Source organism: Zosterops lateralis, assembly GCF_965231275.1.
Source record: "Zosterops lateralis genome assembly, chromosome: 6".
Classification (NCBI taxonomy): Eukaryota; Metazoa; Chordata; class Aves; order Passeriformes; family Zosteropidae; genus Zosterops; species Zosterops lateralis.
This window is the reverse complement of record NC_139761.1, coordinates 40,977,880-41,122,058: the sequence shown is the minus strand read 5'-3', so window position 1 is coordinate 41,122,058 and position 144,179 is coordinate 40,977,880. Positions and strand designations below refer to the sequence as shown.

The window sequence follows — 144,179 nt, the reverse complement described above, 5'->3', positions numbered from 1 at the left end:
CCAGGAATCAGAGCTCTTGTTCCTGTCATCAGTGGGGTTGCTTCAGATTCAATTTTGCAATCATTAGGAGGCAGAGAAGCAAGATTGGCAAAAAGGTTAGAGAGTCACTCATTTCTGAGTCACTGCTTAGAACATGACCCTAGCTAATTGTGTTCAAAAATCCTTGCTGACAGTCACCTCATGGCCACTCCGTGGTCTCCACTGAGTTCACCGTCTTTGCCAAGTTCATAAACTGTTCAAAGTTATATTTTAGAAAATGCCATATTGAACATTAATTGGCATTTCCAGGGAAGGAAACCTGGAGCAGGCTGAAGATTAAATGATTGATTATTTAAAAGATGAAATGCCCCCTTTCCCTGGAGAAATTTTGATACCAGGCAGTGCCTGGGCAACTTGCCCGACTGCTCTGTCCTGGACTTTGGGGCTGTCATCTTTCATCAATTCTAAATCAATTTTAACTTATCTTAGGAATAATAGGTATGGTGACTTACTGTCTGACTTCCCTGGGAAAGGGGTGGCAGGCAAAGGAGAAAACCCCAACAGAGGGCTGGGGGGTAACATGAGGGATCTCGGGGGCTGATGGAGGTTGCCATAGGAGAAATTTAGGAAAATTGCTACATTCATGGTGCACTGCTGTCCTCCAGCATTTGTCATAGTGACTTTGAAGACCACTTGATCTGGCCTTGATCTATTTATAGCTCTTATATCCAAAACTAGGCATCTGAAATGCAGATCAGAAGGGGTTCGTGAACAGTACTATGCAGAAAGCCTGTTGAGTGTGTGATACCTGAGACAGTTTTGGATGCATGATCCTGGCCCTGCGTCAGCAAAATAATGATAAATTCTTTGCTATGATAGGGGGAATTTTTGCATTTAATCAAGAATACAATGGTACTGATCCATTTTTCTCTCTCTCCTGGACTGAGACCCAGTAATATGTTTTACCATGTGCAAAATATGTGTTCATATGTTTTGACAGTCACAATAAACATTTCAGAATTATATGGGAATTTTCACAATGTTGCTAAGTTCTTGTTTCTTTATTATTTAAAAGGGTAAAGCCTGATAGCAACAGAACCATCAGACATGTTAATGTGTAGATGCAAACAAGCCTTCAAGGAATATTAGCCAATCTTTTTCTCTCTATTTTATTTCACTGTTTGTGAGAGGAAAGAAGACTTGGCCGGAGGTGAGCAGGCAGATCATATTTCTAATTATGTCAAGTTTGAAGGCTGACTAGACAATCCTTGTGGCTACTGTTGACTTCCATCCATGCACTGTCAGGATCTTGTGACCTGTCATTTGTTGCCTAGAAAATGGCAATAAATCTGACTTACCAGTTGTGTGTCATCCTCTCAGCACCAGTAGGGCAGCTACAATTTTCCAATTAAATTCTACTCCTTTAACTTGATTGTAAGGGTTGCAGCAAAACCCAAATGGAAGCCCTTACCTACCAGCTCGTGTCAATTCCGTTTCACTCTTTCCACAGATGCATTTGTCTGTTGAGCAGGGCAGTCTTTAAACAGTGGAAAGAGTAGGGGATGACTCACTCTGCTGCAGCAAGCTGGGGATGCTTCTGCTTGCTGCCTCCAGGCTAATTAATTTATCATGAAAGTGGAGGAGTTTTGCTGAATGTCACCATGCTTGTTTTCCCTGCCTGGGCTTCTCCCTTTATTTCTAGGTGGATCTTTAATGGAAAAATTGGGTCGGCCATCTGTAAGTGCAGCCGTCTCTCTGGTGATGCTTAAGGCCTAAATGGGAAACCCCAGCAGCATTTTTGCTTGCGTGACTCCAGGCCCTGCACCATGACAGCGTGCCCAGGACATGTCAGAGACCACTCTGCTCAGAGTAGGGATAGCACCTGAAGTCCCATGGAGAAGGCAGCTGCTCCTGGCTCACTGCCCCACATTCTTGGCTGCTTCCTGCCTTGGTGCCTTACTTGTTGTGCCAGCTGGAGCCTTGGGGGAGCTGCTGCTGATTTAATCGTTCAATAAATTCCCCTGTGCAAATACAGATGAAAGCATCCCCCTCCCAGGGAGGGCTGGTGCCACGAGTGTCAGACAGCAGTCCAAATAGCTGCATGGAAAGCTAGAAAAGACGTTATATGATCTTATCAACAGGTTTGAGTCACAGATCTCCTTCCACTCATGCAGTCCTGAATTCAGAGACCGAAGTGCCAACTGCTTTGTCACAGCTATTCCTACTCATGACAAAGATGGATTTACTCTGATGCAGATTATTTATGGAGCTCAGCTTTGATATATGTGCTATGTAGTAAAGCTTGGGCATCCTCACAGAAGTTCTGCAATGCTTTCAGCTGGGGAATAAACCCACATTTTTCATCTCAGCTCAGCTGAATTCTCTCCTCTGCATTTTCAGGGGTAGGTGCTGCTCCTCACCCAGCGAGGGGGCATTCATGATATTGAATTTAAGTAGAGGGTGTAGCATTTAGAATTAAAAGAAAGCCTCCATCTCTGAACATCTAAAAGCGGTAGCTGATGAAATAAAACTGAATACTTGTGAAGAAACTCTTTATAGGCCAAATGAGAAGGGGTGAACTCTGACAGTTCATATTTGACTACATCATCTGCAGAAGGTTGCAGGCTCCATTTTGTGTTGAGGAAATGCTGGGGGCAGACTGTGAGAAGGAAGGAGGAAGCAAGCAGGGGCTTAAGGAATGAAAGGAGAGGAAACCAGAAATGACACTTGAAGGCAGGAGACTGGTGGAGAATGTCAACTCCTTACACTCACAGTGTTGCAGAAACAAAGGAGAGATCTTACCTTAGTAATGGGGGGAGCAATGTCTGTGTATCTGGGTGTTGTATTTGTTTAGATTTTCTTGAAAATGTACTTAATGTTTGGGTTTGGTTTTGGGTATTTATATAAATACAGGGGTAGAAGTTATCTTAAAAGGCTTGGATTGCAGTCTAGTAAGCCAAGATTCCTCCTCGTATCCCATAGTTCCCTTGAAGTCAGCTCCCAGGGCAGAGGCAGTACAGAGTGTGCACGTATTCTAGGGGTGGCAATACAGAAATGAGTAAGCAAAGGGCTGCCTCTTGCTTTGAGTTCGGAGCACTTGGACATGCTGTCCTGGTAGCAGGCACACACCAGAGACAGGGGGCAAAGTTTGCTCTTTTCCCGACAGGCCAGAGCTGTCTTTAGCATCTGAGTTCCCACCCTGTCCTCCACCGCCCTCTCATAAAGGGCACTTGGACAGAACACTGTTTTGGATGGGCTTCCAGAGACCTTTTAAGGCTGTGGGGTTTTTCCTTTATAGCTGCAATTTACTGGTAAAACTTGTCTGAATTATGCAGGCTTTTTACGGTGAAACGGCTTCAAGAACCTCTATTTTTAGTCCAGCTCTAAACAAGTGCAAGAATTACTGCCTGCTAGTCTTGTGCTCCTCTGTGACCCTTTCCCTCACCAGGGCTGTCAGCTTTTTGTGCCAGGTAGTTGTAAGGTGGCAGGAACAGTCAGAGAAACTGGACTATTTAGTCTGAAAGAAATCCTAAGCTGCTTTTCCAGGACCACAGAAAGCCAATCAATCCTCTTGAATTGTCACAACAAGCTGATATGACATTAACTAGCAAGTCCAGGTTGCGCTCCGAACAGGACACCTGAAAAGTATTCCAGCTTTTGGAAGATAGTTGATCAGGAGAGAGCATGAGGTAAATGTAAGCATGCAGTACTGGAGTACTGAGTGTGTGTGTGCGCTGTTGACATAGCAATGTGTCTGTGCACAGTATGTTAGAGATATTTAAAATGCACATTCCATGACGAGAAGAGCTGTACTTGAAAAACCATTTGCAATCATAACAAGGACTCGTGATGACCTGCGGAAATGTTAACTGTGGCAGAGTTCCTCACTCCAATATCCGTTTATATAAAGCATGTATGTACTGTCCCTTTGTTTTATATACAAATTGACATGGAGTCCATCCCGGGAAGTTTATGATCCAGCTTAGCACTAAAGAGTGCTGACTGTGGCACAGATGGAAATGGCTGGAAAACACACAGGACTCCATCCTCAGAAGAGACAAGTGATGCCATGAACCACTGTGCTAATCCCTACCTGTATTTTTTCTCATTTGACCCCAGCTCCAGCAGGTATCAAACAACCTTGCAGCACACCTACAGCCAGCTGCCCCAGGAAGAGCCCTGGGGAGCAGGAATGACGGGCTGCACCATTCTGAGGCTGCCTCTGCAACACACACATGTGTCCTGTCCCAACATCAACCTAACCTCTTGCCTTCTCCTCAAGGCTCAGCTGCAGCTAATTCACCAGTGCAGCTTCCTTATATACATCTCCTTGGAGAGAGGAGTTTGTGGGCTCTGTAAAAGCCGTGAAAGTAGTTCCAGCCTCCTGCTTCCCCTTTTTGGTATAGGGGTGGTCCTTGGAAGTGCAGAAAATGTGCATCCACCTTGCAAAGCCAATTCTCTACCTACTGGACTTCCTACCACTGGCTTTATGGCTGAAGCTGCCCAGGCTGCTGCTGCTCTATCAGGTAGATCCCTATGGCTGAGGATGGGATGGTGGTGTGAGAGATGGTAAGCCCCAGGCTGGGGGCTTGACTTTGGGTGGCTGGGCTCTGTCCCAGGGCTCCTGTGTGTCACTTGATGTAACTTGAAGCCTTGTGGCCAAAACAGAGAGGCTCCCAGGGCAAGTCCAGCAGGACCTGTGTGGAGCTGGTTTCAAGGGGCTTTCTCAAACAGAGTAAGGTGTACATGGAGGGAGGTGACATGCTTCCTAAAAAGCTGTGGCCCTCAGCTCTTCTCCTTTGCATCTAAGTAGTGAAAAACCATGGGGACTTGAGTAGGTAAAACCTGTAACTGGCAGCTCATCTTTGCTTTCTGTTCCAAAAAGACCATTGAGCTCAGCATAGGCACTGTCCTCCCTCCTGGGGACACCTGTGAAAATCTTGCCTTGTCTGTCCCAGCTCTCTTCTTGTGCCTCTCTCCACACTTCTCCAGCTCATGAGTGGTTCTGAGGATGTGAGAGGACAGCCTTTATTCCATAGCCATGACCTGTGATGTCCCAGAGGGATGTACCTAGGGCTGGAAGAGCAAAAGCAGTAGGCATTGGCAGGGTGCAGCTCTTGGGCTGTGGGCCAGCTTGGCATGGCACAGCCCCGTAGTTCGTAAGTCCCAGGGGTGAGTTCCATGTGGATTATTGCCTCTCTGCTTCCTGCAGAGCAGCACCGAGGCATCTGTTGCTGCTTTTCTGCTCAAAATATATTCATCTGCAGACTTAAATGAGAACCAGCTGGTGGTTGTTGGGATTTATTTTAGAAAGAAAAAATCTTCTGTAAAGCATTATTCTGTTTTGAGTTCCTGTTTCCTTTCCCATCTGTCCAAGGAGCTGGATTTGTAGGTCTCCCACTGTCTGCATGTCCTCACTCACGGCTCCTCTGTGCTGGGTCCCAGTGTGGCTCCAGTGGGAAAGCCGTGGTTACATTCTCCCCAGACGTGCATGGGGGAGAGCTTGTGCAAACTCTGTTTGTTAGTTGGGTATGTTTTCATCTGCTTATGGTTTCCCTCCTCCTGAGTTTCCTGGATTTGAGCAAACCCAGAAATCTCAAAGCAAAACACCACTGAAACACCATCTGGTTTCACATCAAAACAGCACTTCCCAGGCAATCCTCTGCCAGAGCTTGAGTCTCCCTTGCAGCCTGCAACTGCGCATTGTCACTGGCACCAGCACAAAGTGCCTGGTTTGGTGGTATTCTGCACCCACAGATCCTCTGCAAATATACAAAAACACAAAGCACAAGGCCAGCTTTCAAAAACTGGGCTGAACAAACTCAATAACATTGAGCAGTTTCTAGACTGTAATTTTTACACCTTCCTTTGTTTTCTGTGTTTGATTTTATGAGAATAAAAACCTCTGCCTTATTTGTTTAAAATGAGAGGCCAGGTGTTGCTCTCACTTGCACCAAAATTAATCTACATTCACACTCAAGTTTTGCAAAAAAGGAATACTTCTGTGACCTCTTTTTTGTTTTCTACAGATGTCCTTCCTCTTTTCTTCAGTTGTTGGCAGCTATGTGAAGGGTTTCCTCACTGGATTTTTAATATTTATCAAAGAAATTGTGGCTTTCAAAAAGATTTCATTTTCTTTTGAAACTTCTAATAGTAATTAAAATCTCTTTCATAACACAGAACAATTTGTTCAGATGTATTTCAGTATTTTCAGAGGTCTTTTCTGTTCTTCCTGGGCACTTTTCATATTTTTAAGACTGGAGGGAACTTTACGATTATCTGTTCTGACAATAAATCTCACCCAATAATTTCTGCTCCAACATTTCTTGAGATGCATTGTATCTTTGAAAAAAGGCTGTTTTCTCTTCAATTCAAGGTCTCAAACTGTGGAAGCTTATCCCATTCCTATGTAAATGGTTCTAATAGTTAATGGCTTTTGTTAAACTCCCTATAGTTCCTCTGAATTTGCTTGGCTTCTAACCATCACATCAAATTATATTCCTGGGGTTTTTTTCTCTACCTGATTAAAAAGCCTTATTTCTTATACTTTCTTCTGGTACTGGTAATTACAAATCATCTTTTGACCTTCTGTTGGGTAAACTTGGAGTGACCTTCTTAAGATTCTTGCTAGAAGTATGTTTTCCAGATGCTGTATCCTTCTTGAAGCTCTTCCCTGAACTCTTGACCGTTTCTGTGTTGTTTTTAAACTGTGAACACTGACATAAAACTACACAGTCTCTTCTGATACAGCGGAGTGGTTTCCGCTGCTGTTTCAATGGCAGTGTATACTAAGATAATGTCACGTCTCTGCCATTGCAGGATATTTTTGTGCTTTTAGGTCCAAGAATCACATTTCTTCTAGCAATAAGATCATGTTTAACTATGTACCATGATCCTTGGGTAGAGTCAGATTTTAACTATCCCTTATGGAGATGCTATTTTGCGAGGGACTGTCTTCCACTGTATCCATGTAACCCTCATCATCCTTTACTACCATATGAGTGATCCAAATTTGGATGCATTAACTACTATAACATACAACTTAATTTGTCATGTTGGACAGGTTTTTAGGTGGGCCTGTACATCTGAGCATGTTCCTTGTCTTTCCAAGCTCATGATTTTTGTGTCATAGTAAATGCTACCTGCTTTCCATGAGCAAAACTAATGTTGTGGATTGATATGTGGTTTTCATATGACAATGTCAAGCCAGGCTGTAAAATGACTCCTGACATAAATGTACTGGTAGAGTTATCTACATAAAATAAACTAGTGATGTCACCAAATATGGGACTGTGTTTTAATAAGACATGATCCCATAAAAAGATAAGCACCTTTCCTAGAGAGAAAGTGAAATTTTTGTCTCTGCAGATACTAAAACTGAACCAGACAAGTCCCTGAGCAACCTCAACATCTAATCACACCTGTTTGTGCAGAAGCTTGGATGAGGTGACTTCCAGAAGTCCCTCCCAACTCCAATTTTTCTGCAATTATAGAATTATGTGACTAATTAGGTCACTACTTTTAATAACTGTCACTGTTCTCTACAGTCACCTTTCTGCATTGCACCCTGTTCCGAAGACAGGTTAACTGGAATAGGCCCTTCAGATTTAAATATCTTTTGTATCAAAGCTACTTAAAGAACTGTGTTTATGGATGAAATAGAGAGCATTTCATTACCTGCTCATGCCAAATACAAAACAGGTGATTTCCAAAGATGTGTTTCTCTGCAGGCTGACATGCTATGGTGGGTGTCTGCTGTAAGTGTGGCTTGGGGGCTGACACTGGGGCAGAGATTTGTCAGGGGCCTCTCTCTTGAACTTTGGCCAAACAGAGGCAACCAGAGCCTGTGGCTGGGCTTCTGTCATCCCTGGAGCAGGGCTACCAGGGTGGCAGTCTCCAGGAGAGGTCACTCCTGCCTGCCAGAATGTGTCGGCGCTGGACAGGGAGCTGCCTCTTCCTGGGGCGCGTTCATACACTCACCTCTGCAATATGCAAAACATGGTGGGCAGGAAAGACATCTCTTGAAGGTGGAGAAAGGTGCCTCTCCTTTTCTCCTCAGTCTGGCTTTCCCATTCTGGATGAATCCAGCAATATCAGGAATCTCAGGCATATGACTGGCCTGTGATTTTGATAAAACCCATTTTACAAAGTTCATTTTAATAACAGAATATTTCCTAATTGTTTTGTCTCCCTAAATACTGTGAACAGCTATTCTCGAACTCCTGTTTTATTCTATTCTTAATGGTAGCTTTTGATCAACACCATTGTTCTAATTAGGACTGGAGGAGATCTCTGAAGATCACCTGGTCCTTCCATCCACTCAAAGCAAGACCAACTGCAAAGTCATTTGGGGCTACATCTGGCTGATTACTGAATATCTTCATTAATGGTGAATTTGCAGCTTCTCCAGGAGGTTCTTGCACTGCTCGACCAGCTTCATCAGGGTTTGTTTTATGTCTTAATACCCAAGGAAAATTCCTCTGCTCTGTCCTTTGTTCAGTCTATGTAATTGTATTGTTGTATCCTTTATTGAGATCTTCTAATGTATTCCTGTATCAGCTTTCCCTTCCATTTCCCATATTAGTCTTGCTGCCCTTCCTGAAGTGTTTGAATCAACAGGGGCCAAGCATGTACTTACTGTTCTTGGGGAAGTCTGGGGCACTACAGCTCTGCAAGTGTGTTTCATAGTGAGAAATGCTCTAGTGTTAGAGAAGCATGCTAGAATAGGAGGCAGCTGGAATGCTTGGCAGCTCCAGAGGGGCTTCTGGGGTGACATGGGGGACCACATCCCCAGGGCTGTGTTTGTACAGCCATTTACCCACCTCTGTGATACAGCTGCTGCTTGGTTGCTGCTGCCTGAGCCAGGCATTGTGCTCCGGCTGCCTTCCCTGTTTGTTTTCTTCCTTGTGGGTTCAGTTGTTTTGCATCTGGAAGGCTGAGTGGGTGGTATGTAGTTTCTGTACACTCTGTTCTTTTACTGGGTTTGGTTTAGTCTGTGTTTTTAAATGCAGGTAGTGCTTCTCAGAAGGAACATTACTGTCATGGAATGGCATCATCCATCTAAATACCTGGTTTAGATTTTACACCAGAAAATCTGATGAGATACAAGCTGACATCTTCTTTTCTTCATCTGGTTAGAGGAAGTCACGATGTTTTTTCAGGGACATCTTTATTCAAAGATCTGAAAATGTAAAAACAAGTAGATACTTCCTCTGCTTTCCTTTGTCAAGCTGTCAGAATTTTCCCAGACCACATTGGTTTGTGTTTTTCACTTGTTATTCCTTCTTTTGGATGACAACAGAGAAATGAGTTGACAGGCAGTGGTATCTGAGGCAGAGACTTGCTCTGGGGAGACAAGCACTCAGCTTTAAAGAAGACTTTGCTGTACTTTTGGCAAGGCTGGATTAGTGACCCTGCCACAGAGCAAGGATGACTTTCATCCAAGGGTATTCATACTGCTAAAATATACAAAATGCCTGAAAGAGCTGTTCTCTGGGACTGTCCTTTGTGGATGGGAAGGTGTGCAGGGCTTTTTTCCAAAGGATATAGTCTAGGCTCAAACCTGAAAACATAAGCATGGGGTGACTTACTTATAAAGCCAGGAGTTCAAATAGTATATTGCTTTCCATACTCCTGAGTGTAGATCCTTGCCTTAATTCTGCTCTCACTTACACTTTTATTTCTGCAAGATAAAGTGCTGAAGCAGTAAAAGGGCTGCCTTAATCCCTAGGCTTCTCATCAGTTTGTTTTGTTTGGACCCAGCCAGGAGTCTGAAGGCTGAGCGCAGGGAAATGACTGGGACAGCTGAGGTCTCTCTGGTCTTCTACTGTCAGGATCAAGCCTTAGGACATCACAGAACCTGACTCTTGCTAGATGGGAACAGAAGAGTATGCCTCAAACTTGCATAGTTATATTGTGCTAGTTTGAGCTTAAAACAGGAAAGGATGAGGAGCAGTGGCTGGTAGGGGTTGTGCTAGTGTGTAACATGTCCATGTTGACTGGAGACAGCAGTCAGTGAGGACAAGAGCTTTGCTAGGCTCATGAGAGAGGAGCAGGATGAGGAGAGCTTTAGCCATGTGATGGAGAGGGCTTGATGCAGTGTAATGGGTCCTGTGTTTTAGAAGCCCATGTGATGAGTTGGAAGTTATAGGCTGTGAAAAGAGAGAAGGGTGAGGAGTAGAACATGGGGGCAGAGAAAATGAGATCAGAAAGAAGGAAGGGAAAAGCTGGAGTGGTACAGACCCCTTGAAAAGGGAGTAGTCAGGCACTTGAAAGATTTTGTGTTGCTTGTTGAAATTTGTGATGGCACCCAAGTTCTAAATATTAATTGTGCAGCCAGACACAAAGGACATACAAGGAAGCTCAGGTCTCAGGCCTGTGACTTGTCCACTTGCCTTGTCTCTTCTACTTCTTCTTCCTTCATCTGTCAGCCTCACACTATGTCTGAACAAACCTGGAGGTCCCCAACCTTCTGCACATGAGTCTTGTGTAGAGAACAGGGCCTGCTGCCTCCCCTCCTTGTTCCCAGGGAAGGACTCATCATTGCTGTGAGAGTCATGTCAGGAGCATGTCAGGCATCTTCTGAGTGAGGCAATAGCCAATCAGTTATATCCATGAGAAACTAGTGACCAAGAAAGAGTTATGGGGATGAACATGAGGAGTGTGGGGAGGGAAGGATGCACAATGTGACTTTGGTTGTTTGAGGTAGTCAAGGAAGTATCCAGCAAGGTGCTGTGTACACTGCCTTGCCAAAATCCACAGCAGATGCCAGTGCTGCCTGGAGACCACAGGCATGGCCATTCCTCTGTTAACCTTCAGCACTCTTATGGGACTATGTATAGGAGGAATAAAAGCCAAAGGTACACATGTTCTCCTGTGGTGGACGTAAAGCCACAGAAAAATGTTCTGTAGCCTCATACAAAGGTTACTTGGCAGCTGTTTGACAGAATTTTGTCCCTATTAGAAGTGGGTATTGTGTTGAAAAGTCAGAGCAGAGTAATGCACCTCCCCAGAGAGCTGCCTTGCCTGTTCTGGGGGTCTTGGGTATGCTCTGCTGAGCCCATGTTGCATGGTGTGGGGAGTCAAATGTGCCATGCCTAATGCCCTCTGGAGCCTGTACTGAGAGCACAGAGTTGGGCCACAGGTGTAGTGGCAGCTGTCTGGCAGAGGACCCACTGCAGAGGCATCTCTGCTCCCTTGGGCCCACCACTGAACAGTGGTGCCTTCCTGTAATTCCCAGGTCAATCTTTTATGGGCTTTATTATTTGCACTCGTGAAGAGACACCTTCCTGATGTAGACTCACAGCCGGCTGTGGTTCATGGCATGCATCAGCCTGCTATTGTTATGATACTGATCATTTATTTCCTTCTCTCACCCACTGCCTTTCCAAGGGGAAGCTGTGATAATGACAGGTCTACTTGTTCTTTGTCACAGAAATTGGGTATAATTGCTCCATTTTGGCAGCTTTAAGATGTGCAGCAAGGGAACAGGCAGGGTTCTTTCTTAAGGCATCAGTCATCTGAAGCATTTGGTAGATGGCACATCAGAGCTGGGAAATGACTCAACCATCTTTGTTAAAAGCAATCACTCGGCTCTGGGAATAAAATTAGAGGAAGAGAGCTGAGGGAGGTGCAGGAGGGGAAAGGACACTTGAGCAACAAAAACAGAGATGCTGCATTCCGTGTTGCTGTCATAGCACAAGAGTTTCTTCTTGTTAGAGCTGTATCTGAATCAAACCTTCAGCCAAGGAGCTATTCATCAGCCAGCCTACCCAAAGCAAAAAAGGGTGAGGTCCCAGAGGGCAGGGGAGGTTAGTGGGTGCACCTGGGCTCAGCACAGCCATGCTGCTTCTGTCAGCAGCATGAGGATGCTGGGCTGAAGCTCCTTCATGAGTGACTGCAATAATGTAATTTCTGTTAAGGTTTGGGGTGAGCTCAGACCTCTCTCCTAAACCTCTGGGATCCCTTGGAGAGGTTTGGTGTGGAAGTGAGTGCTCTGATGTCTGCCTAGATCTTAATTATCTTTTGTTTTCAACTTAGTGCTGAGGTCTCACCAGAAGAACCCCAGCTTCCCACTACTGTCTGAGCCAAGATGGGCTGTTATTAGTGGAAAATCTCTTTAAGGGAAGTGAGGATTGCCAGGGAATTACATGGTCTGATTAAACTGGCTTCCTGTTCTCAATTAACATGGTGTATTGGAACCAGTGTATCCTCCAGGTTACCCCTCTGCCCAGGGAGCATCTAGCTGGTGACATGCTGCTGAGAGCCTGGATGGGCTGCAGCTTTGTCCTTCTGTCACAACACCAGAAACATCCTAACTGGGAGCCAGCCATTCCTTCTCCCGTCTGGGCTCACAAAAACCTAGATGGGTTGTTCTTGCCTGCCAGTGAGCCTTTGCAGATCTTGTGTGACAAACTGCTTCATGGCAAAACAAGCCGCTTCTCAGCAGGGACTGGATTTGTTTGTTTTTCCTGCTGCCAAGGCCTTGCTTATCTAATCTCCATTTCAGTTCTGTTCTGAGTGGAAATATTCTTATTTATGCAGCTGGGGCAGAGGTCCTTTTTGTTTTAACTCTTCTGAGTTTGAACTTGTGCAAGAGAAAATCTCTCATGGTGGCTCTGTCTTCTTCTGGATGAAATGTGGTACGTAATACATGAGTTATACAGATGAGCACAGGTCAGTAAACCTGTCCCCTGGTCAGCAATGAGCCACAGTAATTCTTCAGTGCATTTACACATCTGTTTTAATTGCATCTAGAAGAAGTTGATTTGGGCCTTCTTGATCCAAGTCACCCCATGTCAGTAACATCCAGAGGCTCCAAACCTGATACAAGTTATATGTAGGAAACCATCCCTGCTCCAAAGAGAACTCAGGTGTGTGACACCATAGCTGGAGGGACTCCTTGAAGAGCACCTTGATGTCATCTCAGTGTGTGCTTGGAGGCCATCTCCTGGGATGTTCTGTGCTTGGGCACATCTATTTGGGGTCTACTCTGCAGCTGGGCTGGGGGCTGCTCATGAGGAAGCTGGTCACTGAGCACACTGTGCTTGTAGCCACCCATACCATATGAGAACATGTAGCCATGTATCTCTGAGACCCTATCACTTTGTCCCAATCTTTCTGTCTTTAGTCTGGGTGCCAGCATCCCTGATGGCCAACAGTGACCTGGCAAGGACTATTGTGACAGTGGGGACCTGATGGTCTTCACACACTGACAGACCTCTTTGGTTGTGGGAACTGAAGTGACTGGGTTCTCTATTATACAGAGAACTGTATTCTTTCTAATAGAGAATTTAGTAATTTGCAGAGTATATGATGCCTCCTATATGGCCTACTGAAGTGTGAGGACCCCATGGCCCCAGTATTGCAGTTGTACCCAGTACTCTGCATTCCTAGGTGATACTGTGAAATCATGCAGAAATTAGATTTCTTATATATTGCTTCCTTTTATAGTCTCTCAATGTGCTAGCTCATATTTTTGTTTAAATACTCCAAGCTCTAGGTTTGCTTAGTTCAGCACAGTCTGTTCAACACAAAGGAAAGTCAGTCATTGGTCATTAATTGGAACATGCTTTCCTTAGCTTGGCTTTTATGGACTGTGCAAGTTCCTGTTTCCAAAAAGCAAGTTTGTCACTGTGGCTTCACCCCGAAAAGGACCTACCTGTGCTAGGTTATAATTCAGGAGTAATTAATGAAGGGTTGCAGAGCCTGTTTATTTAGTGTGGGTCAGTGTGTTTCTAAGTATTGTGACAAATTGGTTAAGGGAGCACATGTCCACGATTTGCTACAGCTGATGAATGACAGTAACAGAATTACTTTGTCCATTTGCATGCTCAAAGGATCTTGATAAGGTCCTAATGACAGCTCTCCTGTATCACGGCTTCACAACCACACTCCTGTTGCTTGTGTGAGAAAAAATTCTAATTTTGGGAGCAAGCAGAACCAAGTAGAGCTTGTTTCCACAAGCTGAGTAGAAACTGAGCAGGAATGTTTCAACAAAGCTGATGCAGTTAGTAAATGTGTGTGTGCTGAAGCAGAAATGTTTCATGGAAAACACATGTGGTCTGACAAATTTTAATTGTCAGTCTCATATTGGATAACTTGCCTGTTGTATCACATGTTTGATCTGGGAATTGCACAGAAACAAAGCTGCTGAGGTTTGCTCAGGAAATGATGTCCTGTAGTCAGTCCAGCATCCTCTGGCTGGCTGAAGTAGGACTTGTTTTGCTCCTTAGAACCTGGAAATTTGATTCTTGCATGAAGCTTATGTGACTCTTCAGTTTTGTTGTTGCTCACTCCCAAATACCTTTGCTGTTCTTATTCACTGCTGAGCAGCAATGATATTGGAAAAAGACTCAACTATGGTCATTTTACTCAACAGCTATTGAAATCCTGGTCTGCATCTAATATTTTAGTATCTAGTATCAGAATTTCTGAAATAAAATCTTACAGAATTTCAGCTTCATAGAAAACTTGCAAACTGTTTTAATGCCCATTTGAAATAACATTTCAAGCTATTGAAAATGTTTACAGAAAGGAAATCCTATTTGTCAGCTAGCCTGAGACCTGACTTCCTCTTTATTTTTGCTGAAATTTTGAGCAGATGTGGTTGGAGGTGTTGTGACAACCACTATACTCTAAGATGGCTGTTGCTTTTATTGCTGTTTAAAATGTAATTTACACTGAGGTTTACTTGCACACAGGCTCCAGAGGCTCATCCAGTGGAGACTAAGGGCAGAACAAATTTGGCCATTTCTAAAATCCTTTGCAAGAAAGAAAATTGTTTTATGGGTTATGATAAGATGTTGGTCTGTTCTGTCTCTACAGAATGAGTTTGAAGGTCAATACCACCAGCAAAAAATAGTGTTAGTATTTTCTACATTCAGGAGATGTTCCTTCTTGGGAATTTGGTCACAGGTATATTTAGGGCTTGAACAAAACCCCACCCTGGAGAACCAAAACCTCTAGAGAAGTTTAATGGTTGGCTGAAGAGATCTTATGACCCAGTTCTATGTAGTTGAATCAAATCTGAAATATTATGCCTCTAAAGCTTTGGCATGCCTACTGTTTCATTTCCAAGTGGCTTCACAGAATACTGATGTTGTACTACCTGCGGGATGCTTAAATTTCTCTGTGTGCAATTTTGCTGCCCATAAGTAAACAGAGAATGAGAGCTTAATGAAGTGAATTCCAAGAACTGCAGTCCTGCAAGAAAAATGAAAAACTCACCTACCTCATCAGTATTTACCTTCTCAGGTCAGGCTTGGAGAAGGTGTTAAGAATTCAAGTCCTTGCCTAGAGACAAAACAACTGGTCTTGAGTCAGCTGCTCTGTCAGCAGTTTTATGTGAAAATTTGGGCAGTTATATTTCACCTATTCTTGGCTCCTCATTTTCAAAGTGGGGGTAGAAATATATTTCTGTCTCACAGGCGTGGGAATACAGTACAGCTTGTGAGGCTTGGTCATTACTGGTTTGGAAGTAGGACAAATCCACCTGTTCTCCTGATTTTACAGATGGCAAAAGCAACGTGGGGAGCTGGCTTTGTCAGACGCTGTGCTAGAAATGATGGGCTAATCAGCACAGACTGGGAATAGCCTGTTCTGATGCCAGATTCTTGCTTTGGCCATCCTGTTACTGTCTCTCCTATGCTTGGCTTTGCATCGGGGGTGCAGAGGAATTTCACCTGGGGGAGTAACTGGAGGTAAAAAACCCTAGTTTCTCTCCTTTACCAGATGCATTTTTTTTTCCTGGAACAGTTTCAGATTAGCTCAGTCATTAGGCTCTCTGATTCCTTTAAAAGTGGTTTGTTTTTGCTTTCACATGCTGACAACATGCTGATGCTTGTCACTTGACTTGGCTGTGTAGCACTTCCCATGACCCCAGATATTTTGGAAAGGGTATTAAAACAAGCATAAATTGGCCCTGAAGAAGAGCATGTTCAGTAAGTAAGTGTGTGTTGCAAGCACTTACGTCAAGGAAGCTAGAAATTTGTGCAGAACTTTTCTGTCCCTGAAAACCTTGTCATGAAGTAATTTTCTGAGGTGCTGATTGCTGACACAAAAAGACCTTGATGCTGTTTATGCAAAATTTGGTTGTCCTTCCCTCTAGTGTTTACAGCACCCTCATAGATCCCAAATAGCCTTGTTGATTCCACATACCAGTGGAACATAGGAGGCTTTGCTCACATGTTTCTTGGAGTATGGCACATCTGCCTGGTACCACACAATTTTGGGTTCTGCCACACAGTTGGTTGGCCTATTTTAATGTTACTGACAAAGCTGCATATGGTCAAAAAAAGTGCATCCGTTTTCATCACTGACTGAAGGAAAGAATATTTAATGCAAGGATATGAGAAAAATTAAATCCAGAAATATGTACATATTACAATTTTTTGCTGCACCCTACCAGATTTTGTTTTAATTTTGCCAAAGACTGCAGTACCCAATTGCTCAAAATGATTGATTATTTAAGTAAAAACAAGCAGATTGTTTTGTCTCTCTATGGCTGAATATAGACTGATCCATTTTTTTTGATGTTTCTGTTACAGGATGTTTCATGTTTTGCAGACTGGGTTCCCTATGCAGAACTGGCTAGCAGTTACTGCTGGGTTTCCCAGTCTACCTATTAGGGCAGAAGATCTTTTGGGGTGAGAGACCCACACCCAAGCCTCCTTTGGCAAAGGCTGATGCCCAGGTACTTCAGTCACCAGGGGGCCTACATTAGGTTTTGTTGTAGAAATGGGGAATGGTTTCAGAAGAGAAGCCTGAAATACACAGGGAGTATTGCTGATGGTTTGTTGTTTGAGACCCTCTAAGAAGAAGAGTAATTAGGGCAGATAGAAGTACATGAACCTGAGATTGTCTCCTGCATGATGGACAACCAGTGCCGGGGCTACTCTGCCTTCTGTCTCTGCTGAAGCTGATCCTCTTAAGTTTCAAATAACTCCCGAGGTCAAAGAGGATTCCATGACCAGGTGCTTAGTTCAGCCCAAGTGGTTCTGTCTCTCTTCTGTAGCTCGGGAACAGTTTCTGTTCTTTTGGGAATCCAGCCATTCTGTCTGATTCCTTTGGCTTTTGTAGAAAATGCCTCCCAAGGGAAATTACTTGATTTCCACCTAATAAAACATTTCACTTAGTCTGAAGCCAAATGTTTCCAATTTGCCAGATATTCCAAAAGAAGTAAATCTCAGGGGAACCCACAAGAACACTTCCTTTTTTTTTTTTCTTTTTTTCCCTGTTTCATGACAGAGCAGAATTAATTAACTAGTGCCTCACCTCCTCTCATGCTAAAGGGAAGGTGGCAAAAGTGGCAGAGCTATCTGCCCTTGCCCTGCAAAATGTGCTTAGGCTGAGGGAAATACTGGGGGCAATGATAAAGGGAGCACCCTCTGATCCCAAGGTTGAGCTCATATTTGAGTGAGTCACACCTGTCTGTTTGCTTCCCAGTGAAAAAGCAGCCCTGCAATAAGATGAGAGTTGTTCAGAGGTTCAGGGTTGTCCTCTGACCAACAGATGAGTTTCACAACACCATCTGTCCTTCGGGCACCTTTTTCTCTACCTGCTGACAGCTGAACTGCTCCTTTCACATGCCCTGGGGGCACTGAAGTGCTCCTTTTGGATTGTCAGTCTTATTGAACAGTATGAAGGACTGAAGTTCCTACTGTCATGACAGTGACCTTCCTCCAGGCACCACAGAAAGTGTCCAAGGAAAGATTGAGGGCTGAGTTACATTTGAAAGTGTCCAAGGAAGGACTGTGGGCTCAGTTACATTCCTCCCCTGCAGCTGCTGCCTCTGGCTCTCGTTTCCCAGCAACTCTGCCTGCAGGCACGATGCCTGTCTGTGTTATGGGGATACCTTCACCTCAGCCTCCAATGTCAAATCTGTGATTTCACTCACCAGTCTTTTCTCTCCTGATCTGTCATTTGGGCTGTGATAACACCCCTATGCTCTTCAGGAGGGCTAAATGAGGGAGAGGAGGGACAAACTGTCTTCCAGCAAGCAGGAACATAAAGCTGGAGCTGCAATTGCAGTTAGAGAGCACATAAAAGCCATCATTTCTTTGCCAGTGCACAGCCCAGAGACAAAGCCTCTGCAAAGCCCTGCTGGCAACCACCCCAGACAGAGACATCTGTGTGGCACATCCCCACAGGGGTGCAGAGCAGAGGGGATGATATGTCTCTACTCTGCAATTAAGGCTCTCATTTTGTCACTTTTATTCCCTTCTTGTGCTGCTTTTCCCCAACTCTCACCCTCAGTGCAGTGCTTTATGGTGCTTGGGTGTTCCCTCCCCACTCTGCAGAGTGACTGTCACCACATCCCCTGTCCCCAGTATCCTGGCAGGGCTGAGTGACCTGCCACTTTGCCTGCTTTTAGCTGAGCAATGGTCTTCAGCTTCCCTGACCACTGCTGCAAGGCACTGACCAGCACAGGACCCTGCTTCTGGGAAACCACTGCATGCAGCCTTGCCCTAGGCTTTAGGCTTGCTGCAAAGACTTTAATTATGTTTGTTTGCTTCTTGGGCTGGAAACCTGTCCATGCCTTTCCCCATTTCTTGTTATTTTTATAGAATTTTTTTGATGAATCCTCTATGCCTGTGATTTAAAGCACTCTGCTGCAGGCTCCACACTATAACCACTTGCCTGTCCAGCTCTCCTGTTCCACCTGATGGTGTGCTGCCAGGGCACACCAAAGTGCTAAGCTCTGAGTAGATGGGCTGCACTGCTCAGCTGTTCAGATACACAATAGCTGCTTCTGGGATGTTACTGATCTGTTGTGATTGTGTGATTTCACAGGGACTAAAATCTGGACAGACCCTGGGAAGAAGTCAGGTCTGCTGCACTTCATTGTCCCATTACACCAGCATGTGTTGCAGATTTTCTCTCTTCTCGTCTCCAAGATGATGTTGTACATCCCCTATCCATCCTCTTTGTACCCTCACATACAAAGATCATCTGCAAGCAGAGTTGTATTTCTCAGCATCTTAAAGGAGGAGTCACCAGACAGAATGAGTCACTGGTGCAATTTTCCATAGCTTATTCTAAACTTTTAGGGCTTGATTTCATTATTATTGCCTACTTCAAGTGGTTTCTTCCTTTGTGCTGAAATCAGCAGGATTTCTTGTTCACTTGGGTGGAAGGCTTTTAAAAAACACACAGGTTGTTTCAGGTCAAGGTTCAATTACAGGAAGAAATGCTGGTGAAGTAAACAGTAAAGTAAACAGTGCTGGTGATGAAAGCTGGCTTCAGGTAACTTTTCTTCTGTTGCATTTTCTTTTGTGTTACTTAAACACTTGAGTGATTCAGTAACTTCTGTGAGCTCCAGGCTGATGGGCACGCAGTAGGGTAGAGAGGCACTCAGTGGGCAGTTAAGAAATGCCATGTCTCTTGTGGAAATGTGAAGATTTTGGAGAGCGGGGAGTTAGACGCAGTGTTGTTCTTTACATTTCCTTTTCCAAGAAATCCTCACTCAGGTAATGGAGTGACTTCACCAGAACATCAGAGCTGAGTACTCCAGAAAAAGTATTTCGGTCTTCAAAAGTACCCAAGGACCTGATACCCTTTCCTCACACATCACAAAATGGATCTCTGTGATTTCTCAGGAGGTGTACAAGGATGTCATTACATCATGTAGAAAGAAAATTAGAAAAGCAAAAGGTCAGCTAGAACTCCATCACTCACTGCTGTGAAAGATAATAATTAAAAGTGTTTGTATTAACCGTAAAAGGAGGGACAAAGAAAATCTATATTCGTCATTGGATGGAAGGCAGGAGGAAACAGCATCTCCAAGGATGAGGAAAAAGCCAAGGTACTTAATGCCTTCTGTGCCTCAGTCTTCAAGGGTGTTTGTCCTCAGGGCAAGTGGCTCCCTGAGCTGATAGCAGTGACAGGGAGCAGAATAGACTCCTGCAATGCTCACCAGTCAATGGGGTTGAATGTGCTTCATCCAAGGGTACTGAGGGAGTAGCAGAAGGGTTCACTAAGTCACTCTGCATCATTTATTAACTGTCCTGGCTAACTGGGAGGAGCCCAGATTACTGGAGGTTGGCCAGTATGATGCCCATCAACAAGATGGGCCAGAAGGAGGATCCAGGGGAACTACAGGCCTGTCAGCCTCGCCTTGGTGCATGAGAAGGTTATGGAACAGATAATTTTGAGTGTGATCACACAACATACATGGGAAAAACAAGAGATCAGGCCCATCCAGCATGGGTTTGAGAAAGGCAGTCTTGCCTGACCAGCCTCATTGACTTTTATGACCAGGTAACCTGCCCAGTGAATGAGGGAAAGTCTTTGTGTGCAACTAGTAACCAGACAAGAGGACGTAGTCTCAAGCTGCTCCAGGGAAGGCTCAAATTGAAGACCAGGAGGAATTTCTGCAGAGAAAGGGTTGTTAAACATTGGAATGGACTGCCCAAGTAGGTGGTGCAGTCACTGTTCCTGGAGGTGTTCAAGAAAAGACTGGATGTGGCACTTAGTGCTGTGCTCTAGTTGTGAACATGGTGATCGGTAAAAGGTTGGACTCAATCATCTCAGAGGTCTTTTTCAACCTCATTTATTCTGATTTCCCAGCATCACGGATCATTCCTTTTCCCTCCTGTCCTTTCTGCTAAAACAAACTCAGTCCCTTTGCAGGATTTCTTAGCATTGTGGCCAGTCTGACTTGAAAAATACTCTAGTACTGAATCTTTCAGACCTACTATATTACATTACCTTTTACCTACTCACATCTTTCTTTTTTTCCAATTGAAGTCTTTTTCACATGCATAAAAAACATCTTCTGCTTATTCTTGCCATATTTGCAGACTTAGGAGCATATCTGTTTTGTTTCTCAGCCAAATGGCAGATACAGCTCAATTCTGAGAGTCTGGGTAGAGTTTGTTTCTCCTCTCTGAATTTTCACTTTGATAATGTCTTACTAGCAATGTGCTACACACAACTAAGTGAAAGTATCCCAGAGAATATCACCCACAGATCTCATCCAGCCATCCAGAAGGATTGTCCCTTCTGTCCTTCAGGACAGGATATATTTTCTCAGATCCTGTCAAAAAAACTTCTGCAGAATAGCTTCACCCCCCACTACCAGAGACTTAACTTTTTCAGGTTTAGCTGGAGAAGGCTTTGACCCTGCCAGATCTAGGGCAAGAGACCCCCGGGGATACCAAATCAGGTCTTGGACCCCCACGGCACTTGCACCAGAGTATTGGTGACTCAGGTTGGTTAGTGTGCTCCCCAGTGAGCTCTGCCCTACTTTCTTTCTTTCCTTTATCCCTTTTTCTCTGTTCCTTTTCTCATGGCAGAAGAAGTTCAGCCTCTTTTTCTTCAGTTAGTGACTTCTTTTTTTTTTTTTTAATTCAGTTCAATCTTCCCACGCTGCAGAGATTTTTTTTTTCCATGCTGGCTGTGATATCATTTTGTATGTAGACCCTTCTATTTCTGTAACCCTTGCAAGTGTGGGTGAAAATGGTAGAATATATTCAAATATTTTAATATTTTAATAAAGCATATAATAAAAAAAAGCTAACAAATGATTAGCAGAAAATTCAATGTTCTGACTCTCAAAATTATTAGATAATAGAGTAGGTCAAAAATATGCCTGCCCCACCTTCTTTTTTTCCCCCTCCACTTTCCTGATGTTCTATTTCTGTAGTTTTTAATCCTTATAATAGCTAATCCTTTGGGAGTAAGGATGAATCCCTTGAGACTAGTGGACTTGGAAGGCCTGTAGCTTTTCTTCTCCTAGGGCAAATACTAACTTTACCAAACTGCGTAATCTCTGAGAATATTCTCTCTGGCAGCCCATATAACGCATAGGATCTCCTAGGCTGTTGTTTGGAGTAGAAATTGTTGAGTGCAAAGGCCGTGTTTTCAGATGGAATGAGCCTTGGTTTTTAAACTGAGGTGTATGGGTAATGAATAAGAATTGCCCTGGCACATTATCCCAGGAAAGTGAGTGCATTCATTGATATTTTCTGTGAGGGAGTAGCATCTCTGTCCTAGTTTTGGTCATGACACAGATGTTAATCTATACCACCTCACGTGGTTGTTGAGGGTGGAGGAAAGGGACTCTGTGTTAGTAAAAGAAGGATGTGGCTTCTGGCCAAAAAAATATGGTGGGTAGAGGGGGGAGGGTAAGCTGTCCATTTTTCATTGTCTTGGGGTCTGTGGGTGAGCATTGTTGCATGTGAATCACCCTCTCTTTTGTATACTTTTGTAATAAACATTGTTGCTTTTACTGTTGTTGTTTTTTTTTTTCTTATATCCTTGCTGTTTCCAGTAAATTGTTCTTATCTCATCCCATAATCTTCATCTCTTGTGTGCCAATTCTCAACTCCATCCCACCAGAGTGGGAACAGAGAGGAGAAGGAGGAGCAAGAGAGTGGCACGTGATTTGAGTCTCAGGGACACTGGATTGGGGAATATCATTCCTAAACCATGACAAACACATAGGTAAAATCCAAACCAAAGAAGAAGAGGAGTAGAAGTTGAGCAGAAGGCAGGCTGGTTTATGAAGAATAGAGTAGAAAATGGAAAACCTTTCCCACCTGGTTTAGCAAAAAGTAAGAGGGGTGATGAGGGGGGTGATCAGAGCCAGCTGAGGTCTTCCCAGATTTGCAGGTGATGCTTGAGGGTCTAGCCAGTCCCCTGGGGACAGCAGCTGTTGTGGGTTCCTCTTTGGCTCCATGTAGACCCACAGCTGGAAAAGTCTCATGGGCTGCTGAGGCTCCAACTGCTCTCTGTTTGTACTGTGATATGCTCTGTGGGGCCATACATGCAATAGGCTGTTGAAACACGGAGTCTCTGCAGAGAAAACATCCCTTGTGACTCGGTGCATTGTGCTTTAAGGAAAAGGCATAAAGTTGCTCCCTCTTGCCAGAACCTCCACTGGCTCAGACCTCCTCTGAAAACACAAAATGCTCAGGTGTTTGTTACAACTGTAGGTTTGAAAAATATCTGTTCTTCTCAGTGTGTGTTGTCTTAGGGATCTGACACAGAGGTGTGAGTCTGTGCATGGTGTACCACCTTCTACAATATTTATCAGGATCTAGAAACCTAAAAGTCATCCTTCCAGAGGGACTACCTCAGACCAGGCAGCTTCAGAGATGGGGCTAAACTTGCCAAGCTCTAACTCTTATACAGGGCTTTGTTATTGCTCCAACACAGTCATACCTGGAAGGGGGCTTTGGGCAAGTTCTTCTTGCTCATTCTTACTGAGGTCAAAATTTTCACGTGCCTGTCCAAATTGTGGCCTGGAATTCCAGCTCAGAGCTTGGCTCACAACCCAGCCCACCCAGGGAAATGGGAATGAAATTTCCAACAACTGTGACTGCCCTGACCTGCCTGGATATTTATTGAGCTCTCACACACAAAGTGGTTTTTCTCAGAAAAAAAACCAAAACAAAAAAAAAAAAAAAAAAAAAACCACAACCCACACTCTCAATCTCTTCACATTGCACATTTTTTTCCTCTCAAAACAGTCAGATGTGATCAAAGCATAACCCCAGTTGACAAAGCATTTGTGAACTTGAGCAGACCTGGCCTTCTCTCCAGCTTGCAATGAAACCCTGAAGCAGGAGCTCGTTGCCTGGTTCCAGCCTGGGTTTCGCTCACCAGCTGGGATCAGTGCAGCCTCAGCCAGTTGGGTTTAATTGCTGCAGACGCCTACGTTGTGCAGTGGATGCAAAGTGGAAAACAGGCTCTCAACCCCTCATGTTCTCAACAGACAAACACGAAAGGGGGTCAGTAGCTTCAAAGGGCAGAGGGTTTGGATGGAAGTCACAGGGAATTTGCAAGGAGAATTCTGGTGGAGCTAAGTTTGCACAGGGGCCAAGAGCATTCCTGGTGCAACACTGTTGACGTCAGCGACTCATGCGTTCAGCGTCGGATCCTCATTTGTATTTTGTCCTGAGCTCACAGAGCCTGGCATCTAGTTTGTGCTTTTGTTACAGCAGCTGTTACTGGTCTGGCTGCCTCAGTAATTTCCCCAGTCCCTGGAAAACCCACACATGAGCCTATCTCTAGAGCTCTGTGATTGCTCTCTTAGAGCACAGGCTTCCCAGATTGGCTCCCTCTCCACAGACTAATACATCTGACTAATTATCCCCTTCTTGGTGCTAGTTTGTTTTCAATGCAGAAATTTGGCCGTTGCAATTTGTTCCATTCTTTAAAATTCCAGAGTCACATTGAACAACGATGAATAGAAAAAGCCTTAATTGAAATCCAGCAGTGAACAGAGGCAGCCTCTCTGACCTGGCATGTGAGGCTGTCTTTTCTGAAAAAGTGAGGCTGCGGCCCCAGTAATTCAGCTGCTTCAGAGAAGTCAAGTAGGAGGCTCCCCCTTGTCCAGTACCGCAGCAAACACTGCTTGCAGGCACTTTCTTGAGCAATATGCAGGTGAATTATCGGGAGACTTTTTCAGTGGGAAAAAATGAAGCAGAACTACTGACCCCTAGAAAGGAAAAATGGATTTCCCTCAGTAGAAGTGGATTAGAACAAGAAAAATATATCAGCATATCAGTGCAGCACTCTAGTACAGGACTTGCCACAGTGGCTTAGACAAAATGTTTGTCATTGAGCCCAGCTTTTATTGGTTGCACAAAACACCATTAAACATTGGGTAGCACCATGTTAGGAATCATGTTTGAGTGTGGAGAGTACTTCTGCTGCTTCCATAAATCTCTGCTGGATTTTGCATTCCTATTTCTCAAGTGAGATCTCAAGACAAGGGCTATGTCTTTCAAGTTCCTGCGGAGCCATGTTTCAATGTGAGGTCATTAGAGATGCCTAAATGATCTCTTACATGGATATGCTTATGTTTGCTCTCCTCTATTCTTGCTCATATGCTTTCTTTTGCTTGTAAAAGAACTTTTTCTCTAGATCTCTCTCTATGCTTTTATGTGGATTTTTAAATCTTTCTAATTGCTCCTTCACAAATTTCAATTTTATTTTGGCTGTTTCCTCTGGAAAAGAATAATGAACACCTTTATTTCAGTGCAAGTGGTTAATTTTGTTCTTCAAACACCAGCAAAGGCAGTTTGCCCAGTCCTCTTAATAAGTTAATGTAATGTATGCTATAAAATAATTCGTGCTAGAGACTTAAAATTACAGCATTTGTACAACCAAAGCCAGTGACAGGGAAGAAGTGATTCGCAACAGGAAAGAGGGATTCACCAAGCAAGAATAAGCTGTCTCCACAAATGATTTTTCCAAAGGATTTTTCCATCTGACAAAGCCCCAGTAATATGCATTCCATATGCACCCACGATAAGGTAATATTTGTCGCCAAAGATGTTTATTCCCAAACAGAATTCCAGTAAAGAAAATTAATTATTCACCCATGCTCAGAAACTTTTTGTCAGACCTCTCTCTGAGAGTAACTCTCAGACATTCCTGCTATCTAGAAGGAATATGACTACAATGATGTTTTGGTTTCATGGAAAGTAAGTCAAAGCTAAAATTGCCTGAAGGAACAAAACAGATCGACTCAAAGTCCATGAAAACCTTGTTATCTTAAGGCAGCCCTGGAATGAAGGACAATCTTTTTGCTTCTGTCACCTTCTTGACTCCTTCTTGAGGTCATAGCAATCAAGCTGTTGTTGTTTAGTGGCATGTCTCAATCATGTTCCCTGGGGCAGATCTGTTCCAGACAGAAAGCACCACAGCTTGTGTCTCGTTGATCACATCATGAGGAAAGTGAAGTCTGAGGGAGGGATGGAGTTCGTTGCCTTCTGCTCTGTAGATAAAATATTGCATCCCTTTCCACTTACCTTAAATTTGCTAGTTTAAAAGAGATAATTTTTTTATTAAAGTAAATTAAGGCTCTGGAAGTTGCCTTAGTAGGTCTCTCTTAGGTTCTTCTCCAATACTCTGTGAGATGTGAAGTGACTTGTGCTCAAAATATTTGCTGTGGTTAACTGTAGAGAGGACCTGTGAATCCAGAATCAGACAATGGTGGGTAAAAAGAGCAGTGGGACATGGTCATGGAGAAATGAAGAGAGTTCCTATGAATGGAAGACTTCTATAAAAGGCCCCACAGTATTACCTGTTTATGCCCATTTGTCTCCCTGGAAAGTTTTAGATTGTGCTGGAATACAGCTTTTTCATGTTCTTTTCTGTCTATCATATTATCTTCTTCCTCTGACCCTTTCCCTCCATTTCTAATATTTTTGTTTGTGTTAAAGCTGGACACAATGGGAGAGATATTTGGGTTCCCCACTTGTCTTCTCCCATGATCTATTAATTATGTGTGTAAATATTTTGATTTATTGATGCACATTCACCAGAGAAATGCTGGGCTCAGCTCCAGGCAGTCTCATTTCCCCCTTCCATCTTGAGACATCCCAGACCTAAACAGCATAAGCTTGCACAGCAAAATATTTAGGAGAAAGTAACAAATCTGTGTCACCAAAAAGCTTGAAATATCCCTCAGAATAAAATGATAAAATTTAGTATGTGCGAAAGAAGAAATATCACACCATTTCTATAAAAAAGTCTTGGATCAGATTAGGAAAGGTTTATATTTCAACTATGAATCATTGTAATCAGCATAGCATCTCACTTAAGTCTGGTGTCAGAGGTAAAACACCACCATACTCAACTCACTTCTAACCCCAGAGCACTGAAATACCAGTGTGCTGGTAACTTCTTAATTCTGTAGGATCCCAGACCCCTCCTAGCACAGATCAGCCTCTTTCATTGAAGATCAGCATCTTTATGCTGTTTCCACTCATTCCTCTTTTAATCTTTCAGTACTTTCTATGAACGTGGAGAGGAATTATGGACAAGCATGTTTCATTTGGAGCACAGGCACTGTACTGCTCATCTTTGCTGAGACAAACATCACCTACCGCTGTGAGTGCTGAACCTGACACCAGCGACTTTGTCTGCAAAGGTTTGTGAAATTTCTAAACTTCTCATAGAAGTTGGTGCAGAAGTTTGCCAAAGGTTACCACAACCTATAGGAGTGGTGAACTTCAGCAGAAAAGTAAAGAATACAGATGGAACTGTCTGCCTTGCTTATTTTAGCTGCTTTTTGCAGTTAATTTTGACAGAGGCTGTGAACCAGAGCACAAAGTCTGAAAAAAAGTACCGAGGATTTGGAGTATCTTTTCTGGACTTCAGTGCTTGTATGAATCAAACCTTCAGACTGAACATGTCCCTGAAAGCAGCTCTTTTGGCCTGGATATGAAGGCAGTAGAGGAAATGGAAAGCAAATGGGATTCTGGAGAAAGAGGTCCAATTTACCCTCAGTGATGCTGGAGTAACTCAAAATGGAGGATTCTTCATGTCCAAATGCATGAGAGAGATGACTGGCTGCCTGTCTGGCAGTGACACTGGCAGTGTCTGCCTGTGCTTGCTCTGTCTGGCAGTGACTACAGCATGCTGCATCCTCCAGTTGCCTCCTGCCCATCGTAAAGGTTTTTAGAGCTTCTCTCATCGAGTAAGAGTAACACTGTTTTTAATCAGTTTCCTGTCAGCTGGTACAAGGCCTTGAAGTGGTTTGGGAGAGGGAATGCAAACACTGCACACCTGCCCAAGATACACTCAATCACACCAGCACTGCCATGGGGATTGTTTTTGGGCTACAACCAACTGTTGAAACAGGGCTGCAGGTTACACAGACGCGCAGTATCTTTGCACCACCCCCGGCACAGTAATGAACTCTTTAACTTCTCCCATTATGGGAAACATCTGAAGCCTGATCACATGCAAATAAATATTCCCAGTGGATAAGAGGGAGGAAAAAGAGAGACAGAGAGGGAAGAGCTAAGGCAAAGGCGTGACTGACCACAAATGGGAAAAGAAGTGAACCAGCACTACATTGCCAAAATCTGGATTTTTCTATCAATCTTGTGGTTGCTTTTGCTTTCCTTTATGCCTCAGCTTTATGGAGATCAGTGTTTATTTATTAGTATTTAAGTAACTTTTGAATATTTTCTAACTCAATATTTTGATGGAATATAGATGATGATTTAATTTCTGATTTTATTTATTGGAATAAGGATACACAGACATCAAGGAATTACACATTCTTGTGTCTATTAATATATGTATTTTTCTTGTAGCTCAGCACCTGATGGAGGAAAAAAATCTATGAAAGATGTAAATAAAAGTTCTTTTCTTCCTCTCTTCTTGCAAATTGTTCTGTAAATAACTATGATTGGTTTTAGACTGGAGGCCAGACCTTGACCACTTAATCAGTGGATCAGCTGTGCCTTTTCCCCAGCATCACTTGTGAGCATCTGGCATATTCTCTACGTGGGACAGGCATGTGGCTTGCACCTGGGTTTGGAAGTGAGACAGCAATAATCTTGCTCTTCCCCCAGTGGTTTGGAGCACAAGAGAGTGCCTGGTGAAACAACACAGCTAAGGTGACTCCTGCTTGGGCACCCAAGGTCTTCTCTGCCTTCCACTCCTGGAGATACGTAGGTGAGAGACAGCGCTGCCTCTGGGGTACCAAGTGACCACTGCCATTTAGCAAAGCCCCTGCATCAAAGGTCAGTAATGCAGATGAAATGTGGAGCGGTTTAAAACTACCTGCTATTATTAAAGTAGATTAATATTAACTTAAACAGATGCTGGTGCTTTCTGAAAGAGGAATCCGTCTGTTTGCAGACAAAGAAGTTCAAAGTAGGCTAATAAGGGGAAATGGTTTGGAAATTTGTGGTGTCTTTCTGAACATAACTATACTCTGATTTCTCTCATTTTGTATATTTGAATTGAGTGAAGTTTAAGGAGTTTCATGGAGATAGAATGAATGAAATCCCATCAGACTGAAGCAGCCTGGGTACAGGCAGAACACATTTCAATGTATGCTGTCTTTGCTTGCCAAAATATTTTTTCTTCTAATTGGAAAAAGGCAAGTTCCCTTGTGGGACAAACAGCCTGCTTGAATCATGACCTCTGGGCCAACAACAGACTTAATGGTTTTTCTGTTAGGTATTCATCATTCCTAAATAACTGACTGGAAATGTAACTAATTTCCTTCATAAATGTTTCTGTAATTTTGGTCATTTCTGAATGAAAGCAGCTTCACTCAAACTGAAAAACAGGAAAGCAGAGAGAAGAAAGATGGCAATAATGCACACATTTCAAATTGAAAGTTAATGTGTGTATTTCTTCATAATTACCCTATTCAGCTGCAGTGGAGCCAAAACTGCAGAGGGGAAAGAATGATGGCACATGAACTAAATGTGATCAGTAAGATAACTTTAGGGTAGGCTCGAGTTTGGGTTCAGTTAAAACAAAATCTCTTTAGGATGAGGATACTCAAAGAGTGTACAGTCAGATGACAGGACAGACTGAAAGGCTGAGACATTGGGAAAATGATGTGAAGACTCTTCTTCGTAACTCTTTGACAATACTGCAGGTGAGATGTTCCCTCTCTCCCACCAGTTCTTGATTTACAAAGGGTGAAGGCTGCTACTACAGTCTGGGTTATAGACATCTGACTCAAATTCAAGCCAAACAGCTCACATCTTTAATACTGGTGAACTCTGTTTCCTTCCGTCTGTCAATGAGAGTGGTGATGGTCCTGGACATGTTCCAGTAGTCTGGAGGGGAGATTTAGGTGGAACTGGCCCCTGCTCAATTTTCACTGCACAACTCTCAAGGCACAAAAGCAGTTCCCTTTCTGAAGTCTTGGTAGATGCATTGAAGGCTTAAATAAAAACTGAAAAAAATTCTTTTATCTCTTGCAGTCACCACTAGTTTTAAGCTGCGGAATGGTGGCAGGTTGCATGGGGAAATCTCCCTTTGTTGGCTGAATGTGACATGCCCTTTCTGGCTGCACTCAGGGTATGAGCACCCTGACTCAGTTCACTGCCACTGCACTTACCTACTATTTTAAGAAACAGCTTACTAAACCAGAGGAAATTCTTTTGGTCCCACAGTGTATCACATTTGGAAAGTGACCTCAACATGTCAGCAGCAGAGACTGGCTCTCAGTGGGCTTGAGACACACACCCTCAAAGGGTGCTGGGCCTCACCTTGACAGAGCTTTATTAGCTTTGGAAAGAGGGGTTTCAAGTATTCCCTCAGGCTCTGGGGTGGGGCTTTGCTGTGACAGTCTTGGGTTAGGAGATGATCTCTGCAGAAACTCTCTGCAATTCTGAAGTTAGAGGCTGAAAAACAGTAATTCTTCAAGGCACCAGCATCTGATTGTTATTGACATCTCAACAAGTGAGTAGATGAACACCTGTCATTTGTAGACCTAGAAGTATTTTCTTACATGTTTCTAGAACCTTTTATGAAGTTCCCTAGAATGAATCATTGTTTAAAAACAGCTTAGTAAACATCACAGAGTTAAAATTATTTTAATATAGCACAGTTCAAACTAAGACTGTTTTAAAAGAAAAGGTTTGCCAGAAACTGCAAAACAACTTGTTCTTTTCCTCAGTGTATTAAAACACCTGTCAGCCTCCAAAGAATCAGATTTTCACAAGTTTCTAGCAATAGCTGTGAATTCTGAATGTTCCCTTCCACCCCAGAGGGCATACACCTGATGATTGATAACCTGCACACATTCGGCTCTTTAAACACTTCAAGGAAGCCATGTGACTCAAACTAAGGGCACAAGGACATGGCCTCATTGGGAAAACCTTCCAAGGGGGGGTGTGATTCTCACACATGCTGTTCTGGAACCTCCTTGATGCAATCTGATGAACATACCTGACAAAGTAAATAAACACCAAAGAGAGAATTTCCTCAGCCTTTTTCCAGAGTTATAACTGCAGCTGTACCTAGAACCATAAGGCAAAATCTGACTGACTGTCAGCCCATTTCTTCTTCCAGTAAAGTCTACAGGTAAGAGCAAACTATTACTATCTTACTCCAGTTGTGTTTTGCTTCAGCTGTAAGGTATGAAGAATTATTTTTGTTTGCTTTAGACAATGAGTGTAGTTAATTTCTGGGGCATTCTAGCTCTGGATAAATGAAAGTGTTGTTATCATGAGGCACTGCACTCTGACAAGACACCCAGCATCTTTGGTTGGTACTTCTCCACAAAAAGAATCTTTGGTTAGTATGTCTTTTAACCTGTGACAAGTCACTGAATTGCCCTGTGCTTCTCTTTGTAAAGTGGAAAGAAGCTGTATGACTCTCTTGTAATGTTGTAGACATAAACACACAAGGCATCTGCCTATTCTATAGTAGACAATGAGATTGGGGTGACCACGAACTGTATTTTTAAAAGTAATTATTTCCATCTCCTAACCTTTTTGTAGTGGGATGCCTGTTGGTCAACTCCCCATTGTTTGGCTGGTAGGAAGAATACACTATTTATTGAGATGGAGAAGGTGCGTGTTGAACCAAACCAGACTCAGGACCAGCAGATCTAAGTAGTTTTGTGGCAGTCTCCTGGATGGGTCTGCACCCTTATAATATGCACTAGTGAGAAGAAACAGTGGAGTCTGGCAGAGATAATGAGGTCAGACATTGCACACATGCAGTTGTTGTGCTTTGAGGGCTGGGTTGGCTCACAATCAGTCCCAGAGGGAATGGGCCTCTGACAGATTGGAGCTGGCTTTGTGTAGTACCAATCAACCCTAGGATTGTTCAGGCACTGCTTAGATACATGTCTTCATGCACCCTTGATGAAGTCCAGCATTAAGGGAACTGGCTGAGAAATATTAGGAAATATTTCTGAGCTATCACAGGAAAGGGATGAGATCCCAAAGTGTAAGGTGTAGTGATAGATTTGAAGAAAAGAGAAAAGGAAGTGAAGCAAATTAGGTAGTAGTCACCACAGTTGCTATTTCTGGAAAAAAAGTGGGGAAAATGAGCTGTGCATTAAGACTATAGAAGATAACAAGGTGGTAAATTACAGGCACACAGGCCTGTCAGGAAGAAATCCTATCAGAGCCACCTGCCCTCTGTTTTTTGACAGAGGACAAAACCAAGGAAGAAAAAGGAGATGTCCTATATTCTGACTTGACTAAGGTTTTCTGTGTTCCTTCACATGATACTCACAAGGCAGCTATGGACTCAGATCCCATGTGAAACTCCAGGAATTTTAGTCACAGTCCTATGGAAAAGTTTATTTACTGAATAGTCCTTGAAACTTTGCATGAAATGGCAGGGGCAATGAGGGGCTCTTGTCATTAATGGCTTCATAGGTAGGACAGAGATAATGCTTATCAATTGTGATGGCAGTGTCATGCTGATGGGCATACAAGCACATGGGAGAACAGGATCAGGATTCAAAGGGGTCTTCAGGTGCTGGAGGTCCAAATGAAACAATATTCAATCTGGAGAGGTACAAAAAAAGAATTAATAATCCACTGCACATATACAAGGTAGGTGACAGCTTGCAGGACAGCAAGAAGGTTTTAGTGATTTCAAGTGATCACAAAACAAATGTTTCAAATGCTTTGCTACTGTTAGGAGTCCATTCTTATCCTGAGACAAACAGATATGAATATAATCCCTGAAACAGCCTCCTTTCTCAGCTTCACACTGGTGGGTTTTTGGATTGAGTGTTATGCCTAACTGTAGATTGCAGGTTTCACAAAAGCCATAGATTAGTTTCAGAGAGTTGAGACAAGAAAAAAACCCAATCAGATGTCTAGGGAAGATATTCTCTACGTTTTTTCAATTTGTTGACAAGGCTGTACACTAACCTCTCAGCTTGTTGTAAAAGAAAGAAGAAAAACAATTTTCTAAGTCAGTGTTAGATGGGATAAGAACTCTCCCTTACAACTTACGTTGTAGCAGGAGAGATAAGGGTTAGCCTTTAGGAAGCCCTTCTCATTTCAAACATAGAAGAGCACTGACTAAGTTGCTTAGGAGAGTTTGTGAGTCTTTTAAGTGAGATTTCAAAAACTTTGTATCTTCCAGGAATTGTCATGGTAGTCCTGCCAGAGGTAGAGATGTAAATAAGAAGAGAAAAACAGGGAGCCCAGATAGGATAGCTGTGCAAACCAGACAAGCCTTTGGGCAAACAAGTTTCTCTTCCAGTCTCAAGCTATTGGTAATCTTACCATGGAACAGACCAGACAGAGTCCCTGCCAGTCTGTGCCAAGGGTAGGAGAAACCAGGAAGAAAAGAGATGTTTGTCAGCCTGTTTAGAAACAAAGTTAACAGCACCACCTGCACACTTTTGTTGACCGTTTCTGTCTTATTTTAGTCTGCAAATACTAATGACAGGTTGTGCAACTGTTGGAACAAGAGGATCTTCTCCCCAGCTTCACTTTAACTGTCTGAAGGCCACTGGTTTTAAAGGGATTTCAAATTCTGGTTCTGGATAAGTGTGAGAAATTAGAAGAATTTCCAGTCTTGGGAGACTTAACTTCCATCCCAGTCACTTCCACATTTCTTTTCCTGACCAAATTTTTTCATCCATGCACTACTTTGAAGGGAAGATCGACTCTTGGCTGCACTGGCAAATATCTACTTACAGCTATCAAAACCTTGTCCTAATCTGACATCTGGTTATCTCATCTTTCCAGACAGAACTCAATCCAGTATGGTTATTTAAATTTAAATATTAGCATAACATTGTTGCCAGCCTTACTTAAAATTTAATTCAGGCAGCTCAAAAAAATTCTCCCACTCATTCACTCCCTTGCACAGCTTGGACAGTGGTGGTTTCCTTAGCCTGCTCTCAGGAAGTTTCCATTAAAATAATATTTAAAAACAGGACTTTATTTTTTGTCCACATCAAGTTGAGATAATGACAGCACGGCTAGACGAGACAGCAAAGAGTTGTGCAGATGAGGCAGTTGCCATTACACTGGGCCAGTGTTGACCCACAGGGTCTCAGGCTGTTTCCTAAGGTACTGGTAATTACACAGGGACAATAATGTTCCTGGGAGCAATTGCTGACCTTTTAAGGGCAAGATCACTGAAGCTCTTGCACAAGATAGGTAGAATGAGGAAAGGAGAATAGAAAGGTCTCTATCTCTTGTGAACTTACTACAAAGAAAAGCTTAAAAAGAAAAAAAAGTATTTAGTAAGAGTTTCTAAGGAAGCATGACAGCATGTGAGGGGACCACCCCTTGCTGGGGATTATATTTGGCTCAGGAAAGCAGAAGCTGAGCACAGCTGAGCCAGGTGGATACGTCGATGCTGTCTTTGTTGCTCTCTGAACAAGGCAAGCAGTTATGAGTTTTGTGGCTCAGCCTCAGACAAAAGGCTCCCAGTAAGTGTTATCACCCTTTGCTATTCTCAGGCCTGGAAAATAAGAAAAGAAGGCCAGGGTGAGGACGATGATCTGCTGTCAGTGCAGTGAGGGTAGAGCAGAAAATCTGTGGGGCTCCAGCAGGACTGAGTTGCACTGGCAGCACCCTGTGAAAACCAAGGACACGTGTAGCAGTGGCTGGGCTTAAAAAACTGCACTGATACCATCACCCCTCCCTAGAAAAGGCTCTGTGTGAGTGAACAGGTCCTTTTGGGGGATATCAGAAGTATCCTGCTTGGCTCTTAGTTACGCTACAGGAAACAAGATCCCAGTTTCAGCTCAGGTAGTTAACTCAGGCTAAAGCAGTATAAGCTCCTCACTATTATAAATTAAAATGCAAAAGAATTCTCACTATGGTTTTATATAGAAATTGAATCCCAACTGTCTATTGTATGAGTCCAAACATGGAGGTCTTTGTCTATCTTTAGCATCAGACAAGGGCAATCATCCTGATCTTCCTTGAGTCTGGCTTTTCTCTTTTAAGGCAAATGCTACCGATCCTGAATATGCCTTACGTAAAACTAGAGAGACAAAAAAAAAAAAAAAAAAAAAAAAAAAAAAAAAAAAAAAATCACCACGACTGAAGGGCACAGTCCAATCAGGCACTGGGAGAGAAATGGGTCGATACCCGGTTTTCTTGTGTTGTTACTTCTCTTGTATTTACCCTAATGATCAGTTTATCTGAGTTCGGGGGCCACAAAATAGACTGAGGGTTTTTTGGCTTGGTGTATGTGGGTTCTGAAATGACCCACATTGTCTTCTGGCAGCACAGAAGAGAAAACATTTGCAATGAACTCTCAGATCAGTCAGCCCAAGAAGCAGCAATGGCCAAAAAAGAAAGAAACCAGACAAAAATGCATGCCTGACTAATATAAACAACATGTCAAGACGGAAGGAACCTCTAGTGCCCATTTTCTAGCTAAAGCCAGTAGCTCTCCTTTACCTCTACTCCCTTGGACAGGGCTTTTCCTTGCAGTCCTCTTCCACTATCAGTGACTGTGAAGATACTGCAGAGGTCACTTTGTCAGATGCCACACCATGTCCTTCATGATGAAGCCTCTCAGGGTTTCTTTTTCTAGGCCGATGCAAAATCCCCGTGTTTAGAAAAGGAAGATTTCAATGAGTCCTGCAAGGAACTTAAATGTACATGTGAATCTGGAAGTGCTGAGTTGCCTTTGCTTGCCTTGGCCTTGAGTGCTGGCAAGCCTTAGTGGAGAACATGGAGCACTGCAAGTGCTTTCTCTGCATATAGGATGACAAGTGTCAGTGTCATATAGGAAGCTAAATTTATTTGCTGTAATAGATATATTTGGTCTGATTTCTTGTCTGTGGCATCAGTGTTACTTCACCCTAAAGAAGAAAAGGCCCTGTCACTCCCTAGTAGTGTGCTCATTAGTTTAGCAGAAGTGCAATCTGCTCCTGGCCTGAAGTTTGCCACTATTTTATCTGTAACATAAAGACTTTTTCAGTCACAACTTAGAGAAATCATATTATGGCAGCTAAAGCTACAGAAATTTAGATATCTTGAAGAAGAGAATGGTTTATAGGAACCTGGATCCATTTCTTCTCTTGAATTCCCCTAACAAATTAATTTAAACACTTAGATTTCCTTTAGCTCTGTTTGTTTTTAGTCGTAGGTTTATCCAGTACTTGAAACACCCCCGTATCAACCACCACTTCCTGCTTCAGGGAATACCATTAAATATTTGCATGGGGTGAGTAAGCAGACTTGGCTCTTATCAAAGTCATTTGTGCTTTAATTACTTAATAATTAATAATTATTTGAGTAATTTGCACAGAAAATGTGTAAACCACAATTCCTTAGTTGCTTGTGTAGCTGTTACACTGACTTCGAGGGTGGAAAACACTCAGCACTTCCAATAAGCTCCCTGTGCCTCCAGTGGGACAGGTCCTGTGGGTCTGCTCAGTTTCCTCAGAAATCCAATGCACTGTTTAATCGTGTACAAAATGACTTGGGAAAAAAAAAAAGAAGAATCAGTCCCATAAAGTCTAGGAGCTGGACAGCCAAACTCCTCTTTTCTTCTGCAGTTTTCTTTGTCCAGCTCCACAAAGTATTTTTGAAGACTGTCCTACTGCCCTCTGTGGGTTTTACTGTGAAGTACCTTAAATAACCCTTTGGGCATGTGTTGGGATATGACTCCCTGAGAAACTTTTGCTTCTCTTCTCTCATGCCCATGTGCTGCAGCTGCTTATTAAGTGATACCTTAATTTAGCAAAGCCAATTGTACACTCCCCACCTCTTCATGTGCCTGCCAGTGCAATAAGAAGCCTAAGAGAAGGCATCTGTAATGGCTGTTTGGTCTTGCTGGTTCTGAAAGCCAGTGAAATAAAATAAATTCATCTCCAAACAAACATACAGAAATAGAAGAATTAGTAATAAGTTTGGAAGGAAGATCCTGGTACGTATGAGATCCTGCCTTAGTTTTGGTTGAGGTGCTTTGTTTCAGTCAGCATTTTGTGGTTTTCAGGAGCTGGCCTGAGGGGTTTTGCAGGAAATTGAGTGGATAATGAATATTATTAATAAGCTCTAATTCTTTGAAGCAGAAAGGGTGTTTTCCATTTCTTTAAAATAGTCAATTTTTAAAGAATGTAAAAATAAAGGCTGCTTTGGCTTCAGCTGTTTGGTGCCTCTTGGCAATCTGGGGAATTAGATGCAGAGAGAGTGCCTGGGGGTGCTCTTCTCCACCATCACTGGCCAGAGCAGTAGCTCAGATCCAGAGAAACTAGCAGAATTAAGAAAGTTTTAACTTGTTCCCATTTGTTTGATAATATGGCAAAATATCTATTTATTTAAACTATCTACCAAACTAGGGAGATGCATGAAGTTTTTTGTCTCAATAGTCGATTCGGACTTTAATTTGTAAACTGCAATTACAACAATGAATTTTTACTAGAGCCACCTCTTAGGAAATAGACCTCAGTCTGCTCAACTTGTCTGGTTCCCGGGCAGTATGTAAATGGGCAGCAGGCGGTTGTGGTTTTGGTCACGGTGCTTCTGGGCTTTACTTCAGTGCTGCCAGCAGCCACTACACATCCTGGGGAAGTAGCCTTCCTCTGATCTACAGCACTGTAAGAGCCAACCCAGCATCTTTTCCTATGCTAGAGGCTCTTGAAAAACGTCGAGTTTTACTTGACTGCAGCAGAAACTTCCCTTTACACCGAACCGTGGAGAGCCATGTACTGAAGTTCTGGAAAACAGGCCTGCCGTGCGACTAGCCTTCCTGTTTCCAGCCTGCCAGGATCCCCCATAGATTCCTTCCCACCGTAGGTTTCCACGCAGACCCACTGTGCCAGGCAGAGGGAGGTAGCTGGGGCTGGAGCACCCTCTGCAGGGACCTTCCTCCCGTCACCGCGTCTCCACGCCTGCCTGGAGGGGACGCCTCCAGCCCACCGCGCCTTCGCCGCACCGCCACGGTGGACGGAGACTAAAGGTCAGAGAGGTCCTGCTGTGCAAAGCCATGGCTCAGGCAGTGTCAGCAGCAGGACCTGCCAAATGCCCTCTCCTGCGGGAGGGGATGTGAAGGGCATTCTTCAGCATGACAGTGGAGATACTAACCCAAATGCTGCTGGTTGTGAGTCATCCTCTTTGCAGCATGCAGGCATTTATAGTTTTAAGGCTTTGTTATTATTATTGTTAAATCCTATGTAATTACAAAACAATTTATTCTTACCATCTGTCATTGAACTGAGTTCCAAGGCCTCTATTACTTTTGTAAAATTTTCCCTACCAAAACCATCATGTTGGTTGTCTCATTTTCCAGCTGAAGGCCTGATACTCAGTGAGTCCCTTCCTCTCAGCTTGCAGATGTGCTGGAAAAAACCAGAAATTCTAGGGCTTTCATTCCAGTGCTGTCTGTGACTGTGCCATTGAGGAAGATATTTGACAAAACTTTATTTTAAATGTTATTGCTTATGGGCAATGGCAGAGGAGCAGAGTCCCCTGCCTGCAATGTTTAAGGTAAGCATTACTGTCTTAGATTTAGCTGATCATCAAGTCGTTGCATCAATGCCTTGTAGTGCTATAATAAGCTAAAAATAATGAAATAGTGAAGGTTAATATAATTTTTTAGAGGTGATATGTTCAGGATCACATGTCATGGCTTTTTAGAAATTGAGATGCAATATGCACTTTGCTGGGAAGGAATGATGTGTAATGTCATCAGCTGTCATCGGCTGAGATGAAACTGAACCATGAAATTCTCTGAAAACAAGGAAGGAACTCAGTGACAGCATTTGGTTCACATTCCTGAGATTGTTGCATGAAAAGGAAAGGTAGAGAGGGTTTTTTTTTGACACAGGAATATTGAAAGTATTGGCCTGTCTTGGATACCCCAAATTAGGTGGCACCTATACTTTTGTCACTTAAATAGGTATACAAAACACATCAGAAGATAGTCTTTCTTTTTGGTTTTGCAATTTTCAGTGAATTGCTCTGTGCACATTTTAACATCACTTCTTGCACTTTGGGAACACAGCCCCTCTTAATTCTCTTTTCCATTTGAATTGGAAAAGCAGCTCAATGAACTGGCAGGTGAAACAAGTATCTCAGCAATATAACAGCACACGATATGTTCCTTCTCAACTCCATGCTTGTCTATAATGTCCATGGCTGCAATGGAAACCCTCATTTTCATTTTAAAAATCAAGTTTCCACTTTACAAGGCATAAGAGGGTGAAAACAACTGAACCATGAAAAAGAGTTCAAGATTTATTATATTCTTTTATATCACAAATCTAGGTTCCATTCCTTTTAATGTTTGCATTTTGAAATGGCCTTTTCCTGATGCCAGCATATATGACAAATTACTTTTGAGAATACTCTGCTGCTGCCTGGCTAAGTTATGGCCCTCAGGTATAACAGGCTCCAGCCAAGCTCTCAGGCTTCTTTGAAAAGCTTTTTAAAAAGACTATTTCGTGCTGCCTTTAATCTATTTATATTTACTACTAAACTTCTATCATCAATTACTCTGTTCATTGTTGCCCTGGTCTTTGTGTGCTCCAGTATACAATCTATGTAAAAGTCCTTATGTAATTAAGTATGTACTTGTAGAACATGGAGTGCCATTCTCACGAAAAAAACCCAGGAAAGTAAAAGCATGCATTATGGGAGTGTGGAAATACAAACTCTAGTTCAGTAGACCACTAAACATCCAAACTACTCCTCTGATCATAATTTATTAAGAAAGGTGGTGTAATTTTTAAAGCTAAGTCTTTTTTTTTTTTTTTTCCCGTCCCCAATACAGGGTTCAAAGTATTTAATGAAATTTAACAAAGATAATTTTTTTTTTGTTTCCATTTCACAGACTGAGAAATAGAATCATAGAGCCTGTGAATGATTTATTAAAATCCAGAACGAAGGTAATAACAGTTGGATAAAAAACCTAGTGCTGCAATGAAGTAGATCTTTTGGTCTAAGAGAGAAAAGACAAACTTAGTATGTGCTTCACCACTTGTACGTTGCCCACAGGTGATACAGAATATGGAGACGCTATGTGGGCTCCTCATTAATTCCTGGGTTGTGTTTGTACCTGTTGCCTTAGGGCTCAGTCCTTACCCTGCCAGCCTGAGCTCTGGGCTGAGATTTCCGCCCCGGTGTGGCGGTGTGGTGCTGCTGCCCCTGTCCTGCGGCGTGGCTTGGGGCCACCGTCCTGGCTAATGCTGCAGGACAGCTCTGTGAACTCGTGTTCCGCAATTACAGATCCCTGCGGGGAATTCGAGCTGCAGTGGGGTAAAGGAAAAGGAAGAAATCTTGCCTTCACTCTCTGCAGTCCTTTAGCCCAGTTAGAGATGTGGCAGAGGACGGAGTGGGTACCTGGAAGGATCTGAACCGCGCAGCTCACTGCTGGTGGGGTGTGGGCAAAGGAACGAACTGGTGTAATGCCTGGTGGCTCGGGGCGGCACCAATCCCTCGCTGGTGTCCAGGAGCGGCGGGCAGTGCCCTGTCCCTGTCCCCGAGCGCTGTCCGAGGGACAGGGGACACGGGCACACTGAGGCTCCTGCAGCCCCGCTGCTCTGGCCGGGCCGGGCCCGCCGTCGGCAAAGCGCCGCCAGTGACCGGGCCCGGGGCGCGGTGGGAGCAGGGCCGGCCGCCTCACGGGCGGCATTGGGCAGCGCCGCTCCCGGGGAACCCGCCTGGCCGCGGCAGGAGCCGGGGCTGAGGAGGGCTCAGCCGTGCCGGGCCGTGCCTGGCAGCGCCGGGCGGGGCGGGGCGGGGCGGGGCCCAGCGCCGTGAGGGGAGGCGCGGCTGTGGCGCGGCCCTGGCTCGGCTCCTCACGGCCCGGCACGGCCCGGCACGGGGTGATGCGGCACGGCGCGGTCGGTGCTGCCTCCTCCCGGGCCGGGGCGTGCCGGGGGACGGCCGGCGGGAGGCAGGGAGGGAGGGAGGACAAGAGCCAGGGAGGGAGGGACCCCACGGCGCCGCTGGGAGCCCGGCCCGGCCCCGGGAGCGCGACAAGCGCCTGGCACGGGATAAAGTTATCCCGGAATAAGGCTGCACGCATGTGCGTCACCCCGGATGTGAACATGCCGGCCCGGCTCCCCGCTAGCTCGCTCCGCCTGGCTCCAGCGGATGGGCTGAGCCGAGCCGTGCCGAGCCGGGCCGTGCCGAGCCGGGCCGTGCCGAGCCGGGCCCCAGGCCCCGCAGCCCGGTAGGGGCTGGGGCAGGCCGGGCCGCCCCGGAGCCCTCGAGGGCCGAGGTGCGAACGCCCCTCCCGGCGGGGCAGGGACAGGGGCAGGGGCAGGTGCGCAGCCCGGGGCGAGCGGCGGGCGGGAGCCCGGGAGCGATGGATTTCCGTGGGAAGAAGTACGAGCGCGGCAGTAACTGGTCGGACCCCGAGGTGGTGGAGCTGCTGCAGCTCTGGGCCGACGAGTCGGTGCAGATAGAGCTGGAGAGCTGCTTGCGCAACCAGCACGTCTTCAACCGCATCGCCGAGGTGCTGCGGGAGAAGGGCATCCACCGCACCGGCGACCAGTGCCGGGAGAAGATCAAGAAGATGAAGCTCGAGTACCGGCGGATCAAGGACAACAGCAAGGCCCCGCGGGGCGGGCGGACGTGGAAGTTCTACGAGGTGATGGACAGGGTGCTGACCAGCCGGCCGGCCCTGGCCTATGGCTCTCTGAGCGGCAGCATGATGGCTCAGCAGGTGCTGCAGGGCAGCATGGTGGACAGCTACCACCACCAGTTCCCCTCCTCCGCCCTGCCCTTTGGACACTCCCAGCACCCTGAGCTGATGGAAATCAAATGTGAGGAGGTGAACTCTGATGACCACAGCTTGACCCCAGAGCCCCCACAAGCCATGTCTTACCAGCAGGGCTCCCCTGAAGAACAGGAGATGGAGAGAGCCTTCTTGGAGAGGGCCCAGAACGACTCTCCCATCTCCAGGGTGGAGATTCCCATTGAAACCAGTGTCTCACCTTCAGGTAGGGGTAGCCTTTTACATTCCAGCATAAGGTTTCTGCCCATTTTCCCAGAAAGAGATTATTTCTGGTGCATAGATAGATACCCGGTTTTCTCATTGACATTTGGATCCTTGCTTTTCCATATCCCAAAAAGATTTAAAGTAGAAGGCCAATATCTGAATTTATGGTGTTTTGGCCATTCCCAAAATGCAGGCATCTCACTGCAGGTAAATACAGTCTAGGATTACTGAGCTAGGTGAAATACTGTGGATGAAATCCAAAGGGCTCCATAAGATTAGTTAGATTTCTCCATATAATGCTGACAGTAGTTGCCATATTGATTAAAAAAACATTTGAATGTTTCTTTGGTGTCACTTGAACATAACCAGAGCTGTCTGCTGTCCTCGTGCTGAATTGTATCAGCACACCCTCTTCTGCCATAGTTGCACTATAAACCTTGCATTGTTTTAAAATATATTTCAGATGTAATATTTTAGCCCACTCAACAGTGAAGAATATTTGGGAATAATCATTGCCTGACTTTCTGAGCTATTCAGTGGAACTTGGAAAGAAGATGTTTTTGAAAGGCACTGGCAGAAACAGTGCATTTGTTTACAGGAGATGAGGTTCCTGCCCTGAAAATGAAGTTGGCATTGCTTAACTACCAGGAAGGGTAGCCAAGTCTGGGAATCCTGGGGATTTCAAACTGGTCTAGGACAGGCTGGTGGAAGATCATGAATATTTGGAGAAGAAGAGATGATAACAAGTGTGAGGTTAATGGCTGAGGTCAGGAAGAAATGGTATGTCCTCTTGGCTGTGGTGCTTGCATAGTTAGCCTAGTGGAGGGAACTGATGATCATTCAGGTTAATGTGGAGGCCATGTAAGGGGCTGGGGCTGGCAGCATCATGGTGTGCCTAATGTGTGATGTTAAAATGTTAAAAATAAACTTGAAAAAATGTTTGCAAACCTCAGGATGTACCTGATGGGGTTTATTTTGTTTTTTCTATAAACTACAGTAGATAAAAGGATGTTCTTAGGACAGGCAGGAGAGGGAGGCAAAGCATGCCTACTTTGTTTGCTGCACTTTTTCTCCTTTGCTTTTGTGTGTTCACAGGTTTCAGTGAGCCAAACATGGCAAACTCGTCACGGATCCAGAATGTTGTTCCCCGGCCTGGCTTCTCTGCCTTGCATCGGCTGAGGAAAAAGCGGAAAGGGCAGCGCATGAGGGACCCACTGGATGATCTCCTGCTGAAGACCCTGACATCTCAGCGGGCCATGGAAGAGCGCTTCCTGCAGATGGAGGAACGCCGATTTCAGCGAGATTTGGACGTGGAGGAGCGTCGGATGCAACTGGAGCAGCGCCGGTTTGAACTGGAGCGGGAACACGAGTTTCGCATGTTCAACGTCTTTGCTCAAATGCTCAGCATCCTAAAGCAGAGCCATAGTGGCTCCTCCTCCCCTGTTGCCATGCCTCAGGGTTTGGACTTCAGCCAGGCACTGTCTGAAATTGAGGGAATGGGAGGAAGAGGGAGCAACCTGCCAGAGATGAGGGTTCGGCCGCTTGCCAAGAGGAGGGTTGACATGCATGGCTTCTGTATCCCCAGCGACTTCCAGAGAAGCCCCTACCTCTCTGCTCGAGGCAACTTTGCCAACATTTTTCAGGGCTCCACTGAGGAAGGGTACAAAGCCTATCATGCTGACAAGTATGATGAAGACAAGAACCCCAATGTGAGTAAGAACCTCAAAGTGTTTTCCTGGCTTCCTTGTTAGGAAAAAATAGTTTCTTAGAGGTTTGCTGACAGATGTGCTAAAAGCATGGGATTTTCTTTGATCTCCCTAATACAAGGTGAGTCAAACTGTTTGTTTGAAGAAAAGAAATTAAAAGTAGCTTTGTTGATCATCTAGATACCAAAGATGAATGCTGTGTTCAGCTCAGGTTTGCACACTCTGATTTCTTTATCAGGGTAGTAATAGCAGTAGCAGACCTTGAAAGATGCAAGAAATCTGCAGGAACAGAGCTCATGTTCCTCCTTCCACCTCATCACCTCTATTGCCCGCTGAGGACCTTCTCTGATTATCTGATTATGTCTGATTATTGCAGGTGATGAGTGCAGAAAGTAGAACTACTAAGTGGTAGCCTTTTTTTTATAATTACTGTTAATAGCACTCAGCACTTTTTCTGCCCTTTTACACTCAGCTGCTCAGTTTTAAGTAGCTCATCGCAGCCCTCTTGTGGCACAAAGACTGTGTTAATAGTTCATGGCAAGTTATTACTGAGTAATACTAATAGGATAGTAAATATAAATAACGATTTATATGTGAATTACTTGTAATTAGATCCTTCATTCACGTATTGAACTACTTGAAATTTTAAAAATATATTATTATTAGCCCTGACTTCAGTCGTCTTGTGTTGCTGGGGTGAAAACTAGATTGTTAAACTAGAAACACACAGGGAAGTTTTTGTTACAAGGTGTATTATGAGGCACAGGCTGCTGCTTCTACAAACTGTTGTCTACGTACTACAAACACTTAAAATTAGACTTGTGCTTTAATAACTTCAGAAGTGTACAGTTGTTTAAATATTCTTTCACAATTTAAAAATTCATTTACCCAAACTCTTCCAATAATGAGAATGTACTTACAGATTTGAACTCTTCAGGATCTAATGCCATACTATATATGGCCAAATCATAAACCTAAAACTGTAGGGTCATCTCTCCAGAGGGGAAAATTCAGTATTTTAACTACTTATCATGACTACATGTTTATATGGGTTTTGAGCAAATCAGTAGAGTGGGATAGTAATTAGTGGTAAACAAATGCTTTTATGATAAAGAAATATATCCAAAAGCTTGTTTAAAACTGCTGTTGAAGGGTAAACCTTGTTTTTTTCAGAGTTGTTTTAGGGTTTCTTTTTTAGTTACATATAATAGTGAGTGAATTCAAGATTAAGTTAAATGTTCTGTAAAGAAGTATAAACTATTAGTACATGTTCATTTACACACTGTTAATTGATTAAGAAGCCAAGTGCTTGGGATATATATGGAAATGTACACACATAGATGCATGTCTTGAGTTATATATGGTGAAGTTTATCTGAACTGTGTTTTCACTTTTTCTTGGTAAGCTTTTTGGAGGCAATTTAGTGAAGTGATAGCTAAGATGATGTAGTCACATGTTTTATGTGTCTATAAACAATACTGTTTCTTTTTCTAGGGTATAATAAATTTTGGCACCAGTGAGAACAAGCTCTGCTTTGACCTGATGTCCAAGCGGGTAAGTTCTATTCCAAAATAAAACCCTGGATTTGCTGTGCAGTTCCTCTTCAAAGCTTGCACCTTCCTAAAGTTACTACTGTTGCTCAGATTTCTCTGGTAAACATTTTCATTGTGAATTTTAAATTTGTTGGAAATAACTTTTGAATTCGCTTTTGAATCACAACTACTTGTACATTTATTTATTTATCTTATTTTTCCAGGAGGATAGAAACATGAGTGTTTTTCTCTTACTTTTCATGACGGGTTTCCCTCTGGGGATGTACTTATTTCAGAAAACTAGATGAATATAAGAAGAATTTTATTTTCCCCTGCTTACAGTAGACAATATAATAGAGATGTTTTGAAATTAGTTTTGAGCTCTATTTAATTTTGAGTATCTTTACATCTGTCCATTATAAAGTCACAACTTGGACACCTGGTTCTGAACTCACCTGAAATGTGCAAGTGTGGCAGCAGTGAAATCTCTTAAAATCAGACTGGGTCAGCTGCTACCTGCTGGCTTTGCACCAGGCAGAGGAGTGGAACACAGAGCAGAACTGAAAAAGTAGAAAAAATCAAAAGGATACAACATAACTGTGCTGTAGAGGAATGCTTCTAGATTTCCATTATAATCACTGCCCAGGTGGCAGGCAGCCTTTGAGGTGGGCAGGTAGCATTCTTTCCTACCTGTGGTTGTGTGTGGGGAGGGAAGCTGACTCAGGGTTGGACAGTCAGTCTCTGCAGTTTGAAGTTCATGGTTGCTCCCATTCCACCACTTCCCACCCTCAAAATGTTCACTGTTTTATTTCTGCCTGCTGCTCCACTGACTTGGGGGGTGTTACCCCACCACTCCACCTTCCAGCTAAAAGAACAGGTAAGGCAGAGCTGCTGCCTGCACGGAAAGGTGTCTCCCAGGCTATGTAGGTGGTGCCTTCCTTCACTGTCCTTTCCCGTTTAAACTAACACCACCTCTGCAGTAGGTAGTGCAGAGGGAGACATTAGTCAGCTGCATCTTAATTAGCCCTTCTGTGAAAGTGAGTTGAGACTTTGTCAGGTGTAGTGTTCATGCTTGTGGCAACATGCAGAACAAAGATGTTGTTGCCACCTTCTCAGTCCTCTCAGCTTTGAGTAACAGTGTGGATTCACTAAGTGCAGCATCAGCTGGGATTGTAGACCATTATTTTTTTGCTATTTGGGATTAAAGACACTCACTGCTGCCACTGAATAATGTATCTATATGTTTTCAACTTCTGGCCCTTAAATTAGAGAATACTTAGCACATTATTTTCAGAGTTCTCCTACTATTAATTTGTAGTAATTTTTGGCCAAATCTGCTGGTATGTTTGATGTTTCATTCTCTAGATAAGTTTAGGGGAGAGATGTAAGGAGGAATAGTTCTTGGAGCTACATAGACTCCAAGAACATCTACAACTGAATAAAGGAACTTTTATTCTATAATACCAGGTTGTAATTCTGCATGGGATAAGGATATTGTCTTTAAACTCCAGAGCTTAGCACCAGTTATTAAACCACCTATAGAAAATGTTATCATTTTGTTATCATGTGCAAAACTTTCACATTGTATGTGGAATTTCCCTCCTCCTTTGCACTATCACCTACTTGTGTCACTCTCACCTTTACTTTTTTTTAGTATTAACTCATAGATTTGGTTGCCATTAAATATTTGGAAGGGATATTGTACATAATGCTTGTTTATTGCCTTTTTGTTTACCTAAAATGTTCTCTCTGCCTATATCAACACTGTGCTTTCCCTTGAAACTTCGCAGAACTGGATTATGTGAAACCCTGATACTTATAACCTTGAAAATCTTTAGGTAAAAGCAGTGTGCACACTTTATCTAATTATAAATATTAAAAATGACCTCCACAGTTCAGGTCAATCTGTCTTTGAGATCAGAAGGAACTTCTCATAAGGAGCAAAGTGCCTGCCCTGGGGAATAATTAGGAAGACAATTTCATTTTTCTCCTGTCTTTTGAAAGCTCCTGTTACACTTCAACACTTACCAAACTGATCAGAAATATAAATCTGAAGAAGCTGCAGTAACTTTGAACTGAGACATTAATGAAAGGTGTAATTCATTTAAAAATAATATAGTGAAAGTTTATTAAAGAAAACACATATCTTTCTCTGATTCAAATTCCTTTCTAACTCTTTCTGACATCTAGACCTCAGCTTTCACAACTGAGACTTATTTTTCCAGCTAAAAGCTGTTGTCCTCAGAGCTTGGGCAAAACACTCTTGGGTTTGCTTCATTTGCTGAGAAAGTCTTTTGCAGGTGCCTTGGTCATGGGCATTGTATGTTGCCTGTTCTGCATCCTTTTTGTAGATTTCTGTGCAGTGATGCTTTGCCTGAAATAACTTAGCAGAAGCCTGTAGTTCTTACAGCCTGAAGGTATCACAGATCAGTTAGCTGGTCCTTGCTTCACCACGCTGCATTTATATGAATCCAGTTTTGCAACTGTTGAAGTTGCACAAGTGTCTGTGCAGATGTGTGCCTGTACATGGATCCTATCTACCTCCGTATTTCCCTTATCAGTAACTGGACTTTTAATGGTTCTTCTCATTTCTCCCAGCTGACACAGGCTGATATGAATGTGATGGACCCTTCACTGCTTCAGTATCCTGACTGGAAAGGACATCTGTTGTAAGTCTTTTCTGTAACACTTCTCTTTTTGACTAATTGTTTAATAAACAAATGGATGAATACAAACCTCTTCTGCTACATTCTCTAGTTAAAACTTTCCTAGGTCACTTAATCATCTTTTTCTTTGCAAGACTTTACATTAACTGTCCTACCAGCTCATCCAGTTAAAAATCCTTTTATGTGAGAGAAAATGCAAATTTTCTAAAGCAGAGTGTTAAAAGCACTTGTATACATTAACAAATTGGGTAACTCCAAACAATTCTTTGAAACATAGTGAACACTTGGGGTTGTTAATCCTTCTGTTCTGTGCCCGATTAAAGCTTATCAGAAATGCATGCACCGTTACAGGCAGTATCTGTGACACCTCTCCTGGGTGTAAAAATCACGTCTGTTCCATGGGCCAGAGCTATCCTGTTTTCTAGCTATTTTCACCAGACTTTACTGTCCCTGACTTCACTTTCCTAAGATGTGAACCTGATTTGGAAGCCCAACCTCTTGGAGAATGTTTGAATCAGTATTTGCTTATGTGTATTTTTCAGTTTACGGGAAGAAGTGGCTCGATTTCTGACCTATTACTGCAAGGCCCCTGCACCTCTTAAAGCAGAGAATGTAGGTAACCCAGTCTCCATTGGTGTCTGTTCTAATGCATTGCCATTTGTTGAGAAACAGTTTCAAATTCCGTTGTTATAAACAAGTGATTTGGTAAGAGTGCAGGCTGTTATCATGTAAATGAGACTGAATCTTCATTTCAGTAGCTTTTCCACCAAAACCCTTCAGGTCTACTGTATATTTGCTCCATGTTTCACTTCTGTGTGCTAACTCCTCCTGCCAGTACTCTCAATGGGGCTTTTTATTTTGATCTCCCTATTTAGCTCAGGGACCTACTATGCCTGTATCCCTCAGCCTTGACAGAGTGCCCACTGTTTCAGTTGAGTTTGTCATCACAATTCCTCTGTTATATCTCAAGAGAAAGATTTGTAATTGAACCAAGCGTTCATTTTAGCCTGTAAAATTTGTGGCAGTGTTGCTAGAAAGGCATCAAAACCTGAGTCTCTGCAGGACTTGCTGATTTGTGAAGATACAGCCTGGACGAAAGGGCCTGTGGAGGTCAGGGATTCCTGTCTCTGCTCAGTGCTGCAGGCAGCAGAAACTGATGCATCCATTGCTTTTCTGGCTGCATTAATTCATCAGAACCCCATACTTCATGTGAACTGAGGCTACCACTGATCAGTTTGCTGATTAGTGCCTCTTCAAGGCACCAGATTCTTCCTGATACTTGGAATCAGGAACATTTGTCCTGTAGAAGCAGGAGTCAAACGTGCTTCTCTATGAGACAGTAGTTTTCACTTTTGAGCAAATTTGGCAGGAGATCAGATGTGCTGTTACCATGAAGAAGTGACAACACATATTAACTGTTGAAAAGTATTTTGCTTGACCAGCATCTCAGAACTTCTCCCCAACTTTTCCCCTACTTTAGGCCTATTCTTTTTCTAAATTGCTTATTAGAATCAAAAATGGCACCAGAACAATGTGTCTGTGAAAGAGCAGGATTAAAGTTATTCTGGTAGAAGTGGGATTTCAGCACGAAAATTCTGAGAATTAGGGAGAAAATTTATTTAAGTGATATTGTCAGGAATTATTATTTTATAGTGTTGACTTTCTATGTATGGATGTATCACTAGCTTCTCTCTTTCTTCTGTAGGTGATTGTTTTAAATGGTTGTGGCTCTTTATTTTCTGCATTAGCTACAGTCCTTTGTGATCCAGGGGGTAAGTGGATGGTTGGAACATAATTTTGTTTTGATTTGGTTTTTTCTTCTGGGAAATAATGTTACTTTGTTTGAATACTGTTAGACAGAAGTGAAGTAGTGGAATTGGCATAGGTCTGCAGCAAAGTTCTTGTTTCCTACAAAGTTGTGCTGTTTTAGTTCATCGTTTCCATGGTCTGCAGATGTCATGCACTCACACTTGGTGCCTGTCTGCCTTCACTGTTTTTGTGGTGCCCAGTTTTAGTTTGCCAGACTAGACATGGGCTATACTCATGGTTACCTGGGCTTTTGCAGATGATTAAAGAATTAATGTAAAAATAAAGTGAAGAAAGAGGCAGTAGAAATACAGTGTTTCCAAGGGACACAGCTGTAAAAACGCTTTCATGTTTAGCTAAAACACATTAGGAGAGAAGACTGTGACCTGATGATAACCAACTTTGTTTTCTTGGTTCCAGAAGCTGTTCTGATTGCTACTCCCTTTTACGGTGGTATTACCCAGAGTATCTTCCTCTATGGTAATGTCAAGCTGGTGTATGTCTATTTAGACAGTAAGGTAAGATCTGAGAGAAGGGAATAACAGCCTTTGTAGTTAAACTGGGATGCTGAGCTTTGGGGACTTCTGAAGGCAGTTCTCAGAGCAAGAGTACCCTACAGCCAGTGAACAATTACACAGTTTATTGCTGGGAAAATAGGCACATAGTTTACAAGAAAGTCACTTGAGATCCTGAACCTGGACTCCAGTTTTGTCCTTTTCTTGTATCTTACTCCCAATAAAAGTCCTTTAAAGGAAAAAAATTACCATTTTGAACCTTGGAGAGAGAAGTTATCTTGTGTCCTACTGAAGGTGGTCCCAGGGTGGAAGAACAGATGAAGATCTTACATTGCTTTAGTTATTCAAGGATAACAAGAAAATTCTGGTTTTGGCCAGCCTATGATGGCCTTTTCTTTAATTTTACTTACTGATTTATTTATTCTCTCTGTAATATAAAAGGATAAGAAGATGGTTGCTAGGTCATTATTGTTGGGGGCCTTATTTCTGTCAGGGAACATTTCTCAGTGGATTGGCTCAAGGCAGTCTCTTTTGAAACAACTTTGCCTTTTTAATCTTTTTTATGTCTTTCAGATTACTGGAACAAGCACTCGGCCTTTTCAACTTACAGTGGAAAAACTGGAAAAAGCCTTGCAGGATGCCCGAGCACAGGTGAGTTTAGCTGAGCTTCACATTACCACCTATGTTTACAATATGTTGGAGATGTCACATCTCCCAAGTGGCCTAAAGGTCAAAATTTTCAAAACCTAGTACCTGGCTTTCTGGCTGTCCTTGTAGACTATCTGAGATGACAGCTTGCAGGCTCAGGGGCAGTTCTAGGGGGAATCCTTTAGTGTTGTGTTTGTTCAGTTTTGGTCACAGCAGAAAGAATAAACCAAACTATTCACAAAGCACTGGAACCCATTCATATCACCAAAAAAATTTCCTTGGATGCATACTTGGGATTACCCAGGATTTCTCCCTCAGAAAGGCCAGCTGAGTTACCTGAAAACTGACTGCTCTACACTGCAGGGCAGATGAACACACTAAGAATGCTGAGAGGTTTTTTTTTTCAGGAGGGAACTCTAGAGGATAAAATGCAAGTGAATATAATTTTTCTGAAGAGTTAGTCTGTAAGTTTGGCATTGTCCTAAATCCCATGTATATTTAGCTGCATCTTTGAATTGTTACCAGCTCTGACATCTCCAGCTAAGTGTGCTCTAAATGAGTACACTTTGTATCCACCTAACTCAAATTCTCATCTTTCTTGCCACATTCGTGGGCAGTCTTCAGTAATTTATTACTTCCCAATTACTAATGCAGCTTAGAAAAAGTACTTCCATACTGAGAGCGTGTGAGACCATCTTTCTCATTAGTTGGTTGACCAGATGGCAACCAATTACTTGGTGGTGGCAATTCCCTCTTTCTAAAATCATAGATTAATTCTATAACATTTTGACCATTTCACTTTGCAAATTATTTAATTGTAAAAAAAAAACAAAAACCAAAAAAACAACAAAAAAACAACCAAAAACAAAAACAAAAAACAAAAAACAAAACAAAACAAAACAAAACAAAAACAAAAAAAAAAAAAACAAAAACAAAAAAAAAAAAAAAAAAAAAAAAAAAAAAAAACAAAAAAAAAAACAAAAAAAAACCAAAAAAAACCAGAAAACAAAAAAACAATCTTAATCTGTGGCTGAAATTTTTCTTGTGCAAATCTTACCTTTGAGGTGAAAAGTCATGGTGTAAGCTTCAGGGGAATCCTATGTCACACTCAGGGGAAGGACTGAAAATTTATGATAGGCACTCTCTTAATACTATGGTATTTGTATTCTGCAGGGTGTCACTGTAAGGGCCTTAATTCTTCTGAATCCCCAAAATCCCCTTGGGGACATCTACTCCTTGTCAGAACTACGGGATTACCTGGAATTTGCTAAAAGGTATGTCAGTCTGGAAAGCTGAGATATTCTGAGTCAGATACAGCTTTGAGAATCTGGTGGGCTACTTGCTGTCCCTGAATTTGTCTGTGAATATCTTTTAAGTCAGGCAAATAGTCTGTTCTTCACACACGTTGGTGGACTTAAGAAAGGAGAGTGGAGTGCTGGGATCATGGACCATGCAGTCATCTGGGGTAGCAAAGCAACTTGAATCAAGGAATGCAAGTTTTATTTTTCAGTAATCTGAGGAAACACCATGGCACTGTGCTTCCCTGGTAGGAAGCTGAGTTGGTTTTCTCACAGTTTTTCTATATCTGTAAAGACAAAGAAGTAAATGAATATGGGTTCCAAATTTCATCATGGATGATAATACTCTTTGAGATTCAGATTCTTTGAGATTCTGAGTGGAAGGCTAGTACATATAGCAATTAATTTTCACATTGGCAATGATAGGATCTTTATCTTGTTACATGGTTACAGGGTAATAGTTAAGCAGGAATACCTCAAATCATTTAAATGTACACAAAATAAATCTAAGTTGAAAAAATTTGCTTTATTTTTGCAAAATTTGGTGTCTCCTCTTTTTTGTATAAAGCAAGTATTTGCAGGCCTGAATTTATCTCTGTTAAACTAGAAGCAGCCTTCTTTTATAATCTCCATTTTGTCCTTTTGCAGACATGAATTGCATGTGATAGTAGATGAGATCTACATGCTGTCAGTTTTTGATGAATCAGCCACGTTTCACAGTGTCCTAGGCATGGACAGGTAAAAGCAGCTCCTACTTCCCTGGCCATCTTCCAGTGACAGTTCAACATGAGGCCTTGCTGAGAACTTGTGACTGGAAGTTAAGTCATGAGCTAGCAAATTCTGAATCCACTTTACATTGATTTATTTCCTTTTTTTTTTTTTTTTTTTTTTGTAATTTCTGAATGGCAAATAAATTTTGTCAAGTACAATCTAGCAAGTAAAAAACGGTAGCTAGCTTTTTACTGTGGTATACTTCTCAATATATGCATCAGTACTTGGTTATGACAGTCCCCAAAACTGAAAACAGATTTTTCATTTGTTGAAATTTCTTGAAAGTGATGCTTTTCTTCCTACCTAAATATCTTTTTCCCATGTTTCTGTTGATGCTTGTAAAGACTTTCTATTGCTATGTACTTCCTAATTTTCCATAGAGTAGTCCCAGATTGCAGAAGTATTATAGACTGGATAATGGCTTTTATTAGGTGATGTTTTAATGAGATGAAAAACTTTAAAATATTTTTTAAAACATGGTGTGGTGTTGAGGTTTTTTTCTTTGTTTAATTTCAGGTCTTCACCAGTGGTGCTAGATATTTTTTGTGCTCAGTTGCAAGGAAATAAAATATACTTAGTTAAGTGTTAGCTCAGTGTTGCTGGGCTTAGATGTAGAAGAGCATTGCTTTTGTTTCTTGACAAATACATTGGCAGAAGCCTGATATCTACCATTAAGTGTATGAGCTTTGTATATTCAGGAAATCTGCATGTAAAATGTAGCACTTGTAAGCGTTTATCTTTGAAATATTTAAAATTTCTGTCTAAAACTACTTCTAAGGGGTTCCTAGCTTCTAAAGTTATGTTGCATTTGAATTTTCCCTGCTTGACTGCTGTTCAGTGGTGCACTGTCTATCATTGTGTAATGCTGCCTCTCTGTTTCTGCAATGCTGCACTGGTGATCCAAAAGCTTCAGCACCTATGACACTAACTGCCCATCTGCATCCTTCTACATACAGATTGCCTGATCCACAGCGGACTCATGTGATGTGGGGCATAACCAAGGTGAGTGCTGGTTGTTATCATGTTCTGCTTTTGTGGCTGGTAGATTTTGGTCTGGGCTCCTCAGGTTCCTCATGCTGGAAAGATCAAGTTAATAGTAATAGGATCCCAGTTGTTCAATGTAATAAAGTAGTCTCTCTGTGCCTTCTGCAGGATTTTGCTGTTTCTGGGATTCGTTTTGGTACTTTATACACAGAGAACCAAGATGTTGCTAATGCAGTGGCTTCTTTGTGTTATTTCCACGGGGTTTGTGGACCTGTCCAGCACAAGGTTGCACAGCTGCTTAGAGACAGAGGTGAGTCAGTAGTTCCATGTACAGTCCTCTGCCATTCTGTCTGTCTTGGTACCTGGAAGATCTCCCCTCGCCTTAATGTTCCTTAGTGGTCTCCTCTTTGTACACCTTAAATGACAGTCTTGCATTACCCTGAAGTTGCCCATGCAAGGCGGACAGCCTTGCACAAGGCTTGTTGCCCACAAGGCTGACAGCTCTGCAGAAAAGGACCATTTCTGCAGAGTTCCTTATCAGCAGAGTTAGAGGAGCATCTTGGAAGAAGTGTGGTAGCTATTTGTACAGAAATTGGCAATGTTATCTAGAACCAGCTGAGCAGAAACAAAGAATACAGGTTTGTGGGACAAGGGAAATGGAAATGGCCTTCTAACTCTGCCTAGTGTGGACTGCTAACAGTCCGTAAGGACTAAGAACTATAAGTGTAGGGAAACTTCCTCAGGAAGGTCAAGGAGATGCTCTTCTGCACAGGCATGAAACTGCAAAATACTTATTGGCTGTCTCTTTGTTATTTGAGGAAACAGAAAACAAAAGAAGGAGGTGAAGTGTGAAGCAGAAAAAGACCTTGAATGTTTTGGAAGCTTGAACAGATCTGAATACTTCCTCAGTTCATGATTCTTTTCTTTATCTTCTTCTTCTGGTCAGACTGGATCAACCAAGTGTACCTGAGGGCCAACCATGCCCGCCTAAAAGCTGCTCATACGTATGTGACAGATGAGCTGAAGACACTTGGAGTTCCTTTTCTCAACCGCAGCGCAGGCTTCTTTGTCTGGATTGATTTCCGAAAGGTTGGTGGTCTTGGGAAGTGAGGCTTCTCCTGGGATGAGGGCAGGCGTGTGGTGCAACTGCATCTAGAGGAGAGGTTAATATTGTGACAAGTATTTTGTTTTAGCAAATCTGTCATCTGATGAGGAGAGGGAAGGACTGCCAGATGTTTCAATCTATTCTTTCCCTTTCGTCAATGTGTGAGCTTTCCTCCTTGCAGGAATCTTACTACTCTCAAGCCACTTCCCTCCCCATTTCTTCCTTTGTATCACAACTGCTGTACTTTAGAGGTAAAAGGTGTCTCCCTTGACCTTTGCAGACCTCATGGGAATCACAAATTCATGAGGATCTCAGTGATGTAGTCTATATGGTACTAACCTCTGGCCTTTCTGATGACTCTCCTAGTACCTTAAGACAGGCACATTTGAAGAGGAGTTGCTGCTCTGGAAGCGTTTTCTGGATAATAAGGTCCTCCTGTCCTGCGGAAAAGCCTTTGAGTGCAGTGAACCTGGATGGTTCCGCATCATCTTTGCTGACAAAACTCATCGGCTGCAGTTAGGTGAGTAATGTTCTTTTTCCTCCCACCACAATTTCTGCAGCACTGTTCCCTTCTGTTCTTATTCCTAAACTTAGCCTATTATTATCCTCTTGTCTTCTCTGTTTTTTCTTCCTTTCTCCATAATCCTTTTCTGGATCTGATGGATTTGGAGGCATAAATTAACTTGTGGCATAAACTAATCCACTAGTGTTTCTCCTCCTTATACCTCTGCAGGTATGCAACGGATACGCAAGGTTTTGGAAGAGCGTGAGCAGGAGATACTGGCTGAGGAGAAGGAGCAGCCTTGTCAGTCAGATCAGGATGGCAAAGCAGATAGCACAGATGAAGTTATTTTTGTATCCCGCCACCAGGACCCTACCTGTGCCAGTAGCTCCAGCCTTGGTGACCTCATCGGCCTCCTGCAGCAACAGATGCGTTCATCAGACTGGCTACAGAAAAATACGGCCGAGCAGTTTGCCCAGGAAAAGCCAGAGATCTATGATGTGTTCAGCAAACTGGTGGGGAAGCAATAGGGGTCAGTGTGCCTTCAGGGGCATTCCTGAGCAGTGACTGACCCTGGGCCCCTAACAACTCAGCTGTGACTTCCAGCAAATAATATATTTTCTGTATAGTGAGAAAATTACTTTGTAGGCGCCCTCCTCTCCCCCCGTTTGAGATCTCTAATTTGTACTATATAGGTGTGTTTCCTTGGATTGGGGTGAGGGTAGGGAATGGGGGCGTGTCTTGTTTGTGTGCTGCTCTCTGTTCTGCAGCATCATTGTATTTTATATTTCATTTCTAATGAATATGCTCTTAACTCTCTTATAAGGTCCTCTGGTGTAATTTTTATTCTTCTTCAAACTTTCAAAAAAGAGACTTTAGAATTTAAGTTATGTGAAGTTTCTCTTTTCTTACATGATGGTCAGATGTAACTATTTTAGGGCCAGCTGTCTCAAAGAGGAGTTTTTGGGAGATAGAACCTAGTGTCAGCCCTAACTTAGTCCTAGCTAAAGGTAAATAACCATGTGCATAGATTAATCTTCATGACTGAGGCTCTTAGGACCATGGTCATCTAGACTGAGTTCTATAAATCTTTTTATTGTGAGTTGGTTTCCAGTCTGACCTCAGATCAGACAGTATCCACTGCCCTCAGTTGGTGAAATGCCTGGTTTTATTTCTATTCTTTTTTATATCCATATAAATAAACTGCATCCATTGGTCTCTTGGCAGAATGTCCAGAAAAGGGCTACAAATGGAGAGGCAGTAGAAAGTCAGTGTTCTTTTTGCATTTTTTCTATTCCTGGAAGTCCATCCCTTGTGGTTAACAACAACACATATTGGCAAAAGAGTGCAGAGAATGCTTCTGTCTCCATGCTAGGTGTACCTGCAAGTACAGCTGCTTCTGTCACCTACCACAGGCATCCAAGGATGCCCCTTCAACCATTATCATGATAATTAATGCAAAGATTTTTCTATGTTTCTCAATTTGCAGGGTATTTTTTTTTTTTTTTTTTTTTTTTTTTTACTAAATGGTATTCTTCTGTCTCCTTCTTCCCTTTCCCAGTTTAAGAAACTGTTTTCTGTATGCTGGTGGTAGAGTATTTCAACTGGAAAGCTTCTTTCACAGATACAAAGCTCTAACTTGTGGTACTAAAAAAATTAGATATTTTAAAGAAATTTGACCTGGTTTTTCTGCATATATATTAATCAGGAGTTGAAGGAAATTGCTCATGAAAACTGAATAGAAGTTCCACCTTTCCCCTCCTCATAGATTTTGGCAGATGAACACAAGTGACAAAAGCACATCTGCATCATAAAGCAAATTACCAAAGCATAGGCAACAAATAATTAATGCAACCAAAGGGATATAAGGGATATATGTATGTGTATATATATGTATATATAAGGGACATTTATAAACATAATATTTGTTAATTAGTTTGTCATTTGTTTGTGGACAATATTTTAAAGTCCACAAAGAAAGCTATAGCTGAAGACAGGTCTCCTTAATGGAATGGGAGGTGAGATGTACAGCCAAATTACCAATGAACTTCCTGATTTTCCCCTTTTTGTTTCTGTACCCCAAGGAGGACCTGAGCAACAAAATTTTAGGGAGCAAGCTCTTTGAAATCAAGAACCAGGTAAGACATTAGTTAAAGTCATATTTTAGGGGGTCCCTATAACAAATTCAATCCATTAATTACTCCTAATTTTCTTTTGTTCTAGTCATTCTTACAGTTGGAGTATATGAATATACAATAGTAACAATTAATATAGTATTTCTCACCCATATATATTTTCTGCTCAGAAAGCAGGTTTACTGTACTGTCCCTGTGTGGATTCAGCTTGTACAGCAGACCTCTGCAGCAAAGAGGGTGTAATGTGCTTTCAGAATCCTCACAGTTAATATTATATGGCCCACAGTTACATCTGAGCTTGTTGTAACTCAACACAGACACACACTTTGGTGCATGGAGTATTTTCTATGTTTTTTTCAAGTTTAACACCTGCCTAAAGACCTTGCCACTGAGGAATGTTAGCTTGGTCACAGAAAATAAAAATTTAGCTGGAAATGAGGCAAGAGAGAAACATGATCCTGAGTCTGCTGTTGGAAAAAACAGTGGGGGTTTTTTGACTGTACAAACCCCAAACATTTTGTAAATGGCCTTAACTGGTTTACAAGTGGTAAACATGTAGAAAGTCCTGTGCATATGTATATAGAAGCTAAATCAATTCCTATTTGCTCTAAGAATACCCCTGAGAGGAAAAACACAGGTTCTGCCTGTACAAATTGTTTGTTTTTTCTGCTACCTTTATATTAGACATTTTCTCTGCTTGATGTATCTCATAGTTCTCATTAATGACCTTTCCTTTTTCTGTGTGGCAAATCTCTACAGACAAAAATAGAGAGAAAAGATTAAGGACTCTCCCATGCTGTCGTGCCCTCACATTTCTTTTGACCTGTTTGTCAAATGATAGGCAAACAGAGCAGCACCTCAAATGAAGCCAGTCAGATCTATATTTTTAAAACTGCTGCATTTCATCTAAAATAAGAAATGCCATGAAAGTGAGTATAACACTGTGCCTTCATTGCTTGTACTCATTGTAATCATACAAGATGATAAAATCCACTTTGCCTACAATTTTTGTGTTCCAGTTATCATTCATATGAGCACAGAAAGGATCCTAGATGGTTTCATGGTCCTTGCCATGTTCCAGTCACCCTCTCTCTCTCCCTCTCCCTCTCTGTCTCCCTCCTCTGCCCCTTCCCCATTCTGTCTCTCTTCTCCAGAGAAATATTCAGCACTTTTAGGGTAGAAGTGGGAATTTCCTATGCAGCACTGCTCTCAGTCATAGAAACTTCTGTAACATAAATTTCAGGCATACACTTGACATGCTTATGTTTGTGGGAAGGAAAAATCTGTAAATCTCCAAATTCTTTACCTGTGTTACATTGCAGTTAAGCAGACAATATAAGTGAGGCCCATTCAAGATGAGTATTTATGAAGAGTCATGCATACTTAGAGAAAGAATCTGTGAAGATGAGTTTTCCCTCACAGAAGTTTAATAGGTCCTCAGCCAAATATCTGTAAAGGGAAATATTCACTGATAACTTAAGAGTTTTCCACCTTAACTGAAGAAGGGCAGTTGCTCAAATGTACTGTGTGACAGACTTTATTTTTAAAAAAATTAATATTAATCCTTTAATTGTTGTCTTTCTCCCTTGGAACATCCAATAGGTCGCACAGTTGGGCTGACTCCTGTGTGTTTCCTCCATTCCCAGAATGACCCAATTTCTTGAAACCTGCCTTTGGGTCAAATTATCATTTATATTGGCTATTTCTCTGCAGTCCTCCTCCAGTTACTTGGTTACAGAATCCCTCTGTTGCTCTCATCCTGCTGGCAGAGTGGTGGTTTCATTTCATCAGAGAGATAGTGGCACACAGAAGCTCTATGATAAAAACCCTCTCATGGAGGAAGCTATGTGAATCACACCCGTGAAAATTTCTGCATCTGAAATATCAGGCATACAAAACTGCTTTTGCACTTTTAATTACATATGCAACTATTTTTGTAAGATTGGCTGACCTAACAAGAGGTTGGTTGGCTTATTTCTGAAGCAATTCAGACCACATCATGAAGAATGGGGCAAAGTAACCTGCAAGGATTATATACAAAAGGGTATTTTTTCCATCTGAGAAAATCAGAGTGTCAAGATAGACTGATTTTCCATTCCAATTAATGCTTTATTTATTACTGACTTATATAAAACACTGGCAACTGACTGATGACAAGATCCTAGATTATCTGCAGCCAACAAATGTACTAAAGAGTCTGAGGAGGTTATAAATACTCTACTTTTTGTCCTCAGTTTGCCAGGATTGGTTATTTTTAGCAAATAGCCAGTCGACCTTATCAAAATGAAGAATCAAAAATAGTCTGGAAAAACACTGCAAGGAAAGGCTATTTTTAGCTCTCCATCTATTCCCTGCTGCTATCCAGCAAGGTCTGATGGCACAGCTCATGCACGACTGCTTAGTTATTCTAGGCGAATGCTTGTTATGACCTGTCCTTTCCCTGGATGCCTCACTGCATAAGGCATTCAATTGATTAAAGATTAATGCCTCTGCAGGCCATGACAGCTGAAAGCTTTAGGGAGGGGGGAACACACACTGACAGATTGTTTCTGTCTGCATCTTTCTGCCAGATTAATAGTTTCTTTGAAGGGAACTCTTGCCTAACTGAATTTCCTTGTGTCTCATATCCCTCAGTGGGAGCTATTGCAGCACCCCTTCGAAGTATATTTACACTTCTTTTTTCCTTTCAGTTCAAGAAAGCAATAGAGGAAGTAAGAGTTACAGATGTAAGTTAAATCACTTTTTTGTCCATCACAAGCCAGTAGCACTGGAAATGTATGATGGACTGGATCAAGAGAGAAAACCAAGCAATTGGCTGCTAGATATTTTATTGATCACACTAGTTAAAAACTTCGCTGATATAAATGAGGGTACCTTTTAGTTGAAAGACTTAAACCAGAACAGTGAACCAAATCAAGGACCTGGATGCTACAATATCCTTCTTTGTCTTATAATAGAAGCTCTTTAATTTAGTTCAGTACCTTATATATTGGCAGTAGCCAATGACAAAATTTTCAGAAGAATAAACTGAGCTGTGAGTTTTTAGTTATGATATGCCATAGGTGGAAAATAAGGTTGAAAAGGTGTCCCCGAACCATTAGATTTCCTCTTCATATTTGCCTTTTAAAATTACCTCCTTTTATTATAAAGGTGTTTTCAGAATGTGCTGCTTCCATCACTGACTGCACAAGGTGCACCATAATCTCACATGCAGCTTCTTTACATGTGGAGACACAGTAGCTAGCAAAAAGCTTTCTCCTCTGTACACTGATCATCCCAGCAGAAAATGCAGGATGCTCTATGCGACAGCAGGCAAATCTATGGTGTCATGGTAAAGCCCTTAAAAACAAATTCCAAATGACTCCCAAAGAGCCACATAAGGCAGGACATAAAAGGGCATAGCAGGGAGAAGTGAAATATCTAATTTCTCCTGTGCATTTATAAAAATTGATAGCCGGTTATCCAGATGCTGATGAATATTTTCACAAGCTATAAATGGCAACCTGGAGTCTAAAAATAGATGCTGTGCCGCAGACTTGTCTGGCTTAGCTACATCACTAGAATATAAACAGGCTCCCTGATGTGGTTTCAGGGAAATCTCTATCAAGACAGACTACATCCTCCATTTTTCTTGCTACATTTTGAAATAAAATAGCTGATGCCTCCTGAATTCGTTTAATATTAGCTTTTAATAAAATTGCACTAATCTTCACATTTTCCTATAGGGATGAAAGGACCATCAGGTCTCCGTGAATATTTCAGCTACAATTGATTCGCTGCACTTTGTTCTCCCTGGAGGAGCGGGAAGGCAGAGGAAGCGCCTGCGGGCAGTGCACGGGCTGCGCTCGGTGACCCCCCACCCCTCCTTCCCGCTGCTGCACGTGGAGCAGCCAATGTCCCTGTCACGCCACAGGGCTGGGAACCCCTCTCCTTGGCTCACGCACATGCAGGCACTGCTCATGCTGGTGAATCCCATAACTGCAGAGATCCAGCGCTCATCCGAGCAGTACCGACATATGAATGGGGCGCCTTCCAATTCACAAAATCAGACACAGTCCAACCATCCTCCTGAATGAGGGTTCCTGTCTCTGATTTTTGAATGAGGCAGCTTGCAGCAGTTGGAAGCTGATGGGTTATGCCCAGAAACATTATGTGCTCTAACAAGCCCCGGTAGCTTGTATTTGCCAGGAGGAACAAGCCAGTACCTGAGCAAAAAGGCAATACCGGCGGTCAGAAAGATGCTTTAAGATCTGTGAGTGCTGTCTGTTGTTGGTTTGAATGTCACAGACAAGATGAAGTAGCTAGCAGTGAGTCTGAGGAGTGTGCTGCATCACCTGCAATGCCACGTGTGTGAGGAGAAGCTGAAAGAAAGAAGAAAAAGCACTGCAGTGACAGCGTTTTGCCTCTTTTGTGGGAGTACCGAGCTGTCTCTGTGCGTGCCCGTGGATGGCTTTGCAGAAAGCAGTTTTCCCAAGGGCAGGTGAAGTGAAAGAGAACTAATCTATTGCTGACAGTCAAGGCTGTTTAAGGACACTGTACTCAGTGTGTGCGACAGAGAGAATCAGTTTGGAGGCTTAGAGCAGGGATAGGTACAACCCCCCATCCTTTCACAAACACACATCATAGGATAGTACACCATCATGTCACCATTGTACATAAGATACAAATCTATAAAAATAGCTACAAGAAAAATTAAAAAGGGGAAAAATACATTTCTGGCCAGCAAAAGCTGACGCTGTTGTGAGATACACGTGGTAAGAGTCTTTTAAACCACCAAGGATTACAAGATAGAAGCAGACTGGAAGTGTTTCTGGCTCATAGATCAGGTGGCTGAAGGGGCTGCAAGAGAAAAGGGTGAAAAAACTCTTTGTGGCAGAACATAATTGTTGAAAACTTTATTGGTTAAACTGTAACAGTTGAAGTAGTTACAGTCCTAACAGCTGAAAATTGTTTACAGGTGAGAGATACAAAGTCAGCCCTGTTTCCATCCCGGTGGCGCTGAAAGTAGTCAGAGAGAGTCTGCTGCTTCAGCCCAGAGAGCAGAGAAGGATAAAGAACATGGGGCCACATGCAGGGACACCACACTGCTACTGCTGGAATGTCTCCATTGTACCATTGCCCTGTGCGGGGTTCAGCTGCAGCACTTTGGGATTGTTCAGCTGGACAAGAGAATGATCTGAGGGGACCTCAGACCAGCCTGAGGGGAGCCTACACGAAAGCTGGAGAGGGATTTTCTACAAAGGCACGTAGGCATAGAGTAAGGGGGAATGACTTCAAATTGAAAGAGGGTTTAGATCAGATATTAGGAAGAAATTCATCACTGTGAGGGTGGTGAGGCACAGGTGGCCCAGAGAAGTTGGGAATTCACCATCTGTGGAAGTGTTCAAGGCCAGGTTGGATGGGCTTTGAGCAAACTGGTCTGGTGGAATGTGTCCTTCCTTTGGAAGTGAGGTTGGATGTAGATGATCTTCAAGATAGCCTCTTTCAACTCAAACCTTTCTATGATCTTATGATCTTATGATCTTACCTACTTGGTGGTTTTTTTTTTTGTTTTTTTGTTTTTTTTTTTTTTTTTTTTTTTTTTTTTGGTTTGGTTTGGTTTGTTTTTGGCTTTTATTTGGCCTATAGACCAAGTCAGCACTCATTTTTGGGAATGAAACCAACGCCTCTGATTCCTACATGGCTGGAGGTTTTTGTGCAACAAATTGGTCCATCTTCTGTTAGAAGGAGGGACTTCCAGTTACTTTTGTTCGGGGAAGATGTGGATTTGGGATATTTCCTTACTGAAGTAGTGTGATCCAGCAGAAAGTGACGCATAACCCAGAGGTCCTTGGTCAATGAGACAGCCCAATACCGGTCTGGAAAGGCACACAGGGCTGGAGGACAGCGAGCCAAGAATACAAATGTGTTGTGCACCACGGTGGCGGTGGTTTATCGGCACAGATTTAGCACGGGCAGACGGACGCTGCCAGTGCCCGTTCCCACAGGACAGGCTCCCATCCCTGAGGGAGAGGCCCCGCTGCACTCCCGCCCTCCGGCCGCGGGGGGGCGCTGGGGCCGCCGGCCGCGCCTGCGCACCGGCCGTGCCGTGCCGGGCCGTGCCGGGCCGGGGGTGGCGGTGCGGGCGGGCCCCGCGCATTGAGCGGCCGGGGCGGGGGGCGCGGCCGGGCGGCCCCGGCGACTGTGGGCACAGGTGAGTGAGTGCGGCCCCGGAGGGCGGGCGGGACAGCGGGAGCCGCGGCGGGGTGGCGGCCCGGGTCCTGCCGGCCAGGTTCCGGGATGGCTTGGGCCCGCCCGCACGCCGCGTCGCTCGGAAGGCGGCCCGCCCCGGCCCGTCCCGTCCAGTCCCTCGGCCCTTGAGCCCCGTAATAGTGTTGCCACCTCTCTGTCCGCTGTCCGTTGCTCCCGTTACTTCCCTACCCTAAGCGCGAGTACTCCTTGTCCCGTGCTTGCAGTTGCCCAAGTGGATTGTGTGCACGGATGGAGAGGTACCTTCCATTGAGGGCTCCTCTAGCCGGGCCCAGCTCTGGGCAGGTTTGCTGAGTTACTGAAATGCTCGCTGCACAGTGAGACCTGTGGCATCGCATAGCTGGTTCTGGTGCTGTGTCAAGAAGGAGGAATGAAAGACGTGTTTAGCAGATGGAAACATATGGAAAGTTTTTAGTTGTAAAGCTGATAGTAATGTAGCGTTCTGGCTTCTGTCCTGATAACATCATGACCTGTATTGCCTTGTACAGGAAATTTTAGAAGCTTCCTCCAGAATGAGATTGTGGACCTAAAGTGATGAGAAGAGCCGTTAAAAGTGGAATGTTTATTAGCATCTGAGATTATTTTAGTGCTACTGTGTGTAAGTACAGTCAAGTCATACATTAGCCACCTCATCCCAGTCTTTTGTTAAGAACACAAAATAAACATAATTCAATTTGTTACACCATTTGATTAATAATGAGATTAATGCTTCTTTCATTCATTGGTACTTCTTTTACTCATATTTGTTGTGTACTGGTCAGTTGATATGTCAGACTTTCTTTCTAGCTCACAAAGCAAGAAAACATCCTGCTTGTCCAAAAGAAAAACATAATTATACTGTTCACATTCTTTTTCTGGAAAACGTACTTTCTACTCTTAAAAGGCTCTCATTATGGAGAGTCGAGGTTGAATTTTGTTATGAAAGTTTCAGTTCAAAACCTAAGCAGGTTGTTGCTTGCCAGTTTTTCAGTCTGTAGTTAGTGTAAATTGTCTTTTGCAGGAACCACAATTCTGTGTGTAGGAGCTTGTAAGAGATATCAAAGATGACAGTAGTTTGTGATACTTTATATTATGTTTTTCATTTCAACTGTAGTTCAGGCTATAGTGAACTATTCAAATGCTTTTCTCAATGTGGCTGCAATGGCAGTTCATAGAACACTTTTATGCCCCACAAGGCACATTGACAAAGATAACAAATTAATTCCTTTTTCTTGCCAGAAGTAGTTTACCATCATTCTAATCAGATATGGTGGGGCTCCTTTGAAATTGAGTTTAGAAGTTCTTTTACCTTAGAAACAGTATCATGGTCCTAAGTTTTGTGTGATGCCCTGTTATAAGGCCTCTGCTGGTATCCAGGTGGTTTCTCTTCTTCTGCAGATAAGCATTTTGGGTTTTTTAATTAGCATTCCCTCTGAATACGCTTCCTTATAAGTGCAGTGGGACCTATGAGGCCTTGCCACTTCTGCAGGGTCTGAGATTTCCTCTCCCTCTCTCCACCCAAGCTGTGACTTTTTCTGGCTTGTGGTTATTAATTGGCCCACATCATTTCATTCCAGCCAGGCCCAGCAGATGAGCCTCAGTTGGTGCTGGCCAAGCGGCAGTCCCGGTTGGTATCCTGCCTTCTGGTGGCATGATGAGCCACTCATGAGCATCTGAAGAAAGCCTACTACAATATGCTGAGGCAAAGACCCTTCCCTGAAAGCAGTAACTGCATGTTTCTCTGCATTGTCATAACTATGTATCTCTTCTAGGGTTCATCCTAAAACCTCTCTCTCTATTTTGTAGCGACAAGAGATAATTGATTCCATTATGTGTGCCTCGGCCAAATACAACACCCGGGGTCCAGCCCTCATCCCCAGGATGAAAACCAAGCATCGCATCTATTACATCACTCTCTTTTCCATAGTTCTGCTTGGCCTGATTGCCACAGGAATGTTCCAGTTCTGGCCTCACTCCATTGAATCATCCAATGACTGGACCGTTGAGAAGCGCAGCATCCATGATGTGCCTGTGGTCAAGCTTCCTGCTGATAGCCCCATTCCTGAGCGGGGAGACCTCAGCTGCAGGATGCACACCTGCTTTGATGTCTATAGATGTGGCTTCAATCCCAAGAACAAGATCAAAGTGTACATCTATTCACTGAAAAAGTATGTGGATGAATATGGAACATTGGTGAGCAACACCATTTCCAGGGAATACAATGAGCTGTTGACGGCCATCTCTGACAGTGAATTCTACACGGACGATGTCAGCCGGGCCTGCCTTTTTGTGCCATCCATAGATGTCCTCAATCAAAACACCCTCCGGATCAAGGAGACAGCTCAGGCTTTGGCACAGCTGTCCAGGTGTGTGCTGAAACTTCAGTGTGTGAGTGTAAAGAACACAAAGTGAAGAAAAAGGGAGAATGCAGTGAGTTAATGCCAGCACTAGGTTTTGACAGAACTTGTCTATACATAGAAAACAGAGAATTCTAATTGCAGTTTGTTTCTTCTTTTGTTGTAGGTGGGATCGAGGCACAAATCATTTGCTCTTCAATATGCTGCCTGGAGGGCCACCAGATTATAACACTGCCCTAGATGTTCCTAGAGATAGGTATGTGTTGTGCTCTGTCATGGACAGATCTGGGTTTAAATGCCCCTGGAGAAGCAACAAGCTCAGAAGGGCAATTTATAGCAAAGGATATGCTCCCTAACCTTTACAAAGCTAGCCTATGACTTGCTTGCCTCTCAAAAAAGGAAAGTAAAGCCTTGTGTAGAAGAGATGTTTACTTTTGAAATCTGATAGTTTGGCCCCATCCTTAATTTTATAAGGGATGTGGCTGACAGTTTGCTTTTAACTCTTGGACCTGCTGTAAGGTGGGAGAATCTTGATCTGGTGTGTAACTGATTATTTACAGCATGTCCCATTTGATGCAAATTAGAAATTCAAAGATTTCTAATAGCAGCAGCTTTCTAATAGAAGTCAGGTGCTTCAAGGGCATTTTAAAGCAGCTGCTCTGCTTGACAAATTTCATTAGTTTTTGTTATCTTAATAATTAGACTGTACTAGTAATTGGACAAATGCTCTTAGTTATTCTCTGGTAAGTATGCTTTAAAAATATTTGCCAGGAACTTTAAAGGCATACATTTTGAGCTCAATTTTCACTTGCAGGATAGTTTAGTTTTGGAAGAGGAAAAGAGGTTGTAAGGCAAAGAAAACTGGAATGAGAGGAATGTGATACTGTTACTGAAGATGTTTCTGTCAACCAGTTATGTTAGTTCTGCTGAGTTAGGTACATTGTAACAAGTGCTTTTCTTGAAGGTCATAGTTAACTTTTTTCTGCCAAATGTTAAAACCTTGCCTAAGATAGGGGATTTTTGCTAACATGATTGTCTGTGAAGTGTATCTTGATTTCTTTGCAGCAAAGACAATTTAAAACATCCTCCAGTACTGGAACAGATTTTTTATTTTTTTTTTTCTGCACATGTTTAAAGAGTAAATTGGCTCATTGTAATTACATCACTGTGAAATAAGGCTTTATTTTTTTCCTTCTCTGTATGAAACATGTTGTATGTATGGGTTGGCCTGGAGAGGGCAGTCAAACATCAGTCTCATGTAAACAAGTCTGTTAATCTGTTAGTAAATACTTGCATTTGTTATCTTAGATTTATACTTAAGGAGACTTTTCTTTTGACAGCAGAATGGACTGCATGTTTATGGATACATGAGTCTGTCAAAGAAGTGAATTTATTAGCTGAATGTAGATATGCTGCAGAACTTTTTATTTTTACTTTTTAATCTCAAATCTCCATTTACATTTGGTCTTGCATGCCTTGGCTTAGCAGGCAGGAAACCAATTATTTTGGTAGGTGTTTCTCCTAAGTATTTGTCATGCTAACATGGAAAACTGAGTAATTTAAGTAAAAAAACTAAAGTCTTTTTTGGCATAGAGTTGTTGTAATCTGCCAGTCTGACTCAGTCCACAGCTGTATGATCATGAGCTGTAATACATAAGACAGGCAACAACAGTGCTTGGGATGGAGAAAAAGTGGAAATTCCTTTTTTTTAGGCAGTCAGCAGTTGGACTGTTTGATGTACAGAACCTGTTCTCCAGGCCACAGGTGCAAAGACGGGGGCCTCTGAAAGAAGTTGGGAGTGTGGCCATAGTCCTGGAGAGGCCTGAGTGATGTAGTATGAGCTTTTAGTATGATTTTGGAGATCTTTGGAGTTCTTAGTTCAGAACAATCAACATGGATGTGTTTTCTTAATTTGAGAATGTCTAAAGGTGTTGGGAATGAGTAGTTAACTAAGTGTGAAAGACTTATGTGAAAGTTTGTTTGTAGCATCACAGGGTGAGAAGCTGCTGGCCAAAATAAAGGCATGCTGGCAAAGGCATAGTTGGTTCTGAATGATTTGTCTGAACTATACTATGACAAATCCAGAAGGACTACATTTGTGGATCACTTGTGAAATACACAGTAATATTTTGAAGTTTGCACAGAGAGTATGGCCTGCCTTCTACAGTCAGCGTGTCTGAGAGATCACACACAGCTGAACTGTAGTGGATCATAAGGTTTAATAGACTTGTGTTCTATTAATTTGCTACTGAATATTGATCCAGGTAAAGTAAGACCTTATACACAGAAGGGAGTTCAGTTATATAATAATATTACATCTGTAAAAGTTCTTGGCTAAGGTACTTCACTAAGGGATTGTTTGTTTATTAAATCTTTAAATCCAATTTCCAAAGACAGTGTAAAAGTGTTTTTTTCCATAATTTCAAAGGTGAAAATATGCCTTGTGGGCATGGAGGTTATATTGCTAGTATTAGCTGCCATAACATATGTAATCTCCTGCCATAAAACTTAAAAGATAAGCTCTGTATTATCTGTTAATTAGTGCTGTTGGATTTGGTACAATGATGAGGTTGAAAGGATTTCTTTTGCAAAGCTATTCTGGTGCTGTAGAATTGAATTTATGAACTAAGATACTTTTTATTTATTTCTGTTTCAGTCCGTGAATTGAGTTCAGTGACTTGTGAAGTTTGGCAGAAAGCTGCTGCAGATGGCAGTTGAACAGAAACATTTAGAGTACAGGCCAGCTGGAGCACTTCATGGAGAGAAAGAAGGATCAATATTTGAAAAGTGGTGAAAAGTTGCTCAGGGAGAGTCATTCCTTACTGATCACTACAATTTAAAGATTATTTGTCTTGAGTACATTAGGAGTTAATATTCCTACTCTCTTAATGCACTGTGCAATGAAAATCCAAGTGGAGTTACTTAACTGGTGTTGGTTCCCTGTGGGTTTATTTAGGTAAAAATCTCCATGGCACACACCTGCTTTCTCAAGGCTGATGAGGTGCTGTCGTGTTTTCACTGGATCCTATTAAAACAATCTGGTCCTGGTTTCCCAGTCTCAGGGGGGAGGGCTGTAAAAAATGAAAAGGGAGATATAAAGTGCAAGAACAATAACACTCAGGCCAATTTTTTTTCTCTGTTCTTGTAACTGAATTAATATGGATAAGACATAGAATATGCAGCTTCAACAGTGAGACCTAGCAGTGTTGTACATGTCACCAAAAGCAGGGGAACAGGGGACATTGGAAAGGAATTAGAAATTATTTGGGACATAATTTCTAAACTCAGCATGTACTTAATTTATCATCTGGTTCTCTCAAGTTGGTTTTTGCTCCTATCACAGTTTGTGTTCTGAATAAAGAGTCACATTTATGGCAAAGTGTGATCATGGTGTTTGCACCCTAAACAATTGTGCTGCAGGTCAGAGCAGGAAGTGAAGTATCCTGTGGGACATCTGATGGGGATTGGAACAGGCACAACATACTGGTGCTCATCCAGGGTGTCCTGTTCTGATGGGAAAAATCTTGGGTGATAATTCAGTATAATGATAATCTATTGTCTAACATTTGTGGAAGACTGCTTCTCCAAACACCCTACCAAGAATTTCATTCAGTGGTATCTGAAAACAAGAATATTAGCTAATGGATTGTTGGTGCCTCTTCCAGTCTCGTGCTGACTTTTTGTTCCTGTGTGTGTTCTGATTACTGATGAGACCTATGCCTGCTCTGATCTGAACTGTGACAGTAAGGCTTTCCACTGTAATCATGGCTGCAGTAATGGGTACAGCTCCTCAGGATCCTTTCTTTAGTGCCTTGTCCAGTAATGTATTTGTGTCCTGCTCCTTTCCACAGAGGACACAAACTGGAATTGAGAAATATAGTACCTTAAGCAGAACCAATATCCAAGAAGCCGCTAAAAGTGTAGCACATCCTCCTGTTGAGTGACAAAGGACTGAAAGTTTGATCAACTCTTTGAGGTGTCTCACAAAAGATGCTGAATCTGAGCTTCTTTTGGAAACTAGGATGATGTGCTCTTGATGCCACCTGGTCACTGGACATGAAATGACAACAGAAAAACTATTGTCCTTTACTAGTGTATTTCAAAGAGGCTTGATTTGTGGTAGGAGATTGTAGCAAACCCTTTTTTTCCTGGAATTGTATATGATATACTGCTTTCTTCTATACACATTGTTCTCTTCTGTGTCTCAAAGCACTTCTATGTGGCATCTAGGTCCCATCTAGGAAAAGGCACAGTGCAGGTCATCCTGTTGGAAGGTTGAATTGCATTTTAGTTTATCAGTCCTTGATTATTGCCATGCTCTCTAGCATATAGTGTCCCAAGCAACCTCTACTGTTGGAACTTAGGGTCATGACATACAGATTTCTTGTTCTCATGTTTTCTGTTTATAGAATTTTTGTGTAATATAAAAATGAAATAAATTTCACAAGTATGATAACTTTGAAAATACAGTTGCAAATAACTTCATTTTATTTTCCATCCTGAGAAGTCCAAAGTCACTGTAAGGTGTTAAAATACTGTTACTGTACTGTTATTTGTATCTGAAATATAGCTTGTCTCAAACACTTTGAAAGTTGTGCTATACCTAATTTTTAGTACAGGCATCAAGGAATATCTTAAGTAGTATAAACAATTCAGAATGTATTTCTTCAGATTAAAATTGTCTTAGAATATGTAAGCTTGCAAATTGCAACAATGACAGCAATGCATTAGATTTCCCTATATTAGTGGAAAAATGGTCCATTCCTCAGTGATCATACACAATTGTGAGCACTCTGTTGGTGACAAGATCCAATTTAGCAGTAAACCAAGATCACAGAAACTAAAGTCAACCTGAAACCAGCATGCCAACATGCCACTGACAAATGCTGAGGGAAACATGCTCAGAGCGTGTGTCTTCTTGTTCTGGTAAATGACAGTTGCTGGAGTTTGAATGTTACATGTTCTCAGTTTAAACTTACCTTTTGTATTTTCCAGAGCTCTGTTGGCTGGTGGAGGCTTCTCCACTTGGACTTACCGGCAAGGCTACGATGTCAGTATTCCTGTTTACAGCCCCTTGTCAGGAGAAGTAGATCTGCCAGAAAGAGGACCGGGGTAAAGTAATTCCCATGAATTGGGCAAAGTATATTCGATACATGTTTTGTAATGATGATTATGAAATACAAATATAACTACTAACTTTATGGTGAGCTTGGTCAATTTTGTAAGAGTTATTTTTAACAGCTCTTGCTATTAAAATAGACGATCTTTTCAATGCTGATGGTTCCAGTGCCAATAGTCTTGGTTCAGTTGCCAGCTGCTCCCTCAAATAGCTTTATACTTTTCTTATATTGTGATGCCCAGAGCTGTGCAGAGGACTGAGAGGGAGACAATTCCCTCCTTTGACCAGCTGCCTGACGCACCCCAGGACAGGGTTGGCCCTCCTGGCTGCCAGGGCACTGCTGACTCATATTCAGCTTGCCATCAACCAGGACTCTCAGGTCTCTTTCCACAGGGCTACTCTTCAACCTGTCGTTTCCCAGTCTGTCCATACATCCAGGTTTGCCCTGTCCCAGGTAAACCTGACACTTGTCTTTGTTAAACTTCATACCGTTGGTGATTGCCCAGGCCTTTGATTTGTTGAGATCTCTGCAGGGTCTTCTCTGCCTTCAAGGGAGCCAGCAGCTCCTCACAATGTTTTGTTATTGGCAAACATAGTTAGTATCCTTTCCAGTCCTGTATCCAAGTTGTTTATGAAAATGTGGAGGAAGAGTTCAGGGCCTAAGCTGGAGCCCTGAGGAACTCCACTGTGACAGGTTGCCAGCCTGATGTAACACTGCATCACTGTAACACCATTTGCACCTGACTTGTCATTAAGCTCTTGAAAAAGAAGGATGAAAACTTTTATGTGTGATTATGGGAATAAATATACATCCAGGGCTTAGAATACTGATTTTATTTGTTTCTTTTTTTTAAGTAATGGAGTAAGACATAAACACAAACAACAGAACCCTCTCCTCCCTGAACCTTGTAGCTGGAAGTAAAGCAAGACAGTTGGGAAATAAAGTACCGTTTTTCTCAGAGCATGTAATTAGCCATTGAAATTAACTACCCTGGCAATGGTGGCTTCTCTAATCCTTTCATGTCTTCAGAACAAGAAGAGGTAGAAGTCTGGAAGACATGCTTTAACTGGTTATGGAAGGCTGTTCTTTTTATATTTCATAAATCTTCAAATTACACAGCTGAAAAAGTTTCACTGTAACAAGGTCTTACCTCTGTTATGGTTTAAAAGATGGGGAGACAGAGGCAATGGGGATCAATAATTTGTCTGCTCATTGTGAAGATCAGTTTTACAAATGTAGAAATTTTAGGTCCTTTACTTTTTCCAGTGTTCTGTAGAGAATATGCATTTTCAAAATTGAAAACTGATTGAAATGGTGCAGCCTCCATTGGACACAAACGTTATTGTTCTGTGGGTTAAGTTGTCTTTTCTGGTAAGGGCAGTGCTCTTGCTGTTGCTCTTGGCCACTCCAAGTACAATAGTGCAGTCAATTAAAACAAACTTGTGCAGCAGTGGTTTACTTTGCTCACGCCCTTTGTGTCCCTGCTTGTGATGCCAGGACAAGGCCAGCGATGCAACCAGTGGTCTGGTTGCATCCCAGTTGATTGATTGGAGGTCTCAAGTGTTACTATATTTTGACACAGAGTAAAAGCATACTTTTGTTTTTTCTGTCTGGAGAGCATGAATATAATGATAGGCTCCAATTGTAAAGAGAGAAGCATTCATATTGTTCATGTCCATGTAGTCAGCTAAACTCTATTTCTGATTTTGAGTCGGATAAGAGAAATAAGTCTTGGGTTCAGTTAAGGCGTTGGAGATTTCGTTTCTCAAAACTGCTTCTTTTTCTTTTAAATTGCATTGGGCAGCTTGGTGGCCGGAGTGCCATCCAGTGGCCAGTCAGCGTTACTAGTGAGACGGGCTCCCAGCCTCGACTGCCTTGTGCAGGAGGGGTGGGACGAGGACACCGCTCAGAATCCAGGCTTGCTTGGGATAAACGTTTTCATCACACTACACTAGTGTGTTATTTCTTGGCAGGGAGATGGCGTGTACTTTCTTTTGTAGCAATGTTTGATAAGTAGATTTTTAGTGTCATAGAGTGATGACAGTTTCAAGGCAAAATTTGGTTTTAAACATATACACAAACAAACATACTTTTTTTTTTTTTTAGCTGGTTATATGCATTTATTATCACTCATGTGAATCATTATTTCCTTTTTAAAGGCCTCTCACAGACCTGAGCTGAGGAGGTTTGATTTACTTGCCTTTTTAATTGGATTGCTTAAAATCCACTTCTGCTGGTAGCAAGTTGGTAGCAGCTGGAGACTTGTGAGAATGTTTAAAAAAATACTATGCATCTGTTAATTGGAGCAACTAAAGTGACCAGCATGAAAATGAGTAGAAGAGGTGAGAAGAGCAGCAGGAGAGGTCTGACTTTATAAAGTGTGCACGTTTGTGTGTTTTCAGAGCTGTAAATTAAAGATAGCATCACGTGGAATAGAGCTGGAATCCTAAGTACAGGCCTCGTGCTTCCTGTGTTCCTTTGGCAGCATGAGGGCACTCACTCACTCACTCACTATGTGTGTTCCTTTCACTGGGGAATGATGGAAAAGTCTCACTTTAGCTGACATGTTTTAAAAATAAACCCAAGTAGATGAGTATAACAATTATATGACATGCTATTTTCCAGTATTAGTATAACTTTTTTAATCAGCAAGCACCTAATTTGATCTTGTATTCCTGTGTGGTTTACCTCCAGTGTTAATTACTTCAGTATTTAAAATGTTCATAATATTTGGAACATGGTAGGAGTTGAGAGTATATGGGATAACATACACCATGTGGACCTTTAACTTTTCCTTGGAAATCTTTCCTCTATATTGCCCCAAGGGACAGAACTGAATCACAGTTGAAAAAGATGAGCTCGTTCTATTGCCACTGCCACCATATCAAGACTGAATAAGCTAAATACTAAATACTGAGTTGTCAGTTCAGCATCTTTTTTCAATTAAAATTCGTGAGAACATATATGGGAGGAGAAGCTAGAAGCACTCAGTGTCCTATCTACTTTGTTTTAGTACACACACACCAAACAAAAGTACAAACAATCCTGGCATCAGTAGCAGGCTGATTTAAAATGCAGCTAAATAATGTTTATTTAAGTTTATAATAGAAGTTATAATGCAAGTGCCTATTCTAATGTAATGAGCACTCTTACCAAGTACAAATTTATTCATGGTTGTAAATAATGTTGAGCCACTTACTATCCCATGTTGAGCCATTTACTATCCCAGACTTAATTATATTTCATCATTACCCTTTCTGGCCTTGTCTAAAAATATGGTCTTGGCAGCATGTCCAAGGTTTAGTTAATCTTGTTATGCTTTTCCAGGATGGAAGCAAACTTGCAGTGCTGTCAGGTAACCTGGCTGTGTTTTTCAGTCCTCGCAGGTATTTCATTCTGTCATCTCAGATGGCTTTGCACCCAGAATACCGCTTGGAGCTGGAAGCTCTCCAGGCTGAGAATGGGGAATCAGTGCTGATCCTGGACAAATGTACAAACCTGTCAGATGGGGTCCCTGCTGATCGCAAACGCTGCTACAAGAATCAAGTCTTTGATTATCCTCAAGTGCTTCAGGTAAGGCTGTCTCTCCTGCAGGCTTCTCTTCCCAGCAGTGTCTGTCTTAGCTGGGATTCTGTTCCTATTTAGCAGTGGTAGGGTACTTCCTTGTATTTAATTATTGTGCTGGATATGTTGTAAAACTGCATAATTTGATACATTGGCTTGAGTATTATATCCTAACTTTATCCTTATTTTTAAGAGGGCCAAAAACTATGTACTCCAACTTATATGCGGACTATGCTTGTATGAGACTGTTCATGGTGTTTTAGTAAAACAAGACAGTGTCATGTAAACTTAAAAAAATTGCACAAAAATACTTCCAAATCCAGCAGCAATGTAATGCTAAAATGGAGGAATGGGAGGAAAAGCTTTTGGAGGCAGATAAAGTTGCTCACTTCTAAACTGGAGAGGAGCATTGGAATGTACACCTGAAATAGCTGGCAAAAGGGCTTTCAGCAGGCATGAATTTGGAATTGATTTCTCAGATATGACAGTCTAGGCCTTGCTAGATGAAACTTGGAACTGCAGATGGCTTTGTCAATTGGATAGAAGGTTAAAATGAACTTTAAAGAGCTTATGCTCTTATATTTGGGCCAAAAAAAAAGTGTTACATTTAAGGAGACTTAGTCAGATTACATTTTTTGTATGCAGCTTAGTAGTTAAATTGTACAAAACTGTCTGTGTAGATATGACAGGCTGAGCTAAGAGGCTTGTCAGCATGCAGCTATGAAAACATCTAGGTGAAATGTGTTTCATGGCCTTGGCCCAACTTCCAGAGGCCTTTTGATGTGTCAGTGGAGATAAAACTAGATAGTGTTCTCAGACCCCTGTGTCTCTTGGCAATTCACTAACAGAGGTGCTTTGGCATGCAGTGTGGTGAAGTGAGTTATGCCATAGGCCACTGTGCTCTGTCTGCGGCCACCAACATATAATCTGTCTTTGAACTTCAGTAAATGATGGTAAAATAACAAACAAGCTGAGGAAAGGCAAAGTTTCCACCCCTCCTGTTATGTTTTGTAGGAAATATGTTTAAAATTCCATGTGGAGGAGGAGGAGAGGGAGGAAAGGGTCACCGTGAGTCCTAAACTTTGAGTAAAAAAAAAAAACTTGTTTGCTTTATTTCTTTAAATACAGACTCAATTGCTAAAGGATAGCAAGTCAGAGAATCTATATCTATATCTTGGTATATATGATTTTATAACTCAGCAGAGAGCTGGCACATGCCGAGATTGTTAAAATACTTTCCCCTACATTTCCCTTTGGAATGTCTGGCTGATAACAGTGGTGATGTGAGGAGATGTATTTATAGTAACCTTTGTCTAGACAGGAAAAATGGTTATCTGGGCAGATGAGCATGTGTGTCCACATCTGGGCTTTTTTTTTCTTTTTTGTCTCTCCCAGACCTTACTAGTCTCTTCCACCTGCTGCTGTGTGATCTAGTGAGTCAATGGTTAAAATGTGTGTTCATTCTCTCAGCTCCTTCCATTCCCCACACCCTTCTTTTCCTTCTCTTCCTGCCTAAGAGTGGGGGAAGGGGAACTTGGATCACAGTTCATCCTTTCCAGCACTGCCTTTACAGATGTCCTACTAGACAGACTCTTGGACTTCTGGGTTGTTAATGCTTCCTGTTTGCAGTCTTCTCTTGGATGAGATTTTCAAGGCTCTTAGTACTCTATGGGTATGAACACAGGTCTTATGATTGCATCAGGAAACAAGCGAAGAGCCAGCAAAACCCCATGTATTTCCTAGTTCCATCTTGATGTTTTGCTGCCCTGCTGAGCCTTCTGGCTCCTTTTCTTCAGGCCATGGAACACAAGCTGAAAAAATGTTTTCTTATCTCTGGGAACCCCTGTATCAACTTTATAATTTTTCTGTCTTAAATTAGGGATAATACTGACTTGGGATTTTTCCCTCTTGTGTAGCTGAACTCTGCTAGCATTTATTTTGTGATCTTGAGCCTGTAGCAAGATTCCTTAGTAGCAGTGAGAACTAAAGTTCCTAAATACAGGGTGAGTACAACATAGTCAAGAAGTCTTCTCTGCTGCAGGTTAAACTCATGGGATTTTGTCTTGTGTCTTCTGGACGTGAGTAAATGGATTATACTCTTTTTTGTGGCAACTTTTTTTAATCTTTGAAGCTTCCTTCCTCCTGCCCTTATTCCTTCAGAATGGATAGAGGCATTGATAGAGTAAATCCTTTTTTGTAGATTATACTTTTAAGGTAAGTAATCGTCCTTTACTTACCACTGGAAGTGCTTTGCCCAAGACTGAACCCTGCTCTGTCTGAGGTCTTTTGTTACTGTGAAGAGTGAGTGAATCCTTCAGATTTCTTAAACTGTATGTCTTTTTGGACTGTAATACTACCTGTGGGTGGAGTGGTTTATTTTTTCAAAAGTACAACATTGCTGTCACATGAATACCAATCTTTGCCTGTTCTTTTGTAGGAAATGTCCTCTTCTGCAAAGTACAAATCTTAGCCAGTTACTTCATGCTTTTTATTTGTGCAGATTGCTATTTTTCTTTAAGTGTTGAATTCTATATGTATCAGTATTTCTTAGTTGATTTATGCATATGATGTCAAAGTCTAATCCTGGTATCCATTATACCTGCTAATCTTGCAAAATCATAGGTATTGTGAGGTCTAATAAGTATGGTCTTAATTCTGCTACTCAGTTAACTAAGGAACACATTGAATGCTGTTGCACTTAGGAAAAGTTACTTGAGTCTTTTACTTGTGAGCCACTGCTAACTACTTTATACTTGGAGTTCTGTAATTGTAATTTATGTAAAACTTATGAGGGCTTTATCTAGTCCCTGATTTCCTAATTTGCCTGTGAAAATGCTGCCAAACATGTCAAATGACTTGAGATACAAAATCTGTTATTTCCCTGCTATCCACAAAGCTGCACTCTCTTATAACAGAAGAAAATTATTTTGTCTCCATATAGTTTATACTTAAATAAGTTCATCTTAATTGTCGCTCATCTTGTTGTGCCAAATTTTTGAAGTTTTTTTAAACTTATTGTTTTCTCAACTGAATTTTAAAGTTTGGCCATTAAAATAAAGTGCAGAATTGTCCCACCAGCCCGTTTCACATTCCTCCACTTATGATATTTTTTTCTAGCTTCTGCAAGATAACTTGTAAAATTATTTTGAATTATCTAAGAAATCAGAATATATTGATTGCACAGAATAAGTTGGTTTTCCTTTTGACTTGGTAGTTTTTGGTTGGTTTTTTTTTGAAGGGATGGGCAGGAAAACATACACACATACATACGAACATATACATACACACACAAAATGCAAATGTAATGTTTCCTTTTTTTCCTCATCTGTGTGTTGGATGCCATTTGTTGACAGGAGTCCACATTCTGTGTTGTTCTACGTGGAGCCCGCCTGGGACAGGCTGTGCTAAGTGATGTTCTTCAAGCTGGCTGTGTCCCAGTCATCATTGCTGACTCCTACATTTTACCTTTCTCTGAGGTGCTGGACTGGAAGAGGTCTGTACCCCCACTGTTGTACATTGAAGCACTGCCTGAGATACTTCACTGCCTTCAGTGATTTGAATCAAATCTGTGTGATAAAGTTGAGTGTACTGGGGGTTACAGGAAATGAAATACAGAACAAGGTGCACACTGCCTTTGCCCTTGATCTATTATGTATCAAAAATAGGAGAGGAAAAAAAACGAGACTGATATGACAGAGCATTTGATTATCCTGTAGCCAGTCATTTTTTCCTCTGAAACAGATCTGCTGTATAATCTTGTGCTTGAATTCAGTGAGGACTGGTCTCCATTCAGGCCCTTTTAAGGAAAATATATACTAAATGTTGCATCACAGAAATGCTGATTCTCTGTATTGCACCATGATTCCCAAGTTTATCTGAGATGGAAAGATATCATTACTTTGTGACTGAGTACACTGTGTTGGGAGTTTAGATTATTTTTCTGTGCATGCACTATGCCTAGTTACATGATCTTGGGATAGGGATAATATGTACAAAAAATATTTGGTTTATGTGTAACACTGTATTTGCTATTACTGTTTGGTTATTCTGAAAATCTCTGCTGACAGCAAGTCAATGGCAATCCAGAGATGAGAATTCCAGATTTCAGAATCTCTGTCCCTTCCATAGTTATTTGATTAATTTGATTTGGACAGATAAGTCTACAGACTTTGATGGGATTATCTGTGGGCAGACTGGCTGGTGTTGTGAAGGAACTGTTACAGAATATTTTGTTACACTGAAAGAAGACTATTTCTTTTTGCTAATGTCTTTTGAATATATCTTATTAAAATAGGACAAGATTCTGTGTTGGAAAAGCAGTCAACATCTTTTAATGTAGAATTTTTCTTCTCACCTTGCCATATGTTTTCTCTTTTTTTTTGCTTACAGGGCCTCTGTTGTCATCCCTGAAGAGAAGATGCCTGAAATGTACAGTATTCTGCAAAGTATCCCCCAGCGACAGATTGAAGAGATGCAAAGACAGGTAAAGTAATATACCATGTTAAAATTATTTTCCTTGCTTTACAGTTGGAGTGTGGGTTCATACACCTACCTTGCTCTGAAACCTGTTGGAATGCAGAAACATCCACTGTACTCTCATGTTAATATTTTTATTATTTGACCCTGTTCTCTCTTTATGCTAAACATAGAATATTTCATCCTTGACATCTTATTGTATATATTGTTATAAGGTAAGACGGTACTCTTACTGCCTCAGCTCCTCATCAGGAAAATCATACAGGAAGTAAGAACTAGGTATTTAGGGACAAAGTTAACTGTCTGATCTCAGGTGACTTTTCAAGATGCATGGGATTTCTGTAGTCAAATCTCTGCAAGAATTGTGAAGTCATGTGTCTGAAATTCCCTTACACAACCTTAGTGACAAAGTCATCTTTTGCATGGTCCTTGTAAAAAGTGAGCCAAGACATTTTTTTAGAATGTAGCCTACAACACTCTAGTTATTTCTACTTAGGCAGTGCTAAATGTTGTGCAGAGTATATTAATACTGATGTATGGGGAGAAGATACACTCTCAAATGTAGAAGTAAATATCTTTCACACCTGAATTCTGTTGCCAGCTTCATTCGTTCTGTTCTGAGTCTGCAAATACCGCAGCAGCCATCAGGGGTCTCCTTTCTCTTTAGTGCCTTCACACAAATGAGCCATTTTGATGGGATGTGCTGGCAGCACCAAGGTGCCACCAAAACCAGGAGTTGAGAAAGTAACCTTGGTGTTACAACTTCTAGAGATGTGATTTTTGGTTTAAAGATGTTAACACTAGGGAGTTTTGCCTAATAAAGTTTTAAAATTGATATTAATAGTCTGTCAAAGTGTGCAATAATTTTCTTGTTGTCTATTTCAATGATAATGTAAAATAATCATTTCAGGACAGTGTTCTCCAGCTCTGGACAATCATTTGATATTAAGGACACCTTAAACACTAATTTTAAAGTATAAAATCAGGCAACTCATCTGTTAAAAAAAGCCAACAAAATAAAGACAAAGTAGCAAACCCCCTAAACATTCAGAACAGAACAAACCAACAATAACCCCCTTAATTTGGATTATATATACATTATCTATATTACCTGTAACTATAAAATTAACTTCAAATAGACGATATTTTAGTGCTCATAATATGGATGTAGACTCTGTTCAGATTGAATTTTGTTGGATTGTACATGGTTTGCTGTAGTCACTGTCAATGGGTTCAAAACATCACTGAAGCTCATTGGAAAATGTGATTCTGTTGACTGAAGGTGTGATGTGTTTTTCTAAAGCTTCTTCTCACATCTTGTTGCTTTTATTGTGTGTTTTGGTAGTAAAAGTAACAGGATGAATTCACAAGGTCTGTCTTTCATCTTCATGAATTTATTTCTGTTTGTGTATTGAGGATACTTAAACGTTATCCATATATTTCATGCCCTGTCAGCCTTATTTACAAGGCAAAATCCCTGTGTAAGTGTCTCTGAAATTCCCTTGCTGATAGGTGTTCTGTGTTTTAACCAGCTAGGATGGTGAAAAGTACTTAATGACTGATTCTGTGTGGACTACCAGTAATCTCACATGTATGGATGAGATAATCTTTTTCTAGGCAAATAGAACAAATCCTTGCTCTGAATTTCTCCTGGTTGAAGCATGCATTTATCATACCTATCAGACTTTTTGGGTCTGATAACATTTGTGGGATTGGAGCTTTGCTGTCCAACTGCATTGGTTTCAGTGGGTTGTCTTATAATTCTTATCCTTACTTGGAAAACATCAGAATTAGAGCAAATAATAGTGTGTTACCTTACCAGTTTTCTTTGTTGATTACTTGGTACTTTTTTGCAGTATTTTATCACAGGAGATCGTACATTAAGATTAAAAAGTAGGCATAAACTTATACACCTTTGTTTCACTGTATATAATTTTTTTTCAAGTTGAAATAGTTTGTCTGCTTTTAATGTGCAAAATTTTCTCTATGCGTATCTTTTTCCTTTGTTTCCGGAGCTAATTCTAGCTATTCATCAGCTGAGGAATTCTCATAGAGAAGTCATTACATTTAAGATATATAAGAACTCATATTTAAAAGTCTTTTCTTCCAGTTTGTACACTGTCACGGACACCACATAACAGTGTCACAAAGAGGATAAAATACTGGAGTTTTAGTTTTGGAGACATCATCTGCTAGGTTCTGTGGCTGGTATGACCTGAACTGTGATTTCCTACAACACAATTTTATTTTGCTTAATTTTTTATCAGATAGTACATGATATAAACTGGGAAAGAGATTCATTGGTTCGAGCAGAGCTTGAGTGTGGGAAATCAAAACTAATTCTACTGTCCTACATCATACCTGATTGCACTGAGATCTCTGGAGATCAGCTGTATTAACTTATGCTTTTATTGTTCAAACTTGCAGAACAGTTCACTCTCCACAATTCCCAATCCAGTTTCCTGTCCTCACAAACGAGAATAGTTTCTGTGCTTGTAGCCTAGTGTACACAGTGTAAAAAATTGATACATATTTTCAGTACTGCATGTACAGCCGAAGTCCCTGAAAAACAGATTCTTGCATATAATAGCTCTTATAAACTGCAACATTTTGACCATCAATACCAGCTTCTGCTGAGTGAGCTGCTAAAATTAATAGCAGTCTGGATGAAACTTATGTATCTCTGTGATTGCTGTCTTGTCTGTTTTCTACAGTAATGTTGTCATTCTCATTTTCTTTGAAGCTTCCTTGAACCATCCCCCTCTCACAAATAGTTCCATATGGAGTCTGAAACACTGGCAGAAGTGCCTAGAGGCAAGTTGATAAGCAGCTTAGTTGCACAAACTTGATGTTGCATCCTTATGCTTTCATTTTATCTGAACCTCTAACCAGGATCCAGGTAATAGCAAAGTTCTAGAAGCAGAGGGGAAGAAGTAGATGTAATGGGCCTGTATGACAGAGAGTAAAATTTGAAATTTTGTCTTGCTTCTGCAGCGTGATAGATAAAGGTAAAAAAAGCAAAAAAAAGCTTTGCTTCTATCTCCTTGTCTCATCCTTGTATAGTTTGCCTTGCAACTGTTTGGAGTTTTTTTTTAAGGTTTTGATCTGAAAGCCTGTTAGTCTCTGGAACATGTTTCAGCACTGTAGTTGATATATGAATGTCTTCAACTAGTGTGGAAGTTTTCCTCAGCTTATATCTCAGCTGCTGTGCTTTTTTCACCCTCTTTTTGTGAGGTGAATCTGTCTATCTGAATATATAGACATCTTGTAAATATTTTTCTTCACTTAATACCAACAGATTTAGAAATCTTTTAGCATGAATAAGCTCATTAAGGCATAGAATTAGAATATGGAAGTATTATGTAGTGAGAATAGAAGACTTACTCCTCCATTTATTTAGGAACTGGCCACAGAAATTCGGGTACAAAATGGCCAAATGTTATAGTGATAACGTGAATTCAGTATACAAAGGGGTATATATGCAATTTGAAACAGCCTTCTCATAGGCAATTTTGGCCTCTCAACTAGCTGCAATCACTTGGAAAAGAATTCTTAAGAACTGTAATAAATAGGTATGTGAAAGTATAAATTCCATAGTCAGTTATGTTAAAAAAAGTATAAGGGATTTTTAGAAAAGAGGTAGGGAACAATATTGAAAAAACTGTGCCACTAAGTAAATCTGTTGTATGTCTGTACCATGAATACAGTAGTTATGGTTCTCCCATCCTAAAAATGATATAGTAGAACAAAGGTGATCAAAAGTTTCAAGAGAGGACTGATAAAATGGCCTGACGCTATTCATCTTGAAAATAAATGATTGGTGATGGCGAAGCAGGAATATAATACAGAACTATAAAATAAGAAGGTAATGAGAAAGTGAATGGATGTCCCTGTACACTGTTTGATACAATTTCATTTGATGTTTCACAGTACTTTTATTATTTGGAATCTGGTCTGAAAAACAAGGAGATGATCTCACAGAATAAGAGGTAGTCTGTGAGAATCACTGCTTCATAACATTGTGTGAGTGAAGAGGTTTTATTGACATAAAAGGCAGAATGAAGAAACCCAGAGAAGGAAAATCTGTCAGAGATGAATGCAAAGATATACCCTCTGGCTTAAAAGTTCCTGCATTGCAGATTTCTGGAAGCTGGAGAGTACTTTGAGGAAGTGGTGGCTTATGCCTGCTGTGTCTGTGGGAGGGGGGTTCCTAAGGTACCTGCTGTGGAGCACTGTCAGAGGGAGAATATGGGAACAGAAGGCCATTTGGTCAGACCTGGCAGTTTCAGGACTCATGTCTACAGAAGACTTTAGTATTATATTGCCTTGTGTAATAACATTGTCAGATAATCAGTGGTTTTTGAAATGCACCTTGACTTCACTGGCTGCCAAACACTTTGGTGGGAGACTATTAAAAATGATGTATAGTTTCCTTCTTTGGCTGAATGTGTAATTCACTTTCCTGAAACCCCACAAGGTACCCTCTCAAATACTGGCCGTGTACCATTCTTGCTTTTCTTTAATTAAAGTTTTGGATAATCACAACCTCTTGTGTTTTTTAGCCCAAGTCAACAATTAACGGCTAAAAAAGTATGTAAATTCAGTGTAAAAAACTGTGGATCAAAAACGTGTCGTTTGCAATGGTTGTTCCCACAGTTGGAATACCTGGACAAGCTGTTGTGGTTTTTCTTGTGCACATCCCATGTGCCTCAGCCCTGAACTGAAGAGAAGTTCAGACTCCAGGTCAAACAGAGCTGAAGACACAAGCATAAATCAATGACTTGTTTTAGTGCCACGTTAAAACAACATGAGTGGCTGGCTTTTCTGACCCTCCTCCCTTTCATTTAATGTGCTTCTTTGGCTCCTCTTTAAAGAGGGCTCTGTAGAGTAATTTCAACTCTTATCAGCTTGCTGACAGCTATATGAGCCTTTCTGCTGGCTCCAAGCAATCCTGCCAGCGTGTGAAACATCCCATTCTTGCAGTGAAATGGTCTTGGATAGAGTTAAAGCAAATGGGTGGTGGAGTTTTCCTGTGGGTGGTGCAGCTTACATGAAAGAGATGGGATTTAGTTCTTGTTAACCAATTAAACAGAAATTCATTTCAATATCTGGACACTAGATGCTCTTTGAGCATACTTAGGCTTTTACAAGTCCTTTTAATGAGAATATTAAACTTACAGCTGCAGTTCTTTCCCTGACAGGGGACAGCTTCTGTCTCTGGGTTCTGTAGAATCATCATTATCAAATTTAAGGGAACTTTCATCTGTCTGCCATTTGTAGCATTTTAAGGAGTGCGACTGTAGAGCCTAACCCTGCTTTAATCCTCCCAGAGTGCTTCAGTGAAGCTCTGGGTCCCCCATAAATGTCAGGCCTGGACAATTTGCCATCTTATCAGATGCAGTGAAGTTAGTTCTAGCCCTCTCACCCCTCCCCCAGAGGAAAGATTTGTTGCTGCAAACAGCAAAGGAAAGAAAAAACTTTTTCCTGGCTTACTGCCAGGATCACCATGGGAGTTGTAGAATCCTTGGCATTTATATATGAGACTTTCATTGCTCCCCTCTCCCTTCAGTTGTTGCAGAGAGTGTCCTTATCCTAGATTTTTTTTTTCTTCTTGCCTGTCCTGCCTTGTTGTTTTTCAGAATGAGGAAAACTGTCTTCGTGGCATCTCTGAGAAAGCTCTGAAATTTGAGACCAATCAGCACATCCTTGCATAATTTTTATAGAATACATTTGGGCTGCCTTTGTATCTACATTAGCAGCTTCTAAACAGTAAAAGGTTAAACTTAACTGTAAGAGGAAAATTGTGCTATTCAAAGACAATTTTTTTTTCAGATTAGATTTTAAGAGTCTGTGTTTTAATAGTCTGTATCTTGTTGCACATTGGATTTTTGGTACTTACCCTTTGCAGATTGCTATACACAACTTGGATTGGCTACAAATAAACCAGATGATCCAGAAATTGGGAAGGCATGTATTTTTAGAAAAACGATTTGAAAATATTCTATCATGCACATGAAGGAGCCAGCTGCAGACAAATGGATGATTAAGTGTCCATTCTGATGTTGCACTCTTTCTTTTTTACTCTGCGCTTTCCCTCTGCTGCTGTATAGTCTGTACCACATCACATTCCTTAACAAATCTGCTTGCTTTGTTTACCTCCTTTAATTATTGAAAGTATTACAACTTTAGCATTTATCTATATAGCATAAATGCACTACATTGCTGTAGTAATTTGCATGTGAGTATATAAAATAGAGTAGTAAATACACCTTGGTCTTGTATCCATTTTACTGATGAGTAGATAGATATGTAAATAATTTGTACAAGGTCAAATCATAATATTAATAATGGAATTAGAAATCTAGGTTCTTTTTAATGACTGTATCAAATGTATTTTACAAGACAGTAGCAACATCTGGCTTTTAAATTAGAAAGGTCTTACATTTTCTATAGAAACAATTTGCTGCCAGATCATCTTTAGCCAGCTTTTCCTTTAATCTTTGTCTGTAAATTATGCAGATATAGTGAATAGTTTCTTAGATACCTGGAGGTAGGAAAATTATGCATCTTTTTAACAAACTGAGTAGTAGACTGTTTTGGCTGTTTTAGGAATATACTATAGTGTCCCTTGGTTTTCAAATGATGTAATTTATATCTGGGGTTTTACCTTTTTTTTTTTTTTTTTTTTTTTTTTAAATTATTATTATTAGCAACAAATTTGAATGCTCTTTAGAAATTAAAATAGCACCTAGCATTAGTTGTCTTTGACTCCTGGTGACTTTATTCTGTAGAGATGCTATGGGCAGAAGGATTGTAGAGGGTGTGCATATTCCAGGATGTTAATGTTGGAGTAGGTAATCATGGATAGAAGTTTGGCTTCATACAGTAAAGTATATCATGCTATTCCAGATGTTTACCAAGAAGAAATATATAACTCTTCTTGATGTATATTGATGATTTTTTCCATGTAATTTTATTTTCAATCCTGTTTCATGGTAGTGTGAATACCACATAGTATTATCACAACCAGCAGTTAATATTCACTTTCCCCATTTCATCAAATAGCCATACAGCCATGTGCAGTTTGAGCCATGAAGGATGAGGTATTTTTATATAGCCTAAGCTAAGATCAGTTATTTTTAAGATGTGGAGGAAAAAACCAGCACCATGTCCTAAATGGAATTTTTCCAGTAGATATGGAAAAAAACCTTCTGACTGCCAGTCCTTCAGCTTTTATCCTCAGAGAAGGCAGTAAGATATATTTGTATTCAAGCAACATTGGCAGTAATGTCTGTGGTTAAACTTGTCCAATGTTGAGAACTGGCTGTATGGGGGTAGTGTATTATGTTTGTGCTTATATAAAACAGAGCTGTATAGCTTACAGGAAACTGAGCAAAACATGCCTTCATCAAAAGGACAAGTTCTTCCTGGTATAGAGCTTAAGCTCTGAAATTGAGGTATGTGCTGATTTTTGACAGCTATAATATGGTGGTAACCTTACCTAGATTTTTTTTCTTCCTTCAAAAAGCTGTCCTTTCATGTGTGTGATTGGCACTGGGCTTGCTTTGTGTTTAGCTTCTCTAATCAAGGGAATTTAAGCTTCTATTCTCCCAGCATTAGTACAGCAGTCATGGGAAATCTCAAACAAGCCAGATCTTATTGCAGCAGTTGACACAAATAAAAGCAGTTGTGCTTTTATTTATTTATTTTTGATGCTGGATGCTGATTAAAAGTTTCCAAGCATCCTTTAGCTATGTTATGAAGCCAACCAGCAGAGAGCAGGGCAGCTGCTGAGGAAGGGAGATGCTGGTGGACACAGGACAAGATCACAGTGGGAAGCATCAGAGTGTGTAACTCAGAAAGCTGGGAAAGGTGTAAACAGATCCCCAATTTATCTATAGGGTGGGCTCTCCAAACACAGTTTTATTGGCCAGTGGCTCCTGCTTTACTAACCTCTAACCTCTGCAGTACTCAGAGGTGCTGCCCACCAGCCAGCCTTGTCTTTGAACCTCCCTTGGCTCCTGCCACCTCAAAGACTTGCAGTCAGATTCCTGTGTTTTGCTTGGGACCTCACCTCTCAGCAGGATGCCTGCAGCAGGGAAAACTGATCTACCCTGAGAACATAGACATATTTGAAGGCAATACCCCTAGGACTAGAAACCTATTGCTTTCAGTTTCAGGAGCTGTCCATCACTTGTCAAGAAATGTGGATAAAACATCTTCCCACCCCCCAACTTCTGGTCATGCAGTAGTTGAATGTTCCCTGCAATTACATATATATATATGTTTTCTCTTATTTTCCAGATTGCTGTTGAATCAGTGATAGCACAATTCTAGCTCACTGTAGGTCTGGTTTTATGTTGAGTGTGTCGAGAACAAACATCATAAGGATGATACAGGTTCAACCATTTTGACTGCTCCCCAGGATAGGTGCGCTTGCCACTTCCTTTACACCAATGGCCTGGTGAAATTGGAGTAATTAGAGAACCATGCAAACTCATGGAAACTGGAGGGAAGAGAGTGGGCTATTTTTTGTGTCTTTACACAATTATTGATGACTACGTAGATATAATGGCTTATCTGGAAGCTAGAGTAGTATCTATTTCTCTTTTTCAGCTGTGTTATTTCTATGGTGTCAACACATGCCGTTTGCTTGTAAATAGGGAGACAAACTGAAAGCTCTTTGAGAGCAAAAGGAATTGAGGAAATGGTAGTAGGTAATTTTTATATAACATGTTTTTAAAGCTCTAAATGCTGCATGAAACTTTGGGGTTTTGTTGGTTGTGGGTTTTTTTTGGTTTTGTTGGTTTTTTCCTCTCACCCTGCTGCTTTTTTTGCTGGCTCTGTCTCCGTATTTTGCAACAGCCACAGCTGAGAATGGGGTGGGTTCCTTGCTGTTCATAGTGCTGGTATCTGTTTGTTGGCTCCATAACTGAAATGTATTTTGACCATGGATTTGTAGGGTGCCAGTACAGTAAGTCAGGTTTCCTGGTTGGTGCAATGTTGCCTTCTGCAACAGAGTTGCTAAGTTGACATACTCATTAATCACAGAAGCAAGTTTGAGGTGCAGAAATATATGGAGGGAGGGAAGAACACCAGTGCTAAGTGGTATTTTTATCTGTTCAAGTCTTGAGTTCTTGCTATTTTTAGAATTAAGTTGCTATCTCTAGGACAAGCAATAGTGGAAATCTGTATTTTAAGGGTAAAGATAATCCAGGATGTCAAAACTATATAAAAAGTTGCCATTTAATGAGAGAGAATGTGAACTCTTTTATTAAAAATACTGTCTTTTGTGTAATGTATTTAAGCAGAAGAAGGCTCTTCATGAGAAGATGAAAACTTTCGAAACACCAAAGCAAAAAGACCTTCAAAACCCACCACCCCTAAAACAAATCAAAAAACCCCTCAAACTCCCAAAGTTATGTAAAAGTGTGGAAGCAAGAGTGAAAATGTTAACTTTAACAGATAAGCTTCTAAGAAGCATTCTTGTATATGCACAGTATGATTTGTGTGTGTAGATTACTACATTTGATGCGATTCTTTTCAAAGCACCAAAGAGGAGAATCTGAGGAAGGCTGCAGTGCAAGAAGCTTAATTTTAATATCTGAGCTTGCACTAACATTTTCTTTTAACTCTTCTAAGAGTCAGCAAGTAGTCTCCAGCAATAAAACTAAGAGTGAGTAGAAGTGAGTTATTCCCAAGTGGCTGGTATCTGAAAGGTAAGATTAGCATTTCGAACTCTGACCTCTGTCCCCTTATGAATTGGCAGCTTCAAAAAGAAAAAGGAAAAAAAGAAGTTTGGATAATGGAAAGATTCAGTTTTCACTCTCTGTTGTATCTGAAGGAGGCAAATGTACTTGTTTCGTAGCTGAAATTACTGCAGCAGAGAATATTGAGCCAAAGGATTAAATCCACTTGCTGCTTCACTTTTGAAGAGATTGTTTTTGAAGCTGAATTACCAGCTTTCGTTAATAAAAACCAGCACCATGAAATGTCTGTCTAGAATCTCTTTCTTAAAATATTTGACTGTAATGAAGCAAATTATTGTTTTGTTTGCTCATACTGCTAAAGTGCCTTGTAATTAAGGAATATTCCTCTATAGGCCACTCATATAATTTGTATAAGTCAAATAGATGAATTGAGTATTTTCAGAGCTTGAGAATTGTGCATAACTCAGAAATATGGAATGAAAGTTAAGAAACAATATTAAAAGAATGATGTCAGATTACATTAGAAGCAAACCTTAATTAACTGGAAATTAATTGTTCTACTGCTCATTCCTCTTTTTTCCCTTGTAGAGGAACTTCTGGTTTGGGGTTCACATAACCCTGATGCTGAATTATGGATTAGTCTTTATCTGAAGTGATCATGGGGCTCCAAAACTTCAGTTCCTTGCTTATCTCCATTTTTTTAAATTTAAAGGTGACGTGCTAATATTCTGAGCACTCTTTATATACTGTCTGCAGTGCTGCTTTTCCTGGTTCAGTCTGCAGTGAGAAACATGCAACACAGCCAGTTTAGGTTGAATTTGAAAGATACTTTTAATCTGATATTCTACAAAACATGAATATCAGAAAACCTTTCCATTTTAGGCAAGTTAGCATGATTCTACTGGTATTTAATTGATTTAATGGATTAGTTTTTAAAATTCCTACATAGTCCATACATGCAGACAAGAAACTAAGTTTTACTTTCAGAATGCAATTTCTAAAGAGTTTACCTCCAGTTTCAGGTAATTGTTCTGGCACCCCAAAAGGGAGATAATTTTTCAGAGCATAGATCTCTTGCTTTTATTCATAGGCTGAAACACGAGTTGTTTTTGAAAAATGTAACTTGCATTTATGTAGCCTAGATTTCCATTTCAAATCTTCATACCTCTCTGGGAAAAATGAGACTACTTCAGGCAGTCTCTATTGAAAACAGAGCTTCAGGGGGAAGAGGGACCATGACCTACAGTTAGTCACTTATTTTTTCTTCTCATGTTCCCTTGCTAAGAGATGAGCAGATTTATCAGAAGGTATTTTAAGGTATCAAAGGTCTAAATTTCTGTCTGAATAATCCTGTTTTTTCCTGCACTGATTACAGAGAGAATGTGCCAGCCAGCCTTAGGTGTGTTGAATGTGATTGAGTGATATTACCATGGGTCCTAAACCAATCAAGCATTTTTTTAATAATCCCAAATTCTTACCATTTTCTAGAAACAACAAAATATTTTTTAATTCTTAATAGTATAAAGTTTTCTGTGGCTTGCTTGTTAGCCTGTGCAAAAAAACCTGCATGGAGAACTGCATGGTAAAAGTAGTATGTGTGATCACTGAGGAAGCTGTTGGAACAGGGAACCAGATGTAGGAACACTAAAACAGTACAGAAAGAGGGTGCAGATTACAATTTATAAATAAGGTCCTCAATCTGAACCCAAAACTTAACTTGGGAAACTTTTTCTAAAATGCATGTTGCTCCAACAGAGTAATTTACCTTGTCTTCAGTTCCAGTTTGCAGGGGAGATCAGTAGGGCTCTTGAGAGCTCAGGTTTGCTATCTGACTATTATATGATATCAGCTGTATTTCATATGCGTCTTGAATATAGGGCAAATATATAAAAATTCAGTTTATCTTGAACCTCAGTAGCCCATTTAATCCTACTGGCCAATGGAAGTAGTTTAGGAGTAGAGGAGGTTGCCTAGGACCAATCTGAGTAGTTTACTCAATGGGAAATAATGTGCTATGTCTCAGTTACTTAGAAAATGTTTGATTGTATTACAGTATGACATATAATTTTAACAGGTCTTTGTTGATGCACTTCCATGAGTTCCAGAGCTGTCAGATGCACAGCTGAGCTGTAGATATTTACTGTAATATCTTTTATATTCCTGTTAAAGGTACACGTTTTAGCAAAGGGTTACTGCAGTCAGTTACTTCAGTTACTTAGCAAAATATTTTATTAAAGTTTCTATTTACAAATAAAAAAAAGAAGATTAAGCTATTGGGTTTTTTTTCTGTTCTATCCATCTCAAAATCTGAAAGGTTCACAACATCTCTTTGAGGTCAATATTACACATACTGCTGAGAAGCTGCAGTAGAAGCAAGAAATACAATAAATGCCAAACTTTTATCTGTAAATAAGTAACACAATCAGGGTTAAAAGTAAGATCACCAAGTTTCCAGGCCAGTGCTGTTGCAGCAGGTAGGCCAAACTCTTTTGCTTGGCTAGACTTCTGGGAGTGAAAACCAGGAACACCAAGAGCCATTAAGAAGGGAAAGCGTTTAAGTGGAGTCACCATAGGTGGTGTGAAAATGGTTGTACTTCAAGGCCTTGTAAAGCCTTTCAAGGCATTTTGGAAGCACTGAACTGCTGCAGTGGAGCAGAATATCACAGCATCATGGCGCCTGACCTAAAAGTTGAAAAAAGTGGTGGTTTATGGGCAGTTAAATTTTACTACTCTTTTGCGAATTTTGGTTTTTTCCCCTCTTTCTACTTTTATGAACTCCCACCAAATCATGGGCTGTGAAAACTCAGAAGGCTAGAAAGTTCCTTTCATGGACTGTTTTGCCCTTGATCTAAATGTTGCAGAAGGTAGTCCTTTCCTTGCCTTATGCCCAGTGTTGTTTTTTTTTCACAAACCAATGGAAAAGTTTACATTGATCTGTCCTGCACTCTATACGAGAGCACCATTAATGGCATTAACACTAGAACTTATAAACATTATATGAATAGACTCTGTAACCTGATGCTATGTTGGCTTGTAAAGAGCTTATAAAGAGATGCTAGGCCCCCAAGTGTGTTTATTTCTAAGGAAAATAACACCTTACCTAAATAAGTGTTACTTTCTGTGAGTAGGCTGCCTTGTTGCTGAATGCTGCTGCCTGTCATCTGATATGAAAATATAGGTGCAAATGGTCCCTTCCCAAGCTCTTGCCTGTGCTGGTATGTACTGAATATTGTCAGTTTAGTTTCTTTCTGATTGAACTAAATCCTGGAACTGAAAACAAGTGGAACTGAACTTTTGGGCTGGATTCTTGCTTACTTGGTTTAAGGAACATCTGTCTTACAGATATTGCTATTCTTTCTCAAGGTGCATGTGTATTTCTAGAGATAAATTGATAGCACTACATTATGTTAAGAAATTTTGGCCTTTACAAAAAGTGATGGGTTTTCATGGCTGATCTACTGAGGATGCAGCAGTTGAAAGTGGGTCAGGAGGAGGGAAGAAAGGAAGGGCAACAACTTACTACTGCTTACTGGCTGCCCATGTTTGTGAACTTGGTCTGCAGAACTCACTGCTTGGCAAGAGGGGAGAATGTGGTCTCCAATTCCTTCAATCTTTGGCTTCCATAATGGAGTTGTCATGGCTTTGTTAAATTTACTGCAGAAATTGAATTCAGATGAACTAATTTCATGGGCAATCTATTGTGTAATGAGAACTTCCAGTCACTTCCAACCCATTGGGCAACCCAATAATACAATGTATTTCTCATTGTCAGTCAAGTCATACAGTACGCTAGATTTGACTCTTCCAAGCATTGGAAAACTGTTTTCGAAAGTAATGCTGTTCTGTCTTTCATTTTGGATCTATCCTAGATTTTCTATTTATCCAGAAATTTAGATGGAGAAGAGAAATTATATTTCTTCCTTCTGTTTTCAATTCCTTGTAAACCATACAGGTTAATGTACATTGATCTGTGTTGTCTTGGCAGTCGTACAAAGTAGATGTTTGATCTCTGTTAACCACCCAGGTTACCCATGGCTTAAGCAATATTTAGGTGTATACAAAGCTAGCTTTCTCTACAAGTCTCTGGTCTACACAGTGTGTTTCCTTAGGAAAATCTGGAAACCTCATCAAGCAGGCTTGTAGAGTACTAGAAGCTAATTTCAGTTCAAGTTGAAAGGAGAAGTCTGACTTTATCGTAGTTGTAGTCTGTGTGTAATCAATGCTATGTGAAAGCCAAGGTCTGCACTTACAGATTGTTTATTTCAAGATCCTGAAAGGCATTCAGGTAGCTCTAATTAGTGTATTACAATTTCCATACCTTAAAAACATTGGTTAGTGTATTAAAGTTACTCTTGAGTTTTCAGGATTCATAGATATGGAAAAGAGAAACAGAGAGCTCAGTAAAGCTATGTAAGAATAATAAGAAAGTTGGCATAGGAGTCTGGAAGAGAAACCTTTTTTTGTTGTTGTTGTTGTTATTCTCTCCTGTATCACAAATGTGTTCATGGGATTTCTATCTCCTCTATTTCTTACATTCCAACATAAGCTTTTCAACCTCACCAAGCAGAGTAGAAAATACGTCTCAAATGGAATCAACATACATCTTCCCAATAGAAAACTTTCCCAAAATATTTAGTAACTCAGCATGTGGAGCAGCAGACGCTAGCAAGCCATGTTAATCAGTTCTGCTTTATAAAAGCAAACAAGGTGGGGAGGAAGTAATGAGACCCTGAAACATCTGTTTGGGGACTTCAAATCCCCTTAGAAGGTTTTGAGTTCTGCCTTAAAGAAACACAACTCCAAAAATATTACAACCAACTGTGGGAACATTTTATGGCTCTTTACAAAAAATTAATTACATAAATATTAGTCTATAAAACATAAATTCCCTCTGCCCTCTTCTCCAGATTTGCTTCTGGTATAAAGGTGTAATCTTCCCTGACATTACAAGCATTCTTTGAGCAAAGAGAAACTAGATCAGATCCATCTTAGTTTTGCTGAAGGAAGAAAAAAATCTTTGATTTTTATGAAGCTAGATAATAATAGATATTACAGTATTAATAACTAATCTTAGAACATTATAGGAATGCTATAATTTAATAACAATGGAATACATAATCCTGTATTTCACACTATTAATAGTTACTTAATTGTTTATAAAGCTATACATTAAAAGGCTACATAAAATAGTTTCTCCTTTCTACTTAGTGCTGCTTACAGCAATTGTTCTGAACTGTTGTCTATCATGAAAACAAAAATTGGAAACCTTTTTAGCATAGTTGAAAAGAAAAGTTAGCTGTTCTGGTCTATTTTAATTCTTAATCTGCTTCTGGGTTTTTTTTTTTAAGATAGTTTGCTGTTTGATTATATTTTTTTCTTAAGGGAAAGGACATGGGGAAAGAAATGTTAATGCTTTTGCTTAGCATGTAGTGTTTGCTTTATTTAGTGTCTTTTTACTTATTCCTACCCGTTTATATAATTCTTCTGCTATTACACTTGAATGTGATAGTAATTTTGTTCTGTGTTCTTGGTAATCAGCCTGTTATCCAGCTGTTAAATCCTATCATGAAGGGAAATAAGGAGAGGGAAGTGATTCCAGTCTAAACTGCAGTTGCTTTTTACTCTCTCTGGATAACAAGTAGTGTCACTTTGGACATACCCATCACTCACTGTAGTAGAATTTTGAAATAGCCTGAAATTGTCAGAGTTATGGCTGTTTGCACTGTAAGTGTAGTGCTTCAGAGAGCACTAATATCTTTCCTAGTTTTCTTTTTAAATTGTAACATGGATTTTTTCATCTTAAATATTTACAGAAATATTCTGCAGAATCTGTTTTACAGTTTGGTGGGTTTTTTTTAGAGTAGACTTTTAGGACTGTTGGTTCGGCAACAAGTCTGTAGTTCTAAATCCCACAGCTTACACTTGGAGTAAAGTACAGGGTAGCATAAGCATGAATATGTCCAAGTTTGTGCTTATAGTCTTTCCTCTATCCTGTTATTTAGTCTAGGAATATCTAAAAGGAAATGTATATGCAAGAATCACTGTGTGTCTTCTATTAAAAACTACCAACCCACAGAGTGAGATCTGTTGGCATTTGTTAACAACAGATAAACAAGGGTCATTTTTGGTTCATCCTAAGATCTGTACCTTCAGAAACTTGGCATTCCTTCAGTAATTAAATAGGGTAAATAATACAGGAACTAAATAAGGTAAATAATATCATTTAATATTTTCATAGCGTGTTATTAAAACTGGCTTGTCTGCAGAGGCTTTTTGCTATTTAAGAAATCTGTAGCGAGAGTAAAATAGCACTTGCCCAAATTTTTGTATTGTCTTCAGCTATGTCATGACTGAAAACTTTTAAAGGTTCCAATTAATGAAAAAATGCATTTGTTTTAATTGGCCTACTTCCTAGATGCAAGCACATACTCTTATAGTTGTTAATTAACCATAGGGAGATTGCAAATTAAATTAATTTCTGGGAAGTTCAAGGTGCTGCAGTTTCTGAAGAAAGGTAAGGTTGAAAAAAAAAAATCATATCTTTTTGGCCAGAACTCTTGAACTACATGGTTTGGTTAAGCATATTTCCTTCTGGGTTGGATGGGGACCTACAGGATCATTTTGTAGTTCTAGGGATTGAAAAAGTATGTTTATATCTCTTAACAGAGAGTCAGATAAGTCAGCATTTTCATTTCCAAACCCCTGCTTTTCTTCTATCATTTCTGCCTTATACAGAAACTGGGACAAGATGAAAACTTGTACAGGCCCTTAGTTTTAGAACAACTCATCTGTGAAATTCAGAGCACCTGTGTATAACAATCTCATGCTTCATTTCAGCAGCTTTTCATTGTGCTAGAAATTAGCCTGGATTAATGACTGTAATAAATTAGCACATACATGAATTTTTATGTGAAAATCATAATCATTTACTTGTATAAATAATATTTGTTTTCTTGGAAGACTTGGGAAGCTATTAGTCTGGTAGGATTCATGACTACTGAAATTCTCTTATCTGATCTAATGTCTCTAATACTGATGTTAAAAAGGCTGAATGCTTTTATTTGGTTATTTAATTGCACAGTGGATTCCTTTGCCTTAGAAAAAATGGAGTATAACAGTAATTTATTTTGTTTTATGATCAAACTGCTTTTGACATTTTTCAGGAGGAAAACATGATAAAAATGTGAAAATACTTGATTCCTTCAAATATTTTTGTTCTGTTTAATCATTTGCAAAATAATGCTGCTGTTTCTTTTTATTGGCTATGAGTCCTTTTAAGGGGTGGAGTTGAGTTCGAAGCCTTCAGGCTTTATGGAAATACTCTATGTACAATAAACATGCCTCCTAATTTAATTTCCACCTGACCCGTAGACTGCATGGAACAGATTGTGCATTGCAAGCCAAAGTTGATTATTAAGCACTAGATCTGTACAATGTGAAAGTGAATTTTATTCTCTTTACAGGCAAGGTGGTTTTGGGAAGCATATTTTCGATCGATGAAAGCAATCGCTCTCGCTACTCTTCAGATTATCAATGATAGAATTTACCCATATGCTGCCATTTCTTATGAAGAATGGAATGATCCTCCAGCTGTGGTAAGTAGATTCATTTGATTTACAAATTGTGGTTTTGGATTTTTTTCTTATATAAAAGGTATGTGCTGTGAAACCTGGTAGTAATTCTGTGTCTGAGTTTGTGTGTGTATGTGTTGTGCTGGTAACTTGCACAGATGAAGCTAATATATTTTGTGACAACTAGCAAAATAACTAGCAGTTTGTTTTATGTCCTGGCACTAAGATGAGAACTTTTAACTTTTGCTATTGCACACATTAAATTGCTTCCTTGTTTGTTTATTTATTTATTTATTTACTTTTCCTTGATGCACATACACACACACACTCTTTTCTTTATTTCTGTTTAATTCAGGGAGAGTTTGAAGCACTGTATATATTCAGACACAGTCTGTATGACTCCAGAGAAAATAGTGGAAATGCTGAAGATCTCAAAAAATCTGCAAGGATCTTTAATGCAATTCTTTTGAAATAGCTAATTATTCTTGTGCCTACAATTTTCTCTATGTTATTTCTTAACAATTTCTCTTATACAGAAACTGATGATCAAATTTTTACTCTTCCTTTTTTTTTTTTTTTTTTTTTTTTTTTTTGGCCTGTTTTCGGTTTAATTTTAAGTTTCACTGGTTGAACTCACTGCTGTTAAGAGAAAACAGTGCAGTATTAATTAACCTCCTGCACCAAGCAGCTGGTTCTGATTTTTTACTATATAAAAGCCTGTGGATGATTTTCACTCATAATCAGTTAATTTTCTCTATGTCAAAATATAAAAAATAGTTTTGTTTTACTAATAAAACCAAACTTGTTAACTGTCTTGCTTTATGATAGTTTAGAGAAAGAAAGGTGGGAGGAGTACTGGGCAGAAGTAAAGTGTGTTTTACCTTAAACTCCTCAGACGAATGGAGTGTGAACAGTTGCTGATGAACAGTTAGAAGCTCATTGCTGTGCTTTAGAAGTTGTGTTTCCATTGCCTAGCCAAAGGCATTAATAATCTCCTGTTTTCTTGGAGAGGAAATGTGGCCCTGGTCAGTATTTAAGGAAGAAATTAAACTGCACAAGTGTGTACTCCACAAGAAGGGAATCAGAATAGCTTAACACCTTTACAATTATGGTAGCAGAACCAGGCACGTTTAAACACACTTAGTGAAATGAAGAAAATGCTTTACAGATTACTCAGTCTTTAAAGGGAACCTAAAACCACCTCCTGGATTCGCTCCTGCCTAATATCCACTTTGTAGCACTGTTACAATTTCTAGTCTGCCTGGAAGAAACATTATAGTTGGAAGGACTTAGATATGTACATTTGAGGTAGCAGGAAATGGCAACTATGTCCTCTAACTTTGATAAGAAGGCAAAGTAACTAATGTCCTTTTTGTTTGCAAAAAATTGCTATGTTCTTGTCTAAATAAACTCTATAACTGAAGCTTTTAAAGAAAATTATTTTAGGTCAGTCTCAGGGCTGGAATATAGCTAATGGTTAAAATAAACGCCTGAGAGTTAACATTATTATCACAGTGAAAAGTGTGAATAACTGTGATAAATTCTTATGTTACTGCCCAGAACTAACCTCCAGAACTTGCCATGTGTATTCTGCCTTCAAACTCAGCTGACTCAGCAGCCAGTTCCTTTAGCTCTGCTTGTTGTTCCATGTGATGCTGTGGTCAGTAGGGATTAAGTGCAATGCTCTTCTGTATGCTTTTGTTCCTGTTACATGGTTTCAATAGGAACACAAAGGTGCAGAAAGAGTATGTAGAAATTGTAGGCACATTAACAAGAGGTGCACAGGTGCAATCCTTGTTTTAAGGGGTTACTGAAATTAGCCAGAAATTTCTTTAATCAGTACAAGGCTGTTCATAGGGCTCAGATCCCTGTGCTCTCAATAGTGAGGTTTTGAAAATGAGAGAACAGATTTGCCTATGGGATATTGATACAGGAAAATGCCAGGTTTAAGGGATTTGTGAATTTACTTGCTAGGACAAATTCACCTAACAGAAAGAAGAGCTTTCTGTGCAAGATTTTTATGCAGAGAAGGACATTTAGAAAGAACCATGGTTGCTTACCTGTCTGCCTTCTTGGTTTAGGATGGGGGTTTTTTTCGTGTATGCTTATAGGGCTTAATTTTTCTTAGTAGGTCACTAGAATCCTGCGAAATAACAGAAAAAGTTTGGTAAAATGTTCTGGATACTAATTGTTGTGCTGCTCAATTGTTACAACTGCTTCAGGTGTTAGACAAAGCAGTATAATCATTGTTTCTACTTTGACAATTAGGATAGCTTATAACTCTCCAAGGTGCACAATATATTTTGCATTTTGTTGAAGTATTGTAGCTTCGTGTGTTTTCTTCCAGAATTAGATTGATCATCATGATTTCAGCCTTTTTCTATGTTTTTATATAGTTCTTCCATTTAGTATTTTGATTGTAGTATATTAGACTAGATTCTATTTTGAGTTAGCAAACACTTAGCAGATGGCAGCATGTAAGTATTCTAGATAAAAGAGATTTTTAGAGGTCTCAAATGTTCAATTAAGTAAGTTTGTAACAGCAGCACACATGAGGAAAAAGCTGAGAAAGCTGCATCTTTCACAAAAGGCTGTCCCAAATTTGATGTCAATTGCAAAGTAGGATTGATAGCCTTCTCCTTGCTTTTCTTTGAGCTCAGATACTTTAAAATAGGAATTAAGACATAGTTACAAGCATAATAATTATTACTCTTTTTTCACTGCAAAATTGCATTGATTGCATTGATTTGATTTTTGTATCCCCCCCATATGAGGGGATGGCTGTTACCTTGTACAGTCAGCATGAAAATGATACTTGCTTAAAATTAGTGAGGCATACTCATGGCTAGGTCTGCACATGGATAAGCTTTATTCCTGTTCCTCAGATAATTCTCAAGTCTCAACACAAAGAAACATCAGCCCATCTTGTGTTGAGTTTGTAATTTCCCAAACATCTTAAGCCACTATAGTAGGTACTGCTGCCCAGAGGAGCAGTCCTGCACTCTTCTACACTTGGGTAACAGTTTCCTCTTTCATGTGCAACCTTTTTTTTTGATATTTCTATTTCACTTGTGGTGAATTAGCCAAAATAATGTTCCTTATATAAAACTTATGAGGCAAGAGAAAAAAGAGTGGGAGTGCATGCAAGGGAGGGACTAGGTGGCTTGAAGGCTGCTTTTCTTGGCATTAGTTTGACTTATATTGGCTCAAAATATTAGTAAGACTGTTGCCTGAGTATCTTCACCAGAGTGTCGATCCAGCAGTGGTACAGGAGGGTGTTTTTCCAGGAGGGAGTATAAGGTATGCAGAAGATAAATGCATGTACAGTTAATTCCGTACTGAGTACATTGCACAGGGGATCCAAGCAGTTTTATGTGTTTTTATGAGCTGACTGAAGTCTGTTGGCCTTTCTCAAAGAAAAAAAAAAAGTTATAAAGTGGATTATTTTTCTACTTATTCACTGCCCTTTTGAGGAAGTGGAAGACTAGTAGCATATAACATGCTAATATGTGATGGAATAATACTTTGAATAAAAATGCACTATGACATATTTCCTCCTTTTAATGAAGAGGAACAAATGATACTTTTGGGGCCTGAAATTCACTGCTGGACTACTTGAACCCTTAATGTCTCAGACATTTTTTTTGCAAGCATGGGTGTTTAATGTCTTTTGTATTTTTTGGCCCAACCATTATCCATTAAGCAAAGGCAATCAGTTATGTCCAAGTAAGCCAGAAAATGACTGATTCTATGGTGTGCATTTTGATTGTTACCAGTTTGGGCTCGATTAGAAATAATGACTTGGGCTTGAGATGTGATCTGTTACCTTCAAAGAAGTACTTTGTTATGCTCTAATAGAGGTAAATTACTTCCTCACTTATGCTTCGTTGTAGATTGCTTAAATTCTCCTCTTCACCTTATACCTCACTAATATATATGGGTTTCTGAAAAAGGAATAAGACAGATTTTTTTCAGAATTCTTCAGCTGCTTTTGTTGAAATTCTTTCCAGCCTGTTTATAGTGTAGACCTATGAAACATTAGATGGTTTTTTTGTCAGGGGCTGCTTTTGAGCTCTGACCTTGGATGATACAGACGGGAGTTTAATAATCACTTGAGAATATCAGTATGCGAACAACAAACATACCAGATTTCATTTCTTCCAGTGAGGCAGAAAACAGCACCATCATTTGGTGTAGACTAAAATAGCAGAATTATCTTAGTGCCCAGAATGCCATTCATTTAGCAAAGCCTAAGTAAGATGTTAATTTACAGAACACTTTGTGGGTCCTGCCAATTACAAGACACTTGACACTTGTTAAAAAATTAAACTATTCCAAACCTCTTTGACTAATGTTTTATAGTCCTCAGTCTACAGAGAATTCTACTGTTATAACTGTGCTTCCCTCCTAGTAACATTTGTCATCTCCAAAGCGTTAAGCAAATATTAACATACACTTTTTTATCTACCTATAAATGAGAATAAGCTAGCACTTTTCTGGGCCGTGCATATCTGGTATTTTTTCCATTGAACAGTATTAGATTTCTGTTTCTGTTGTATTTTCCAGCTACCCGTTCAATGGTTTCCATCAGCTGGATCAAATCTGGCTTTATTTATTATTAAGAAGATAGGTATTCTTTTTTATATTAAATAAATTTCAGTTTATCGATTTTTTTGTTTTGTTTTGTTTTGGTATTATGGACTGGTTGAATATTCCACGTACTCAGATATAAAAAAAATTATTTTTATGTCAGTGTGAAACATGAATTAACAGTTGGTTCTTAAATTTACCTGCCTAGAGGTTAGGATACTTTTCTTACACAGTGGATCATTCTACAGTAGGTAGAAGTTCCTGTCTGTCGTGTGAGGAGGGTTTATGGTGTTCATTAAAACATGAAACGATGGCTACTGCAGCTTCATTTGTAATTCTGTTGGGTGTAAGCACTTTGATTGGCTCTGGACAAGTAGGGAGGGTTAATTCCTTTGGGTTTGCCCTGTGACAACTTGAGGATGGGAAGCGTGATGAAATACTTTCTCCAAGTATTGAATTGAAACTTACCATAAATAATTGGAGAAAAATAGAATAAATCAAGGCTTTTTTTGGTCTGGTAATTCATAATTGAAACCATATTGAGGTTAGATTGACTTTTAGAACAACTTAGCTGAAAAAGCCTTAACCACAGTGGCAGGGGATTATATCTCTGTTTTGCTTAGATGTATAGGACTGCTCAGCTACTAAGTTCAACACACTGCTGTCCTTACCTCTGTGCTTTTAAAAGACAGTGAATTGTTGTTCAGACTATGTGGTTTTACTAATACATAGTTTACAACAAGCAGGCTAGATATTGAAAATAAAATGCACAGATGAGAAAGCTCACAATCTTCTTCATGGGAGCAGTGAAATTTTATTCTTCTTAAGTGCTGTTGCTGAGTTTTCCCGCTAAATGATAGCTGGGAAATTCTTGATTCGTCTTTAATGTGGAACATCTTACACAGCCTTGTTTTCCCAGTGACCATTCTGTGATGATGTTTCTCATGTGTCTACTGTACCTTTCTTCAAGTCTCTTTCAATGATGAACAGCCAGTCAAGAAGTTTTTGGCATAGAACAGAGTCTTTGTTATCTCTGATGCTTTAGCAGTATCTTTGAGGTTCCATAGAATTTAAATATTAAGATTGTCCATTTCTCAGTCCAGTTGTATTCATTGATGTTGTGAAGCTCCCCCCATCTCCCTTCTGTACCCAGCTATGAAAGGTCTGTTATAAACTTCCCTGCTAAGTTGAACCTGAAGACTCTACATCAAGTCCAGCCTGAAGCTTCCAACATCATGAGGATTCAGGTCCTTTGATACATCGTCCCTAATGTGTTTATTTTTCTTGAAGTAGAATCAGGTTGTTTTTAATGACCAAAGGAGGACAATATTTGACTGCCTATAGTAAGGGAAGGTGCCTTGTTTCTAAGGCATTATTACACTTTTAGAAAGCACACTTGTAGAAAGCATGCACAGCACAGCTGCAGCAGTCTGAATCCTTATGTACATACATAACCATTTCTGACTTCTCTCTTCCAGCTTCAGGCTATTCCCAAGTTCTCACTGTCACTCACATTCCAGTACTTTAGATTTTCATATGAACTGCAAAGACCTGTCAGACAACTGAGACTGCGAGACTTAAGTGACATGAAACTAACTCTTAGGAAACTAACATTTCAATTTGATCCTTTTTGCCCATAAAAATGATTCACAGCAAGTAATCTATTAATCTTGGATTAATTATCCTGGCTCTTCTAATGATATTAACTGGGAGGGCGACAGTGAAGGGTTGTCTTATCCATAGCTGAGTGTCAGCACTTTGTCAAAGAAAGGTGATGGATGATTAATCTACTGTTGCTGTTTGCTCTCATCTCTGAGAGTGAAAGTTCCTGTGAATTTCCGTCAAGAATGTTAATAAAGATGGGAATGGAGCAAATGTGCCTTCGTCACTTGGTTGCTTGAGCAGTGACTGGGAGAACCCATCCCTATGTCATTAGCCATTTCATGCTTTGCTGCCATAATGGAGATTTAATTAGGTTGCTGTTGTATTAATTGCCTGTATGGTTTGCTTTTCCTAAGCAGAAATCTGGAAGACTTTAGCAAATTATGGAGGCTTGAATTTGCCTGATTTCCTGCAGAAAGTGGGGTCAATAGGTCTCAGACTGTAGACACACTCTTCAGGCAGGCAGCAGGGGGTTGGCTCTTAATGGCACTTGAGAGATGCTTAATTGCCTTTTTGAAATGTTTTTCCCAAATGAGAGGCATGGTTCTCCCATCCATTAGTGCGTGTCTACAGGCTTTTCCCTCCCTCCATCATCTTTTAGTAGGTGCAGAAGCAAAACCTTCTTAAAAGTTGCCTTATTTTTCCTAAGTTATGACCAGCAGGGGAGAATTTTCATGCCTTTCTGAAAGTAGTAGAAGTTGAGATTTAAGGAATGTACCTAAAATTTAAGTTTAAAAGAGAAATTCATGACCATTTTATGTACATATGCATGTGCTTGCACACATATGCATGATATATTTCCTTCTGTAAGTACCTAGAATAGTCTTAGATTATGGAAAAGGAATAATCCTTTCCAAAAGATATTATAGCAAGCAATTTGTTAGGAAATGCTGCAGACAGAGAGAAAACGTTTCTAGAAAAACTTCAAATGGGAGCCATTAATCTTGGTAGCAATTCTCACCCATAAGTGATAAATAAAACATTGTCTGCAGATGGCTCTACCAGTTATTTCTTCTTGTAGGACAGAAACATAATATTTTCTTGGCACTCTGATTATGATGTTAGACCTCTGTTTCAAGTATTAATGAAAGGAGGTTTCTGAGAGTTGTGTTAAGAAGCTGCTTGACATTACCAGGGTCATTCGGATAATAGCAGTCTTGGGGTGGGGGTTGTGTGGAAATAAGTCTGTAGTAAAGCTTTAATGAGGTGGATTATGCTCTGGCAACATTTAGGTTGTGATTTGCTGTAGGAATTATTGAAGCCACAGCAAAATCAGAGGGCTGTCCCCATCTGCCACTAGTCATCTTGTACAACTAGCAAAGTATGTAGAAATGATTTGATTTTAGAAAATGTAATAGTCTGAAAACAGATTTTTGTCTGCATTTATCAGTTGCTGAAGTAATGGATGTTTATTTCCTGAATTACTAAGTGTGCTTTCACAGGTAGCCATGTCTCTTTCATGAACCAAAGTTCCATGTTGTGCCATTACTGTTTCTACATTATCCTATTATTCTTCTTGGGTAAAAACTAGAACTTTTTGTTTTCCATTAGGATCCTCACAAACAGTTTAAGATGAATGGGTCTTTTACCAGACTTGATAAAGTGTGTGTAGCTGAAGGCCAGTCTGTCTTTCCAACTATTTCAGGAAATCTACTAAAAGATATTACTCTTACTGACAGGTCCTTGCCTGGAATATGCTCTTAGACCATCCTGGACAAAAGACTGTGCCAATGCTGTGCTTAACTTTTCCACCTCACATATTTATCCCCTCTTCAGTCTTGATTTGTTCATAGAAGGAAATCATACTCACATCATATTTTTTTTCTCCTTTACCGAAATGGTCAAAATATTATGATGTCTTTCAGTAAATAGATTCTTTATTCCCCTCATCCTTGAAGTCTTGAATAGTTAGAGGTGTCTAACCATTAAACATGAGGAAGGTGATTGATGGGTGTATAAAGTTAATCAAGGACTAAATAGGGAAACAGAAAATTTTAAAGTTTACTTCCTACAAATATGACCTTGTAACTCTGAGTCTGTAAAACTTGCTTTTCTCCTGATACAAGCCAGCTTATGGGATGAGTTTAGCTGGAGAATTTCACAGTGTTTCTGTAAACTGCTGGCAGTTGCTAACCTCTTACGAGTATTCATCATTTTTACAGGCTAGGATTCAAAACTTCCTTGCAAAACAGCATCACTCAGTTTCTGCTTTCCCAACTCCCCTTTTCACCTTGTCCCAGAGGGTTTGGTTTTCCCCTTTGCTTCTCTGTCCGACCCCTGCTTGGAATGTCAGTTGGAATGGAAAGTTTGAGACTAAAATGCTAGTGTTTTCATTCTCGTCAAATGGTCCCTTCACTGCTTCCTCCCCCATGTTGTCAGCTCCAAAGAGGATTGGCACATTCAGTGGGAATTTAGTTGTCTGTCTTGTCTTTTGCCATCTGGGCTGGCTTCCCTAAGCTGTGTATTGAAATAAGACCTTTAAAGTCCTAAAAGAGATGCCCTAGTTAAAATTCACAAGGAGCAGATAACTCTGAAATTCATCTGCGAATCTCATGTCTTTTAATTTTTTTTTTAATGTAATAGATGGGTTTTTTCTACCATTGAACAAACTTTGTGGAAGCTAGTACATTGTTCCTCTTTGTATCTGCTTTTTCCCTTTTTGCTTGGGTGCACATTTTATGCCAAGTTTATGGGTTAGTTCCTTTGGTTTTGTTGCCATTAACACTTTTTTACTCTGAAATTGTAGTGCTGATTAAGTTTCTTTTTGTTTATTGAATCCTGACTATAAATATAAATGTCTTGAAATAATGATTAGTAAATGAGAATTGAACCATGCTAGCTGGGCTCAATTTGCCTTGGTTTTCCTTCTCCACAAATCTATCTACCTCTTCCACTTTAGTTTTTACCTTTACCCCTATTTGGTTGCAATATTACAGCTAGACAAAAATGAAAATTGAAATAAGAAAGAGATTGGAATAAAGATTTTGAGAAATTGCTGAAGTCAGAATTGGAGAGTCAGTCTGTCTGATCTGAGCAAATTACAAATCTGATGGTTAGGGCCTGGCTATATGAATTATTTCCTACTGTGATAATTCACTCTAATAAAATTGTTTTGCTGTTTTATTGTTTTTCTTCACAGAAATGGAGCAGTGTGAGCAACCCACTCTTCCTTCCACTGATCCCACCTCAGTCCCAAGGTTTCACAGCCGTAGTTCTGACCTATGACCGAGTGGAGAGCCTTTTCCGAGTTATCACCGAGGTGTCCAAAGTGCCTAGTCTATCCAAACTGTTGGTAGTCTGGAACAACCAGAATAAGAATCCACCAGAAGGTAAAAAACCCATGGGGTAGGGTGGTGGAGGAAGGTGAAACTGGGCAACACATGTCTATTGACACCTGTTACAGAATGACCTTTTTTCTGCATTGTTTATATTAAAAAAGCATTTCATGGTTCTTTCAAAATAATCAGTTTGGATTTTTTGGGACAAAGTGTTTGAAAGTGAAATAAGAGAAGTCAAAGTAGATAACAAGAAAAACAACATACCAGTGGTTGTGCTGCTAACTTCTGAATCAAAACTTATAATATTACTGAAAGATTTCTGTCTTTAACATTTTTGGAGGGAGTAGTAAGGAGAGGCTTATTTTTGATCTGTCAATACTTGCTTTAATTTCTCTGTAGACAGAATTTCATCACACTGTATATACTGCTGCTGCTGCTGGACTGTTTCTAGAGCAAACGTGGTTCAGCACAGTAGTTTGAATGCTTGGAGCTATAAAATAAGTGGATATTTTGATTGATTGATTGACGAAATGAAAATTTGGGACATTTCAGGTGTCCAAAATGGAGTTTTCATACCACTAGAATATCTTGTGAAAATGCTAATGCTTGCCCAGTAAGACAATACATAAATACTTGTTTTAAAATATTTCTGTTTGCAGCACATATGGTATACTGTGTTGCTCTTTGTAGTATGTGAGTGAGTCTGGTGTCATCTGCATGGTTTTTAAATTGTTTTTTAATTTGTGGTTATTTTAAAATGAGGACTCATTCACAGGCATTTTCTCAAGTTATTTATAAATGTAGATTTTTGGAACAAGGTTTGTTTTTAATGGTATATTACTTACTCCAGTGTGAATTCAGTGCTGTAACTATCTCAATTATTATCATCTCTCAATTATTTAATTTTCAGTTGCCACAGTGTACTTTGCCAACCTGGCATACTGCTGCCCTGTATCCCCTTGTGCCAGGACCTCAGTCTCAGGCTGCTCAGTCCTCACAGCTTACTGCCTACATTTTCAGACCTAAGATCTTTATCCCATCCTTTTTTGACTCCTTCTATGCAATGGCATTGTACACTCCATGGGCTGTTCTGTGTCCAACGAACTCCCTTCTTTCCCATCCCCAGGCTGCCTGCCTCACGAGAACATGCTGCTCCTAATCTTTTCCCAGGTCCTCAGCTGGAAACACAGGTCCTGACATTAGTGAATTCCATTATGAAATCACTATGGAATAAATGGGAGGTCTTGCACCATGTAAGAGAAGCCAGCTAGGCTTGGCCTTTGGTAATCCTCTCCAGTGCTAGACAGACTCTCCAATGCTGCTCATTTTATTTCTGTTCCCTAAAGTAACTTTCTTCAAGGCTTGAACACCAGTACTAAAATCTTGAACATTGTGCTAGGCAATTAAAGCCTCCTTTTCTCATTCTGGATTAAATACAGTGGCTATAGCAGCTGTATATGAGCCTGGTTCCCTTGTGCTGTACATATGGATCTGTCATTTTCGTCTGAAAATGTGGTGATTTGCGGGACGAGAAATGTTGCTTTCTAAGAATACGTGTTTAAAAAAAATGCTATATTGTGGATTCTTCTGTCTTCTGTAGCGAATGAAATGTGTTCTTAGGACTTCTCACTTTATAATTCTCTTTCCAGAGGCTTCAACTGCTTCTGTGTTCTACTCTTCGAGGTTAGTTATTCTGCATAGCAGCAAGATGCAACATAGAAATTAATCCCTGACCACTTGTCTCAATTTACCATCTCCTAAGAGCTTTTCAGAGCCAAGCTATTGCTACCATTCACTTGGCTCATTTGCCATTTTGGCAACTTGCTGCAGTTTAAAGTGGAGTAGCTTTATTGTTTATTTTTAAAAGTCTCCTTTATTACTTCTGGGCTAAATATCTCAAGTTCAGTCATACTTTAAATGTTTTGCAGCCCTTTAGATTAAAAATTGCTGTATATAAATTGATAACAACAGGAATTTTTGCAGTAGGCAGTTCTTTTCTAAAAGCAAAAAGTCTTAGTTATTTATACAGTTGTGTGATCACTGAGTGTGGGTGGATTCAACCCAAATGAATTGTTTCCACATTTCCTTCAAGTGAATCTGAAATACAGGAGAGTTAAAGCAAATAGATCATTACAATGACCTTTTCTTTTCAATCATTGTATTAATCTTGAAAAATCAAAGTGTGTTTATTTTTTTTCTGCCTCTACTACTGCTAAGTCATAAACTAGTTCAAAAAAACCAACAAAACCAACCTGTGGACTTAAAATTGTGGACTTGAGAGCACCAGTTGAGAGCATAAGCAGTTTTGTCCTTGCATTGGCCTAAGCATTGCATTGAAGTGAATAAGTATTTGTTTTTAGTGTCTCTTGTCCCTTTATTGCTGTCACAACCATTGTAATCTCTTGGCCTATGGCTAGAGAGAGGTCAGTTTGATTAAATGAACTTCTTTTATTCCAGATCCATGCAGGGCATTCCACTTGGCTCTTCAGCCAGTCCCTCGTTCAGTCTGTCTATTAGTGATCCTAATCCTCGGACTTCAAAGCTACTGCTGTTTATAGCCTGTTAAAGCCAGGAAGTTTCTGATGGATTAGAACAAGGAATGAGTTTGAAGTTTGTAATGTGCACCACTGTCACTGATAAAGTCTAGTTTATTACCCTACAGTAGTATCTGCACTTTTATGGCTATTCATTTTTAATTGGTTGTAGTAAAGCAGAGGCACTTAACCTTCTAGAGCATCAAGTGCTGTATTTCTTGGTCCTTTCCACGCAAGGGACATGTTTCAGCACAGAAGCAGATCTTGGCTTTTGTCATTGCAACCCTTTGTGTCTTCGTTTTGTTTTGCAGGTGTAAGTGGGAGGGCTGGGTGAAGAACATCCAAATTCCCTTCCTTAGGAAGTATGGGTGCTAAATTGAGAATTGGGTTTAGGTTTCCCGGGAGGCGGCTGGGAAAGTGCCACACAAGTGACATGTGGCCTTGCTTTTCTTTCCTCTGTCAACACCAGAAAATTATTATAATTGAAAATATCATTCTTATCAAAACAATATATTATGTACTTGCAGTAATACCTTTATGTAATGATACTCACAACTTAGGAGGAAAACAGAATGAAAATTAAATACTCTAAAAATTGTACAAAATTTAAGATCATTAAGAATTTAATGGAGTCACAGGTGGTCACTGCCATTAGTAGTGCTGAGCACCCCAGCTAAGAGGATGTAGCAGATCTTGGCTGCTGTGCAGTGGTAACAGGTGTGGGGAGTGTGCGAGGGATCTGGAAAAAAACATCTTTCAAACCTAGACCTCTCAGGACAGATGGAGCTCTGATGTGACAGAATTTTTTTTGTCATGCTGACTGATAAAAAAGGTAAGCAGGTAAGAGGGCAATGGATTAATTAAACACTTGACTGGAAAGTTTTCAACCAAATAGCATGTAAAAATATAAAATTGGAGAACTACATGTATGTGGGCTAGAGATCAATAGTAATTTTGAGGTTGTTTTTTCTTTAGTCTTAAGAGTTTGTAAGGATCATTTTTTTAACTTAGTGTCTGAGAGCTATGTGTGGAAGTCTGAACTCATGGTTCTGTGTTTTCTTTAGAGTCAGTGAAAAGAAACAAGATGAAGCTATGAGAAACACAGATGTCTTGTGCAAAGACAACAAAGTTTGAAGTTTACACAATGTTTTTGATGGTAAAAATATTAAATCTTATATGTGAAGTAGCAGAAAGAAAATATCACATACAATGATGATTCTAATCTGGAAACTTAAAACATTTTAGAATTAGCTTGTTATCTTAAGTACTCCATGAATTTAGGGATGTGATCTCTGCTCTGTGTCTTTGGCTGAGTTTTGCATATTTTCTCTGCCATGTATTGTATGCAAGAAGCCCATCAATGCAGCAGTAATGTCAGTAGGCCCATAACTGTGTGTATAATACTAATAGAAATAGTAAAGGCCTTGAAATATTACAGGAAGAAAATCTATTTTTTCCCTCACTCACTCTGGATCAATTTAAAAAAACATTGTAGTTCAAGTGCCTGGTGCTGGGAATATTTGTGTTGCAATAATGATTTTTTTCCATTAGCCAAATATTTTTTTTCCTTTTGTTTTTGTTTTGCTAAATTGCTAGTCCTGAAATTCAAGAAAATAGTCTGTGATAGAAATTTCCACCAACATTTGTTTCAGACAAGTGAAGAAACTACTTTGTCTACCACAAAGATTTACCACGTAAATCATATTAGAATGTATAAATTCATTACCGCTAGTAAATATGCAACAAGCTACAAATCATGTGTGATAGGTTGATTCCTTTTTAGGTTCAGTTTTATAAAAATGAAAAGTGTATTTTAAAGAATGTATGTTTTCTGTTTAGTTGTGGATCCTGGAGCTAAGTTGCTGATAAATTTCTTATGGTATTACTGAAATAATAATCTTTGTATTTCTATTTGATGCTGTTAATGGACAACATAGATATAAGTGGGGATAAAGAAAGTGAGTATCCTTTGGATTGCTGTGTCTTAAAGTGTTATCTTTAAAAAAAATTAATAAAAGCATCTTCTGTGACAGGTTTGGGGTTTTTTGCATACTGTTCCTTTGGTAGTCAGGAGTGGGGTTTTTTAACTTCTAAGTTTTCAGTTAAATTGGCTTCTTGATGGTGGACTTAATGCCATTTTCCTTGATTACCTAGAGAGCAAATTCATGGTGATTTTGTTCTTCCATAAGGCATATTGCAAACATTTTGCAATATTACTTCCTAGGGAAATCTAGAAAGTTAGCCTATCAAGCCCATCTTAACAAACTAGGCCCTAGTGTCCTAGAATCAAATATTTTGTTTTGTTATATTCAAGAGGAATTCTGTGCATTTCTGTAGAACAACATAAACACTGTAATGTGGGTAGAAAGCAGCTGTTTTGAACTCTGAACAGACTTTTTCACTCAGCCATAATGAAAGGAATTCTGATATAAGTAGAAGTAACATGCTTGATGTTGTTTCTGACAGTTTTTTGAAACTTCAGACTCCAGCTAAATTCTACCATTCAGTATTAGAGACTGAAAAAGTATTAATTAGATTTCATTAGCAATGTTCAATTAGTTGTATTCATGCAAACTACTATAGACCAGCTAGAATAAGCATCAGATGAGAGCTTGTACAAAAGTTCAGGTATGAGAATTGCGTATGCTGAATGGGATTCTGTGCAACTTCAGGTACAAACAGAGCATGTTTAGAGATGTTTTCTTCCAGTTTTTTATCAGTCTTTGTCTACTTTGCACTATTTCTGGAAAGGTTTGTTTTTTTTTTTTATATTTCCCAATGGGCTTCATAGAAGTTTTGGGAAATCAAGAGCATTATATGAATTAATATTCTGGACCCAGGTTATCACTAGTCATGAGATATTCTTAGCTGTTGATATTGAGGCAGCAAAACAGAAAAAGAATGATTGTACAAATGTCTTTGTATTCATCAAAATGCCGTGATTTTAGCCAATAAGTGGATTTTAAAAAAAAATTTCATATTGGTTTTAATACTGACAGGCATTCAGTTTTCACCATATTTGAAAAGAAATATTATATTCCATGGAAATATTGTGCTTATTATTTTTTGATGATCCCTCTTTTATGTATGATGTAACAGTTCATTCAATACTGAGAAACAGGGCTGGATTTCAGAGTAAGAAATAATTTTTATATATAAAAAGTGTGCAAGCTTATGTTAGTTACATTTTCATTACAAATATTGGATCACAAGCCTAGGGAGGTGTGGAAAGTGAGAGAGTTGTTTTGTGTGAGAGGGTTATTCCTTTAGGTTATAATGAAGTTGCCTCTTCCTCATGGCTGCCCTCCCTTCTCTTATTTACGTGTTGCATGTGATTCACTGGCAGTTGTAGCTGAGAAATGCATAATTAGAGGATGGGATGTTTTGCTGCTCTTTCATATGTGAGTGTTTTAACTGGGAATGTAGCTATGGCACCTTTTTATCCTACAGTTTAAATCATCTTGAACTCATGCTTGAAAATTTTGCTCTGAGATGTGGACTTGCAGGACTTGATGGTGCAATTGTGGGCTGGCCAGAAACACAGCCATGTATGTGGTTGTTAGGGTCTGTAAGCCCATTAGAAGAGGGCATTGGGCAAAGTTGGGAAACTACTGATTTTGTGTTTAGAGGATCACACACTGTTTTCTATGAGCTTCCCCAGCAATCAGTGCATCAGTAGTCCTAAATAGCACATAATGCCAATCATGACCTGACTCATTACCAGAGAGCAGGTATAAGTGTTATTCACTCTTTTCTCATGATTATTTCAGTATGACACATAGCAGGATGTGCCTGTCATTCTCCTCAGAGTCCTTACATACATAGACTTATATTCACTCCAGAGAGCTTTATTTCCATAATTTGCTTCTATTTTCTGCTGAATCACAGAGTTCTCACTGATCTTCTAAAAAGTAAGAGTATATGCATTTTTACTTTTGTATGCCTAAAGGATCTTGTGCCATGGTGTAAGGTTCTTAAGCTTTTGTGTTTGTTATACTCTGTTAAAAGTCTGTCTTACTGTAAGAATAAAGCCTGTGCTTTCACCTTGCTTATAAGTCTAGTAAACAGAGAATTTCCTCCATAGATGTGAGGTTTCTCAGAACTTTCCAAGCAGTATCTGAAAATTCAAAGTCTGTTACTACAGAAGTGGCACCCCTGTTTCTGATTGCTCTTTGAATACAAATACTTTTCTTTTGTAGTCCTTTAAAATGAATTTAAACAATTTTCATCTTCCTGATGAATTCTAAAACTTTGACTTCTGAAGTGACTGTTGCCTTTTTATTTAGGTATTTCTTTTGGAGCTGCTGTGGCAGAGCTAATTTTTAATACTTGGATCTCTCACTGGAGCCTGCTGTCCTTTATGATAGTCAATTTTGCCCGTGTTGCCAGTTGTTATCCAGGTATCATTGTGCTATATCATCTCCCTTGTGCTTCCATCTCTGTAGGGGCAGCAACTTCCAGTATTAAGTCAGCCTCTAGGCAGCAAGTAGCCTTGTGCATTTTGCATGCTGCAGAGTAACTGGTACCCTAACATCTTACTCAAAGTTTCTCCAAAATGCTTATATTTTCTTTTCATTAATCCAAGGCTAAATTCAGAAACTTTGTATTATGTTTCTCAAAGCACAAATATTTGACAGTAACATACCCGTTGTTGAGAACTGGTCATTTTGAGAGACTTTCCAAGACCTTAGTAAATCATGTGGATTTAAGAGGATTTGCTGACATCTGAGATGCGTGCTGATTATAATTAGATTACATCTTCATTTTTCATACACTTCTTATTACTTTTTCTTCTATAGCCATTTTTTATGAAAGTGGCATGTCTGTTAGGAAGCTATCAAATAGTTGATTTTTCAGAAGAGCTGGGAGTTTAATGCTTATATGCATGCTTGTTTTTCTGAATTATTAGTTTTCAATCCTAGTGATTCTTCAGCTTCAATTTCTGTTTTAGTATATTCCTGCACTTTGTTGCAATTTGGTTGTCATTTTTTCAACATGTAGTAGACATGACAAGAAGAAAATACTGAGTAAAAGAATGCTTAACATGTATCAAATGCAAACTTTGATGCTACATATAAATACAAATTTACAAATGCATGCATATGAATGGTAATTTTGATTGCAACTGAAACAGTTGTAACAGTATTTTTGGGATCTATCAAGCTGTTTAAAATTATTTTATACCAATCCTGGGGTTACATTTGGATAATTCTAGGCAATTATCCAAAAGTCTTTAAGAAGCTTGTAAACATTACACAGTCTGTATTCTTTATGAGGCAATGACATCTGTCTTTGTGAGGTACCTGTAACAGTCTGTTACCATTTGTAAAATGGTACTTGCATGTTGTATAGTAAACCAGTAAGAAAGCAGTGAGTGAAATCAAGAGTACTAATTTGCAATAAACACTTCCAGTCATTCAGTGTCACTGCCTCCTGAAGTTGCAATGACTAGTAACCTGAAAAATTTGGAATTTCAGTGGTCTCCTGCTGGAATCATAATTTCAGATTATGATTCATGCAGGGCTTTTAAAGACCTTACAATGCTGAGAATAAAACGAGTTCGTAACGCTGTTATTGGAATCAATGCTCATTTTTGTAGTGGCCCCAAGGAGCTGCTGTATATCCCCAGCTGGTGGCTGACAGTGGCGTCCATTGGAGTCCATCAGTAATGGATTGAATCCTTCCAGCTGACTACTGGTCAATATCACAAGCCATTCACATGTGCTAGGGCTGGTGCCTTATGCCTTCTAGTTGAAGGACAAGATGTGAGTAAAACAGAACGAGAACATATATGCCACGGTCTACAACACCACACAGATAAAAGTAGATTTTACAGACACGTTTTCAACTGTACAGGAAAACCTTGGGATAGGAAACTGAGTACTGAATACAAATTTTGCCAGTAAATATCACTTCATGTTTCTTCTTTTTTTTTTTTTTTTCTTTTTTTTTTTTCCCTTTGGTCACCCATGCATGCCAATCCTCCTTTCTAGTATCCAGCTCCAAGAAAAACTGACTTGCTGTGGTTTGGAAGTATTGCTTTGTTTTCCTGAGTGGAGTAGTGTTCGGACTCTGGTGTCTTTTAGCAGTGTGCAGATTTGTGGGTTTTTTGAGTGTTTTGTGAGCTGTTAAATCTGAGAGGCCCAGTGGCAATAAGGATGTGGACATGTCTTCTTGAGAGCAAATTTTACCTGTACATGTGGGAATGAAGCAGCTTCTCTTCTTCTTCTCTGGTTCTGTCTTCCCAGTGCAACAGATTGACAGTGGAGAGGGCAAAACTGTCTTGGAGTCAGATCTGATTCAAGGTTATAATGGAATGGAAATGTGTGCACATAATTGTATCCCTTTATTTTTGGTGTTTGTCAGCCAGCATTCTTCAGACCCTTCTGTTGAGAACAGTTCCATAATATGATCATGTGTTGTTTAAAAACTTAAACTATTTTCTCAGGTTAGGACTTCTCTTATTTTTGTCCTTACAGTGACTTTTTTCATTGACACCTATTTTAACGTCCACTTTTCATTCTCAAAACAAAGAAACAAGGATCATATTTCCTTATGCTCTTTTCTGAATTTCTGTATTTGTGCCCCATGCCCTAGTAGTTTTATTAAAACTTCCTATTCTTATCCTGATGACAGTCAACAGTCTTACTGTTCGTGGTGTTTGAGACAGACAGTGCAGTAAGACCATCTGGATTGACCTGTGAGTCATGAGTCACCACATTGCCTTTCTTTTCAGTCCAGTAACTTCTAACTTGACTGCATTTTCTATAATACCCAGTCTTGTTAAATTACAAGATGTACAGAACCAACTGTTGTTCTTTTTAACTTTTGCCAGAGGTTAACCACTGTTGCTATTAAAAATGTCTGCCTTATTTATACTTTAGATTTCCCTGGCTTTAGATTCCAGTCATTGTTTTTTGTTATGTCTTTTTCCAGTTTGTTGAAGATACATGTTGTTTTCCTTCTTGTGTAGGTGCTTGTACATGTTAATCAAATCTACTTTTTGTTCCTTCTTTTAGTAAACTAAACAGATTGATCTCCATGTTCTGCCAAAAGGCATTTTCTCCTGACTTCAAATAACTCATGTGATTCTTTGTGCACCATTTTCATTGTTTTAACATGGTTTGAAATATAAAAACACCAGAACGAAACAGTATTTTAGCATCTGTCTTTCTGTGTCTATATACAGGTAAAATTGCCCTGCCCTCTGCCCCCATTCCTTACTCATACCCATCTGTATATACAAAAATTAGATTAATCCATTCTGCCACAGCAGCTTGCTGAGAACTAATGCCCACTCTGTCCCTTTAATCCTTTTCAGAAGCTGCTTTTAGAAAAAAAGTTGCCTTGGTCCTAGTGTTTAACTGTACGTCAAATGTGTCAGTGTGTTTTTTGTTCAAATGCACCTATTTTACTAAGCAGTCCAGTTGTGTAGACTTTAGTAAGCTCTGTATGACTTTATTGTCCTTGCTATTTTTCATGTCTCCAGGCTTTGTGTCACCTGCAAATTGCCCTGGAAATTTATATGTATTTCAGACATTAAAATTTCAGTGGCTTCAGGCCCAGTATCAGTTCCTCTAGATTCCACTTGCCACAGAATCAGAGAATGGCTAAGTTTAGAAGGGGCTTCTGAAGGTCAGCTGTCCATGCCCCCCACTCAAGCAGGAACATCTCAAACAGGTTGCACAGAACCATCTCCAGATGGCTTTCCATATCTTCAAGAGAAGAGATTTCACTACCTCATTGGGCAACCTGTGTTAGTGGTCAGTCACACTCACTCTGAAAACGTCTCTCCTGATGTTTGGAGGAAACCTCCAGTGTTTGAGTTTGTGCCGTTGCCTCTGGTCCTTTCACTGGCCGCCAGTGAAAGGAGCCTAGTTCTATCTTCTTTGCACTTTCCCTTCAATTATTTGTACATATTGGTGAGACCTTCCTTGAGCTTTCTCTTCTCTAGGCTAAATAGCCACAGCATTCTCAGCCTTTCCTTGTAGGGAAGATGCTCCAGTACCATCATTACCGTCATGGTTCTTTGCTGAACTCTCTCCAGTTTGCCCATGTCTCTCTTGCTTTCAATTAAAATTCTTTTTCATGAACTGTTGCTTTCGAGATGTATTATACAGTAATAATGACTACTGTTAACCTTTGTGCTAGAAACTGGACATGGTTATATGCATTTAGAAGGAATGTTTAATATTCAGTCCTTACTTCCATTTCGATTAGCTTGGGGCTTTATACTTACACCTACAGTTATACTTTTGTAGGAATAGAATAGGATTTTGAACATGTTTGAATATGGGCAGAAGCTGTTAACATGACACTTAAGGTGCTACATGTTAAACACATAGGAGAAAATGGGAATTAACCCCATTGTAGAGTGAATTGGATCCAGTTTTGTATCTACAGGGGGTTTTGTTGCTATTTAAATTCTCATTTGACTTGAGAACTTTAATGTTTGTGTACTCCAGTGCTCTGTTCTAATTGGAAGAAAGCTGTAAGGCACAAGTTAGAATCCATTTGTACTTACCTAGTTTTAAATCGTCACTGTGATTTAGGAATTTGAAGATGAAAGAAATTGCTGAGACACAGAATCTACTCCTTAGCAATAGTCAATAGTGATAAACAATTGATATAATAAAATTTATTTTTCTCAGCCCTTAATAGAACTAACATTCTTTGTCAAATTCTTTATAACCCTAGGCTTGCAGTGCTTATATACTGCTGCTTCAAATTATTTTAGTTGCAGTTGAATGAAGTATCTTTTCATGCTGTGTGCCCTAAACTAATACATATTATCTCTACACTTGCTCTGTGAGTGTTGCAAGTTGCTGTTTTGGGCCAGCTATCCTCTGTGTGGCTGCCCATGAAACTTTGTTCAGAGATACAGAGGGAAATGTAGCTGAACTTCTGGCTCTTGCCTTCATCTGCTCTTGTGTTTGCCAAACTGAAACTGCTGTAAATTTGCCATTAAGAAGCGTTTGTTTAGATGCAAAGAAGAAAAGCATAAAAGCAACTAAGATGGATATATAGACTCAGAAGTAAAGTATAACATTGAATTCTATTTCTTTTAATTTTTCTCTCTAGATTCCCTCTGGCCAAAAATTCGTGTTCCCCTGAAAGTTGTTAGGACTGCAGAAAACAAGCTCAGCAACCGCTTCTTCCCATATGATGAGATTGAAACAGAAGCAGTGTTGGCTATTGATGATGATATCATTATGCTAACCTCAGATGAACTCCAGTTTGGCTATGAGGTAAGAGAATTTTTTTCCTGGCTCTTAGTTTGTGTATATATAAAGTGGAGGAAGCACTGCACAGTCTGTTCAGATTGTTGCATCTCTCTTTACCATAACAGTTCAATGCTGACTGAAATAGTTTTACAGATAGTCATTACTTTATTGAAAAACCTGTCAGATAAGAGATTTTCAGTAAGTGGCACAGGAGTTCCAAGAGACTCCAGAAAATGTTGTAGTGGAATTGGTGTAGTGGAAGCAGTCTGAAGACTGAACTGCATCCTTCTTAACAGCTTCAGATAAATCAGAAATGCTAGCCAAGTGAACATGTCTTGATGGACAAGACAAGTTTCAGAGATTAAGTGTTGGGAACAGAGGAGGCCTCTTGAGGACATGCCAAAGTAAGGTGGAGTGCAGTGAAAAGAAGAACTGAAGAATTTCAAGGAGGAGATACATGGATCATGTGCTTGAAATGGCAAAGTTTCAACAGCTGCTGTTGTGATGAGGGTATGGACAAAAAGAAAGCTTGTCCAAATCAGTTACCCATGGCAGTACAAAGAGGTGACAGTCTTCATAGGTACTTGAATTGTTTGTTAAAAGTACACTTGAAGCAACACTGCTACTTTCCTTCCAAAACTGTGTTTTGAATTAGGTAATTTTTGTCTCCCATTTGTATTTGAGTGTATGACACAGTCCATAATCTAACATTACTGTTATATGTGTGTTTAAGACAAAGATGCTGTGTTTGTAAACAAATCAGAAATATTAGAAAATGTAATACCATATTTTAAGAAAGCTTTGAATTATTTAGTCACACCTGTACATGCATTATCAACAGCAAAACAACACCAGGCTTCCTATGTGAGAGCTACAACATGAAACTGTTAGTTAAGTTGAATGAAATTATGAAAACTGCTTCTCTTAGGTGGAGAAAGTAGCGAAATGTGATGTCCAATTTTTAGCAATCTTAAGTGCAGTTAATACAAGATAGTATTTTTAAAAAATATATTGGAAGTATTTCTTAAACATATGTACATGTGTGGTAAAATATTGCTTTTTCTCCCTCTGGAGTAAAAGAGACTGTTAGCACATAATAAGCTTTTGGACTCCAGAAATGTCTTGTGATGATGTAGGTATGCTGAAGTAATAACAAAGATGTTAAGTAGTGGAGACAGAGGTTTCATCTATCATGTGTGTCTCCAGAAAGGAAATACTTCCCTTGCCAGGTTAAGAGTAGCGGGTTAATACATGAAGTGTGAAAGATGGAAGGAAGAGAAGACAACTGAAGGAAGGGGATTTTGGCTACACAGACCTTCTCTATACTTTGTCGTCTACACTGAATGTTTTAAGCATTGTACTGCAACAGCAGAGCAATCAAGTGCTGGCAGTTCTGCAAGCTGACTCTACTTTTGTCTGTGTTAGTGCTTATAACTGCTAGTTTTGAGGGTGATCTGATGGGATGAAAGACAGCAGATCTATAATGTGCATGCTGCATAAATCTTTGCTCCATTTGCAGTTTGATTTCCATTTTCACAAAGCTGTCTCAAATAAAGTGGCTTAAGGGTAAGGAGTGACTTACCAAAGTCACCTAAGTGACTGTGTAAGTATAGTTCTGCTATTGACAGAGCAGGCTTGAAGGGCTTTGAAGCAAAGATTCAAACTGCAGCTGAGTTCCAGCTGTGTCAGTCAGAAGTCATGCAAAGCAGAACCTTGTTTTTTGTGTGTCTGAACTATTTATTTTAACACCCTCAATGGACAATATCTGTAACATCACATATATTGAGTCTGGTCACTCACACAGAAAGGAGTTATCCTCATGAAAAGCAAAAATAAGGTGAAGAAAATTTGATGTGAATTCCCCTGTAGTCAATGCAATTAGGGGATAATTGGGACCTGCAACTGTTCATCTCCTAGGATTAAGTCCAACAGCTCTAGCAGTTTGACTGTGCTGGCTCGTTTATTGGCTGTATGGCCATGTGCCTTGGTTTCAGGGACTATCTGAGTAACAGTCCTTATATTCTGTGTGTGAATGTAACTGTTTGGGCATGAGATTGTTTAGTTTGGCAGGCTGGAAATGATTTCTTTTGCAGTTTTTTGCATTTTATTATAAATCCTATTCCTTTTTGATTCTGGGAAGTCAGCTTACTACACAGTAACATTGATGGAAAATTAAGTGCCATATTGAGAAGATGGTTGAGACAAACCTATGAGTAATTTGAATCCTTATATTTTGAGTTTGACTTCACTACCCTCACCCCCTCAGTAAATTAAATGAATTGAAATGTCTTTGAATACAGAAGCAGAACAAGATATTCTAGACATACACAATTTTCCTTGCATAGGGGGTGGGTGATGTAACTCCTACTCTCTGGCACAAAAATCAGGGGCTGAAGATTGATCTTTCCTGTCCTTGAGTGTCTGTGACTTGCTTGACAGGCCTGAGCTGGCTCCCAGATGTTAAAATTGTCCTCAGCCTGTGGTAATTTATTTATCTGTTTATGTGTGTTACCAGAAAAGTATCTCTCAAACTCTTGACTCATTTGCAGGGGAATCCAGAGGGAACAGTAGCAGCATATAAGGTTACTAGAAAGTTTTCTTTTAAAAGTAGCTCTGCTTCTGCTTTGGTCATATGAAGGGTTGGAAACGTGACATTTAGCGATTTTCTTTTCTCTCCTAACATCCTTGAGACTTTGCATTTAAACGTGTGGCAAAACCCCCTCTGTCACACACTTGTCTGAATGTATAGAGCAAGGCTAAAAAAAAACCACCCCAAAAAACTTTGATCTCTGTACACTTTCAGCCATAAAAAATTATAGTAACACTCAAAGTGTCAGGCATTTTTTACTTGTTAAAAGTGAACTATTATGGTACACTGATTTATGACCTTGCATAAATCTATTGGAGCAAGCAGAAAAACAGTCCCTGTGAGCTGCTGTATTAAGGTAGCAGAAGAATACTCATGACATTCTGACTTTGAAAAAAGTAGTTTTGTTAAGTTACATGACTTGGGACACTGGAAAAAAGCTGTTATATCTAGCTAATTTTTTTCCCACTTACTAAATTTTGTTGTTCACAAAGAGAGTATCAGAGAGACCCAAGAAATGGAATGAGTATTTAGATTATCATAATCTTAAAAAATTAAAGCAGAACTATTGGCCACCTGAAGTGTTTGGTTTTTGAAAACAAGACTGAAATCAAGCATTGCAACATTCCGACCTCTGTGTCTCAGCTGACCTCGAGGCAGATGTCTTAGCATTAAGTAATTTCTTATCACACAGTTATGCAGCACTTTTTCCTTAGAGAGACAAAGTGTTTTTATTAGATCAATAATAGAAATAGTCTAAATGGGGATTATTGTTCCGAGCCTGTGGTTTTTGTTCATAAAATGTACAGTTTGGTGCATTGCTTTTTTGCATTTTTTCTGTTGAAAACTTTTGCCCTTCTCTTGGTAGATGATCTTATTCTGTCTTAGACTTGTTTTTCAGTGCTTCATATCTCTGGCATTCTTTAAAAAATCTACTCTCTGTTGAATTGCTTATTTTGCTAGGCTGAAATTTTCATGAAGTTTGAATGCCTTCTTCAGAAGAATTCTTCTTTGCTCATTTTGACTTTAGAAATTTAGTTTTCAGCATTCCTTTGTAGGACAAGTACTATAACTCTGCTTAACAAAAGAATTATTCACAGCTGGCCACATTCAAAGTTCTTCTTCAAACTGATATTTTACAAAACGTGTGTGCAAAGCATCATGCATCTTTTAATGGGCTCTGTGTTTACATTTTGCTTTATTTTTTTAGTGATAGCACAAGCTATTCCTTTGAAGACTAGAAAAGAATTAAGAGTGGATGGGGCTCTGGAAGGCAGGAGTACTGATGGGTTGAGTTTGTTTTCATTTGTAGAATAATCAGTGTTTCATTCTTAAAATGTTGTCACGGTAGCTTTGGAAATCCTGACTATTTTTCTGTTCATGAAATTACTGAAATTACATGTGACTTAATATAGTCTACTGAATTAAATGCATAAATGTTTGAGAATGTTTTATAGAAGGAGGTGCTCCCTGTCCTTTTGGCTTCATGGAGAGTTTGCTGTTCTGATGACACAGCAAATTGCACAGAATAGGTGAGGCTGCAAGGCAAGAAAGAGCCCTGGAGAGATGAGGCTGGAGGTATTTTAGCCATGCTGTTTATGTCACTTGGGAACTCAACTTGGAAAGAAAATTGCTATCATTTCAAATTGGTTTTCCTTACAAGACCTTTAGTAATACTACTAAGTCAGAACTTTTATTTGACATTTCATCTGGGAGATGCTTCATCCAAAAATATTTATCTTCAGGGTTGACAAGCAGAGTCTTTGGAATGACTTGTCTGCAAAGAAGCATACCTCCTCTTCACTTGGCAATATGTTTTTGCTTGGATGTATCCCTTACCAGTGTTAAATCAGGCCATCCTTCTTAGTCTTAGAAAGCTAATAAGATCACTGGCTAAAATGAAATGCATTCATAACAGACTATAAATTATAGGCAACCATCAAACAAGAAAATGGGCAGTAGTACAAAATAGAGAGTAGTATTAGAATCATTAGCACTATTTTTATTCTGAAAGCTTCCTTATAAGCAGTAGCTGTATATATTAATTTTGGCACAAAGCATATGTATGGATTTGGGCAATGAGCTGGATGGAGCCACTGGGAGCCTTTCCAGAATTACCATTGAATGAGCTAGTGGTGACCATTGTGAAAAAGCCAAGCTGTTCCACTGACTTTGAAAGCATTACTTTTAAAGGGAATCTTTGTTCAAAACACCAAAGTTATTTTTTAGATGCATCAAACTGACAATTTTCAGAGACCAGGAAATTTTTTTACAGTGTTGAGTTGATATTTAGAGTGACACAAGGACATCTGTACGAGTAATGTGGAGTATAATTGGCTTTTATTTTATGTCATTTGGACTCTTGAAGATGACACCAAGGGCGAAAACTAGAAGGGATATGAATCCAGGGTTCTGTGTTGAGAAGGCACTGCAATCCCGTGGGAAGCAGTAGCTGACTTTAATCTTTCTTTCAGCTGCTGTTAATATGCATGCCATTTCCTCTACAAGAATTCTTAGCTCAGTACGGTGCAGATCTGTAGTGTTCTGTCAAATCCTTTGTTGAGCCTCAGTAGCTTATGTGGTGGTGCCTTCCAACAGCTGGGAGATAGACATTTTAATATTCAGGTTTAAAACTAAATCATTAATTTTTTGAGTCCTGGAGAGTGAGGAATAAATTTTTGAGTGCTGTACATTTAGTTCTGTGTTCTGTATTAAGGTTTTCTACATCATGTCAAAATAGATATCTCAAGCCCTCAATGGCTTGCCTGCCAGACGTCTGTATTGTTTTAGTTAGCTTATGGCACCAACTTGTAAGTGTCCTATGAATTCTCTTCCTTCAGTTCCAAGTTATATCTGTTTTCAAGAACCCTCTGTGTTGGAGCGTTGTCATATCTAAATACTATCCCAGTGCTTGTGCCCTAGAACTGTCTGGAAAGATTGATTTCTGGATAAAATAGAAGTCGAGGAGTCAGAAGATCTGGTTCCCATTCTTGTTTCCTGTATGAGTTTTGGCAGGTTTCCTCATCTGGATGTTTGAAATAATAACTGCTCTCATCATGGGATTCTGAAGCTGTATTAACTGACAGCAATAAAATGTGTTGAGATGTATAGATGAAAAGGTATATAGTAATGCAAAATCACAGAAATGTAGATGCAGAAGCAGTAACTTAAAGCTGATTGTTTTATTATATTTACTTTGACAAAATACTTGCATAGAGTCCTTATAGTCCAGGCCTCTCAACTGAAATGCACTGGCACATAGAAAGTGCCCAAAGTGAACTTTTGATTGGGTGATATTTGCAGGATGGTGAAATTGCAGATAACACTTTCTTTACTGTATATTCAACTGCAGGGTTCCCTTGTCTTTTGTACAGACAAAAAAGATTGTGAAGGGATCCTTGGGGATTTTTGAGATACTTTGTTCGTGTTGTTGGTCTTGCATACAAAAATTTAATTATGTTTGCATCTGTTTGTTTATACATTGCCAACCTAAACCAGAAACTCTTGTAACCTAACTGTATGTTAGAGAGCCAAGACTCATTCTTCCAACAGACCTAGTAGTTATTTGGGTTAAGGGACAAATTTTAAATAATTTGTCTGCAAATAATGCAGATAAACTGTATCTAGCAAACAAATATTATTCAGACCCCTCTAAATAATTATAATCCTTCCCCCCTTTTTTCCTAATGCAAAAAATTGTCCATTATTTAATGCAGCCAGCAGTGTGGAGAACTGGGGTTGTGTTAATGATGCCCTTCTCCTTGTTCTTGTCTACCGTATTTGATCCTGTAGTCAGCTATAAAATAATGTATGGAGTGACAAGGATGGTATCTTGATTGTATCCAGCTGTCTGGAACAAGTCAAGGGCAAAGCGGCCTTCCATGTAGCCAAGCACCCACTAAAGAATACCAGAAATATTAAAATTTAAGCAGTTCCTGACAAAGGAAGCAGGTTGGTTAGATCCAAAGCCAGCTGTGAAAGTAGTTAGATTGTAGTCATATCTACTGAAGTTAACATCAAAAGTTTCATTTTAATCATGCTTGGGTTTAGTTAGAGTTAAAATCTTTTTGAATAGTCATTTGTGCTTCTCTATAACAATTATTTTAGTATTCTATTAGTGGCCTTTTGCTCTGGGACATGGCTTCTCTGAGTTGTAGGGTCTTTCCACAGCAAGCTTGTTCTTTTTGTACTTTTTCCTGGCAACTTTTTTTCCCAAGAATTTGGACTCAGAAGAATTTAAGTGATCTTTGCCCCATTGAAACTCTACCCTTCCAAAGCAGATGTGTTGCTTTTGCTTTCTGTGCAGGCCTGGTTAACAGCATGTCACGTTTTTTTCTCTTCAGGTCTGGCGTGAGTTCCCTGACAGGTTGGTTGGATATCCAGGCCGCCTGCATCTTTGGGACCATGAGATGAACAAATGGAAATATGAATCAGAATGGACCAATGAAGTCTCAATGGTGCTCACTGGGGCAGCTTTTTATCACAAGGTAATATACAACTTGCACTGTACTAATGCACAATGTGTACATTAAAAAAGATCTATATGTGTTTCTGTCCTTGTTCCATCAGTTTTTGTGGTGCTATGATTATGTTTTTTAAAACAATTGGAGAACTGATTGCAGACTTTCCCTAGATCTCATTCAGTTGCTGTGAAAACCACTGATTTTTCTCTGCCAGTGAAATAAAACTATTAATTACCTTTATGAACTTACAAAACTCCTGCCAGTTTTCATGACCTGAAAGTACATAGCAAATTTTGCAGAGAATGTAGCTTTGTAGCTGGCAGGTTCAGAAAAGAAAACCAATTATAACGGAATTTGTGTGGTGGTCAGGAAAGGAATAATTACACAGTTTAGCACTCGAAAATTATTTTCTAGCTGCTGAAGCTGCCTGCCATTCCATGACTGAAGTATTTAGTCTTACAGTTACTGTATCTATATTTAAAATTATCTTCTTTGTCTCTCTCTTCTCTGCAGTATTTCAACTACCTTTACACCTATAAAATGCCTGGAGACATCAAGAATTGGGTGGATGCTCATATGAATTGCGAAGATATTGCCATGAATTTTCTAGTAGCGAATGTCACTGGCAAATCAGTCATAAAGGTAGGGGTCTGCTGTTTATCTTTACAAAATTAAAAACCATGAGATACATACTTCAATTTATTCAGTAGGCTTCGATATGTTACTTAATCATCCTTTTTCTTTCATTTTCCCGCAGTATGGTATCTTGGTCTCATTCCATGATAGAAAAGCCCTTCTAGTAAAATTTTTATGTTAACTGAGGACTGAAAATTGTTTTTTACCAGTTGTTTCTGGTGGTTATTTTAGCCATCTAGATGAGCTATAAAAAAGAGAATTTAAATGCCAGCTGTAGATATGTGTGTGTACATGTACATACCCACATACATATATTTTAACTATTTGAGATCGCTAGAGGAAAGAAATTGCCAACTGTCCACAGCTCACTCCATCGTGGCCTGACAACAGCTGATTTATAGGAATGTTAATTGCAAGAACATTAATTGCAAGATCAGCTTTAAATGAACTTTTTATCCCTGAATTAATTTCCTGACATGTTTCGACACGTTTTCAGGTCCAGACATTCACTCCGTACATTCATTTCAAAGTGTGTCAACTTGGAATGAGATTTAGAGGCCACCAGGCATTACTTCAATTAGCAGGGTCCGTTCTCCTATCTGTCCATCATCATTTACTGGGACTGGTGGCTGCATTTCCTAGAAAAGTCTTTAGGAGATAAAGTGTGTGCTTTTGCTGAAAAAGTTTTTGAGCTGCGTGAGGGCACAGCAGAGTAATTTGGCACCTCTGTGCGATTCGGAGAGCCTTGCGGAGTTTGCCAGTCAGCTCTTAACTGGAGAGAGCAAAAGAGCGCCTGTTGGATTAACGTTACGGTGAAGTATGGGAAGCTATATTTCATCGCTGTTATGGCTGCAAGAACAAATGGTGTTTATACAGGGACCTTGGCAGTGAGAAAACAGTCATTAAACAGGAATTAAGGAGCTTGTCATCGCCACTTCTTTTCAGTTACAGAAGGAAAAAACCCTCCAAGCTGTTTTTATTGGGCCCCTGTGAATTTTGCAGTCAGCCGGGCCAGATGGAGCTGAATGGAGGAACAGAGTGGCTTTTTTTTTTGTACACCCCCTCTTTTTGAGACAGCTCAGCTTACACTGCAGGCATGTTCAGAGGTATTGCACTGCTCTCTGTGCAAGGAGATTAATGTCCCTTCTGTTGATATTTGATAATATCTGGCGTGCCTTTCTGCAGGTGACCCCACGGAAGAAGTTCAAATGTCCAGAATGCACAGCAATTGATGGGTTATCACTGGACCAGACACACATGGTGGAGAGGTGAGTGACCACTCTTTATTTCTCTGATTGCCTTCTTCTGATCCTTAGAACCTTATCCTGTGTCTCATTAAATTAGGATCAAAAATGATAGTGTTTTTAGAAATTATTAATTTTGAAAGAATGTTACATGGATTCGATCAACATAAGTCATTCCTATGATGGGTTGATGTGTCACTGAAAATTAGACTACTACAAAAAAGGACTTCAGAAGGGTACAATTTTTAGCAGCTTTGCTGTAGAGCTCACAAGACACATATATGAAGTTCAGGTTTTAGGTTGGTGGTACTGTCAGTAATACCGTATTTCTGTTTGCTGTGGAATATCAACTGTAAATAAGTATGGTTTTTTTTTAAACCAGACAATTGGCAGCTTACCAAAGAGCAGAAAGGATATAAATTATTAATAATGTCATTTGAAGTGATATTCGTACATTGCCTTCTCTCCAGGGATTGTGAAGCATATTGCTTCCACTGGTGAAGGGCATTTGCTGCGCAATTCCATGTTGCATTTTTTAACAATAGCAGCATTATGATATTTTTCTGAAAATTTAGTTTTGAAATGAAGTATGCATTTGGAAAGGCAGTGAATGCTTAGAGTGAAATACTGAAAGTTTGTAAGTATGAGATTTGCAGTTATTAGGTGGAATTAACCTGAGATTTAGGACTGATAAAGGCATCTCACTTTAGCCTTCTTGAGCTGTTGCATGTCTCCTGCAAACCTTGGGAAAAATTATTTGCAACTGTAGAACTGACGGGGTAAGTAAGCAGGGGGAAGAAGTCACCAGAAGAAAGACAGTTGGACTTGATCTTAAAGGTCTCTTCCAACACTGATGATTCTATGATTCTAAGAGGTGACCAAAAAAAAAAAAAAAACAAAAAAAACCTGACCTGCATTTAAAATAAGCCATTTCAGATTTTCATGGAGAAATATAACATGGTTATCTTGCTAGTTATCATTTCAACAGTGAGCTTTTTTCTGTCCTTCTCTGCAGAACTCAGGAAATTCAAAGTGTTGTATGGGCTTTAATAAGACTGGATTAAAAAAAGGAGTATGCAATTCAGAAGTAAAACATACCCCATTAAGATGGTAAAAATTACCCTGCAGGAAAATACTTGAGAAAGGGATGGGAAGTTTTGTAGATCTTAAATGTTAACTTAAAGGGAAGTACAAGAGGTTCCCCCATATCTAACAATTCTGACCTGGCTTACAGGATGGACTACACAAAGCCAGTTAAACTTCCCTGTAGTCATAGTAGTAGCACTACAACAACACATGGGAATTTTAGTTATGAGCTAAGTTCTCATTAAGGTAAAGAAGATGAAAAAGTGCTCTTTACCTTGAAGTGCATTATGATGCTGGGTAAAGGTCATGTTTCCATGTCTATAGCGGTTCTTGTATCCTCAGAGTAAAGTGTCCTTGACAGTTTATTGAGAACATGTTTAAACTGTTGTTTTGCTTGTCTGTAATTTTGAAAAGTGGAGAATACTGGGTTGTGGGAAGTGTTAGATTGACTGCAAATATTGATACTTTTATTTGCCCAGCCAAAGAAGTACATGCTGTGGTAGAGTCTGAGTACAGGAGAATCTGGAGAGATATACAGTTTAGGTATATTCAGACTTGATTTTCCAAATCCTTAATATTATACTGAAACTGCTTGCTACACCTAATGCCTGCTTGCCCTGTGTTATAATGTACCTAAATATAAGGGAGTTATTTGAGAATCAAAAAGGGCTTATTTTTTTTGAATCTTCTAAACTAGATATTCATTTAAAGTGGATAATAAATGGTAACAACTTCTAGAGCAAATTTTCCAACTTAGCAGGGAATAAGGCTCTCATATCTATCTGTCTGTATGTCTGTCTGTCTATCTATCTGTCTGTCTATTACCTATTTTCAGGGTCAGAAGAGAAGCTGAATGGAAAAAATTACATGCATCAGGGAATCCTTGTCATTATAAAATATTAACTTTGTACTAATAAGTTTACATTCTTGGGTATCAAGAACAATACCTGATGTGTCAGGCAAAGAGCCATTATCAGCTTTACTTGCAGCTCCCCAAGTGCCTGACGCCTTGTTTCTTAGCATTCAGAAAGAACAAGCAGGTAGTCTGAGCTAATTACTTGCCCAGATATCCAGGGATCAGCCTACTCTTTGTGAAACAGTTTATCAGGGTTGTCACATACATGCACAACATTTAGTGTTAGGTTTCTGGTTCAGAAATAGCAGAGAGATGCCCAGCAACTGCCTGTTGGTTTTGTAAATGGAAAAGGTTTAGAAGTCAGTTGTGGAGATCTGTCCAGGAAACATATGTAACTAACTGGTTGTGTTGGGCATTTTGACTCATTCAGTGGAGACAAAAGAAGACAGTACAGTTGAACAGAAATTTTATTATTTTAGCAATGTACTGAATCATGGGAAAGTCAACTTTGCAATTCTTCCTGCTGTGTAATTTATATGTGATAAATAGAAGACTTTAGTTCACAAGGCTATAGAACTCCATCATTAAAATACATTAACTGAAGAAAACTTTGAATGAAGAATTCCCTTCTTGCCCTAGGTTAGCCTTTACATCAGGTCACAGAAGAAACTGCAGGGAGGTCTCATAATCCCTGTATTTACAGGTGTTTAAGTAGCAACGAGTTTACTGCCTTCAGCGTCTTTGCATCTGGCTCTCAAAAATGGAGAACTCTGTAAATTGCAATCTAGAGGGCAACTGCCAGTACATACAAATATAGCTGTAAATATAGCAAAGGGCTGAGCTGCTTCTGCAGCCCCAAAACCAGCAGTGTTTTGTTTAGGACATGTAAGTATTTGTCAGAGTCAAAATAGGAAGCCATTTCCCTAAGAGGCAAACGGCCCAAGTCACAGTTGGCCAAAAGCTGCAGGTCCAGGGTTACCCTGCCAAAAAGTTGGATTATAGCAGTGAGGAACCTGGTTAAGAGAGACCTTAACAAACACCAAGTTCATCCAGGGGCAACAGGAATCTCAATTTCTGAGTTCACACAATCTTAGTGTCTTATTGAGTTGAGCATGACTGCATGTTGTCAGCAAATCAAGGAAAAAGAAAATAATTCCTGGAAGCAAACATGCCTCTGTTACTTTGAATTTGCAAAACTATTGGGACAACTAAGAGAAACACCTTCACTCCATATTGAGATGATGTTACATTCTCTTGACTACCTAGCTTTCAGTGTTTAATGTTCTAGATATCCTTTCTGGTTTATATTGTCCAAAAGTAGCAAGGACTTCAGAATTCAAGTGATTTAGTTCAGTGCTAGAGATGAAATTTTTGGAAAGAAGTATCTTTCTTTCAAACACATTTTGTAGCTTGTGCATGACACTTCTTTCCTTTAAAAAAGCCTGTTTCTGATATTTGAATTTGTTATTTATTTGTGGAAGGCTAACTTCTGCTTCAGCCAGAGTGTTTAGAACATACTAACTTTTCCTTTTTAATTTTTGCCATTTCTTTAACAATGAAATGATTTCTTGGTGGCTAAAGATACTGTACAGGCTTAAATGGACTTGCCATCAAAGTAAGTTCAGCTGTAGAAGGATCCCATCTTGATATTTTGTCATAAGACCTCACTTTTGATTTGGGAGTATAACCTCTGGAGGGAAGAGGTCAATTTTGTCTGCCCTCTCCATTTAGTTTTGTCTTTTGCTCTGAGGGTGCCACTTAGTTCCGGTTGTGACAATGGCTGGTCTGATGTGGACACCTGCCTACCAGGCAGTAGGCTGAGATAACTAATTCATTTCACACCAGCCACCAAGCAGCTGTTACATTACAATGTCTTTCAGTCATTACTGGCAAAGGCAGGATTTGAACCAGTAGACTGAAAACCAGTGAAGGCCAGCAGCTGTGCAAACTTCTCACATGCATATCTCCCAGTGCACCTACCTCCTTGCCTGTGAAGTTTGTGGGTTTTCTGCCATGAGGCTTCTCCAATACACGTCATGGATTAGTTAACCAGATTTCTTACAAGTAACAGATTATTTGAAAGTCTGACTTCATCTAAAAATCTGATGTTTTTAAGATATCTCATGGTAGGCAACCTGCAGAAACTGCTTCATGTTCCTGGAGAAAACACTCAGTTCCTGCTGTATGCAGGAACTACTGCAGCCTTTCAGTGCCTGAGGTCCAAATCTCATTCTCTTGATGGTTCACCTTATTATTGCAGATATTGAACAACTACCTGGGTCTTCACTTCAGTCCTCACTGGTGGCTCTGTTGCTATTTCAGATCTGTGCTACACTGGAGCAGATAGTGCTTGTCACAGGAGTAGAGGTTGTGTCCCACTGTACATGATTTTCTCTCACAATCTGAATTCCTTTTTTCTTGTTTGCGGTCCCATTGATTTGAATCTCATGATAGGAAGGTAAGAGGTAGGGCTAAGTACAAGACAATAAGAAGGTAGTGGAAAGTGAAGCATCTACATTTACCTGTATAAATATTTTATTGAAGTATCACTTCATATGTAGCAGTTTTATGACACTTTTCTCAGGTCAGAAAATGGTCTGAATTATAATCATTATACCTTGAAATAACTATGTGGTTGAGGAAATAATTTTGAAAACTGCTCTTGCTGTCCTGTCTACTTCAAACAAGTGTTTGGGGCAGTGTTGAGCAGTCCCCATCACAGAACTGTCACACTCAGTTGGTGTGATTGACCAGGTCCTGATGAGGAAAATTATCCTGGAGCCATAGTGACCCCCTAACCCTTTGAAGGGGTCGGGAGAGGGTGCAATGGTTGGAGAGTGAGAGACATGCTCTGCAACCGCCTGCAGCACATCAGTCTCTGTGGCTGAGTCAAAGTGCTCACTTCTCTTTTTGTTTTCCCTTTTGAATGGCAAAAGAAAGGTCACCTATTTTCTTGTAGCTCTGTGTTATGTGTAAGGAAATGTTGTCATGATTCTTAGTATCTGAATTCTTTAAAAGCTGTTTTATGTAGCAGGCAGCTGATGTTAGCTGAGTACTGGCTGAGGTGAGATGAGCCAGGTTTTCTCTGCCTTGCCTCCACAGCACCCTTCAGTGAAAGAGTTAAAGGAGCAATGTAATGGTTAAACATCTGTTTGCTTGTTTTTTGAAGAACATGGATGTTCCTTGCCACATTACTGACACCTGAGATTATTAAAATTGAAAGAATCATCAGTGATCCAGTTTTTTTGTGCTAATGTGATGTCTTATTGCTCAATATATCCTTATTTAGACAAGGAAAATAAACTAGTTTGTTGCATTTTATAGTTTTAATTCAGCTTCACCTTTAAGTTACAGTCCAATCAGCTCTGCCTATTCTCTGAGGCATGTTTATTTTTTTGTGGGAAAAGATAGAGCTTCTGAAGAAGCCTGAAAAAAGACAGACTTTTTTTTTAGAACTCTGTTTTCACAAAGCCTTGGTTTTTGCAAAACCTTCGTTATAAACGAAATTGACCCAACAGTGGCCCTTTAAGAGACATGTTGGCAGTTAATCTGTTCTGGTTTACAGCATGTACATTGCTTTAAGAATGACTGGAATTCTAGGGGGAGGGAGAAGGGAAGCTTTGACCTCCATGTGCACATGTGCTGCTGCCAGCATCCCCTTGCTCGTCTCTGTGATTAAATGGATAAATCAAAGAACACCAGCTTCTTTTCTGTTCTTTCTGCATTGAGGCTCTCTTTTTATTTATTAGTAGCCAGCATGGCTGAAATAATTCCAAGTGCAAGTGGAAAAGTTTCTACCGGTTATTTTGGTATGGGAGTTGGTAGCCAGTCCAGTTGTTAGAGTTCTTAATTATGCTGCTTTCCTTTCAACCAGATCTGAATGCATCAATAAGTTTGCCTCTGTCTTTGGGACCATGCCTCTCAAAGTGGTGGAGCATCGTGCTGACCCCGTCCTGTACAAAGATGACTTTCCTGAGAAACTGAAGAGCTTTCCCAATATTGGCAGCTTGTAAAGAGTGAGACAAACCTCAGTGAGGAAAACAACAGCTGAAAAGGTGCTATGAGGAAAATAAGGCCCTGAAGACAAAACTTGTAGAGAGTGGGTTGCATCTGAGGGAGGTGGGAATTAATGTTGTTGTCTTCCTTTTATATTGCACAAAGTTGTAATTGAAATCTGCACAACTGCTTCTCTGTTGCTCACAGAGAATTGAACCTATTTGTGGGTTCTCCAAAAAATGTCAAACACACACTTTTGTCCAAAGGAGGCTATGCACCTGGAAGAATAAAACAGAATCTTGCTCTCTGTGGTCTGACTGGCATGACTGACCTCTTCTATCAAATGTGCTGCAGGCTCTCTGGTTAGTGAACATCCATCCATTCAAAGCAACTGTCTGCAGTGCAGAGCTGCTCTCTTTTGGGAGGAGTTTATTTCCTGTGTGGCTGGTGGGCCTCTGGCTTTTGAGCTTTAACTGTTGTCTTAAGTAACTGTGTGACAAATAATTTCTTCTGTAATATGAGACAAATGTTTATTTTTTTACAACATCACAAACAAAAATCTCTGTTTTAACCTAGTTTAAAGAGCAAAGCATTTTGTGTTACTTAAATTATTTTGATGGAGATGGAGACACAGCAGCTGGGAGGATACTTTCCTTCAAAGCAGAGACCTGCAGGACAGAACTGCAATTGCTACACTTCCTATGTAAATCTCAGGTTTTCTGCTGCACTCATGCATAAGACTCTGACTCTATATCAGAACTAGTTGTATTATACAGAAAATGATTTGTCTTTAGTCTTCTTGTATTTTTTATTTTCATTATCAAACCAGCAATCATGTTACAGTTTTACATTGTAGCCATCAATAGAGATGAAATATGAAATAAATTTTTCATGTCTGAATCCTCTTCAGCAAGCAGTGTACTAATTTGTAAAACACCTATATTTGCAGAAATTCACAGTTCCAGCTTCAATGTACAGGAACATCTGTATGTGTAAGACACTGTTAATGCACACTTACAAACTCCTGTAAGTTACCATTATTGGAAAAACTATAGTGTCTTTGCTTGTAATTTAAGGAACCCATTGGCACAGGCTGAAACATATAGCTTAGGAAGTCTTTTGGAGAAGATTTACATTTCTGAGGAGCATTTTAATTGTTTCACCATACTGAAATGAACTTGAATGAGAAAACTAAATGCAACAAAATTAGAAATAAAGTTGCCTGGACCATTACTCTTGCCCTTCAGTGTTAACGAGGGTCTTAAGTTGGGCTGAGAAAACAATCTCTTTTCTAGTTCCACTGATAAATTGTTTATTACTAGGTAAGTGTGATTTCACTGACTTTTGAAACCTCTGTTGCTGTTGTTACAGACACATTGTATTTGATGGGCTGTTTTTTCTGTTACAGTGCAAGCAACCTTATTCCTCAGATTTGCCAAACCCCAAACAATAGGACAAGTGTTAGACATCATGGTTCTCCCCCTCTCCTAAGCTGGATACGCAGCAATGACAGAAACCAAATGAAAGTCAGGCTAGAAACAGGAAACATCTGCTCCTATTTGTCTCACCCTCAGTAAGACTTATCTTATTGCCCAATGCAGTGGATGTGTTGTGAATGAAAATCATATTGGAACAATAGCTTTGAGGGGATGCTTCACTTCATAACCTCCCTGGGATGTGCCTGTAAACTGTATCATCTGACTCTCTGGGAGTGTTTAATTACTAGTAAATGTTTTTTGCTGCACTCTTTATTTTATTCCTGAGTTGCTGTGGGAGCTAAAAGGATAGCTGTTGCACTGACAACTGCTCTCTGCACAGTGGCTATGACAAGAGAGGGGAAGGTTTGTTACTCATTATTTCTCCTTTGCATCCTTTCAGGTTTATTAACATGAACTTTCTTGCTGAATCTTCCTGTTGATTTATGTGCTGGTGCTTGAGCATCAGGAGATAGCAGCATATCTTCCTTGAGAAGTTTGTTTTAAAAGGGTAGCTGTGACATTGCTGTAGTCACTTCAGTTTTAGCTGTCCTTTTGGAGCTGATCTCAGCTTGGCAGGCCCTAGCAGTTTAACTAAGTTATAACAACTTCCTTACAGAGTTGTGAAGCTGCTGTGATTTCTTGATTCTTTCTGTGTAAGCCAGTAAAAAGTCCATTTTGCACAGAGTCTTAAAAGACACTGAGGATCTGAAAGAGTTGAATATTTTTAGATGTAGACAGTCAAACCAGTCCTGCTAAGCTGAGCTATAATGTCCAGTCAGTAAAAAGGTAACAGGTCCTTGTGTCTGCATTCAGGAGCATCAGAGTAGTTTCCCCTTGCACAAAATGTCCAGTGACCCCTAACAATCATGTTTTTCCTTTGGCATTTTACAGTTGCTTTTATAGGACTAGCTCATTTACAACCCCATTTGTCTCTGTTTAGTGCCATGGAGAAAATTGGGCAAATGACAATAAAGAAAAATTGTAAAATTGCCTACTTACTTGTCCTCTGCATTTATGATTGTGATGTTCTTGATGCAAATTCTGTAAACGTAAGGTGTAATTGTATGTCTGATTTGGAAAGGGTTTTTTGTCGATCTTTAAGATAATTTTAAACTTTTCATTGTATATATGATATCCAAAAAAGCTTAATAATTGTGTATTAAAAATTAAATCACCTGAGTATTTATTGTATTTCACTTCTGAAGTGGCACAAGGAAACATGAATTAATTCAGAAGGGAGAGTTTCAGTGACAAGCTCTTTTACTACATAAATCTGTGTTAAACTTGAATATCCACAGTGTACTTTGGAAAGATCTGTCAATATTTTGTCTTTCCCATAACTGGAATTTGGTGGTTTAAAACAGAAGTTTGGTCTGCATGAATTCATCCCAGTCACCTTTTGGGGAGAGTAGTTGTTACTCTAATTTTCTGCCAAGATTTGACAATAGCGTTTATCTTGGAGAAATACAGGACAGATTTTATTTTTTTTTTTTTTTTTTTTTTTGCAAAGAGATACAGCAGATGTTAAATAAATGTGCTTTTGAGAAGAGATCGTTGTCTGAGTCACTGAGATTGCGGAATCCAATGTGGTGGCGGCTTTTTGTTTCCAGACACACTGCAGCACAGTCCCTGTGGATCATGCCACAAAAGGGCAGTGTGTGCATGGCACACCTTGCTGCTTGTGCATAGCAAGGAGAACGTGCTTCAGGGGCTGCCCTGCCAGTCGTGGGGAGTCCAAATGATGCTTTTTTAGCATCACCAACTCTTTCCTTCCTCAGAGCTCCACCATCTTATTACAAGATGTGAAAATTCAGGCCCTGATGTTCCGAATGACTCTGTCCTTCCATCTCTAGCTCCTGCTCTGGAACCTCCTGCCATCCATCCTGCTTCCACTCATGTGGTTCGAATATGCTTTACTCTAGCAACAAGTTTATTCCTCTTAATTATCCATTCAAGTGCCTTTTAAACTCAAGGACCTTGGAGACATGGATGTCAAAATAATTGTGAGGTGGCATTTAAGTGATGCTCAGTACTCCTGACTCATTTTGCTTTTAGGCTGTATTGGTGAGTGTTGAACACTCTAGAAGGATGCTATACTGAAACACATGAAAATGGATATAGATGGGCAATTTTAATGTTAAATATATCTCCAACTTGAATGCCCTCCATAATGGATGTCTGATACCTTGGGTACTCCTCACAGGTAGAGCATGTTTTGATCAGGAAAGATCTCAGAATGGTTAACGGGTACTGCATAAATCTGTCCAGCCCTCTTACATGGAAGCTGCTCTCACAACCATAGCGTGACACATGGAGGAAAAACTAAAATCAATGCTGCTGATGAGAAAATGGGATCAGACAGAGTGAGTATGAATTTTTTCATTTTTCTCTTTGAAGATTTGCATACTTAAATTTTACTGTGACTGCTGCAAAACATGTTCTTTTGTAAATTAAAATGTAAACTATGTGTAGTTGTAGTCATGGATAGTCTCGTCCATGTACTTAAATCACAAAAAAAAAATCTGCAAACTTATGTTTGATTAAATGTATGCTAGAAAATGAGCAATTTTCCAATTCCACTTGGTCCAGTTGCTGACTTCAGTCTGATTCTGAAGAGCTGAGAAGAGCAGAGCAAATCCTGACAAGTATTCCACCTATACTGCCTCTTCATTTCAATTTTTAGGCTGAAAATAATAATTTTGGTCAAAACCTGCCAGAAAATGCCAAACACAATGCTCTGTAGGATCTGCAAGTTATCCCATGAGCAGGTGGTCACTTCAAACCTCTTGCTAACATTGGCATATGACAGAGGTAGCATTTGCTTAGCAGAAAATTCAAATAGAATATTTTTGCTTTACTATTAAGTCATAGGTCCTTAAGTTGTATCTCATGCTGTTGGGAGTGCCTGTAGGACGGTGTAAGTTCTTTTTATGATGCCTGCCACTGTTGTATCTAAGTGCAAGAAATTGAACTTCGTGGTCCTCCTGCATGGGTAAGATCAGCTGCAGATAAGGAAACGGAGAGAGGCGGTTGGATACCCTTTGGAGATGTGTGGGTAAAAACAGGACTGAACACCAGTATCCCAAACCTGAGATTAGTAGAACAGCTACACTTTTGTCTGAATTGCTGTTAGTTTGGAGTTTTGGGTTCCTCACTGCCAAGGCAGAGGACTGTTAGCCTTGACTTTAAAAATGAGCAGGCTTCAGCAGGCCCTGGCTTGAAGCCATTTAGAGACATTCCCGGTGCACTCTGTGTAATTTCAGCCTGATGGAAATGGCTGTAATGCAGTCCCACCTCTGCTGATCTTCAGGATTCCCCTGTCTGCAGCTTCTTGTGGTTGCTTTGAAAGTGAGTTATGTTTCCCATTAAAGGATAACAGGGACAATTGAGGCAATTACGTGGACTGGCTTGGAGCTAGCAGCACGAAGGGAGTTTTCCGACTGAAAACAGCGCTGCTCAAAGGTTCTTCCTGCAAGGTTGCCTGTTTGCTGTCTTCATTTGTCTGGAAAAGGATCCAGTAATTGTCCTTCAAATTTCCTTTAGTCATGCTAAATGCCTGTTTACTTGCACAAACAGGAAGTGCTCCTGCTCCAGACAAGTATGACAACTCTGTAGTGACCATGGACAGAGATCAGTGCAACTTGGTTATGATTTTATTAGGTCTGTAAACTTGTGTCAGTGCTCAGTACCAGACTCTATGCAGGGGGATGTTGTGACTAAGAAAATACCAGCCTAATTATAAAGTCACATCTATTAGATTTTTAACCTAAATTTCAGCTGAGGGGGGCTGGACAAAGGTCAAAGCTGGACTATTTGAGCAATGAAGGCATGAAGAACTTGGGGTATGCAGACCCACATGAGCTTTTCCATGTGTCATTATGAGGTGTGTGTTTTGTTGCATCCTGTGTGTTTAAGGATGAAGCTTATCTCTTCTAGCCCCTCCCCTCCATTCTATGCTGTGACAGAAACCTGTAAAACTAAAACTTGGGAGTGACTGAACAAAGTGCCACTTATGGATATCCAGCTGTCCAGTGTGAATATCTCATGCTCATCCAGGAGATAAGCCCATAGTGCCTTGGAGAGATACTTGAGCTTCTCAAGCCACAGGCTGTATTCCCTCCCATATGTCCTTGTGTATATATGCCATACACTCAAGAAAACCACTGTTTCTCACCTGCTTGGCTGGCTGGTTGTAAACTTACATCTTTTGTGAAACTTCTCCTTGGAGGTGAGGGCTATGTCTCAGCTGGGTGCTGGGCACAGTTAGTGCTGGGTTCCTTCAGCTGAGGACTGATGGGAACAATAACTGCTTTGCTGCACTTCATACAAACAGGGTGGGGAAAAGGCTTGTAGGAGACAGGACCGTAAAATGAGATCCAGGAAGGCTACAGCAAAAGGAGCTGATTGCTAACTCAGAGCATCTGTCTTTGCCTTGTGAGTAAGTTATGAACTGCAAAGCAAGAGAAAGTGGAAGATCCTTTCACAAATAATAAACACTTGTTTGTCTCAGATTAAATGCAACACCTTTACATGTGGGCTCCAGCTGGCCATAAATAGATGCACCTTGCATGGCTGTTACCTTCCTTGCCAATGAGAAGATTATTGAACATCCATCTGCTTAAAGGTTAATAACCTGCTTTTAAAAAGAGGAAGAAAAAAAGGCAAATCTGTTTAGTTTACAGGAATAAAAAATTGTTTTTCATTTAAACTGCCCGAACTTTGCCCTGCCTCAAAGTCATATTCTCCAGCAGAGAAGGAACGCGTTAACCTAGGAGCTGTAGCCACATCTCCCAGAGAGAAATTTTTCCATGTGTTTTAAATAACTCCACTAAGAAAGTGCAGCTTCAAGAAGAAAATGCACATTTCTAGTCTGAGTTCTGCCACTATCTAGTTTAGAGAGAGATTTTTTTATTTCTTTGGCATCATTTAAGCCAGGAGCAATTTCTGATGTAAACCCATACAAGCAGGATGTTACTGAAACTGGCTTTAGGCTCTCAACACTCTGAACTCTGCCAACATCTGGAGAATCTGGCTTTGAGTGCTTGAGGGGGGAAGGAATTTTTCTCCTACAAGTGAGAGGAATGGATAAGCTTGCAACAGCACCTGCATTATCCATTTCTTTGTTAGATAGAAAACAGCCATGCACCATCTGAAGGAAGCTGATGCTCCCAGACAACTGTTGGAAAGGCCAGAGGGGCTCTGTGGGTCTTGGTGGGTTGCTGGCAGTGCTGGACACCTTCTCAGCTTTGCCTGAACAAGAAAAGCCCTTTCCAGTCCACCCAGCATCTGTGTACAGGGACTTGAGCTCTTGCTGGTCCCAGTGCTGGTGGGTCTGTGCAGTCCGAAGGAAAAAGGTTTGCAGTGGAGTTTATTGATGGAGTGCAAACAACAGAAGGGGCACTCACAAAACCCAGATTTCCCCGCAGTGGGACAAGAGCTGTGCCCTGTGAACTGGTGGGGCCCAGACAAACCCTTCCGTTTCTGTGGGGACAAGTGAAACCCAGAGGGCTCAGTCTGCCCCACAGCCCACTGAGCAGCTTCTGGCTGCAGGAAGGCACTTCTGGGAAACCCTGCAGAGCCACAGAGGCGGAGAGGGTGGATGAGGCTTGGATGGCTCCGCTAAAGTGGAGCTAGGAGGGGAGGGAGTGTGATGGCCTGTGGAAATATGAGAAACACTGCCCGTCCCAGGTGTCTTTTCCGAGGGGTTCAAGAGACCTTGTGCTTGGTGCACCAAGCATGACTGTGCTGTTTAGAAGGGGTGGTGCCGCAGCATGGGGAGCTGAGGGTCCCCAGTTCTCTGGCTTCTTGTTGCCAAGTCAACTTCTCCCCGTGCCAGCTGTGGTTACCTCATTGAGGACTGCCTGAGAAGGGCTGGGAGACCTGCAGGAGCCCTGTGAAGCTTTAAACTGTGCTGGAAGCAGCAAGCCCAGAGCAGCAAGCAGAGGAGACCAAGGTGCTCTCTATGCTGTGCCGGGTGCCCGCTGTGCCCAGCGGGGCCGCGTTAGGCGGGACTGTGCCGTGCCCGGCTGCTGGCCCACAGCATCTCTTAGTACGGGGAGAGGCAGCAGCCCGTGAGCTGCCACCTGTTGTTAATCTACCCCCGGCTAATCCATTCTGGACTGCGTCAGCAGTTCAAAAGGGCACTGTTAGTATTTTTTGCCAGCTTCAATTAACGTGAGATTTTGGAGGCCCCTCTGATCACATTTCATCTGTCATGAGTCAGGAACAAACCAGCCGGATTGCAGTTGAGAGGAGAGAAGAGGAGTTTATTGCAAACCAAAACAACAACAGTGTTTGTGCCCCCTTGGCCAGGGTGGCTGGGAAGCAGGGACCTTCCCAGTGATGCCACTCCTTTCAAAACTTGGAAAAATAAAAATTGGTGACTGGAAATTCCAGCCCTTCACCTCAAAAAAAAAAAAAAAAAAAAAAAAAAAAGCTGCAAGTGCAATAACTTACTTCAAAAATTTAAAAAGAATCAAGCTGCTGCAAGACTGTTTGTTCTTTTTTAATATTCCACTGTAATGAACTGGTAATACATGGTTGCATAGGCAATAACATTTCATGGCACAAACCTCATGTGGCAACATTTAAAATGATTTTTTTTATTCCTTTTTTTCCTGAACCTTTTTAAAACTTTTTTATTTTTTTTATATGTTGTACCCCAGGCCCTTAAGCTAAAGAGAAAAAAAAAAAAGGTAGCATTTATACAAGGTTACAATATTTTACAACAAAAAACCAATAATATTGATTGAGGTTTGTTTTCTTTCTTTCTCCCAGTCTCTCTTTCAAGCACTGCACACCTAAACTGATATATTATTATACATTGAAAACTGTCCTTCAAAATCAGTAGTATAAAAGTCCTAGCTCTACCTACCTACCTAGCTATGTGGAGGGAGTGGAGAACCATGTTACCAGCAAAGAGTTAAGGGGGTGTAAGGCCGCTCCCTCGCCTCCTCCCAGCTCCCTTCTGGAAACTGCAAAGGGCTGAATGACTTTCCATCCGATTCTACCCCCTTCCCATTTGGGTTTAATTTCTCCCTTGGTCTGTTTGCTTTTTGCTGTGTCAGTCAGAGCAGCAAAATAAACACGAGGCTCTGCCTCTGCTTGATTATTTTTCAATCCTCTTCCAAGAAACTACCTTTTTGCCTTAGTTTGTTTGGAGAGTGTTTTACAATGTGCTGCCCGGTCTGAGTGTACTCTGGGAATCAGGGGAATGCACCTCCCCATCCCAAAGCACCTCCACTGCAGGAGGAAGCCAGCAGGCAGCCCTGACGTACTCCTGGCCCGGGCTGGTGATGCGTCCCCTTGGCTGATGGAGCAGGTAAAGCCATGTGTGCTGCAGCTCTGTGACCTCACATGTGACACACTGTCACTGTGTGTGGCCTTTCTCTAACACCCTGCCCATGCTGATGGCTCAGGCCAGGTGTGGTCCAGCAAGGACACGTCATCTGGCAGGGATGCGCATTGTGGTAGGGATGGATGCTCGCTCACACTCTGCCACCGGCTTTGGAAGAGAGGGAGGATGGATCTCTTTTTATTTTTCTCTCTTGGTCTTCCTCCCTGTAGGCTCTACCCAGGCAGGTGGTGGGCCAGTGGGACCTGAGCTGGGTAGCATATCCTGGAGGAGGCAGCTGGAGCCTGGCTGGAGAGTCTGATGGGAGTGCAGGTGGGCAGCACTGCTGGCAGTAGGGGATGTGCCAGGGGGCTGACCTGGCCCCTCTCCAGGATCTTGTTGAGGCACAGCAGCCCTTAGAGTCTGGACGCTACAGGGCCCAGCAAGCCCAAGCCTGGTTCCCCACTGGTTTGCAAGTGCTACCAGAGCACTAACTACTGCTTGTAGGCAAGAAGTGCCTCTGAGTACTTGGCAGCAAGTGGTACCCAACCACTTTTAAGCCAGTGCCAGGAGCCCATGCTGCTCTTGCTATTTGCATCCTCCTGGTCTCAAAGCTCTGGGGCATCTCTGGGGTTCCCTGCCATGGGCAACATAAGGAAGCCACTTGTAGGATACCTACTGCATAGCCAGGGCCAAGACTGCTTGGGAGAAGCATTTGCTACCTCCATGAGGCTGGAGGGAGCATCTGAGTGAGCCCAGTTAGCTGGGCTGCACCCACAGAGGATGCCACCGTGGGCATGGCAGGTGTTGGGACAGCTGACGCTTCTGAGACATTTTGGTGGTGGATGGGGACAAAGCTTGCAGCTTTGAAGGCAAGTCCAAGCCAGGGAATTGTGATTCAATGAATAGACAGGAGTAAAATACTAAATACGAAATAAATAGAGAAGAAAGTCATAAATAGAATTGAAAGGTATTAAAATAACAACAATAATAATAATTAAAAAAGATATCGTCATGGTAAATGTGAGATTGCAAGAACAACACTGACCCTGTGACCCTTAAGAAATGCAGTAGCTGCAGGCTTGCCAGGTTAGGATACATATATATATATATATATATATATAAGTATATATATATATACATATTTATACAGTTTTTAATGTTAATTTAACAGCTAGTTTTAAAAACCCTTTAAAATTAATTTTAAAAATATGTGTAAGTACAGATACACGTAACTTAAAACTACCAGAACAACTGCTTTCAAAGATTTGGGAGGGACACCCCTTCCAGGATTACCCAGAAGTGTGGGTGCAAGGGACTGTGCCAGACTGGCAGCAGCACCTGGATGGGTGAGGCAGAGCCCAGTGAGCAGTGGGGCTGCATACAGCTGGAGGTGGGAAGGGAGCCCTGCAGAAGGCAGTCCAGGGAACAACATTCCCCTTGCCTCATGGAGTTTTCAGGCAGGCTGAGGGCTGGGCACGCACGGTGGTGTTTAAATTAGACTGAGTCCAACATGTGCTTTCCACATGAATTTTAAGGTGAGAGAAAGTGGGGGCCAAGCTTCTCTAAATGCCAAGTCTGCTGCCAGAAGACTCTCCTCTCTCTCTAACAAGACAGGGATACAGCACTTAATCCTCTGGGCTGTTAAACAGCTCAGATGAAATACTGGCCCAGTGGAAGTCTGTGAGGAAAAGCTACCCTTTAACTTCAGTAGGGAATGCAGCTAAGCTCTTGAGTAGATACAGCCCTCCACTGGAGCTGCCTTCAGATCTTGCAGGCTGAGCAAGACCTGTCCCCATCTGCCTGCCTGCCCCACTGCCCTCTCCTTAGCTCTGCTTGTTGCTAATTTGCCTTGTCAGCAATGGTACTGGACTGTTCAGGCAGCAGCCCCCCACTGATTGCCTGCTGACAGTGGGAAGCATCAAGATCCCCAGTGTACCTGGGAAAAGGCTCTCAATGCTGTGCTCAGCTGCCTGCACAAATCTGATGGACAAATTGCCTCCTGCCACCAGCCCCTGGGTGGTTGGGAAGCTCAGTGGCTGGGTGCCCAGTGGGGATGTATATACCTCCAGCTGGTCAGCATGATCCTGCCTGGTTCAGTGATCAGCATCACTTTCAGCATCTAAGCCACCATGCCCGAGGCCTCAGCTGAATGTTTAGGCTGGGATGTAAATCTTGGCTGTTTGTGATGGGAGACACCCTGGTTATGCAGATGGTGTGGTGAAATGCATGCTGGCTTCCTGTGTGTAGCAGGGAAGGCATCTCTTAGCATTTCTGAGGAGAGAAAAGAAACTACTGGTGTTTTCTAATTCCAATAAATATATTACTTTTGACCTAGCAATAGTCTATCATCATTAAGGTAGTGTATTGACAGTCTAGGCACTGTGGAAATATTTGTATGGCTCATTAACCTGAAGCCTGATATTTGGTGGTAGCTTATTTGTAGTGTTTTCTAAGACCACTAGATATTCCTGGACCTTAAACTACAAGATGCTCTAACACTGAGCATGAGGAAAGAGGGCAGGGTGACAAACCAGTTTTTATGGGAGTAGTATCCTATAATTCCCTTGTGAATCTCGGAGATGGCTGCCCCAGCTCAAGCCCAGCTTGCAGAGCCACACTGTGTGTGTGGTAGTGCTCAACTGACTTTCAGCTTCTCCTTGGTGGTATTTCAGTGGGGTAAAAGGACATTCCAAAATCATTCCATGCACTATGATAACTGAAAAACTTGTGAAATGTTTAGCCTTGCAAAGGAGATTTTACTTTACAGCTCTCTGCAGGTAAGACCACTGGGAAGGAAAAGCAGAGAGGCATGTTGGTTCACACAAACCAGAGAAGTTCTGGTCTCTTCTACTTCCTCTGCAAAGTGAAGAGGATCTGAGGTGGCTGGAGATAGGGCAACATCACCTTGTCCTCCCTTGAGCCC

General features: G+C 40.5%; 2 protein-coding genes across 2 annotated transcripts; both read left to right on the top strand.

The window, feature by feature from the left end:
• Positions 1-40,932: 40,932 nt before the first annotated feature.
• On the top strand, positions 40,933-56,151 carry LOC310910760 (1-aminocyclopropane-1-carboxylate synthase-like protein 1). Its single transcript, XM_083863766.1, has 15 exons — positions 40,933-41,593; positions 42,688-43,301; positions 44,793-44,852; positions 47,429-47,499; positions 48,039-48,108; positions 49,202-49,268; positions 49,723-49,820; positions 50,391-50,468; positions 51,639-51,739; positions 52,412-52,501; positions 53,491-53,536; positions 53,687-53,828; positions 54,465-54,607; positions 54,990-55,143; positions 55,357-56,151. Exons 1-15 carry the CDS (start codon positions 40,957-40,959, stop codon positions 55,653-55,655), a joined length of 2,670 nt encoding a protein of 889 aa, XP_083719892.1. The 5' UTR covers positions 40,933-40,956; the 3' UTR covers positions 55,656-56,151.
• A 7,258-nt stretch (positions 56,152-63,409) lies between these two features.
• On the top strand, positions 63,410-132,752 carry EXT2 (exostosin glycosyltransferase 2). Its single transcript, XM_083864100.1, has 15 exons — positions 63,410-63,453; positions 63,998-64,107; positions 65,295-65,854; positions 66,012-66,101; positions 70,841-70,957; positions 74,343-74,538; positions 77,883-78,022; positions 78,919-79,012; positions 96,179-96,310; positions 105,678-105,867; positions 117,432-117,598; positions 124,505-124,648; positions 125,138-125,266; positions 126,446-126,528; positions 132,321-132,752. Exons 3-15 carry the CDS (start codon positions 65,319-65,321, stop codon positions 132,457-132,459), a joined length of 2,157 nt encoding a protein of 718 aa, XP_083720226.1. The 5' UTR covers positions 63,410-63,453; positions 63,998-64,107; positions 65,295-65,318; the 3' UTR covers positions 132,460-132,752.
• Positions 132,753-144,179: the final 11,427 nt, after the last annotated feature.

Bases quoted from the DNA above. Each gene is read 5' to 3' on its own strand.
- LOC310910760 (XM_083863766.1), top strand. From the start codon at position 40,957: ATGGATTTCCGTGGGAAGAAGTACGAGCGCGGCAGTAACTGGTCGGAC. The intron at 43,302-44,792 runs GTGAGTAAGAAC...TTCTTTTTCTAG, and splicing joins ATGAAGACAAGAACCCCAAT to GGTATAATAAATTTTGGCAC. The intron at 51,740-52,411 runs GTATGTCAGTCT...GTCCTTTTGCAG, and splicing joins TACCTGGAATTTGCTAAAAG to ACATGAATTGCATGTGATAG.
- EXT2 (XM_083864100.1), top strand. From the start codon at position 65,319: ATGTGTGCCTCGGCCAAATACAACACCCGGGGTCCAGCCCTCATCCCC. The intron at 105,868-117,431 runs GTAAAAAACCCA...TTTTCTCTCTAG, and splicing joins GAATAAGAATCCACCAGAAG to ATTCCCTCTGGCCAAAAATT. The intron at 124,649-125,137 runs GTAATATACAAC...TCTTCTCTGCAG, and splicing joins GGGCAGCTTTTTATCACAAG to TATTTCAACTACCTTTACAC.